General features: G+C 46.9%; 4 protein-coding genes and 2 long non-coding RNA genes across 14 annotated transcripts; 3 read left to right on the top strand and 3 right to left on the bottom strand.

Moving 5' to 3' along the window:
• Positions 1 to 14,210: 14,210 nt before the first annotated feature.
• Positions 14,211 to 16,871, bottom strand: LOC118476681 (uncharacterized). The gene is made up of 2 exons (XR_004857175.1): positions 15,597 to 16,871; positions 14,211 to 15,493 (listed from the first exon to the last, which is right to left on the bottom strand). It is a non-coding gene; the product is annotated as an uncharacterized lncRNA (long non-coding RNA).
• A 10,992-nt stretch (positions 16,872 to 27,863) lies between these two features.
• LOC103652110 (uncharacterized) lies at positions 27,864 to 29,345 on the top strand. Its single transcript, XM_008677759.2, has 3 exons — positions 27,864 to 28,327; positions 28,433 to 29,161; positions 29,342 to 29,345. The coding sequence occupies exons 1-3, from the start codon at positions 27,960 to 27,962 to the stop codon at positions 29,343 to 29,345; spliced, it is 1,101 nt and encodes a 366-aa protein (XP_008675981.1). The 5' UTR covers positions 27,864 to 27,959.
• A 105-nt stretch (positions 29,346 to 29,450) lies between these two features.
• On the top strand, positions 29,451 to 31,363 carry LOC103650414 (uncharacterized). Its single transcript, XM_008675990.3, has 3 exons — positions 29,451 to 29,945; positions 30,021 to 30,993; positions 31,072 to 31,363. Exons 1-3 carry the CDS (start codon positions 29,471 to 29,473, stop codon positions 31,211 to 31,213), a joined length of 1,590 nt encoding a protein of 529 aa, XP_008674212.1. The 5' UTR covers positions 29,451 to 29,470; the 3' UTR covers positions 31,214 to 31,363.
• A 10,017-nt stretch (positions 31,364 to 41,380) lies between these two features.
• Positions 41,381 to 119,387, top strand: LOC100279087 (quinolinate synthase, chloroplastic). Of its 9 annotated transcripts, none has more exons than XM_008675986.3 (11): positions 41,527 to 42,322; positions 62,456 to 62,740; positions 64,571 to 64,789; positions 64,889 to 65,068; positions 92,717 to 93,226; positions 93,715 to 93,876; positions 116,932 to 117,972; positions 118,326 to 118,378; positions 118,493 to 118,558; positions 118,821 to 118,931; positions 119,028 to 119,374. In XM_008675986.3, the coding sequence occupies exons 1-7, from the start codon at positions 41,603 to 41,605 to the stop codon at positions 117,001 to 117,003; spliced, it is 2,148 nt and encodes a 715-aa protein (XP_008674208.1). In that variant the 5' UTR covers positions 41,527 to 41,602; the 3' UTR covers positions 117,004 to 117,972; positions 118,326 to 118,378; positions 118,493 to 118,558; positions 118,821 to 118,931; positions 119,028 to 119,374. The 9 variants fall into 9 exon arrangements, with proteins under 9 accessions (XP_008674201.1, XP_008674208.1, XP_008674209.1 ...); XM_008675987.3 differs by having other exon boundaries at positions 118,488 to 118,558; positions 119,028 to 119,354; XM_035966242.1 differs by lacking the exon at positions 118,326 to 118,378 and having other exon boundaries at positions 116,932 to 117,887; positions 118,488 to 118,558; positions 119,028 to 119,387.
• On the bottom strand, positions 51,285 to 60,905 carry LOC103650412 (uncharacterized). The gene is made up of 3 exons (XR_564137.4): positions 60,892 to 60,905; positions 58,201 to 58,202; positions 51,285 to 51,424 (listed from the first exon to the last, which is right to left on the bottom strand). It is a non-coding gene; the product is annotated as an uncharacterized lncRNA (long non-coding RNA).
• Positions 114,953 to 116,011, bottom strand: LOC103650413 (uncharacterized). The gene has a single exon (XM_008675989.3). The coding sequence runs from the start codon at positions 115,745 to 115,747 to the stop codon at positions 114,953 to 114,955; it is 795 nt and encodes a 264-aa protein (XP_008674211.1). The 5' UTR covers positions 115,748 to 116,011.
• Positions 119,388 to 144,179: the final 24,792 nt, after the last annotated feature.

The raw sequence follows: 144,179 nt of genomic DNA, 5'->3' as shown, positions 1-144,179 counted from the left end.
CCAACGCCGAAGAGAAAAAAGATAAAGGTTCTTACGCACCGGCCATGCTATATTGAGCCGGCCATAGTGCCCGAGTTTGTCGGCGAGGCTTCTTCGGCTACAGAAGCCAAAAAACCTATACCTGTGCAAAAAGCTGAAGAGATGTCTGCAATGCCGAAAGCTGAAAGAACTGAAGAGTCAAAAGCTGAAGGGACAAAAATATCAGAAATTTTAAACCCTTTGGCAGAAGTTGGAGTGCCACAAGCTCAGAAGGGTCCGGCTGTGACCCCCAAAAGGAAGAGGATGGTTAATGTTTTGGATGTACTGGAGACAATAAAGTCTTCAAGCTCTACGCCAAAAAAAGTTGTCGAAGCTCAAAAAGCACAAACTGAAACAACAGTCTCTGGAGGCAAAACTACAAAGCACTAGGCTGAAATCAAAACTGGACCTTCAGAGTCTGCCAAAGAAAAATCCTTGGAAACCGAAAGAGAAAGTAAAAAAGGAAACTTTAAAGCAAATTCTGTCTGAAAAAACTCTTTCTTCAACTCCCGAAGCACCTTCCAAATTGCCTGATTATATTGTGCGACATGCTTCGGGCAAAATACTATCTGAAGATGAAAAACGAGAAGCTCATCATTACGCCCAGAAATTAAAATATCCGAAAGGGGCGTTGATATTCAATGGCAGTGGAGAAGAGGACTTCTTGTACTGTCTCCCAGACAACAAGGAGATCTCTATCTGCCGGGAGATAGCAAGAAGCTTCGGATTCCCAACTCTAGAAGATGGGCTTTCAGTTTTGTCAAAAGATGAATTGGCCGAAAGCTTAGCATATAACAGCTTAAAGGTGAGAAAATACACTTTTTGCGTGGTTAGAAATTCGTGTGTTTATTTATTTATTAATATCACATTCCTTTTGCAGGGCCTTATTCTCAGCAATGCCCTCAGAGCGCAAAAAAGTGCCGAAGATGAAGGGTGCACCATGGCTTTAAACAACCTTCGTTCCGAAGTAATTGAGCTAAGGAACGAAGGTCTTGAGAAAGATAAAATATTAAATTCATTGGTGAATAAAATAAAAGAAGACGAGGCTGCTTCCAAAACCCAAGCTGAGGCCCAGAAGCACGAAATTGAGGATCTTCGGAAACAGCTAGCTGAGGCTAAAGAAAAATGCGCAGTTGCAGAAGCTAAACGAGAAATTAGTGAACAATGGACAAATCATTTAGAGAAAAACGTTGAAGAACTTCGTGCATCTAAGGAAAGGTGTTATGAAAAATCTATAGAGTGTGTTAAGAAAATAAAAACTAGCTTCGCCAATGTTGGCGCACTCTCTAACGAAGACAACTTTGTAAGAGGTGATCCTGAAGGCCCAATTGATTGGATCAGCAACGAAGCTGAAGCTTTTGAGGAAGTTTTGAGTGGTCGCGGGGATATCTGCGCTTTCTCAGGTGCCCGAGGAATCGTGGCTATTTTGGAGAAATCAGGCTGCGACCATGTGAAAACTTTGGCTCAAGCCGAAGCTACTTTAAATATTAAAGATACAAAAGACCCTTCGGCCGAAGCCAGCTTAGTGGGCGGAAAATTCTTTACTGACATCTGGGAGAATGGCGGCCGAAAGATGGCACACGAGATAATAAAAAAGAGTGAAAAAGATTCTCATGATGCAAAAGAAGTGATGAAGGCATCTGAAAAAAACTGCGGAACTAGAAAGGAGGATAGGTATTGTTTAATGACTTCTAACTTTATGTTTTATTTTTGCGACTTCGAACTTATTTACGTTTTCTATCGCAGCTGAGCTATCTTCTTCCCCAGAGCCCTTCGAGCCAACGGCCGACCCAGAAGCAAAGAGGGAGGAAGAAATTACTAAAATGGCTGAAGCTATTTTAGATGAAGCTGTTTCTCGGCTGTTGAACGAAGCTGCAGAAGCAGTTTTGAAAGAAGAATAGTTGTTATTGTAAAAACATTTGGAATGTAATATTTGTTGAACAAAGTGTGTACTATTTTTATAACTTTGAGTGTAATATATAAGTTGCTTGTAACTTAATTCTTTACGATGCATGAAACTTTACATACATACCGTTTTTTAGCCTTCGGCGAAAAAACACCTTCCCTTCTTTTCATGCGTCGTGAAGAATATCCATATTTTGTAGAAACATCCAATCTTCGGAAAATCAATAAACAATAGATCTTTTCATTTTAGAGTTTGACGAAGGTATGCTTCTTCAATAATTATTTTGTGCCTTGGCACTGCTTCTTCGAATCAATCTCCGAAGATCAACGTTGAACCCCCTTCTTGCGTTATTGATGCAATATGATGTATGATGTTATGCTATGCCAATGATGTGATGATGTGATGTTATGCAAAATGATATTTGTGTCGAAGATCAGCGCTGACTTTTCGCTGCAAGCCTTCCTTAGGAGCTTCTTCGCCTTCTATTTCGGCGGTATTAGCGTTTATTTTTCGCTATAAGCCTACCTTAGGAGCTTCTTCGCCTTTTACTTCGACGGTATCAGCGTTTATTTTTCGCTGTAAGCCTCCCTTAGGAGCTTCTTCGCCTTTTACTTTGGCGGTATCAGCGTTTATTTTTCGCTGTAAGCCTCCCTTAGGAGCTTCTTCGCCTTTTACTTCGGCGGTATCAGCGTTTATTTTTCGCTGTAAGCTCTGCATTCCCTTTGGAATGACTTTTGAGCAGAAAACTTACGTTGCGCTCCCTTAGGAACGACTTTTTGTTATTTCGGAAGTTCTCCTTGTAACCATAAGTTCTTATGCTTCGGCAACTCCGTTATTCTGTGGAGAAGGTATATTTTTACTATGGCAAAAACGAAACTATTACAAGAAATTGAAAACGACAAAAAAAACACATAGGCTTTCAATAATTGTTCCTTATTAAAAAGAAAATGATACTGAATGCAAAAACTATTGCCGAGGTAGGATATCTGTTAGTAGATATGCTTTGATACTGGCACAGTACTATTGACTGTGTGAGCTTCGGACTCCTCTCTGAAGTCTCGTTGATGGTGAGTGTGCTGACTCCCTTCTGGCTGCTGGCCTCGTTGCATTGGTGGTGGAGGTGGAGGCTGTTGCCAGGATGACTGAGGTTGGCTTGCCGAAGCAACAGAAGCTGCAGGGTGGTTACCCACATACTCTGGAATATACGGTGAGTGGTACGAAGCAGTATGCATAACTTGTTTCGGTTGGCTCTGTTGGGCTGCAGCTTCTGCTATCTCTTTCTGTTTCTGGATGGTGACATGGCACATCCTGGTAATGTGGCCCTTGTCCTCACCACAGAATAGGCAATAAATTTTTCTGGGCTGATCCCCAAACCTTCCTCCGAAGCCCCTGACGCCTCTGCCCCTTGGAGCTGGAGGCCGAGGATAGCTCTGTTGCTGCCCCGAAGCCTGAGAGGAATATTGCGGCCTCTGCTGCTGACTTCCCCTGTCGTCATTCTGAGTGGCATTAATTGATCTGATGTGCCTAGGATGGATTCTTCCTCCGAAGCCCCTGGCCATTTCGGAGAACCTGTAAGCTTCCTCCCTTCTCTGTCGAAAGTCATTGTCGGTGCGGATGTATTCATCCATCTTCTGAAGCAATTTCTCCAGGGTCTGAGGGGCTTCCTGGCGAAGTATTGGGCTGAAGGTCCTGGCCGAAGCCCCTTAATCATGGCCTCAATGACAATTTCATTGGGCACTGTTGGCGCTTGTGCCCTCAGGCGCAAGAACCTTCGGACATACGCTTGGAGGTATTCTTCTTGATCTTGCGTGCACTGGAACAAAGCTTGAACGGTAACTGGCTTCATCTGAAACCCTTGAAAACTGGTGACCAGCATGTCCTTCAGCTTTTGCCATGATGTGATTGTTCCTGGCCGAAGAGAGGAGTACCAGGTTTGTGCAACATTTTTGACTGCCATGACGAAAGATTTCGCCATGACCGCTGTGTTGCCACCATAGGAAGATATTGTTGCTTCGTAACTCATCAGAAACTGCTTCGGATCTGAGTGTCCATCATACATGGGGAGCTGGGGTGGCTTGTAAGACGGAGGCCAAGGTGTAGCCTACAGTTCTGCTGACAGAGGAGAAGCGTCATCAAAAGCAAAATTTCCATGATGGAAATCCTCATACCAGTCATCCTCGTTGAAGAAGCCCTCTTGATGAAGCTCTCTGTGCTGAGGCCTTCGGTTTTGCTCATTTTGAGTAAGATGACGAACTTCTTCAGAGGCTTCGTCTATCTGCCTTTGTAGATCGGCTAGTCGAGCCATCTTTTCCTTCTTCCTTTGTACTTGCTGATGGAGCATCTCCATATTCCTGATTTCTTGGTCCAAGTCGTCCTCCTGGGGCGTTGGACTGGTGGCCTTCCTCTTCTGGCTTCGGGCCTCTTGAAGAGAAAGGGGCTCCTAGTTTGGGTCCAGCGGCTGCAAAGCCGCAGCCCCTGTTGCTGAAGCTTTCTTTGGCGGCATGACGAAGGTCGATGCTTGCCGGAGGTGTTCGAATCTCAAAAAGCGCCAATGTTGGGGGGACTTGTTCTCAAATGCTAAGAGATAAGAACAAGGCAACACAGAAAATGTTAAACGTTAAAGTCCTTCGTCCTTCGAAGCATTATTTCACTTGGGATATAATGATTTTCGGACGAAGGTTATGAAGGACATACCTTCATAAACATTACATATCATAATGAAGAAGGAATTACATGGAATATAAAAGATAACATAAACAGTTATGTGTTATTATCAACTCATTTCTATTTTATTGCTATGGAAAAATAAGAATCACATCGGGTTACAAATGTACCTCTGACTTGAGAGAAGGTAAAAGTACAAGCGTGACGCGAAAGCAAATGCCAAGTCAGGGTGAACAGTACACGGTTACTATTCATCTATTTATAGGCACGAGACGTAATCCATGTAAAATTACACCTATGCCCTTTACATCTGCTAATAACTCTATAATAATTCATCAAGGTCTAAATAGCCTTTTCATCTTTAAGTCGGTTTCCCTTTCCGTTATCATGTCGAAGCTCTTCTACACACAGCTTCGGCTCCGCGCCATCCTTCGCACCCCTTCTGTGCTTCTTCACGTTGTGGTTTTAACTCATGTCAAAAGATACCTGTTCACACATTGTACTACAGAAACATTGTTAAATCATGTTTTTGAGGACCTTCGGAAGCCGAAGGCCCCCAACAACAGACAAACATGGTATAGGCAAAATTAACATCACATCAAACATAAGTACAAACTGATTAATAATGATCTACGAGAAGCTACGAGATCGTGGGAACAAGAATCACTAAATTCGGAGTTATGGTTAAGGAGTTATGATTTATGGAAGGTAAATGTGAATTAAATATTAAACTATATTATAAATTGGTTAATATACATCATATGAGAAAATATAGTCCTAATAGTTAAGTAAACTTTAATCCAGATTATAACTTGATTAGAAAATATGTTTTAGTCAAATTACAACTAGGAAGTGAAAATATTACTGATATTAAATTAAAGAAGTTAATCCAATGAACATAGGGTAAACAAATTAATTATTTACAAACATGTTTCATGATAAAATAAGGTTACCAAAGCGTAGATAATTTTATTACGAAGCTAACGCAACTTGAACGGACTTATTCGGAGTTAAAACGAATTAGTTATGGATTTTCTTGGTCTTAAGAATTATTTTTCCACAAAAATCATTTTCCCTATTTCTTTTATCGTTTTCGTGAAATCCCTGGTCTGCGGCTCAATTTCTATAGAAAATAGGGGCTAAACTACAAAGTTTAGGACCTAACCTTAATAATCTTTTAACAGTCGTGGACCGTTGGTTATTTCTGTTGGGGGCCTTCGGCTTTCGAAGGTCCTCAAAAACATGATTTGACAATGTTTTCCAAGTGAGATATGTGAACAGGTATCTTCGGAATCAGGTTACGGGTATACAAGAGTATGGTCAAGACGAAGCTTGAATGGGACGAAAGGCGCTCATGACGAAGGATAAGATGATCACGAAGCTATGCGCAGAAAAGCTTCGACATGGCAGCAGAAAAGGGGAACCGATTTAAAGATGAAAAGCCAAATTAGACCTCGAAGAATTACTATAGAGTTATTGATAAATGTAAAGGGCATTAATGTAATTCTACATAGGTTATGTCCCGCGCCTATAAATAGATGAACAGTACTCCCGTACTGTTCACGCTGACTTGGCATTCGCTTTTCGCATCACACCTGTACCTTTACTTTCCCTTAATCCAAAGGTACATTTATAATTTGTTATTATGGATATGATAATGTAAATAAAAATAAGTTAATGGTAATATCTGTATTATTATTTGTGTTTCATATAATTCGCATTCTTCTTTATCATCTACCGAGTTTACGAAGGTCTCTTCCCTCATAACCTTCGTCCCGAATTCATTATATCCGAAGGGATATAATGTCTTGAAGGACAAAGGGCTTTAATATTTAACACTTTTTATGTTGCCTTGTTCTTAACTCTTAGCATTTGAGAACAAGTCCCCAACATTGGCGCCCACCTCCGGTGAACTCACTTCCACTTTTTGAGTTTCGAACACCTTCGACAAGCATCACCTTCGTCATGCCACCGAAGAAAGCTTCAGCAACAGGGGCTGCCACTCTGCAGCCGCTGGACCCCAATCAGGATGTCCTTTCTCTTAGAGAGGCCCGAAGCCAGAAGAGGAAAGCCACCAGTCCAACGCCTCCGAAGGACAACTTGGATCAAGAAATCCAAAACTTGGAGATGCTCCATCAACAGGTCCAACGGAAGAAGGAAAAGATGGCTCGTCTAGCTGACCTACAAAGGCAGATAGACGAAGCCTCTAAAGAAGTTCGTCATCTTGCTCAAGATGACCAGAACCGAAGGCCTCCGCGTAGAGAGCTTCATCAGGAGGGCTTCTACAACGAGGACGACTGGTATGAAGATTTCCATCATGGAAATTTTGCTTTTGATGATACTTCTCCTTTGTCAACAGAACTGCGGGTTACACCTTGGCCCCAGTCTTACAAGCCACCCCAGCTCCCCATGTACGACGGTCATTCAGACCCGAAGCAATTCTTGATGAGCTATGAAGCAACCATATCTTCGTATGGTGGTAATACTGCGGTCATGGCAAAGTCTTTCGTCATGGCTGTCAAGAGTGTTGCACAAACCTGGTACTCCTCTCTTCGGCCAGGGACAATCACCTCGTAGCAAAAGCTGAAGGACATGTTGATAACTGTGACAGCCCTCCCAAGTTATCAGGCCCACATGCACCAATCCTTGCCTTACTGGCCTCAGATGGTTGTGCACGTGCACCGGGTAACTTAACAAGGCTATCGAGTTCGCTAACTGGAACTCATCATCCCAAGGATCTCCCACATAACAGGTATATTACAGTAATCACATTTGATACACACACATTGGAGATAGAGCGGAAGACTTTTACAAAGTACACTTTACATTCCAAAACTCAAGTTTTACATTGTAGAAAGAGATGTATTTATTACAAGTCTTGATAGTACTCGAAGTGCATAACTTATTACAATAATTGGAAGGGTGAAGCCTTTCCATAAGAGATATATAAAAACATTCTAAGCTTCAAGTCCTCCACATGAAGTAACTACCCAAAGGATAAGGGAATAAAACTTCTCCTACAAAAACAACAAGGGATAAAACCCTGAGTATGCAATTACTCAGCAAGACTTACCCGACTAAGGAAAAGACTCTCAAGGGTATGCTGGCTTTTGGGAATCAAGGTAAAGCTCATCAAAGTTCAAGGACTCATTTTGCAGAAAAGCTTACTAGAAGTGGGACCTTAAGCCAAGTTTTATTTCAAAAGTTAGTTTATTACCTGAATCTTCTAGCCTGAATCTAGCATTTGCCTAATCTAGATCATTCACTTGACCTACACTAGGTTGCTTTTAAAATCCAAATTTTGTTTCGCTTGTTATCTACGATGAAGGTCGAAGATCCAGTCTTCATATCCGAGAAGTTCGGCGATCCGAATCGATTAATACCCAGCTGGGGATCTCCAACCACACGACATATGCTTGCCTTAACTCTTTTGCACATGTCTACCATTCCCACGGATCCTCCACCACATGAACAGGTCCGCGCCACCCGAGAGCACACCACCCCTTTTAGGCGGTCCTTTGCCAGGAGGGTACGTGCCACTCTCGCCATCTCTCCACTCCCAGTGCGCGATTGTCTTTTCATGTATGGATTAGCCGGGTTCAGGCTTACCCATGACGAGGTATGTGGCCAGATAAAGGGTCCTAGATCAGCAGGCCAACAATCGGTACGATCCTTAATCGACACAGACGGGCAACTTTTCCTGCTCAGCGTCTGGTCCCATTTTAAACTATTTCAAAATTTTGGCGCCTGGCAGAGGGGCCATGCCTGGATAATGAATTTATCAACGTCTTGATGCCTTCATTATCCCAAGCCCATTTTCTTTTTTGTAAAAACATGAGTCATAGATCAAAAACATTTTTCTTAGTCTATCAGCATGACTAAGCATCTCTAGCTTTTATAAAATAGGTGACAAGGTATGGTAATCAATTTTTCAAGGATGGTAATGCATCAAGTGTTTAATCAATCAACTCCTATCATCTAATGCAGCATATAAGTGATAAAATTTTGTAAACACAAGGGAGGTGGCAAATGCACCGGGGCTTGCCTTGTTGCAGAGAAGATCCAAAACCTTTCTATCATGATAATTAGTTAGATGGGATTCCACCACTGGATCAATAGGCTCTGAAGTGAACTCCTTCTTCAGAAACCGCTTCTTCTCTAGGTGTTCTACAAGTCAATTGCAAATACATGGATGCTTATGTAAGGACATGAAATGCAAAGTCTCTAGACTCTCTCAGAACTACGCATACATTCAAACAAGCAACCATACCAGCCACCGCTACCACAGACGTTCGCGCAGAACTGGGAGAACGACGACGTTGCAGTGAGGTTGCGAGGATGAGCGTGGGGTCGATGGCCGATACAAGCCTACCATGACATGGAATGGGCAGGGAGAAACCGAAGGCGACATGCACTGATGTCCGGGCGCGATGGTTAACAGCAGCCGAGACCGGACCAAGGCGCGGGACATGGAGAGGACGACGGGCAGCTAGATCGGCGAACAGGTGAAGCTCGACCAAAGAGAGGGAGTGGAAGTGGAGGTCCAACGTTAAGGCACGACCGCACAACTGATGCGCTTCGTTGGAACTGCTGCTGTATGAGTTGCGCACGCCTGGCTGATGGCAGGAGACGGTTGCTGGAGAGTAAAAGAGCTAAAGGCGAGCGGTGAGACCGATGGCCGGAAGAAGAAGGATGAGCAGTGAAAGAGACGTCCGCGACAAGAAAATCAGAGGGTGGCTGGGAGAGACGAAGTGAGGCAAGCGTTACAGGGAAGATGCTAGGGCCAGGAATACTCGTCGTGTATGGTTCGGAAGAAGCAGGAAGTTGCACGTGGCTATTCTTATCACAGTGGAAGGAGCGCTATAGAGCCAGCACCGGTCGAGTTTGGATACGTGGCCGCGATGGAATGGCGCAAGCAAATCTGGCTTCAGTTAAGCGGCAAAAGTTTGGATTTAGCGGTGTCCACACAGGAGGCAAGGCAGACACCAGCCGACGCGTAGCTTGAGCACGCACAGCGCCTCCCCAAAACTGAAACAAGTTTCAGCCACACACTCCCAGTTACTGGATTTGCTTGGATTCCTTTTTAATTACCAGCCCTTCACATCTTAAATCATAGCTTCAATTTATTAAAACAAGGTGAGGATGGCTGCAGCGTTGATAGCTTTCTACTCCCATAACTCAAACCAGATTTTAGTCACTTGAAACTGAATTCGACACCAGACTGAACTATGGTTTCAGCCACTGGACCGAACTCGATGCCCAACTGAACCCCCAACTTAATCCCGTTAAACCTCGTTATTCCAAGTGGTGACAGAGATATCAGCTATAATACAACTTGCTGACCAGACCACACTCTTACTCTTTGCTTCAGGGATCAACCTCAAAGGGGCACAAATCAAGAAATAAAGATGGATCAAGGAGGAGAAAAACACACTACTTAACGCATGAACCTGAAACCTTCATTACAACATTCTCTCAAATTCATGTGATGACCCCAAATGCTTCCTTACTAAGAGTTATTCCACTACATTCACTCTCCATCTTTGCTTTAATGGTTACTAACTAAAGCTCAAAAAAACTCTGGGTTAGTGAGCTCCAAATTCGGCCAACAAAGATAAGAACTGGGTTTCAGCTAGCTGATCGAAGTTCAGTACACATCTATCTGACAAAGAACTTTGAGTTCAATTACTCACAAACTTCAGTGGTAACAGGGAGATCTCAGTTAATCAAACTTATTGACAAAACATGGCTCTACAAACTTACTGCAGTAACCCTAGGTCAAAAATATATGGATCAAAAGTTATAGTGCTCTAAAGTTAGGTGAAAATACTGCAGCTCGGCTTCAGCTGACTGAATCTGAAACTGCACATCACACGCCTGACAGTGAAAGTTCAAGCACATTTTACTCCACTTTTCATGCAGCATTAGGCCAGACACACTTCAACAAACTTGCTCATCATTATATGTTCTTTAACTTTTCTATAGAGACTACAACCCATAACTCCATGGATTAGTGATAAGAAAGCTCCAAAGTTGAGCAAAACTCACTAAAATTCAGTTCTGTTAACTGAGCAAAAGTTCAGTCCATGTAAACTGACAGCCCAGTTTTCAGTAACTTTTACTCCATGTTCTGGGTCAGATCAAGCCTAGCGCACACAACGAAAGTTATTCACTGACATATGCTCTTCAACTCTTCCATAGCAAGCATGGTCCAAAACTGCATAGAACAGGCAGCACACAGCCCCAAAACTGCACTAAAAATACAGATTTCAGATTCAGATACTATTCACAAATCTGAAAAATTCAGAATTCTGATAGTCCCTCTTTAGTCACCTTTTTCTCCTGGTTCCAAATGCTTCTAAGGCCAAGTGGATTAATCAAATTGGTGCTCCACATGGTGCTCTACAAGTTTGGTACAACGACCCCTAGCTAGAACCCCACGGACTCCAAACCATCGAAGGCCAAAGTTAGCATTAAACACACAAATTCAGACTTTGGTTTTTCACTTAGTCTGAAAATCCAGAATTAAACACTACACTTTTGGACTACTGTTTCTACCAGTTCCAAATAGTTTCCGGGGTATTTACCTTAACCAAACATATACCCCAACATGTGATCTTTCACTTTGGTACATAAACCTTAACCCATAGTTGTATGGATCAGCCACCAACAGGCTTTCAAAGTTGCTTCAGAATGTAAAATCTTCAGTTTCAGATATTGCAGTCTGAAATTCAGATTCTGATATTCCCACTTTGGACCAGTTTTACACCTAGTTCTATACGGTTTTAGGGCTACCACATCTCATAAACATTGTTCTCCTATAGTTACTCTACAGGTTTGTTGTAGCAACTGTTTTCAAAATACTCATGGATTGAAAGTTATAGGAATCCAAAAACAGAAAAACAAAACTGTTTTGGGCTGATTCCAAACCGACCCAAATCTGAACTTTTGCAATTTACTTCGAATTCTTCCACACCACTTGGAGAGCTCCAATTATGAAAATTGTTCCCTTTTCCAAGCTCCATAACTTTGGTATATGGACTTTTAGCAAAACATAGCTAGATCTTAAAATCCACTTTTGGGCTAGTTTAAGGTTTCAATTGGGATTGCTTTTCTCCAACAATCTCACCACTTTGGGTTCATCACTTAAGAGTAGAGTTACTCCTTAACCTAAGATCCCACTTTGGTGTATATATCTCATGTCCAAAATGACACTGGTTTAGAAGTGGTGCACTTAAACTTGATTGCAGACAGGGTTTTTAATCTTCCCTGGCTCACAACAACACAACACACCACATTTGAGTTGAATTTTTGACCTAGTAAAATGCATTCTAGGGATATCAAACAAGATAATGCGAGTGCATATGATGACATGCCGAATTTTTAGTTCTCGTAACACCAGGGGTGTTACATCCTTCCCCCCTAAAAAGGAATCTCGTCCCGAGATTAAAATTCTAGGCCAAGTAATCGAAAAGGAAATGCGTCGCCGGTTTATTTCTCGGTTACTCCTACAAGGCAGGGGGTGTGCCCCCATCGAAAGAAAACTTATACAAACCTAGGGTTTACAAGACACTAGGAACTCAGGAATATACTTTTCCAAATACTTCTCTGATTGCTACATCACTTTATCTTCTGGGTGTTAGTTCCACTGTATCTCGTAAAACTCAATAACTTTTCTTCGAGTGACCCGATCCTTTTGATCTAACACATTTATGGGATATTCCGAGGAGGTTAAACCTGGTTTATGGTTAACATCTAAAATCTCAATACCATATATGGGTACTCGAAGACATTTCTTCCATTGGGACACGTGGAACACATCGTGCACTGTTGAAGGTCCTTTTTGGTAATTGTACCTTATAAGCTATAGGTCCACCAAAATCTCTGTTTCAAGCCTTGGTACCTATTGCTACCTTCAGGGTGAATGGAGTCCCGGACTGCAACCCAATCGCAATTCCACATTCCTTTATGGAGGCAACTAGTCAAATCTTTGAGGAACACATCCGAGAACTCCCTCACATCAGGTATATCCTTTACTTCATTCACTTAAACTCCTGATGTAGACGAATCTTATTATTTCCTAGAATAGCCTGACTGACCATCTCCTTATATCCTTTAACCAAACTAATTGCCATCAGGAGCCTAAGTTTCACATAAAATCACGTAGGATGTATTAATTTTTTTTTCTCACTGGCGTCCACATAATCCTAAACATACTGGGATAGGCGAGTAAACCTCTCAAATAGTCCATTACACTCGCTTCTTCACCTTGCTTTAGATCCAAAAACGCTTTGAACTTTATTTGCATTGGGGCTTCTGGAACATGACGTGCCCGAAATACCTCACAGAACTCAACCCGAGAACTTAACATCCTTCTGGCTGCAGCGCAAGGTATTCTGCCCACCAACTAAACTTGGCTTCCAGTCTTCAAAAACAAGGAAAGGTAGCATAGAAAGGCAAAGACAGACAACATGAACAGGGTAGACGAAACACGTACTAAGGCTACTACATAGGGGGTTTAACTTAAAGTTATATGTCATGATGCATGCTCGTCCTATTCGTCCTCACAATCTTGCCAGCATATAGTGGCTTGCACGCTCTATGGCGGTGGCATACCTACTCACTCCGGAGTTAACTAGTCGTAATTTCCTAAAGTTTAGTCAGTGTACCTGCAGAAAATTCCATTACAGCCCAAACCCCATGATGCAATTCACACATTTGGTCACAGTTTATACTCCATATATTTCTATATGGAGGCCAGCTCCTCATTAAGCGCCGAGCCACACATAGGCGCCGCTGCCACACTTTTAACCACAGGGCAGCCCATTGTGGTAACTTACCATCTTACCTGCGCGTAGGTGCGTCATTACAAGTACATTACACTTCTCAGTATTCCCATGTTTGTATACCCTTACACATCTATGGGTACTGAATTCCCAGAAAAAATATTACTCCACAATGCAACCTTCATATATACATATGTGTAATATGTATATAGTCCAGTGCCACAATTAAGTACTCCCCTAGACCGACGTTTGTTCGGTCATGCTCTCACAACTCACCTTACCTGAGCGTCGATCCATTCAAAACAGAATGGCCCCAAAATAACATTACACATGTATGCAGTTCCCTACCCTGTTGTGGGTTAGTGGTTAACATCTTAAACTAGGCCACCTTATAGTCCTTAGTTTTAACCATATACTATTTGCACTTCTACTATCAGGCTTTGCTTATCCATTATTAAGTTTTTTCCAAAGTGATTTAGACTCAAAATCATTTTGAAGTTTATCAAAGGATTACTTTAATATCCATGCTAATGGGGGATCGCTCCGATACCACGCTGTGACAGCCCTCCCAAGTTATCAGGCCCACATGCACCAATCCTTGCCTTACTGGCCTCAGATGGTTGTGCACGTGCACCGGGTAACTTAACAAGGCTATCGAGTTCGCTAACTGGAACTCATCATCCCAAGGATCTCCCACATAACAGGTATATTACAGTAATCACATTTGATACACACACATTGGAGATAGAGCGGAAGACTTTTACAAAGTACACTTTACATTCCAAAACTCAAGTTTTACATTGTAGAAAGAGATGTATTTATTACAAGTCTTGATAGTACTCGAAGTGCATAACTTATTACAATAATTGGAAGGGTGAAGCCTTTCCATAAGAGATATATAAAAACATTCTAAGCTTCAAGTCCTCCACATGAAGTAACTACCCAAAGGATAAGGGAATAAAACTTCTCCTACAAAAACAACAAGGGATAAAACCCTGAGTATGCAATTACTCAGCAAGACTTACCCGACTAAGGAAAAGACTCTCAAGGGTATGCTGGCTTTTGGGAATCAAGGTAAAGCTCATCAAAGTTCAAGGACTCATTTTGCAGAAAAGCTTACTAGAAGTGGGTCCTTAAGCCAAGTTTTATTTCAAAAGTTAGTTTATTACCTGAATCTTCTAGCCTGAATCTAGCATTTGCCTAATCTAGATCATTCACTTGACCTACACTAGGTTGCTTTTAAAATCCAAATTTTGTTTCGCTTGTTATCTACGATGAAGGTCGAAGATTCAGTCTTCATATCCGAGAAGTTCGGCGATCCGAATCGATTAATACCCAGCTGGGGATCTCCAACCACACGACATATGCTTGCCTTAACTCTTTTGCACATGTCTACCATTCCCACGGATCCTCCACCACATGAACAGGTCCGCGCCACCCGAGAGCACACCACCCCTTTTAGGCGGTCCTTTGCCAGGAGGGTACGTGCCACTCTCGCCATCTCTCCACTCCCAGTGCGCGATTGTCTTTTCATGTATGGATTAGCCGGGTTCAGGCTTACCCATGACGAGGTATGTGGCCAGATAAAGGGTCCTAGATCAGCAGGCCAACAATCGGTACGATCCTTAATCGACACAGACGGGCGACTTTTCCTGCTCAGCGTCTGGTCCCATTTTAAACTATTTCAAAATTTTGGCGCCTGGCAGAGGGGCCATGCCTGGATAATGAATTTATCAACGTCTTGATGCCTTCATTATCCCAAGCCCATTTTCTTTTTTGTAAAAACATGAGTCATAGATCAAAAACATTTTTCTTAGTCTATCAGCATGACTAAGCATCTCTAGCTTTTATAAAATAGGTGACAAGGTATGGTAATCAATTTTTCAAGGATGGTAATGCATCAAGTGTTTAATCAATCAACTCCTATCATCTAATGCAGCATATAAGTGATAAAATTTTGTAAACACAAGGGAGGTGGCAAATGCACCGGGGCTTGCCTTGTTGCAGAGAAGATCCAAAACCTTTCTATCATGATAATTAGTTAGATGGGATTCCACCACTGGATCAATAGGCTCTGAAGTGAACTCCTTCTTCAGAAACCGCTTCTTCTCTAGGTGTTCTACAAGTCAATTGCAAATACATGGATGCTTATGTAAGGACATGAAATGCAAAGTCTCTAGACTCTCTCAGAACTACGCATACATTCAAACAAGCAACCATACCAGCCACCGCTACCACAGACGTTCGCGCAGAACTGGGAGAACGACGACGTTGCAGTGAGGTTGCGAGGATGAGCGTGGGGTCGATGGCCGATACAAGCCTACCATGACATGGAATGGGCAGGGAGAAACCGAAGGTGACATGCACTGATGTCCGGACGCGATGGTTAACAGCAGCCGAGACCGGACCAAGGCGCGGGACATGGAGAGGACGACGGGCAGCCAGATCGGCGAACAGGTGAAGCTCGACCAAAGAGAGGGAGTGGAAGTGGAGGTCCAACGTTAAGGCACGACCGCACAACTGATGTGCTTCGTTGGAACTGCTGCTGTATGAGTTGCGCACGCCTGGCTGATGGCAGGAGACGGTTGCTGGAGAGTAAAAGAGCTAAAGGCGAGCGGTGAGACTGATGGCCGGAAGAAGAAGGATGAGCAGTGAAAGAGACGTCCGCGACAAGAAAATTAGAGGGTGGCTGGGAGAGACGAAGTGAGGCAAGCGTTACAGGGAAGATGCTAGGGCCAGGAATACTCGTCGTGTATGGTTCGGAAGAAGCAGGAAGTTGCACGTGGCTATCCTTATCACAGTGGAAGGAGCGCTATAGAGCCAGCACCGGTCGAGTTTGGATACGTGGCCGCGATGGAATGGCGCAAGCAAATCTGGCTTCAGTTAAGCGGCAAAAGTTTGGATTTAGCGGTGTCCACACAGGAGGCAAGGCAGACACCAGCCGACGCGTAGCTTGAGCACGCACAGCGCCTCCCCAAAACTGAAACAAGTTTCAGCCACACACTCCCAGTTACTGGATTTGCTTGGATTCCTTTTTAATTACCAGCCCTTCACATCTTAAATCATAGCTTCAATTTATTAAAACAAGGTGAGGATGGCTGCAGCGTTGATAGCTTTCTACTCCCATAACTCAAACCAGATTTTAGTCACTTGAAACTGAATTCGACACCAGACTGAACTATGGTTTCAGCCACTGGACCGAACTCGATGCCCAACTGAACCCCCAACTTAATCCCGTTAAACCTCGTTATTCCAAGTGGTGACAGAGATATCAGCTATAATACAACTTGCTGACCAGACCACACTCTTACTCTTTGCTTCAGGGATCAACCTCAAAGGGGCACAAATCAAGAAATAAAGATGGATCAAGGAGGAGAAAAACACACTACTTAACGCATGAACCTGAAACCTTCATTACAACATTCTCTCAAATTCATGTGATGACCCCAAATGCTTCCTTACTAAGAGTTATTCCACTACATTCACTCTCCATCTTTGCTTTAATGGTTACTAACTAAAGCTCAAAAAAAACTCTGGGTTAGTGAGCTCCAAATTCGGCCAACAAAGATAAGAACTGGGTTTCAGCTAGCTGATCGAAGTTCAGTACACATCTATCTGACAAAGAACTTTGAGTTCAATTACTCACAAACTTCAGTGGTAACAGGGAGATCTCAGTTAATCAAACTTATTGACAAAACATGGCTCTACAAACTTAGTGCAGTAACCCTAGGTCAAAAATATATGGATCAAAAGTTATAGTGCTCTAAAGTTAGGTGAAAATACTGCAGCTCGGCTTCAGCTGACTGAATCTGAAACTGCACATCACACGCCTGACAGTGAAAGTTCAAGCACATTTTACTCCACTTTTCATGCAGCATTAGGCCAGACACACTTCAACAAACTTGCTCATCATTATATGTTCTTTAACTTTTCTATAGAGACTACAACCCATAACTCCATGGATTAGTGATAAGAAAACTCCAAAGTTGAGCAAAACTCACTAAAATTCAGTTCTGTTAACTGAGAAAAAGTTCAGTCCATGTAAACTGACAGCCCAGTTTTCAGTAACTTTTACTCCATGTTCTGGGTCAGATCAAGCCTAGCGCACACAACGAAAGTTATTCACTGACATATGCTCTTCAACTCTTCCATAGCAAGTATGGTCCAAAACTGCATAGAACAGGCAGCACACAGCCCCAAAACTGCACTAAAAATATAGATTTTAGATTCAGATACTATTCACAAATCTGAAAAATTCAGAATTCTGATAGTCCCTCTTTAGTCACCTTTTTCTCCTGGTTCCAAATGCTTCTAAGGCCAAGTGGATTAATCAAATTGGTGCTCCACATGGTGCTCTACAAGTTTGGTACAACGACCCCTAGCTAGAACCCCACGGACTCCAAACCATCGAAGGCCAAAGTTAGCATTAAACACACAAATTCAGACTTTGGTTTTTCACTTAGTCTGAAAATCCAGAATTAAACACTACACTTTTGGACTACTGTTTCTACCAGTTCCAAATAGTTTCCGGGGTATTTACCTTAACCAAACATATACCCCAACATGTGATCTTTCACTTTGGTACATAAACCTTAACCCATAGCTGTATGGATCAGCCACCAACAGGCTTTCAAAGTTGCTTCAGAATGTAAAATCTTCAGTTTCAGATATTGCAGTTTGAAATTCAGATTCTGATATTCCCACTTTGGACCAGTTTTACACCTAGTTCTATACGGTTTTAGGGCTACCACATCTCATAAACATTGTTCTCCTATAGTTACTCTACAGGTTTGTTGTAGCAACTGTTTTCAAAATACTCATGGATTGAAAGTTATAGGAATCCAAAAACAGAAAAACAAAACTGTTTTGGGCTGATTCCAAACCGACCCAAATCTGAACTTTTGCAATTTACTTCGAATTCTTCCAGACCACTTGGAGAGCTCCAATTATGAAAATTGTTCCCTTTTCCAAGCTCCATAACTTTGGTATATGGACTTTTAGCAAAACATAGCTAGATCTTAAAATCCACTTTTGGGCTAGTTTAAGGTTTCAATTGGGATTGCTTTTCTCCAACAATCTCACCACTTTGGGTTCATCACTTAAGAGTAGAGTTACTCCTTAACCTAAGATCCCACTTTGGTGTATATATCTCATGTCCAAAATGACACTGGTTTAGAAGTGGTGCACTTAAACTTGATTGCAGACAGGGTTTTTAATCTTCCCTGGCTCACAACAACACAACACACCACATTTGAGTTGAATTTTTGACCTAGTAAAATGCATTCTAGGGATATCAAACAAGATAATGCGAGTGCATATGATGACATGCCGAATTTTTAGTTCTTGTAACACCAGGGGTGTTACAATAACCAGCTTCCAAGGGTTTCAAACGAAGCCAGTCACTGCTCAATCTTTATTTCAGTGCACCGAGGACCACGAAGAATACCTTCAAGTGTATGTCCGAAGGTTCCTGCGTCTGAGGGCACAGGCACCAACAGTGCCCAATGAAATTGTCATTGAGGCCATGATTAAGGGGCTTCGGCCGCGACCTTCAGCTCAGTACTTTGCCAGGAAGCCTCCTCAAACTTTGGAGAAGCTGCTCCAGAAGATGGACGAGTATATTCGAGCTGACAATGACTTTCGCCAAAGAAGGGAGGAAGCATTCAGGTTCTCTGAAATGGCCAGGGGCTTCGGAGGAAGATTCCATCCGAGGCACGTCAGGTCAATTCACAATTCTACTCAAAGTGATGATAGAGGGAGTCAACAGCAAAGGCCACAGTACTCCTCGCAAGCTTCGGGGCAGCAGCAAAGTTCTTTCCGGCCGCCAGCGCCAAGGGGCAGAGGCGCCAGGGGCTTCGGGGGAAGATTTGGGGATCAGCCAAGAAAAATTTACTGCATATTCTGTGGTGAAGACAAGGGCCATACCACCAGGATGTGCCATGTTACCATCCAGAAGCAAAATGAGATAGCAGAAGCTGCAGCACAACAGAGTCAGCCGAAGCAGGTCATGCATACTGCTTCGTACCATTCGCCTTACATTCCAGAATATGTAGGCAATCACCCTGCAGCTTCTGTTGCTTCGGCAAGCCAACCCCAAGCATCTTGGCAACAGCCTCCATCGCCACCACCAACACAACGAGGTCAGCATCCAGAAGGGAGTCAGCACACTCACCTCTAGCGGGACTTCAGAGAGGAGTCCGAAGCTCGCACAGTCAATAGCACTGTGCCAGAGTCGAAGCACATTTACTGACAAATATCCTATCTCGACAGCAGCCTTTCGCATTTTCGCATTCAGTATTACTTTCTTTTTAATAAGGAACAATTATGGGAAGTTTAAGTACTTTTTATCGTTTTTCAATCTCTTGTAACAGTTTCGCTTTTTACCATAATGAAAATATATCTTCTCCATAGGCTTAAGTTGCCGAAGCATAAGAATTTATGGTGGCAAGAAGGACCTTCTAATTATCAAAAATTTTGTTCTAAGGAACGCAGCATAATTTCTCTGAAACAGCAAAAAGTCGTTCCTAAGGGAGCGCAGTGTAAGTTTTCTGCTCAAAAGTCGTTCCGAAGGGAATGCAGAGCTTACAACGAAAAATAAACGCTGATTCCGCTGAAAGTAAAAGGCGAAGAAGCTCCTAAGGGAGGCTTACAGCGAAAAATAAACGTTGATTCCGCTGAAAGTAAAAGGCGAAGAAGCTCCTAAGGGAGGCTTACAGCGAAAAATAAACGCTGATTCCGCTGAAAGTAAAAGGCGAAGAAGCTCCTAAGGGAGGCTTACAGCGAAAAATAAACGCTGATTCCGCTGAAGTAAAAGGCGAAGAAGCTCCTAAGGGAGGCTTGCAGTGAAAAAATATCGACCTTCGGCAAATATCATTTTGCATAACATCACATCATTACATCATTTGCATAGCATAACATCATACATCATATTGCATCAACAACGCAAGAAGGGAGTCTCGGTATTGATATTCGAAGATTGTTTTGAAGACATAGTGACAAGGCACAAAAAATAGCTATTAAAGAGTTATACCTTCCTCAAACTCTGAAATGGAAAGATTTATTGATTATTGGTTTTCCAAGGATTGGTTACTGATTTCATGAGAACACGGATATTATTTACGAAGCATGAAAAGAAGGGAAGGTGTTTTTTTGCCGAAGGTTAAAAACGGTATGTATATGATGTTTCATGCATCGTAAAGAATAGAACTATAAACAGCTAATATATTACATTCAAAGTTACAAAATATTACACACAACAAATGTTACATTCTCAATGTTTTTTACAATAACAGCTAATCTTCCCTTAGAACTATCTCTGCAGCTTCGTTCAGTAGTTGATCAACAACTTTATCCATGATAGCTTCGGCCATTTTCCTAATTTCGTCGTCCCCTTCGTGTGGGGGTATGCAGATGGCTTGGCAGGTTCTGAGGGAGGAGAAGATACGGCTATATTACTATTACAAACTGTGAATATTACAAACCGTGAATAAGTTTGAAATCAAACAATTGCAACAAAGAATCAAAAACCACTAGTCAATACCTATTTGCCCTTCGGGCTCTGCACTTTTTTCAGCAGCCTCGGCTATTTTTCTAGCATCCTGAATGCCTTTTTCGCTTTTTCGAATAATTTCTTGGGCCATTTCCCGGCCACCATTATCCCAGATGTCGGTGAAAAATTTCCCACTGGCTAGGCTTGCTTCGGCCGAGGGGTCTTTTATATCTTCGGAGGATAAGGCGGTTTCGGATTGTGCCAAAAATTTCACATGCTCACAGCCTTTCCTCTCCAAGATAGTAGCAATCCCCCTGTCACCCGAAAAGGCACATATATCTCCGCGGCTATTCAAGATTTCCTCAAAAGCCTCAGCTTCGTGACTGATCCATTCAATTGGGCCTTCGGGGTCACCCCTTGTGAAGTTTTCCTCGCTCGAGAATGCGCCAACGCTGGCGAAGCTGGTCTTTATTTTCTTAGCGCATTCTATAGATTTGTTATAGCACATTTTCTTGGATGCACGAAGCTCTTCAACGTTTCTTTCTAAATGATTTGCCCATTGATCACTAAGTTCCCGTTTGGTTTCTTCAAGTATGCGTTCTTCTTTAGCTCTGGCTAACTATTTCCGAAGATCCTCAATTTCGCGCTTTTGAGCCTCAGCTTGAGCTTTAGAAGTAGCTTCGTCTTCCTTTATTTTATCCACCAGTGTAAGCAGAATTTTATCTTTTTCCAAAGCTTCGTTCCTTAGCTTAATAACCTCTGTTCGTAGGTTATTGAAAGCAATATTATAGCTCTCGTCTTCGGCATTCTTTTGCGCTCTCAAAGCGTTGCTAAGTATTAAACCCTATATGAAAAGAATTAGTATAAGAATAAAAGCATAATTCAAAATTTATAAGCTTCCAAATATACAATTTTCATACCTTCAGACTATTATATGCGAGGCTATCTGCAAGATCGTCCTTCGTCATAGCGCAGAGGCCAGCTTCAAGCTTCGAAAACCCCATACTTCTAGCCATCTCCCGGCAGACAGATAATTCTTTGTTGTCTCGGAGGTAGTACAAGAAGTCATCTTCGTTTGTGCCATTGAACACTAAGGCCCCTTTTGGATACTTCAGTTCTCGGGCATAGTGATTAGCTTCAAAAATTTCTTCTTCAGATAATCTTTTTCCCGAAGCATGTCGTACAATATAATCAAGTACTTCGGGAGATGCTTCGGGGGCACCAGTGCCAGTTTCTTCAGCCAAAATTTGTTCTGTTGTTTCTGTTTCTTCGGCTTCCAAGGATTTCACCTTGGCGGGCTCTGAAGGCCCGGCTTCAGTTTCAACCTGGTGCTTAGAAGCTTCGGCACCAAGGGTTTCAATTTGCACTTCGGAAGTTTCAACAATTCTCTTCGGAGTAGTGCTTGAAGATTTTATTGTTTCCAAAACATCCAGAACATTAACCATCCTTTTTCTTTTGGGGGTCACTGTTGGACCCTTTTGGTTTTTTGCTGCCTCAATTTTTGCTGAAGGACTTAAGATTTCATGTGTCCTTGTTTCCATAGCCTCCGGTTCTTCTATTTTCTTCATTTCCGGTATTATAATTGGCTCTTCAACATTCAATAGAAGAGTAGGCTCCTTGGCTTCGGTGGCCGAAGAGGTTTCACCGACATATTCAGGCACTGTGGCCGGTTCAATATAGCGCGACCGGTGTGTGAGAACCTTGACCCTTTTCCTCTTCGGCGCCGGCTCGCTAGGAGCAGCCGAAGCAACTTCCTTCGCAGAAGGTGTATTCTTTCTTTTTTGACCCCGAGTTGGGTAACGATAGTCGGGGTAGACAAACCCAATTGCATCAAATACTCGGTTGAGTCTCTTCTTCTTTCGGCCTCCGAAGGCTGCTGATAGTGCAGTGTCTTCGGCTTTCGAGTATAATCCAAGCAATTCATCGCTTATGGCCTCAATACTTTTCAACCAGTCATCATCTGGCTCAACGAACTTATCTCTGTATTTGAATGTGTATTTTAGCCTGACTAGTCCACCTTCGTCAGGCTCCTTGACGGTTTCCTTTGGCATTTCCCAGTTATCTGCAAGTGGCCATACTCTGAAGGCAATGTGTTCTTGCATTAAATCCCTTGTCCCAATAAAAGAGCACACCGCGCCGAAGGCTCTTTGGCATTCTTCGGCTGCTTCATCCATCTCCACCTTCGGCCTCCGGAGGCCGAAGCGTTGCCAAATAGGGCGCATAATGATACCTTTAATATCTTCTCGAGTTTTTAAATCATTCTTCACATAAAACCATTCCGTCATCCAGTTGTCGGGCCATCTTTTCCGAAAGGTTGGCACGGGACAGCTTGACCCAGATCGGGCACCGAAGCTGTAGCAGCCAAAATTGTTGTAATATTGCTCTTTACCCCAAGGTTTCGTCTCGTACAATAGCTCATGTATATTGCAGAAGCTTTTTGCATTTGGTTCTAAACCTTGGCTCCTCACGGCCCACACAAAGATGCCCATCCTCCTGATTGCTTCGGGAGTAAGTTGATGAAGGTAGATTTCAAATATCTTCAGTATTTCCACGACAAAACTGCTCAACGGAAATCGCAGTCCAGCCTTTAAGAAGCTTCGGAATATCACGACTTCATTTTCCTCGGGAGTCGGACAAGTCTTCTCTCCTTCGTCAGCCCTCACAATAGACAAGTCCTGAAAATATCTGCCCCTCATATTGACAAGATGGCTTTCTTTAATACTTGTTTTACCAAAAACCGCATGGCTTGGTCGCCAAGGTCGATCTTCGGAGTCTTCACCACCACTATCTACATCATAACTGTCACTGTCACCAGTATCTTTAGATAAACCCTCCAAAATCTCCCTAGTAATCTTCTCTGTATTGGTCTTTGACATTGATTGAAGAAAGCCCAGATGCATCTCCTCAGAATGGCTCAGCTTCGAATCACCAACAGCTTTCTTATCCTCAGACATCTTCGCAAACGCTGAGAAAGTGCTCTCAAAACCGAAGCTTAAAAATTTAAAAAGCCAAGCAAGTGTTGTTGCGCACAGGCTAAAAATTGAGTGAGCAAGAGCAGATGGCAAGAAAGCGTGCCAAATAAAATTCGTGGTGAGCTCTTATTTATACACCTAGTGCGTTGAAAACTGGAGGGTCCTGCTTGTCAAAGACTGTTGCTATTCTAGCAAAGGGAAGGTGTTTTTTCGGACCTTCGGCTTAAAGCCTTCGTCTATGTCGCAATATGAATTTATTATTCCAGCAAATTAATATTGCGAGGGGCTACTGTTGGGGGCCTTCGGCTTCCGAAGGTCCTCAAAAACATGATTTGACAATGTTTTCCAAGTGAGATATGTGAACAAGTATCTTCGGAATCAGGTTACGGGTATACAAGAGTATGGTCAAGACGAAGCTTAAATGGGACGAAAGGCGTTCATGACGAAGGATAAGATGATCACGAAGCTATGCGCAGAAAAGCTTCGGCATGACAGCAGAAAAGGGGAACCGACTTAAAGATGAAAAGCCAAATTAGACCTCGAAGAATTACTATAGAGTTATTGATAAATGTAAAGGGCATTAATTTAATTCTACACAGGCTGCGTCCCGCACCTATAAATAGATGAACAGTACTCTCGTACTGTTCACGCTGACTTGGCATTCGCTTTTCGCATCACACCTGTACCTTTACTTTCCCTTAATCCAAAGGTACATTTATAATTTGTTATTATGGATATGATAATGTAAATAAAAATAAGTTAATGGTAATATCTGTATTATTATCTGTGTTTCATATAATTCACATTCTTCTTTATCATCTACCGAGTTTACGAAGGTCTCTTCCCTCATAACCTTCGTCCGGAATTCATTATATCCGAAGGGATATAATGTCTTGAAGGACGAAGGGCTTTAATATTTAACACTTTTTATGTTGCCTTGTTCCTAACTCTTAGCATTTGAGAACAAGTCCCCAACAATTTCTTATAAAGCGTAGGGGTTCTTATGTAAAATTCCAGGTCGAAGGGGTATCTTGAAGTCTCGGCCGCTAGATTTGATCTGAGCGGTCCAGATTAGATCGAGGTTTTAAGGGAACCGGTACGTAATCATGGTCGACTGATCCAATATCAACGATCAGTAGCGCCCAGCGCCATGATCCAATCTGCGACCATAGATCATGCTATGGACGACTCAGAATGAATCATGCCGAAGCGGTACGCTCCTCAAATCACTACCGTCGATCGCCCGACCGACGACCCCCGAGCATCGTCTCCCCAACGACAGACCCATCGGTGGGCGCGCCAGTGCTCGTGTTGGTTGCTCGCTGGAGCCACCCGCTTCAGCACTACCGAGCACTGCTTGCCAATCTAACAGGTGCTACATAATGCTGGTATGGTGGTGATCACGTGGAGTAACAATTACCTTCTATGGAGCAGTGGCGTCACCGGCCCACGGACCGAGGCGGCACCGCGGCAACCACCGGCTCCTGTGAGTAATTAAGGCAACAGCAGGTGATCCCAAAGCTCGAAGGTGCCACCGAGCATTTCCCGGTGGCCCACCCCTTCCCCAGAACGGGTCTTTGAGGTCGATACATGTAGAGCCCAAAATTTGTACCAGAGAAAATAATAATAATAATAATAATGATATAAATGAATAAATATTATTGTGTAGGGTCTTAGGATTATGGAACCGTTGGAGAGTACTTGATTTTCTTTTATTTGTGCATATTCAATTAATGGAGTTATATCAGTTAAACAACAAATAAATAAATATAGAAAAATGCATATCATGCTGGAATTCTTGTATGTTTACAATTGTACTCAAATTTTTTTAGACAAGTTTAAGTTTGAAAAAAATAGAACTTGAAAATATAAAGAGAAATAAGGAAAATGAATGGAAAAGAATATACAAAGAAATATATATATATATATATATATATGAATATTTATAATTTTGTATACTAGAACCTTATGTGGGAATTCAACATGTGTATGAACTCACAAACAAGTTTGAATTCAAATACAAGAGTTTGAAATTTAGTGGAGAAAATGCAAACAGAAATAAATAAAAAGGAGAAGACCCCATTTGGCGCCTTGGGCCATTTTCCCCTCATGCTGGCCCATCTTCCGCAGAACTGGCCTGCCAGTCGGCCCAATTCCCCATTTCTCCCGCGCTGGCCCATCTTTCCCTTAAAACGGTACACTGGGCTAATTTGGGTCACCTTAGCGCTGACATGTGGGCCCCTTTGGCCAGCCGCTGATTACCTCGCGCCAGCCACTTGCACGCGGGCCATCTTCGTCAGCTCTATCTCCCTGCTCGAATCGAACGCACCCCATGTCCGCAGAACAAACTGGGGCGGGATCTCCTCCCAGCTCCCAAACATGGCGGACTCCAACCAAATCAATCGATCTCCACGCGCGCGATCTCTACTCCGCGCATGTCGCGTCGTGTTCCGCTCGGACACCGATTTCCTCGCGCCATACCCGCCGCACGAGAACCGCGGACTTTGGTGACCACGACTCCACGCACGGACTTCTCTGGCCCCATAAAGCGTGGGCGATAAAAGCTGTGTACCAGATCTCCCCCTCCATCGCCTCTATTCCCCTCGCCTAGAGTTGGCCACAAACACCGCCATAATAAGAATCGTGAGGGAGAGAGAAAGTTGCTGGACCCGCGGAGCTCTGGCGCAGGCCACTGCACTTCACCCGTCGAATCCTAGGGCACTGCGGTTGCCGTTCCTCCGCTCCATCGGCACAACGCTTTCATTGGGAGCTGCGCGGGCGGCGAAACATCGGCGGTTAACGCCGGACACCATCGCTGGTGAGCCTCCTTTTCCTCTGCGTTATGTTAGGTGCGCATCGGGAGTTCGGGTGCGGGTGTGGCGGTCATGGTAAGGAGGCGGTCCTAGGGGCCGGCGAGTCGCCGGGGTGCCCCTGTCGGGTCTTGGCTAGCGCCGATGGATCAACGGGGGAGAGAGAGAGCATTGGGGAGGACGTGGTGTCTGTGCCTGGGAAGCTGGAGGTAGGAGAAGTTACCTGGGCCGTTGGATCCCTGCTGGACGTTTGGGATTAGAAGCTGGGGCGTCGTGTGGTTGCAGTGAATCAGAACCGTTGATCTGGGGACCGACGGATGGATCAGTCCCTGCCATCCAACCCGCAGATAGGCTATGGACCGTTTGATACAGATCCAAGGGCTCCTGAAGAAATCCGGATCGTTTTAAGTAAGATCTGATCTGAGCGCTTGAACTAGGATCCAACGGCTGAAATCTATTTATACCTCTTCGCCGTTGCCTTTTTGCTAAAGAGCCCTTCTGAAAATTAGAAAACAACCCGCGACCCACTGCTGTGTAAAAGTAATTCCACAAAGGCCCTGGACTTTGTAGTTTCAACCCTGGGGAACTCTGGAATTGTGGCAGCAACCCATATAGTAAATAAAATAAGATAAAATAATATAGAAAATGATTTTGTATGAATATAATTTCATAAACTTGTATAATTCATAGTTAATTCATTTTAGCTCCAAATTGAGTCATTCCAGTTGCAATAATTTTGTATTAATATTGTCTATCAACTAGTAACACTGTTTATCCATGAAACTTGAATTAAAATTGTTCATTTGGATTAATCTATTAGAAGCACTAAATAATTTCGAAAATTCATAACTTAATAATCGTAGCTCCGAATTTAGTGATTCTTGTTCCCACGATCTCGTAGCAACGCGTAGATTATTATTATATAGTTTGTTCTTATGTTTGGTGTACTGTTAATTTTTCCTACACCATGTTTGTTTGTAGGGACAATTGTGCCAGTGCCCTTACTTTGGTATCTAACTGCAGATTTGACCTCCTTTTTTAGAGTTTGTGCAATGGCCCTTCATTTCTTTTTACAAAGCTGTCGTCTGCCCTCTTTTTTTGACGGCGCCAGTTTTATCCATTTCTTATTAATTAATCAGTAATCATGCTAATAAAACAGATGTGTAAAAGACCCAAATGCCCTTGAGGATATGTATCGGCACTTGCAGACTCCAGGCTGGGCCGATTCCCATCTCTCCACCACTGTTCCCCATCTCTCCACCGCTCGACGTGAGTGACAGGCCACGAACCCTAGTTTGTGGCGGCGTGTACTCCATGGCCGGCGATCCCTCCATGGCTGGCGGTCCCTCCAAGGTCGGCGGCGATCCCTCCATGGCCGGCGGCGAGGAATCCCTGGACAACGGCGAGGAATCCATGGACGGCAGCTCCTCCCTTCCTGGCGACGCGGCGAGGCCTCCACGCGCCGGCGGCGAGGAATCCCTGGGCTGCGGCTCCGAGTGTATCTTCTCCACAAGCGATGCTCGAAGCCTGGGACCTAGCGGTGCGGCGGTACATGGTGTAACAGGCCACGCTCAGTGCCCTCCCAATGATGACTCTCTGGTCCGTGGCGGCTTAATGAGCAGCGAACACTCCATGATGGTTCTCAGTAATGGAGGTGAGCAGAGGAACAAAGGGATCCCTCGGTAAGTATTCTAGTTTGTTCACAGTGAATAGCATTTGTACTTAGGCTACAGCTAACATTCCCTATATGTATTGTCAGTTTGTCACTGCCTTATCTTGTGTTGTAGGACATTTTGCATTAAATTGAAACTTGTTGTCACAATTCGCTCATATTTTGCCACGCCGGATGGGGAGCCAAAGAGATATTACCCACGTAGAACATTAAGACCACTTGCTGTTGACACCAAATTTAGACTATTACAATTGGTAGACTTTATAGGTGAGACATTCATATGGGGTTCTAAGCAATATTTAAAGTTGTGGCGTTGTTTGGATGATGATTTCGTAGAGATAAAAACTGACGAGGACTTGTTACAATGGTTTGAAGTCACTATGCAAAAGGGAGTAGTGCGTATTGAAGGGGAGGTTCATGATTTTGAGGGACCTTTGTTGTTTTCACCTACAAAACGTAGGTTCCACCCAAAAGTGAGGAGTAGAGTGGTAAATGGGGAGCCTACATTAAACATCAGTGACCCGTTAAGATCAAAGAGGAGAGTTGCACATGATGACTCTGACACGGAATCACTGAAGGCACTAAGTGATAGCAGCTATGATAGTGATTTAGCCGCATCCTCCGACTCTGATCTTGATTTTTCTGACTCTGAATATGATCCTGATGCTGAAATATTGGATGAAGATGAAGATGATGATATCCCTACCTTTGCATATGATGTGGATAATCCTTGTATTGATAAGGATGTGATGTTCCCAGATGTGGATGCATGCAAGTCTGCAGTAACTCATCATGTTATTTTACATGATTATGCTTATGAGACAGTTAAGAAGTGCAAGAAAAGGTTTAGAGCCAAGTGCAAGAGAGCAGATAAGGGTTGTAAATGGCAGTTTTTTGCATCAACTAGCAAAAAATACATTGGGTGCATGGTAATTTAACTCTTCTTATGCATCTTATATATTTTTGAGTTCATTAGCATAACATACTTTTGTCTAATGATGATCCTTGTATTGTTGTGTTGTAGGTGAAGCTAAATGGACCAAAACACACTTGTGGTTCAGTTAATAAATGTGGTGATACAATGGCATCACATACATGGGTAGCCGAAAGAATAGTTGATTGGTTAAGGGAGACACCTACACTTGGGCCTAAAATGTTGCAGCAGGAACTTCTAAAGAAGTACAAGATGGATATCCCATACGATAGAGTTTTTAGAGGTAAAGAGAAGGCTCTTGACATGATATATGGAGCATGGGATGATAGCTATGACTTACTTCCTACATATAGAGATGAGCTTTGTAGAGCAATGCCTGGCAGTGTTGTTGAGTTAGATACAGAAGATCATAAGGGAGACATGTGTTTTAAAAGATTCTTTGTTGCTTTGAAACCATGTATTGATGGATTTTTACAAGGATGTAGACCGTACATTGCTATGGATTCCACTCACTTGACAGGAAGATCAAGAGGGCAACTAGCAGCTGCTGTTGCAGTGGACGGCCATAACTGGCTTTTTCCAGTGGCTTTTGGAGTGATTGAGACGGAATCGATTGAAAGTTGGACATGGTTTGTCCAAAACTTGAAGCAATCAATTGGTACTCCTATGGGATTGGTTATTAGTACAGATGCAGGTAAATTTGAGTTCATTCATTTGTAACTTCAGTTTACTACAATGTTTTATGAAGCTAACACTTAATATGTTTCAGGCAAGGGGATAGGGGCTGCTATAGATGTTGTGTACCCAGGAGTGGAACACAGAGAGTGTATGAGACATCTATGGAAGAATATGAAGAAGAAGTATTTTGGCCCTTTGTTTTCTCAGAATATGTGGGCAGCTGCTAAGGCTTGTACAAGTGACAAGTTCGACTACCACATGAGAAAGATAGAGGAGAAGAGTCCTAATGCGATAGCCTGGCTAGATGAAAATCATCCATATGTGTGGTCCAGAAGCAAATTTGGAGATGGTTGCAAGGTAGATTACATCAATAACAACCTTTCTGAATCTTTCAATAGTTGGGTATCCAAAACCAAATCATTTCAGATTGTTGACATGCTTGATAAAATAAGACAGATGATTATTAGCAAATTTGATTTGAGACGCAAAATTGGTAGGGAAATGAAGGGTAGGATAATCCCATCTATTATTAGTACTCTCAATGATCATAGCAAGGCAATCAAGGATCATGAGGTGTTAAGATGTGGAGATGGCACAGCTGAAGTGACTGTTTCCACCATTAGACACCCAGTTAGTTTAGAACAAATGGCATGTAGTTGTAGATCTTGGCAAGTGACTGGAAAACCATGCAGTCATGCTCTAGCTTTCATTGCAACACACAGTAGGGATTTGGAGATGGATGATTATGTCCATGAGTTTTACTCAGTGGAGATGTTTAGAAAAGCATATGAAGGTGTTTTCCCTCCGATGACATCGAAGCATCTTTGGTCACGGGTGGATTTAGGCTATAAAATTAAGAAGCCTAAGTTAAGAAGAAAACCAGGAAGGCCAAGAGTAGCCAGGATAAAGGCATCCGGGGAGCCAGGCAAGAAGAAGAAAAGAGAGTGTCCTGAATGTCATGAATTAGGCCATACTGCTAAGTATTGTCAAGGTGGTCCTACGGCTAGTCAAAAGAAGATGAGGCTGTCATCAAATGATCCCAATGCTTTTGCATCTACATCCAAGTAAGTCATACATTGATGTTTATTTCTTGGTTGGTCACCTTCGTATTTATTAACACAGTTCTCTATTTTGATATGAAGTGCAACTGCTGCTGTAACTGATACTGCTAATGGTGGAGGAGAACCAACTACTACAAGAGGTAGAGGTAGGGGAAGAGGACGAGGAAGAGGAGGGGGAGGAAGAAGAGGAAGAGGGAGGATTGCTCAATGGTTTGGTCTTTGAAAGTGATCTATTTGCTATGTAAAAACGCCATGAAAACTTGTGAAGTGTTGTGTTTTGCCATGTAAACATTAGTGCTGCTGACATTAGTGCTGAATTTTGGTATGACATTAGTGCTGCTGAAATCGTGTTTTGGAATGACATTAATGCTGCTGAAATCATGTGCTGCTGAATTTTTTTGTGCTGCTGGAATGTTGTGCTGCTGATAATTACAGGATTTTTGTGCTGCTGAAAATTGCAGATTCGAATTTTTGTTTGCTGTTGAATTTTTTTGCTGTTGAAAACAATTTTTGTGCGGCAAAAAAATCCAGATTTATTTTTTTGTACAGATTTGAATACGTGTGCTGATTAAAACTGAAATAATACGTACGTGTGCTAATGAAAGTTGCTTAACTGGTGTTAACAGTGTAAGGGTATAAATGTCTTTTTTTCTTTACCACTTAACGGTGTTAAGTGGTGTTAACGGATTTGGGGCAAATGGCAGTTTTATTTTGAAAAATGAAGGGCAATTGCACAAACTCTAAAAAAGAAGGTCAAATCTGCAGTTAGATACCAAAGTAGGGGCACTGGCACAATTGCCCCTTGTTTGTATTGCTACGACTAGCGGTGAGGACACGTGTCATCTGAAGAGCAAGTTGGTACTTGGAATCTCAAGTCCCAGGCAAGTTGTGCCCTTGTTCACTTCTTTTTACCCAATCATGTTCTAATTAATCATAATGATCTGCATAGGTTAATTTTGATGGGACCCAATAGGATACCCTAGTTTGTCTATCTTTATACCTTGTTTACCACTGAACTTTTTGGGTAGTACTTGCTAGTGCTTTATGTGGTTTTGGGTATGAAGATACATTGTTCATGATCACACTTTTATTATCTGTTTATTATTACTGTTCATGATAAGATCATTATGTTAATTGGAACATGGAGCGACCACCCGGGAAAACAGTGCTACCACAAGGGTTTAATGGGACGCCCTTGGCTGATTAATTAGGAAAGCTAGTGGAAGACTACCTTACCCGAAAGGGGCAAGGGCAGTAGGGGAGTGGTCAGTGTGCGGAGGTCCTTGGGATGATTTTGCTACGATGGCGATCATGCGGGGGATCCCTGCATTGGAGCTTCCTATAAACTGTAGCGGGTTTTCTAAAGCTAGTGGAACTTTGTAAAGGCCTCGTAGTGTTACCCTGCCTCGCCTCCTCGGTAGAGGTGTATGGGAAGTCGCGATCCCTTGGCAGATGGGTAACATGACTTTTGGGTAAAGATGCGCAACCTCTACAGAGTGTAAAACTGGTATACTAGCCGTGCTCACGGTCATGAGCAGCTCGGACCCTCACATGATTAATTTATGGAACTAAATTCAATTTGTCATATGCATTGCATCGCAGGTGATGTTATTACTTTTCTTAATTGGGTTGGTATTTACTTATACTTAGTAACTGCTAATAAAATTTTGACCAACTTTAAAAGCAATGCTCAGCTCTAACCATCCTCTTTGGTAAGCCTTACACTTCACGTGAGCTCCCACCTTTTGCGAGTTCATGCACATTATTCCCCACAACTTGTTGAGCGATGAACGTATGTGAGCTCACTCTTGCTGTCTCACACCCCCCCACAGGTCAAGATCAGGTACCACAGGATGAGGTGCATGGAGGATGCTGCGATGTGTTCGTGAGAGGTCTAGGTCGTCGTCTCCCAGACAACTTTGGGTTGCTGGATCGTTTCTTCATATGATGTAATTATTTAATTATTTTTGTACAGAACTCCTGTTATATATAGTAAAGATGTGACATTCGATCCTGTGCCACTATGCATCATATGTGTGAGACTTGGTCCCAGCACACCTGGTGTTTATGTTCGCGCCCGGGTCTTGGTGCTCCGAAACCCGGGTGTGACAGAAGTGGTATCAGAGGGAATGTTGACTGTAGGACGAAACCTAGATAGAATTGGACAACCAATACTTACTTACCTTTGCTACTCTGATTCTTTCTAAACTTTTCTTAATCTTTTCTCATCTATTTCCACTTTACTCTGATTATTCTTACCTTTTTCATTCTAAAGACAAATGTGGATTTCACACTTTGAAATCCCGTACCTAAAGTGACCTTTAGGAATAGGAGACCTACTATTAGGAACAAAAACAACATTATTTTTCTTTTATATAGATATCTATGAACTTGAATGCTTGTTCTTATGATACTTGTCTGATTTGGATCTTTGGTTGAGTGTGATGGGTTGTGGAGTAATATCCATAATTGCATCTACATATACATATAAAATGCTTCAAAAGTAACTAGACAAACTAGATTATCCCTCATTAGAGTATCTAGCCTAACAATATCCATCTCATCTTAAAAGATTCTATCCTACACTCATAGATCCATCTCATCTCAAAAGATCCTAACTTATCCTAATTAAAATATACCTAGCTTAATAAATCTATCTTATCCTACAAGATTCTCGCTTATCTTAATAGATTCAACTTATCTTAAAAGATTTGTCTTATCCTAACCACTTTACTTATCTCATCCTAGAGTAATAAACATGGTCTAATTCAAATTAATTAGATCTTATTTAGTCAAATCTAGTTACGCTAAACTAATATAGTTTCCATCTAATCTAAACTAACCTAATGTAACTCACTCAAATAGGTGAGTTAATACTTGTGAAATAGATTAGACCCTATCCGCATGTTTTAACCTAGTTCACCCTACACTAAATAAAGAATGACAGACCAACCCAACCAATAGAGTTATGATGGATTGCATAATCTGCCTATCCCCACCTATCATCAAACAAACCTTTGACCTACATCATGTAGTCTATCTCATCCATATCTATCTTAACCATATTCCTCAACCGATGATATACACTAAACATGAATCAATGAGACCAAGACTAGAGAAGAAAAGATCAACCTCGTCAAGGAAGGAGAGAAGTCAAACTCAATCTTCAGATGCATTACCACCCAACACGGAGTTCTTCCTCACCATAAACTTTCTTACCCCTAGCTATTCTTACACAAACCTATCCATCTCTTATATCCTACACAATAAGTGGCTGGATACCTATGCTCTGCAAATCACCCACTATTGACTATAAAAATTATGTGACCCTGAATTATTGAACCAAATATAGACTAAAAACGAATTACAAACCAATCCTTTTGTATCCCTTTTTCTTACAAATCTCGAGGACGAGATTTTTGTTAAGGGGGGTAGGATTTGTAGAGCCCAAAATTTGTACCAGAGAAAATAATAATAATAATAATGATATAAATGAATAAATATTATTGTGTAGGGTCTTAGGATTATGGAACCGTTGGAGAGTACTTGATTTTCTTTTATTTGTGCATATTCAATTAATGGAGTTATATCGGTTAAACAACAAATAAATAAATATAGAAAAATGCATATCATGCTGGAATTCTTGTATGTTTACAATGGTACTCAAATTTTTTTAGACAAGTTTAAGTTTGAAAAAAATAGAACTTGAAAATATAAAGAGAAATAAGGAAAAGGAATGGAAAAGAATATACAAAGAAATATATATATATATATATATGAATATTTATAATTTTGTATAATAGAACCTTATGTGGGAATTCAACCTGTGTATGAACTCACAAACAAGTTTGAATTCAAACACTAGAGTTTGAAACTTAGTGGAGAAAATGCAAACAGAAATAAATAAAAAGGAGAAGACCCCATTTGGCGCCTTGGGCCATTTTCCCCTCGTGCTGGCCCATCTTCCGCGGAATTGGCCTGCCAGTCGGCCCACTTCCCCATTTCTCCCGCGCTGGCCCATCTTTCCCTTAAAACGGTACACTAGGCTAATTTGGGTCACCTTAGCGCTGACATGCGGGCCCCTTTGGCCAGCCGCTGATTACCTCGTGCCAGCCACTTGCACGCGGGCCATCTTCGTCAGCTCTATCTCCCTGCTCGAATCGAACGCACCCCATGTCCGCGGAACAGACTGGGGCGGGATCTCCTCCCAGCTCCCAAACATGGCGGACTACAACCAAATCAATCGATCTCCACGCGCGCGATCTCTACTCCGCGCATGTCGCGTCGTGTTCCGCTCGGACACCGATTTCCTCGCGCCATACCCGCCGCACGAGAACCGTGGACTTTGGTGACCACGACTCCACGCACGGACTTCTCTAGCCCCATAAAGCGTGGGCGATAAAAGCTGTGTACCGGATCTCCCCCTCCATCGCCTCTATTCCCCTCGCCTAGAGTTGGCCACCAGCACCGCCATAATACGAATCATGAGGGAGAGAGAAAGTTGCTGGACCCGCGGAGCTCTGGCGCATGCCACTGCACTTCACCCGTCGAATCCTAGGGCACTGCGGTTGCCGTTCCTCCGCTCCATCGGCACAGCGCTTTCATTGGGAGCTGTGCGGGCGGCGGAACATCGGCGGTTAACGCCGGACACCATCGCTGGTGAGCCTCCTTTTCCTCTGCGTTATGTTAGGTGCGCATCGGGAGTTCGGGTGCAGGTGTGGTGGTCATGGTAAGGAGGCGGTCCTAGGGGCCGGCGAGTCGCCGGGGTGCCCCTGTCGGGTCTTGGCCAGCGCCGGTGGATCAACGGGGGAGAGAGAGAGCACTGGGGAGGACGCGGTGTCTGTGCCTGGGAAGCTGGAGGTAGGAGAAGGTACCTGGGCCGTTGGATCCCTGCTGGACGTTTGGGATTAGAAGCTGGGGCGTCGTGTGGTTGCAGTGAATTAGAACCGTTGATCTGGGGACCGACGGATGGATCAGTCCCTGCCATCCAACCCGCAGATAGGCTATGGACCGTTGGATACAGATCCAAGGGCTCCAAAAGAAATTCGGTTCGTTTTAAGTAAGATCTGATCTGAGCGCTTGAACTAGGATCCAACGGCTGAAATCTATTTATACCTCTTCGTCGTTGCCTTTTTGCTAAAGAGCCCTTCTGAAAATTAGAAAACAACCCGCGACCCACTGCTGTGTAAAAGTAATTCCACAAAGGCCCTGGACTTTGTAGTTTCGACCCTGGGGAACTCTGGAATTGTGGCATTAACCCATATAGTAAATAAAATAAGATAAAATAATATAGAAAATGATTTTGTATGAAAATAATTCCATAAACTTGTATAATTCATAGTTAATTCATTTTAGCTCCAAATTGAGTCATTCCAGTTGCAATAATTTTGTATTAATATTGTCTATCAACTAGTAACACTGTTTATCCATGAAACTTGAATTAAAATTGTTCATTTGGATTAATCTATTAGAAGCACTAAATAATTTCGAAAATTCATAACTTAATAATCGTAGCTCCGAATTTAGTGATTCTTGTTCCCACGATCTCGTAGCAATGCTTAGATTATTATTATATAGTTTGTTCTTATGTTTGGTGTACTGTTAATTTTTCCTACACCATGTTTGTTTGTATTGCTACGACTAGCGGTGAGGACACGTGTCATCTGAAGAGCAAGTTGGTACTTGGAATCTCAAGTCCCAGGCAAGTTGTGCCCTTGATCACTTCTTTTTACCCAATCATGTTCTAATTAATCATAATGATCTGCATAGGTTAATTTTGATGGGACCCAATAGGATACCCTAGTTTGTCTATCTTTATACCTTGTTTACCACTGAACTTTTTGGGTAGTACTTGCTAGTGCTTTATGTGGTTTTGGGTATGAAGATACATTATTCATGATCACACTTTTATTATCTGTTTATTATTACTGTTCATGATAAGATCATTATGTTAATTGGAACATGGAGCGACCACCCGGGAAAACAGTGCTACCACAAGGGTTTAATGGGACGCCCTTGGCTGATTAATTAAGAAAGCTAGTGGAAGACTACCTTACCCGAAAGGGGCAAGGGCAGTAGGGGAGTGGTCAGTGTGGGGAGGTCCTTGGGATGATTTTGCTGCGATGGTGATCATGCGGGGGATCCCTGCATTGGAGCTTCCTATAAACTGTAGCGGGTTTTCTGAAGCTAGTGGAACTTTGTAAAGGCCTCGTAGTGTTACCCTGCCTCGCCTCCTCGGTAGAGGTGTATGGGAAGTCGCGATCCCTTGGCAGATGGGTAACATGACTTGTGGGTAAAGATGCGCAACCTCTACAGAGTGTAAAACTGGTATACTAGTCGTGCTCACGGTCATGAGCAGCTCGGACCCTCACATGATTAATTTATGGAACTAAATTCAATTTGTCATATGCATTGCATCGCAGGTGATGTTATTACTTTTCTTAATTGGGTTGGTATTTACTTATACTTAGTAACTGCTAATAAAATTTTGACCAACTTTAAAAGCAATGCTCAGCTCTAACCATCCTCTTTGGTAAGCCTTACACTTCACGTGAGCTCCCACCTTTTGCGAGTTCATGCACATTATTCCCCACAACTTGTTGAGCGATGAACGTATGTGAGCTCACTCTTGCTGTCTCACACCCCACCACAGGTCAAGATCAGGTACCACAGGATGAGGTGCATGGAGGATGCTGCGATGTGTTCGTGAGAGGTCTAGGTCGTCGTCTCCCAGACAACTTTGGGTTGCTGGATCGTTTCTTCATATGATGTAATTATTTAATTATTTTTGTACAGAACTCCTGTTATATATAGTAAAGATGTGACATTCGATCCTGTGCCACTATGCATCATATGTGTGAGACTTGGTCCCAGCACACTTGGTGTTTATGTTCACGCCCGGGTCTTGGTGTTCCGAAACCCGGGTGTGACAATACAGCGGCCACAGTGAGATCCCGTGGCGACGACGCTGAGTTGGTGGGGGAGCAGCTCTTGTCTTCCGCACGGCGATGGTGGTGGTATGGAGTGGCGGCTCACGGGTGGATGGAGGGGGTTCCTAGGTGCTCGGCTAGTTTTATAGGAAGAGGGAAAGCGTGACAGAGGCAGGGATTTGGCCATCGCGCGGATTCCGCGACATTCGGTGCGAAACAGCCCTAGCACCGGTGGAGAAGAGGAATAGTGGAAGGGCCCACATGGCATGGAAATGAGAGGATGCGCGTGAGAATGACGAGTTGGGCCCACCCGGTAGTGTCACCGGGCGGAATAGGCACAAGATGGGCTGACAGCGAGCCAGGGCGCACGGCCTGCGCAGCGGAAGCCGAGCTGGGCCGAGGCAGGGGAGGAACCGACCCAAGACGCCGAGTGAAGCCCTTTTCTTTTTATTTATTTCATTTTCCTCCTAAATTTCAAACTCTAGTATTTGGATTCAAACTTGTTTGTGAGTTCGAACCTAGGTTAAATTCCCAAATAAAGTTCGATTGGAACCCTGCCACAGCAGGTGATGACCAGGAGGAGTGACGGTCGGCTTCGCCTCACTCTTTAATTATCGTTAGTTAATTTCCGCTGCAACAAGAACAATGTTTACTGTTTTCAAACTCCGATGATGTAATAACTCGAAGTACTTATTTAAATTTGTGGTATTATACTTTATTGTATTTCTCTATGTCTCACCTTCGTGTGAGCAAATGGTACTCGATCCCTGGGTAAGTGGCTTCAATCGGAGTAGATCTAAGGAATTGACAGTTTATTCTGTCTTAAGTGTGGGTCATTGCCCTTGAGGTGAGACCAAGACATTTAAGCTAGAATAATATGAGCGGTTCCGCCACACATAAAGATATCAATCAGCTCGTACTTCTGAATAAGATCATCGAAGACATCAGAATATCTACTAGTTTGACCATTGACATGTTTTCGTAGGATAATCTGATGATATTAAAATCCCCACCAATGATAAAGGGATCTTGGTTTCCCTATAGAAAGAAAAAAATTCTTGGAGAAAGATCATTTTGGATTTGTCATGAGTAGGACCATAAACTAGTAATAAGTTCCATTTTTTTCATCTCAGTTTTATCCCACGGGTCCATCTGAAGCATAAAGTCACCTTGCTTAAAAGCACCCATATCTAGAAAATCTTGATTAATACCAATCAGGATTCCTCCCGATTTTTCCTTCAAGGGATTCCACTTCCACAAAAAGTTATTAAGTGGGTCAAATTTCATAATAAGATAATCACTTATCTCTTCTGTCATGGTTTCCACAGGACCCAAGAAACCGAGTCTATGATGATTAATGATGCTTTTAATAAAAGAGGATATGTCCTTTTTCTTCAACCCTCTACAATTCCATATGAAGCCTTTCATTAGGTCACTTTGGTTTTCTGTTTTTTTGGCCCGGGATTTTCCCATTGCCATTGCTTTTTTTGTATTTAAGGTTAGGATTTTCCTTCCTTAATTATAGGCAAAAATTTGAAATTCTTCTTCTCCCTCTTTTTCCCTAGACTAGACTGTGACCGTATTTTTTGCTTTTTGATACTTTTTGCGAAAGATTTTCACAACTACGCCCTTTTGGTTTGAATTCAGAAATAGACCCTTACCTTAGCGCCATCATTATTGGCGCCGAGCTTACGCGTCTCGGCGCCAATATAAATGACGCCAAGATCTGACTCTAGTATGTCAAGTTAGCGTCTACGTGGCAGAAGGTCGGCGCCATGGTCATTGCCGCCGACCTCCTTTCCTTATAAACGGACGCTCCGCATCAGCATGTCACTGTCTGTTGATGGAGTACACAGTCCTAGTGAGTCGGCTGCTGCTGGTACATGCCGCGGACCGGGCAAAAGCGTGCTCTGGGCACCTGGCGACCACCAGATCGAGCTGTGCACCGAAGTCTACAGCTCCATGGCAAATGCAAGTGCAAAGCGATATATATGTATGCTGTACAATACCTAAATATATACTATATGAACGGAGAACCACAACCATTTGATTTTCATTTTCATTTGATGCTCGCGTGTATTATATTAGTTATATAGTGGTCCTAAATGTATATACTATTCAACTGAAAACAGGTAGGCGACTGTATATAAAGACAAGGCTGAAACGCTAGACATCCTGATGCTTGTAAGGGTCAGTCCTAAGGAAATTTAAAATAATTCCAGTATTCGACAGTGTGGTTAATAACGTGGGTTGGTTAGTTTTCCAAAACCCAATAAATTACTTATATTAGTTCTAGACAACTCTATACATGCTTGCTTGCTTATATACGTACGTCTCGATCAAACCCGTTGTTTACAGAAGAAACAACGTGTACAATCCTACAATGGCTGAACATGGGACGTTCACGTCCACGTCGTCTTATATTGTTCTTGTTCACATAAACAAAGTTGTACGGATCACGACAAAATCTGGTAAAAGGAAGAATGAGGTACAAGGTGTAGCATGTATGACGTGCATGTGTACATACCTGCCTGGATTGGAGCGCAATAGTATAGTTGTGCCTGCCTCGCTAGCCGCCAAAACTAGCTCAGCCGCTGCTGTTAAACTTGGCGTACTTGCGGTTCGTTTCGCCAGCAGCGCGCGCGGTACGACAAGTAGCTCCTGCTTCTTCTGTTGATTGTTTTGTTTTACCCTTTTTGATTGCTTTTCAAGCGGCCGTTTCTAATGAACGGAGGTCGGCGCCAATGACTACGGCGCCGACCTCCTGCCACGTAGACGTCAGTTTAACATACCAAAGTCAGATCTCGACGCCATTTATATTGGTGCCGAGACGTGTAAACTCGACGCCAATAGTAATAACGCCGAGATAAGTGTCTATTTTTTAAATTCAAATCAGAAAGGGCGTAGTTGTGAAAATCTTTCGCAAAAAGGATCAAAAAGCAAAATATTAAAAGACTGTGATGAGTCATTTGCTTCAGATTCTTCGTCCATCAAAAGTCTATCATTATCATTCATTGCATTGAGTTCTTTTTTCTGGGTTAGACAAGATCTAGCAATTTCCATTTCTTTGATGAGATCAAAATATCCATTATCGTTATTATCCAATTTAATACCAACATTTTTAGTCACATTCAAAAAGTCATCATTAGATAAACTGACAATATTATTGATAGGTATGTAATAGTTATCTTCAAGATTTCTCTTGACATCCATCCTTCTATTTTTGGCCATAGCTTGCTTTTTTCCATCTTCCCGGGCCTCAGCTTTCTCTGTTTTATTCCCCATCAGCAAAATATCCTCATCTTGGGAAGCAATCAACACTCCACTGTTCTGAGTACTAATGATATTTTTAGATTTATCTCCACTTTCATTTTCTTGGTATGTGTTCATTTCTTCAATGACAACATTGCTATTTTTTAACACAGGCCCTTAGATAATGGTCTCTCTTTTTTATGTAGCATCAGTCATTTGGACATTCCAAGCGTGGCCTACAGTTGCTGTTTTAATTCTATCTCTAATAGACTTTAAATCTCAATCCTTATTTTAATCTCTTTTTCAAATCCCTCTCTATAAAGTGTAAAACAGTGTTATACATATGCCCGTACGGAGCTGGCCTCTGTCCTCGGCAAAACGCGCCTCGTCCGTCCGCGCATTTTACAACACGGCCACACCAACGCAGCGACATGGACACCGCCGCCGCCTCACTCTTGCCCCGCGCCGCCGCCGTGAAGACCCGACGCGTTTTCTCTCCTCTCCATGTTTCCCGGAGCGGTCTCCTTCCCCGTCAAAGCTCCTTCCTCGCTGCTCGCTGTGCCCACTCCCGTGCCCCTCCTCCACCTCCGCCTCTCCCTCGCGCCGATTGCGATGATGCTGCCGCCAAGGCGCACCCGCGCCTCCGTCTCCGCCTGCTTGCGGAGGAGTTCCGCGCACTCCCATCTGACGCAGACCGCGCGCGCCGGCTCCTCTCCCTCGCGGCCGCGCTGCCGCGGCTCCCGGAGCCCGACCGCGCCCAGGGCAACCGCGTCATGGGCTGCGTCGCGCGGGTGTGGCTCGTCGCCCGCTGCAACGCGGCAACGGGCTGGCGGATGTGGTTCGCGGCGGACTCCGACTCTGACCTCTCGCGTGGGTACTGCGCCTGCCTCGTCGCCGCGCTGGACGGGGCCGAACCTGAGGACGTCCTCGCCGTCGACCCCGCCGATCCCGACCTCGCGCCGCTCGGGGCGGGGACAACGGCGGCCCGGTCGCGGGCCAGCACGTGGCATAACGTGCTTGTCGGCATGCAGAAGCGGGCGCGCACGGCCATCGCGGCGCGCGAGGGTAGACACCCCGGGAAGCCGTTTCCGTCGCTCGTCATCGCCCGCGACGGCGCCATCCGCGCGCAGGGCAGCTATGCGGAGGCCCAGGTGAGCTCCTTCAGTTCCTGATCCTCATGCTTGCTCCGTTGATTTAGTTGGCTACATGAATGTTCGTGGTATTGTTGGTCTCGAATGGCTTGCTACAATGTTCCTGGCACTATTCTCGCCTCAACAAGTGGCCAATTACTACTATCTTTCTAGTTTGTACAAAGAAGTTTGCTTTGCTTAGGTAGATTCGACGTGAAGAATCTGCCAAGGATGGGGCTCCATTTCCCTTTTTCCAAAGTCAGCAACACCGAAATAAAAGACATCTTTTCTATTGGCTCATGCATTTTTCCTTTTTTTGGTCGGCAGACTCTGGTCAGCCTGTGTATAGGGAATGGACCAGCTAGTGTCAACATCAGCCTTATTTTCCCACTTTGATTGGCCATATTAGCATCTTGCTTACTTGGGAATAATACTAAAAAGATCGCACTCAGCCTTTTCCACAGAGGTTTTCCTATTTTATTTTTATTTTTTGCCGGGGAACTTTGGGGAACTTGTGTCGTGTCTCTACAACTGTAAATGTGGAAAATGAAGATTAGTTGCTTCTTAGGAGTCTATGAATTTACCACGATGGAATGATTACTCTAGCATTGTAAAAGAATAATAATCATATAGTTGCGAAAAAAATCAGATGAAAGCTGTAACAATCATTATATCATTGAATCCCCATCAACTTTCCAAAACACCACTAACCTATCTAGTTCAATTGACCTGTTACTGTAGCTGTTTTTAACCCCACAGTACCCTCATCTATTGTAGCTCTCCTCGTTCTTGTGACCTTGTCCCAACTCTCAACTCAACAAAAAAAAGACGTGTGATATGATTCATCTCCCCTCTAAGCTATGCTCTTCTTTTTGAGCTTGAATTGCAGTAGGGGAGACCCCTACTGTAAGAGTTCTATTAAAAACAAAAAGGGTAACTTCAACACTGTACAAAGAGGGAGAGAGGGTTAAAAAAACTCGACCTGCGGGTGTAAGGCAGTCTCCAGGCATTATATTAAGAAGAAGACCTTCTCACGCAGGTTGAGAAAACCTCCGAACCCCTACTCCACCCAAACACAACGGCACCGTAGCTCATGTGAGAAACGACCACGACCGGGACCGGGCCTTAGACCTTTGCTTTGGTGTGGGGTAGACCAGGGGATTTTTTTTAACACAACCTTAAATTCGCTCCCACGGGGAGTCGAACCCAGGACCTGAAAAAGTGCTACTCAGACCACCTAACCAACTCAGCTAGAGGCCCTTTCGCGGGAGAGAGGGTTAAGAACCAGGAAGCGACAACTATGTGAACTGCACAAGCTGTACAAGAAGAAACAAGATCAGCAGAGAAGGGGGTGTTCGGTTCCCTAGCTAAAGTTTAGTTCGTGTCACATAAAATATTTGAATATCAATTATAAGTATTAAATATAGGCTTATTTAGGTTTAATAGATTTGTCTCGTCTTTTAGTCTTTGTCTGTGTAATTAGTTTTATAATTAGACTATATTTAATAACCTTAATTATCATTCAAATATTCTGTGACAGAGACTAAACTTTAGTTGGGTGGAACCAAACACTCCTTAAACTAGGCTTATAAGTCTTTTCGAGTGGCACAAGCGAAAAGACTACAACTAGGCTTCCTCCAAGAAACATTGCTTCCAATTGTTAAAGGAAGGATGACTGTGATCAAATATTCCTTTGCTTCACATGATGACATCAAGAGGCACACACACCAGGAGAGAATCAGCTGTAGTTATTGTTGGCATTGCCCATTATTGTAGCTGCCCTGTAGGATGAATACAGGAATGACAGACAAATAAGCAGCTGGGCGATAGTTGGTCATCATAATCCACACAAGAAGTCGACATTCTAGTGTGTCCAGGGGATCAGTTGCAGCAGTGTGATTTAAGAGCTCTAAAGCTTATTAGATGGTTTTGAAAGAAACAAGGCACTAGGAATCTAGGATATTAAATTGCTTGTCTTGACCTCTATGGTCGATGGGGCTGTATATTTATATAAGCAGGAACTTGGTTACAACATCCCAACCGACTCCGACAACAATCCTGTTTTAATTTAGGGTTTTTAAGGTTGACCCCCAGTTTTGCTGGTGTGCTCATTTTTAGCCTTAGTCGTGTTTTTTGCTCAGTTTTGCCCTTCCAGTGCTATAGAACAGAAGGGCAAAACTAAGCAAAAAACACGACTAAGGGTAAAAATGAGTACACCAGCAAAACCGAGGGCACCACCTTAAAAAACCCATTTTATCTCTAACCTCTAATTCGAGTTGGTTTCTAATCTAGCCCAAGAGGATCTGGACTACTAATGCCATAACCTATGTATAGCATATTCTAACACCCCCCTCAATCATAACTTGCACAAGTTAAGATTGTCTCTGAATGAAGCTAACTTCTGCATAGTCAGTGTCTTAGTAAAGTCATCTACAACTTGGTCCTTTGTAGATATAATTCTGACCTCCAAAAATAATTTAGCTACTCTTTCTCTCACAAAATAGAAATCAGTCTCAATGAAAACCAGTCTCAACATGTTTCATAAGGTCATGAAACCTTAGATTTGCTTTAAGGAAGGTAACTCTAATGTTATTAGACTAGATCCTTGTAGCAGGAGGACAAAGAACCTTTAAAAAACTCGACCTGCGGGGGGTAAGACAGCCCCCGGGCATTGCATTAAGAAGAAGACCTTCTCACACAGGTCGAGAAAACCCCCGAACCCCTGCCCCACCCATACACAGCGACATCAAAGCCCATGTGAGAACGACCATGACTGGGGCTGAGCCTTAGACCTGTGCTTTGGCGTGGGACAGACGAGGGGATTTTTTTAACCACAGCCTGAAATTCGCTCCCACGGGGAGTCGAACCCAGGACCTGAGGAGTGCTACTCAGACCATCTAACCAACTCAGCTAGAGGCCCTTTTGCGACAAAGAACCTTTAAATCCTGTAGAAGTGACTAGACCAACATCAACTCTGATGTGACATTAGCAATGGCTTTATATTCAACTTGAATGCTTGACCTAGAGACTGTGGCCTGCTTGCGAGCACTCCAAGATACCAGGTTTCAACTAAGATTACTGGTCTTGAATGTTTACCATCTATGTCATCTGTCCAATTTGCACTAGAGAAGTCACACAAGCTGTTCGCTTGGCTTTAATCTGAAACGGCTTCCACTGTTTCTACAGTATTTGTCTCTATGGATTGCAACTGTAGCAGTCCGAACAACTGATTTTAATCTGAAGCGAACAGACAGACAAGCGTAGAGGGATACTTCACAATTTTAAGATCATGTCCAAAAGTGAACTTGACATACCTGATAATCCTCTTCATTGTCGTTCGATGATTAGTAGTGGGTGCATGCAAGAATTGACACACCTTATTGATTTAGAAACTCAAAGTCGGGTCGTGTCAAAGTCAAATACTATAAAGCACCAACAAATGCTTATGTACCTTGTTGCATCCTCTGACTCTAGTAGTTTACCTTCAACAATTCTTAATTTTTCTAAGTATTGAGCAGAGTCACAATGGGCTTCCAATTCATCATTCCAACTTTACCAAGCAAATTTGAAGCATACTAGTCTGATACAAGTGGATACTTTCACAAGTTTTCTGTACCTCAATTCTACGGAAGTAATGGAGCTACCCTAGGCCCTTCAATGCAAACTCTGAACTCAAATCTCGAAGCATAACAACAATAGCATCCTGTTAGAGCTAGCAACTATAATGTCATCAACACAGTCCAAGAGAAATATTGAAATACTTTCCTTACTATGAAAGAACAAGTGATCACATTTGAAGTCTGAAAACCTAGATGCAACAATTTATCACTGAGTCGAGAATATTAGGGCCTTGGATCTTGCTTCATACCACAAATAGCTTTGGCTACCTTACACACATGATTGGTTATCCTAGTGGTTGTTTCATGTAGTCTTCCTCTTCAGAATGCCTTAAAGAAACATATTCTGAACATGAAGTTGTCTCAATGTCCATCCTCTAGAAATTGTCAAGGATAGAACAATCGTAATAGTAGTTGCTTTGATCATACGACTGAATGTCTCATATTCTATGCCATTTCGTTGCTTAAAACCCCTTGCCACAAGCCTAGCTTTATATCTATCTAGATTTCCATCTACCTTCCATTTGATTCCATATACCAACTTGCAGTCAATAACATTCTTGGCCTTATTAGTAGAAACTAGATGCCGAGTATTGTTTTTCATCAGCGCATCAGATTCGTCATTGATGGCATTCTTCCAATTGTCATCATCTAGAGCCTTAGATAGGTATTGAGGTTTACCAGTGGCGGTAAAACAACCATATTTAATACGAGTATTTTTTTCATCTTGTAATCTTGTTCGAGGGCGTTCATTTGTGCGCTGTTTTCAAGTCATCTGACTAATCACGATTAGTTGTCCAGGTCGGTTATTATGGGGCAATTAGGAGTATCGACCCGATTAGGTGTGCTAATCGTCTAGTTGTTCGATTAATCTGCGACTAATCTCGATTAGTTGTCTAGTTTGGACTAGAAACCGACCAAGTGTGTTAGGTTTTTTTGGGCCTCCTATTTTCGGTTTAGCTATAGTTCCATATGAATAGCCGCTGCTAACACCTATCCAGTTTTGCATGAATGCATGACCCTTCAGTTGCTTCCTAGCGCTCTAGTTCCCTCTCATTGGCGGTTGTTCGCTCTTGCCCCTCCTCTCTAGTTCCCTCTCACCGGCGACTATTTTCTCTCATTCCTCCTCTTCAGATCCCTCTCACCAGCGACGATGGTAAATCCATCTCGAAGATGAGCTCCTCTTTTGATCACCATCCTTTATCCATTCATTTGATATGCTACTGTCTTGCACTCTTGTTCTATCTGAAATTCTTTATACTATCTATCTACATGCTGCTCATTTTGTTCTCTGTTATACTGTGCATAAGTGTGTAGGATTATGGGGAGGCTACGCTAGCGATAAACAAAATTTTCAACCCCATAAAACCAAGAACTACTGCGATTAGAGGTCATGGAATTACCACTAGACGCGCAGGGCAGCGGAAGGCGTCTCGATGTAGACGAACGCGTCGAGCAGTGCCGTGCAGTCGTCGGCGTCCTCGCGTGGTTCGTCCTAGTGCTCCAGATGCAGCACCTCCGAGGTATCCATACATACAGGGAGGAAGCGCCGCGTACCGAACTGCTAGGTTCGCGACGGCGGCTTCGCGAGGGCGAGAGGCGAGCGACTGCTCGTTTGCTGGTGGCGAATTAGGGGTAAACCTAACCGCGCCCCTGGCCCTCATTATATAGGCGTTATGGTGGGCTTCTGACTCCGAGGCCCATCAGTAACCCTAAAGCCCAGTCTAATTTCGGATCTAATCCGAGTTAGGCTTCCTTCCCCTTAAGTGTGTGACCCTATAGGTTTACGTACAAATAGACATGGCCCGAGTACTCTTACTTGGCCCAATAATTGACAACGGCTTCTAGCAAAACATGTCAACTCCTATGCGCACGTAAAGATCATATCAGACGAACCATTGCAACATCACGTATATGTTGTTCCCTTTGTCTCACGATATTTGGTCTGGCTCTAAGCTGACCTCTCTTTCTTGATATTGTGAATTGGAATCATTTCAGTGGTTAACTCTTAACCCTAGCACGACCATGCATTTCTTGATCCAATCACTCGAGGGGCCCAGAGATATCTCTCTCAAGAAGAGAGGGACAAATTCCATCTTGACTGACCATGCCTCACAGCATGCTTCCTGACAAACCCAAAACTACCTTTATAACTACCCAGTTACAGAGTAGTGTTTGATAGTCCCTAAGTAGGTCAATCCACATCTTGAGAGCGACAATCTCAGGTCTAAGGACACAATATACATGTTGCAAAAAGAGAACTATATTACAATATCTCACATTAGATCGGTCCAGCCTCATGTCATACATGCGCCCACATTATTAGTTCGACATCTCCATGTCCATGACTTGTGAAATGTAGTCATCAACTAATATATGTGCTAGTCATCGACTCTGACCAGGGACATCATTTAGAATAACCATACAAGTAAAGAATCTCACAAACAATTCACATAATTGCTAATCAATACAAGGTGCCTTTCATGGATATTCAATTAAGCAATATATATATCATGGATACAAAGAAATATGCTCATCTCTATGATTATCTCTAGGACATATTTCTAACAAAGTGTGTGTGTAGACAGAAGGCAAGTTGCATAGTAGTATATATAATAAATATTAGAATAGGAACCATACCCTAACCAGGGTTGGGAGTGATATTAATAGAGTGAGTAACTGGGCCAGGCCCATTACACAGGGGGTATAACGGTCATTACAATGGGAATAACACAAACCCTAGACGGGTAGTCTAACACCCCCCCGCAGTCACAACTCTATCCTGTACAGATGTTGAGACTGGATCGAAAGTCTAAAAAGACACTCGACGGTAACCCCTTGGTGAAGATGTCGGCGAACTGAAGCGTGGTGGGGACGCTGAGAACGCGGACGTCACCGGCAGCGACACGCTCGCGGACGAAGTGCAGGTCGATCTCCACATGCTTCGTGCGCTGATGCTGCACGGGGTTGGTGGAGAGGTAGACCGCGCTGACGTTGTCGCAGTAGACGAGGGTGGCACACAGGAGGGGACTGTGAAGCTCGTGGAGGAGCTGGCGCAGCCAGGAGGCCTCGGCCACGCCGTTGGCCACAGCACGGTACTCGGCCTCAGCGCTGGAGCGAGAGACGACGGGCTGCCTCTTGGCGGCCCAAGAGACGAGGTTGGCGCCCAGGAAGACGGCGTAGCCGGAGGTGGACCGGCGCGTGTCGGGACAGCCAGCCCAGTCAGCGTCGGTGTAGACCACGAGCTCCGACGTCGGGGATGGGCGGAGTAGGAGGCCGTAGTCGAGGGAGCCGCGGAGGTAGCGTAGAATCCGCTTGAGCGCAGTGAGATGGGGCTCCCGCGGAGTGTGCATATGCAGGCACACCTGCTGGACGGCGTAGGCGATGTCGGGCCTGGAGAACGTGAGGTACTGGAGCGCGCCGGTGAGGCTCCGGTATGCCGTCGCGTCGGCGACCGGAGGCCCGTCGTCCTCAGAGAGCTTCGCCTGAGTGTCGACAGGCGTGGAGCAGGGCTTGCAGTCAGACATGCCAGCCCGCTCCAGGATGTCGATGGCGTACTGGCGCTGGTGGAGGAAGAGACCCTGAGGCCGACGTTCGGCGGTGATGCCGAGGAAGTGGTGGAGGGGCCCCAGGTCCTTCATCGCGAACTCCCGCTGAAGGGCGACGATCGTGCGGTGTAGGAGGTCGGCGGTGGATGCCGTGAGCACAATGTCGTCGACGTAGAGCAGGAGGTAGACGGTGTCGTCGCAGCGCCGGTAGATGAACAGGGACGTGTCCGACTTGGCCTCGACGAAGCCGACGGAGGCCAGGTAGGAGGCGAAGCGACTGTACCAAGCCCGTGGCGCCTGCTTGAGGCCGTACAGGGACCGGTTCAGCCGGCAAACCAGGTCCGGACGGTCAGCGTCGACGAAGCCGGTGGGCTGGCTGCAGTAGACAGTCTCCGTCAGAGTGCCATGGAGGAAGGCATTCTTGACATCGAGCTGATGGATCGCCCAGTCGCGGGAGAGGGCGAGGGAGAGGACGGCGCGAACAGTGGCGAACTTGACGACAGGGCTGAAGGTCTCGTCGTAGTCCACTCCGGGGCGCTGGGTGAAGCCCCGAAGGACCCAACGGGCCTTGTAGCGGTCGAGGGAGCCGTCCGAGGTCAGCTTGTGGCGAAATAGCCACTTGCCGGTGACCACGTTGGTGCCTGGTGGACGCGGCACCGGGTCCCAGGTGTGGTTGGCCAAGAGGGCCGCGTACTCCTCCTCCATAGCGCGACGCCAATGTGGGTCGGCGAGGGCAGTGCGAACGGAGGAGGGTACCGGGGAAGCGTCGGGTGGAGTGCTAGTCGTAGCGGCTGCCAAGATGAGCCGGTCGACGGGGCGGAGAACGCCAGCAGCGCGCCGAGTCACCATCGGGTGGACGTGCCCGGGGTCGCGGTGGATGGCGACCGGGTGGTATACGGACGACTCGGAGTGAGCCGCCGGAACGTCGGGAGCGGCTGGTGGGGCCGGCTCACGGCGGTGATAGACGACGGCGGGGTCGGCGAATCGGGCCGCGCTCGTCGACGGGCCCGAGTCGGGGGGCGCCGAGGTAGTGGCGTGGCCGCGGCGATGGTAGACGAGGGCGGGGTTGGCGAATCGAACCGGAGTCGACGGGGCCGCGCGTGGCGCAGGCGGGGTCGACGGGGCCGCGCGTGGCGCGGAAGAGGTCGTGGGGGCCGCACGAGGAGTAGGTAACGGCGCAAGACGGGGAGCCGAAGGTGGGGGGGAATCAGATCGGACTCGAGGAGGGAGTCAAGATCGGTGGGTGGGGTGGAGCCAGCAAGGGGAAACACATCTTCGTCAAAGATGACATGACGAGAGATGATGATGCGGTGGGAGGTGAGGTCCAGACACCGGTACCCCTTGTGGTCAGGGGAATAGCCTGATGGAATAAGTCATGTGTGGAGGACAGTCCGCAGTCCGCACAGCATCTCTGCTGCAGGACAGCAGCAACGCAGCAGCTTTTGACTGCAAGGACTGCGGCAGACAGCAAGGACTGCGGCAGGCAGCACAGCAGCAGTCTTTTGACTGCGAGGACAGCCTGCAGGCATCTCCTTTTTCAGTTTCAGCTTTTGGAGGACAGCAGCTTGCTGTAGTTTTTCCTTTTTGACTAGAGTACAACAGCACCTAGTGGTTAGTGCAGTTTGTAGGACAGCATATTCGCAACTCTAGGAAGCATATGCTGCAGCCCCTTGGGCTATAAATATGTATCCCGACCCTTAGACGGGTATGGCATTGTGTAGTGTTTGAGGAAATAAACAGAAAATTGCCCCAACTCATAGTGTCATCCTCTGATGAGAGTTAGAGTCCCTCTACTTACATAGCCAAGGAATAGACAGCGGGTGGAGCGAGGAGAAAGCTTATGTGGAGCGGTAGCGGAAGTGTTAGGGTAGCAGGCACAGCCGAACACGCGAAGGTGGTCATAGGAAGGGGTTGTGCCGTATAGGGCGAAGTGGGGGGTAGGGTGGCGTACCGCCTTCCTATGACCACCTTCGCGTGTTCGGCTGTGCCTGCTACCCTGGCGGCGGCGGGGCTGGGGGCAGGGGGCCGGCGGCGGCAGGGCAGGGAGAAGCCCCTGGCGGCTGGGCAGGGAGAGGACCTAAACCTAAACCAAAGCTGATACCATATTAGAATAGGAACCATACCCTAACCAGGGTTGGGAGTGATATTAATAGAGTAAGTAACTGGGCCAGGCCCATTACACAGGGGGTATAACGGTCATTACAAGGGGAATAACACAAACCCTAGACGGGTAGTCTAACAATAAATGTGCACAAGTATACTACATATATATAAATATATGTCCTAGAAGAGAAGGATTATTACTAGATGATCAGGGGTGACCAGGACAGACTAATGGTCCAAGTTGTCGTCCTAATCGCGATTAGTCCGCTGATCGCCCTTGCTAATCGACCAGCTAATCGGACTACTTGAAAACCATGCATTTGTGTAAATAGTGGGAAAAGAAGGTCATCGAGGTGATAGAGTTGCTGGTCATGCTGATGATGTCGAGTCATCTGAAGGTTCTACCGCACTACTTTCTATGCTGCTTGAGGGACCAACAGGTTGATGTTGCTACATGGTGATTAGGCGCATTACACACATGACTTTCAAGGCATTGAGGTTTTGTGCGGTTTGTATAGCGTCCAACTTCATTTGCCCTCCTTTTGGTTCACTGCTGGTAAACCAGGTGAGGTGAGATAGCACGTTTTTGTGCAGGCGAGTGTTGCTGGTCTAGCTGCTGTACATCCACATCACTCTCGTAAATCTGGATATAGTTCTGTACTGCATCTTCTAGCCTGTCACCAATAGCAATTTTATAATTTTCATTAGTAGCATTGTCGGATGAATCATTAACCAACAAAGGATCAACTTTATTATAAGTCCCCTTGTCATCAAAGTTAGATGAAGGTAAAAGTGTTGAACACAATAGATTGATTTCGGTCCTTAGTCTAGCACCAACATTAGGGTGAAACTAACCAAATGGAAAAACTTTATCAAAATCGACATCTTGAGAAATATAAATACGACCAATTGCTATTTTGAGACACATACTCGTTATGCATGATGTTGTATCATAGGAAAATACAATGAACTGACCGAAATGAAAGGTTACAGGTGTTGTAAGGGCGCAAGTTAGGCCAGTAGACATACCTAAGAACTTCGAGGGAAGAATAGTCAGAGGTTATCAAGCAACTTGGTGGTGTGAGATTTACAAGATATGCGGTAGCGGCAGATGCTTTATCCTAGAATTTTAGTGGCATTAAAGCATGTGCAAGCAAAGATAGACCAACCTCTATGCTTTCTTTAAGCAGGGCCGTTTTGCTGATGATCATGGGGACAAGACACTAGGTGTGAGAAACCTATCTTGGTGAAAAACGAGTTCAACCGTTGATACTAGTCTTCCCAATCAGTTTGGACAACAATTATCTTGTTGTTTAAGCTACACTCAACCATGTTCTGAAATTCAACAAACTTTTCAAACACTTTATATTTAAATTTGAGCATTTATACCTAGGTGAACTTGCTGAAATCATTAATAAAACTAACATAATACTTTCAACCAGCAGACTTGGGAGCAGGACCCTATACATCGAAAGACACAAGTTTAAGGGGGTTCAATGAAACTTGTTGATGTAGGATAAGGAAGCTGATGACTCTTTGCCTGCTGATAGGCATTACAGACAGATTCTTCTGACTCACTAGAACATAAAATCTTATTTTGGTTGACTGACTTCTCAATAATCTGAAAGGATGGATTACAAAGGCAACTATGTCTATGTTGAGGGGACATCTTGATGGCGCCAAAAGCCTCTCGTCGGAGACTTGGTAAGGGGTAAAGGCCATTTTCACATCTACCATGAAGTAGAACCTTCCTTATGTCTAGATCCTTAATCAGAAAGTGATAAGAAAAATATTCAAGTGAGATATGATTGTCCTTGGAAAAACAATGAACTGAGACTAGATTCTGTGTGGCACGAGAAATTTGTAAGGCATTGTTGAGATATAAGGTTTTACAAGAGGTATCAATAACATCATGACCAATATTGTCGATGTTCATACTTGTCGCATTGGCTGAGGATTTGATCTGTCCCCTTGTACTTGTTCTGGACTGTTAGGTTGTCTAGGTCAGATGCAATTTGATTTGTTGCCACTGTGTCGGTGTAGCAGCTAGTGTCGCCACCATGGGTGGCCACAACTGCACTCTTGATATCGAAGTTGTAGCTCTCATCATAGTGGTATGAGCAATCGAGGGAAATATGCCTACCTTGTGGTAGACTTGACAGATCTTGTCAGTGCGCCGAGCTCGGACATATATCAGACAATGGCGATGGACCTTGGTAGCCACCACGACCATCATGAGGACCACCACACCCTCTGCCTTAACTATGGCCATGGCCGGTGGCCGCGGTTGTTGTTTCCACGCTTTCGACTAGCAGCATTAGTAGAGACTTGATGACCTCCATGAAGCAGGGACAGAGCCAGAAAGTTTTTTAGGAGAGACTAAACTAAACAACTGTAGATAGGAGCCCCTTCTACATTGTATGTGCACACTAAAAATCTTAGGGAAGGCTCTAGTGGGGCTCCATGGGCTCGACAGCAGTAGGGGGGCTCAAGCCCCACCCGCCGCACCGCTGCCTCCGTCCCTGCCATGAAGTAGATCCATCCTAGCGACGAAGCTGAGAAGATGGGAGCAGAGACCACCGGGCTGTACTCTTCATCAAGTCTCGCTACAATGTACGAGACAAGTTCTTCATCGTTAATAGTCTAGGTCATGCCATCTCATCCGCAAGAGATTTCATCTTTTTTTTTTCTCGAAAGCGCAGGAGAACTGCACGATATTATATTAAAGAAGAAGGACAATTACAGAAGAAAACAAAAGAGGCGCCTATGGCGGCCAGTAACAGGCATATAGAAACCCATCCATGTCTAAAGAAGAAACTAACACAAATAACCACAATGCTAGCTAACTAGCAGGGATGCCCGAAATGGGGGCGGTGAGCAAAGACAACTTTTTTGCACCAGCCATCTCCCATAGGTGAACCTCCAACTCAACTCTTCTAATAGCATCAGCAATACTGGGGTTCTTATTGTCAAAAACACATCCATTGCGTTGCTTCCATAAGGTCCAAACTCCCAGAATGACTAGAGAATTGAGGCCGTCCCTTGCAATTCCAGAGACTTTGGTACATAACATTCTCCACCATTCAAGAAAAGCACTATCCTCAGATTGGGGGGCAAGAAACTGCAGGTTCACTTGAAGAAGCAATTTAAACCAGAATTCTCGAGCAAAAACACATCCTATCAACATATGGTCCAAGGTTTCTTGATCCTGGTCACATAGTGGACATCTCTCTGGATGGTCCATACCTCTTTTCTGCAGCCTGTCTGCTGTCCAAACCTTCCTGTGAGCGACCAACCACATAAAAAACTTGGTTTTTGGAGGAGCCCAAGATTTCCATATTCTATGAAAAGGCTCAAACTCAGAAGATCCCAAAAAGAAACCCCTATATGCTTCCTTTGAGGAGAACTTTCCGTTTGCAGCTAGACGGAAGAAATGTTTGTCTTCAACTTGAGGTCTTAAAACAATCGAGTCAATTAAATCCCACAAAATGAGAAATTCATTGATAATTCCAACCGAAAGAGCTCCTTGAATGTCAGAAATCCAGCTCTGATTAGAGATAGCATCCACCACTGTTCTCTTGCTAACCCGTCTCTTAGGGATGATCCCAAATAATCGAGGGACTAACTCTGCAATTCTGTGACCCGATAACCACCTATCAGTCCAGAAATAGGTTGTAGCCCCATTACCAAGCTCAGTTTGCATAGCCATGGAGAAGAAATATTTTACCTTTTTAGGAACCTGGATAGCAAGAGAGGCCCACGGGCGAGATGGCTCAGTTTTAGCCAGCCAAAGCCATCTCATTCTAAGAGACCAAGCAAGTTCTTTCATGCTGGAAATGCCTAGACCACCCAATTCGCGAGGCCTACAAACAATTCCCCAAGCCACGTGACAGTGGCCACCTTTTACATTTCTTCGACCTCGCCACAGAAAACCTCGACGAATCTTATCAATGGCTTTAAGGGCCCAAGCTGGAAGGTCAACAGCCATGGCCAAGTAGATCACCATCCCTGTGAGGACATGCTGGACGTGCACCTTACGACCAGCTTTAGTCAATAACTCAGCCTTCCATCCAGAGAGTTGATTTGCAATCTTATCAATGATGGGTTGTACTTGGATTTTTGAAAGCTTTTTAATGGCAAGCGGTAAACCCAGATAGCGGCAAGGGAATTCAGCTAACTCACAAGGCAACATATTCTGCAGCAAAGCAAGGTCCTGATCTCCACATCTAATAGGGTACACGCTGCTTTTCTGAACATTCGTACGTAAACCCGAAGCATCTCCAAACAGCTGAAGACAATCTAGAATAACATTGATATCCATGGCTGCCGGCCGAAGAAAGATCACCACATCATCCGCATAGAGAGAAACCCGGTGTTGCAATGCCCGAGGAGCAAGGGGCTGCAGCAGTCCATCCTGTGCGGCCTTATTAATCAAGAAGCCCAAAGTATCCATGACCAAGATGAACAGAAAAGGAGACAGAGGATCCCCCTGCCGGAGACCACGACGATGAAAAATAGGTTGTCCAGGTAACCCATTAAGTAACACATGAGATGAGGAAGTCCATAGCAAGCCACTAATAATATCTCTCCAGACTTGGCCAAATCCCAAATGTTGCAAGACTTCCAGGAGGAAGGGCCATGAAACTGAATCAAAGGCCTTTGAGATATCAAGCTTTAGAAGCATCCTAGGTTGCTTCTGTTGATGGAGATAGCGGGCGGTTTGCTGCACCAACATATAATTATCCTGAATGAAGCGGCCTTTAATAAAAGCACTTTGGTTAGGAGAAACCATATCATGAAGTCTTCCAGCCAAACAATTAGCGAGAAGTTTAGTGAGCAATTTTGCAACACTATGAACTAAACTGATAGGTCTGAAATTTTTAACTTGATCGGCCCCCTCAAACTTTGGAATAAGGGTGATATAAGCAGTATTAAGGATCTGAAAATTAGCGAACCTTCTGCTCCCAACCGCCGAGAAAACAGCCATAACATCAGCCTTAATAATCTCTCAGCAGACTCTATAGAATTTTCCTGTGAACCCATCTGGCCCTGGAGCCTTGTCCGAAGGAAGGTGTAAAATTGTGTCCCATACCTCCTTCTCAGTGAATGGTGCATCTAAGGCTGACAGATCATGACAAGGAATTCCCAAACTTTCCAGAGAGATAGTTTGCTCTCTATCGCTGCATTGTCCCAAAAGATTGCCATAGAATTCGTTGACCAGATCAGCTTTGGCATCATGGCTGGTTAGGACAACACCATTAGAGACCAATTTAGGAACAAAATTCTTCTTCTTGCGGAATCTTGAATGCATGTGGAATAATTTAGTATTAGCATCACCCTCACGCAGCCACCCAATTCTGGAACGAAGCCTGGCAATTGTCCTTTGAAGTGAAGATAGAGCAAGGGAGTGTTTCTTAAGGCATAAGAGAAACCATAGCTCAGCTGGGGAAAGACCACGACTGTCTTGAACAATTTCCAACTGGTGCAGGAGCACACGGGCAAGGGCTAAAGAGGCTGAAATATGCCCAACCTTTTTAGCACTCCAAGCCTGCAGCCCACGAGCAGTAGCTTTCAGTTTAGAGTTCAAAGTTGCAAAAGGACACTGCACAGCTGGAACAGAATGCCAAGCCAACGAAACAGCCTCCAGAAATCCCTCAAACTTAGGCCAAAAGGACTCAAAATGAAACCTGCGCCTTCCTGCCATACTATTGTCATTCAGGCCCAAAAGGAGGGGGCAGTGGTCTGAGTCATTAGAGGCAGAACTCTGAAGCAAGGAATTTGGAAACAAATCCACCCAGTCCAATGTGCATAATACTCTATCAAGTTTCACTAGGGTTGGGGGATTCTGCTGACTAGACCAAGTGAATTTCCGACCAATTAAAGGAAGCTCACTTAGAGCAAGATCATTGATGAAGCTACGAAATCTTCCCATCATAACTCGGTTTATGTTAGTATTATTCTTATCTTCAGCTTTATAAATCATGTTGAAATCACCAGCAATCATCCAAGGGCCATGACACAGCAATCTCAGGTCCCTAAGCTCCTGCAAAAAAAGGACTTTTTCACTGTTTCCCTGTGGTCCATACACGCAAGTGAGCCACCATGTTCTCCCATTGCAATTGCAGAACTGCACCGAGACACTATTATTCCTCACATACAACTCTCCAGTGGTATCCACACAGTGTTTCCATGCTACCAGAATTCCCCCACTGGAACCAACAGCAGGGAGCTCAATATGGTGATCAAAATTAGAACCCAAGGCTGAAAGGAGGGTTCCACGACTAATAACATCCATTTTGGTTTCTTGTAAACAGACGATATCTATTCTAGCAGAATCAACTAAGGAACGAACAGAAGCTTGCCTAGCTGAGGAGTTTAATCCTCGAACATTCCAGATAAGAACACGTTCTGGATCCATTTATCTTAAGGGTGCAGGAAGCGACCGAAGCAGCCAAAGGGAGCAACTACATGTCTTCAGGAGGCTGCCAGCCAAACAGCGCTGCCAGAGCCTTTATATGAGAACTTGACAAGGGTGTCTTGAACAGATTTGCATATTCATCAAGCGCCCTCTGATCCATACCATTATTATTGGTAATTATGCCTACTGCTCTCATGATTTTCCTAGTAGCACGACTGTCAAGGTCAGCAGAGTAAATTCAACACCCACTCCAGCAACTCTGCGACTGCGTCTTGGAATTGGTTTGGTGGGCAGCTTGTAACCTGATTTTAAGAGCTGTACGGGAGGAGCAGGCAGAACTCTGGAAGGCCGCCGGGAAACAGACGCAAGGAAGGCTTGTCTTTGGTGTGAATGAAGCACCTCGTGCTCAACAACGAGAGTCCCCCCCACATATGGACGCAGGAGCCACCGCAACTGGAGTCACCTGAGTGTCTACCACAGTCGCAGTGAGCTCAACCACATCCGAAGAAGGAACATGGGAGGGAGAAGCATCCACCAAGCAAGGAGATGTAACAGCCATTGGTGCACCATCAAGCTCCATCGTAGGCAGCTGCTCTGAAATTAGAGAACCTTCCTGCTTCCCACACAGCCGTCTTCTGTAGTAAACCTTAGTTACCGTGTTGGATGCTTGTAAACCAGCCCTAATACCATAAGTCCCAGCGGGCAACGTTGAAGTAGACTTTAGCAGATTTTCAGCCAGGGTTTTCCTGCCTTCAACTTTGGTATCTAGCCGGACTGTCTGAGCACTCACAGGCGACGGAACAGTGACCGAACCAGGGGGTGGCTCAAGGTTCACGTTCTGCTCAACGCAGAGGAGATCATCATCAACTTCGAGACTACCCTGAGTGGAGGTTGTGGTGTGAGTAGATACAAGCGTCGGAACTGTGACCGAACCAGGAGGTGGCTCCAAGATCACATTCTGCACAACGCATAATCCACCACCAACATCATCGGTAAAACCATGAGCGAAGGGTGTGGGGTGGCCAGACTCAAGCGTCTGCAAACCGGCTTCAGGAGGTCCAAGAATGGAGGACGTCGGAGCTATAACCGAGCCATGGGGTGGCTCAAGAGTCATTTTCTGCACAACCTGAGGATCCCTGCAGCTAGCTTCACGAAAACCATGGCAGGAGGACGAACCCTGAACGTAATGATCTGTGCCTTGAGCATGACCAAAGGAAGTTCCACTACGCTGACCTCTGTATGCCGGCGGAGAACGGGAGCGCAAATGTCGACGAGGTTCTGCAGGAGTGATCACTGAGGATGGAGGGGGGCGGGGAGCTGAATTTTCAGTGCCAGCAGCAGCCTTCCACCGAATGTTAACCGGATAGACCAGTGATCTGACACCAGAACCATCCCCAATACCCAGTTGCAGAGGTTCAACAACCCAAAGATCTCTAGCAGGAGGTATGCTGACAGGGTCCAGACACCAAACAGAACAACGGAAGCTGCTGAGATTTCTTAGTTGCAATGTATCTTCATGCACACTCTCTATCCATGCAAAAGGGCTGAGCAAACTCTCCACGGTGGGTACTTCCCAAGCATGTACAGGGATGCCATCCAGTTCAACTTCTAACAACTGAGCAAGGGTGCTTCCAGAGGAATTCATCAGGCGTGACCATCTTTTGCAAGAAAGTGAGAAGGAATTAGCACGCACAACTGACCATCTTCCACACAATTGTTGCACCAATCCATCTGAAGGCAGCATCAGCAGGAAAGAAGAAGTAGAGAGCTGCCTAATAACCAGGGATCCTTCATCAACCTCCAGACGTGATGCCAGGGGTGCCGCAATATCATTGGCAGACACAACTTCCATATTACCAAAAACAGTGATGACAACCGCCGTAGCGAGATCTTCCTCCGCCCGCGACATACTCTGGTTCCAACCAATGATACAAGGGAAAGAAGGTGGGGAAGAGTCCTCCAGCACAGGTGAAGCAGAATCGTGGGTCGGGGAAGATACCGGCGCCAACTGGGCATCCTCATGAATAATGGGTGCCAATGATCGTTTCCGTTGTCGGCGACGACGCCTCTTAGCCGGACGAGCCTCTCCACCAATAGTCGGGCCACCTTCAGAAGACCCAGTCAGCACAGCAGGTTCCGCACGCTGCGAAGCATCACTGACAGGGGTGATTCTCCTCCAGACTGGGATTCTCACAGGCGCCGCACCCGCAGAAGACGAAGACAGAAGGTCTAACCGATCGCGATGCGCCATCGTCGAGCCCAGCCGATCCCAGACCGACTTCTTGGACACCGGTGCAACCGTAGGCCCAAGTCTCCGCCAAACTGGTCTTCTTGGCTCTGCACGCCTGGGAGCAGAGCACTTATAGGAGAGATGTCCCAGGCCACCACAGCAGAAGCACCTTGATCTCTCCCAACAATCCTTGGCAAAGTGATGAGGCGAGAGGCAGTTGAAGCAGCGGCCTACAAGGTCAACCGGCACACGGCGGGACCGAGGCTCCTGCTTCAAAAATAAGCGCCTCCTCCTGGACCTTCTCGATTCCACCAGTTGCCACCCGCCGGCATCAACAGAGGAAGGGCGAGTGAGGCTATCTTCACGTCGAGTGGTGATCGTCGCTTGGAATTTCTCCCGAGAGAGTGAATGCGATGAAGACTTAGCCTTCCGGGAGCCGGAGCGGGTAGGAGCAGGCGCAGCAATCACCACATCCCGGAAGGACGGCGACGATGAGGTAGAGAACGTGGAGTCCGACAGGCTAACTTCATGCCAGCGTTGAGGCTTGGAACGACCGCCAGCCGCCGCTGCCGTGGGAAGGGTGCTGGCCGACGCCAATGGGACGGGTGATATCAAGGGGCTTGAGACGGTGGCTGCCGGTTCCGGGATGGTCGCCGGCAGGAAGCTGGAGAGACGGGAAGACGGGGGGTTGGAAGTCGGCGAGACAGTGGCTGCCAGCTCCGGGGTGGTCGCCGGCAGGAAGCTGGAGAGACGGAAAGGCAAGGGGTTGTAGGTCGGCGAGGCAGTGGCTGCCGGCTCCGGGGTGGTCGTCGGCAGAAAGCTGGAGAGGCGGGAAGGTGAAAGGGTGGAGGACGGCGTCGCCTCGGGGGAGAGGGAGGCGGGAGCCATCCGAAGCCCAAGAGATTTCATCTTGGCAATTTATATAACCATTATCACATTACCTTTTCTTGTAGTTGCCAGGGCAATTTGTGTGTTCACGGTCCGGGCTCTTGACTGCGATGCCTAGGTCTTCTGTAATTCTGACGTCACCTTATATGGTGTTTTGTAGATGGCAACCTGAACCATGACTTCTTGAGTCATGGATGTCATGAGGAAGCCAATGACCTATTGTTGTAGCGTCACCCATCAGATGTTCTGTGGGTTGACGTTGTCAATCATCTTGCCATCCTGCTTGATGGAGATCTTGTCGGGCTCTACAACCATGCCATCTTGGTAGCCTTGTATTAAAGGATGTGAGCTCAGCCAAATCGCGAGCTACCACTCTTAACAAAATCAGGGAGGGGGTCACTCCACACAGAAGATTGACCCATGTCCCAACTCATAGCAACCTTACTGATCTTGTTTGCAGACGAATTACAAAAACGTGTGATATTTAGGATCTTTGTACATCTAAAGTAATCATAGAAGAGCTCACAAATACAATTGTAGAGAACACCCCCCTCCCCCGTGCTAGGTCTCTTCTCTCTTGTGTTGGAGGTGATCGCCTCTCGCAACTGCCTTGAGTCCATCTCCAGCTCAATTCTGGAAATGACATACATCTCTTCTGTTTCCAGGGCAAACATACGTGCCTCCATCTCTGCCGACAGAGCGTCCAGGGACTAATCTTTGTCGCCCCTGCTAGTACTGGTTCTCCCAGGTGGTTGCATATAATGAAACCACATGCTCTCACATTCTCCTCCCTTCTAAAAGATCCGTCAATGTTGATCTTCAACTGATCCATGTCAGGCATGTCAGGTGGCTTCCAGACCTGCCACGGTGTAGTCGTGCGAGTTTGCTGATCGCCATCATCCTGGATAACTCTGATCATTGAGTTCACAGCACATGCAACCTCCAGATAGGTCGAGGTTATCTCTCCCACATTGAGCTTGTTCCTTGCATTCCACCACTTCCACAACAGCACAAAGTCTTTTGATGATTGTATATCCAGCAAAAGACATCTGACATCCTCGAGCTGTAATTCTTTCCAGCACTGACGAACCTGTTTGTCCTAGTGGTAGCGTTGATGCTCAGTGGAACTGCAATGATATGATTTCTTGCTCGACAACTTCATATGGCTTGAGACATCCCACCCACATTTACTAATCACTAATGTACCAATGGTTTCCACGTTACTTATAAAAAAGAAAATTTGGTGGTGAAATTGACAACTTAAATTAGCTTGAATGTATCATTTTATTGTAAGTCTTCATATTGATATTTGCATGAAGCAACTCACTACAATTTAATGTTTAATTGCAGGCGCTGTTTTTATCCCCTGATGAGTCCAAGGTTTCAGGCCTTGTGAATACCCTTAAAGAGAAAAAAATTGGGGTTGTTGCACACTTTTATATGGATCCTGAGGTGCAAGGCATACTCACTGCTGCAAAGAAGCAGTGGCCCCACATCCAAATATCTGATTCCTTGATTATGGCAGATAGTGCTGTTAAAATGGCTGAAGCAGGATGCGACTATATTACAGTTCTAGGTGTTGACTTCATGTCAGAAAATGTTCGGGCAGTACTTGATCAAGCAGGATTTAATAAGGTATTTTTTAATTAGTGTTTCCAGAAGTCTAATTGTCATGTCATTTGTCACTAAGAGCATACTGTGAGAATAAAGCTGAGTAGGTTTGTATACACTTATACCATGTTACTATGTTAGTGAAATAGTGAAGTAACATCATTTGGGAACCTTGCTATGACTTATGAGCTTATTCTCCTTCTAGTTCAGGCTCCACTTTTATACATTATTCTGGAGTGGCAGTTGGGATGAATACTGGAACGATCCTAGTCTGATCCAATTTATCTGTTGTGCTACCATGTATATCTTTTGCGAACTAGCACTTTCTGAAGTCTGAACTTTGACTTTACTGTAGATGTGATTGTGCAAAATACAGAGAAAGTTGTAGCAAAAGAAGATTTTTAACCATAACCAGACTATCCGAGCAGAACAAATGACCGACTGTTCCATACTTGCATTGGTTAATGTAATAAGTGATATCTTGGCTATATGATGTTTAAATAAGTCTGATCAAAATAGTAGTCAACTTCAGCATATCATGCTTGTCATTTTTTGTTATTTTCACATGGATATATTTCACCCACAACCTAAGGGCATGTTTAGATAGCATGGGTTAATTACTAGCTAGCTAATTTTACGTTAAATTAGCTATAGTGCATTCAAACAAGAGAGCTGATAGGCGGGCTAATTTTTAGCCAAGTCTCCAACTAGTTGTTAGCCAACTAGCTAGTCAACTTTAACTAAAAACTTGACCTGCGGGTGGTAAGACAGTCCCCGAGCATTATATTAAGAAGAAAACCATCTCGCGTAGGTCGAGAAAACCCCTGAACCCCACGACTGGGGTCAGGCCTTAGACCTGTGCTTTGGTATGTGGCTGACGAGGAAATTTTTAACCTCAGCTTGAAATTCACTCCCATAGAGAGCTGAGCTCAGAACCTGAGGAGTGCTACTCAGACCACTTAACCAACTCAACTAGAGGTCCTTTCGCTAGTCAACTATACCTAATTTGGGCTATTTTTTAGCCCAACTAGTAACTAGCCATGTATATCCAAAATTGCCCATGTTTGTTTGAGGGCAAAGTTTGATGCGGTTTGCCGTCCTTGGATTTTAGGATGGGCTTATCCATACTACTCCCTCCGTCCCAGGATATAAGACATAACCACCTCTAGTTCAAAGACAAGGAATGTATTTAATTCTCTGTATCAACACTAGTTCTACTGCATCGATGTACGTATCTCTAGAGAAGGCACACCTTATATCATGGGACATGACTAAAAATTGGTTTGACCTTATATTATGGGACGGAGGGAGTACCCGTTTGTGATTGGATGGATGGGACAAACTATTTTTCTGTTTGGTTAGATGGATGAGAGTGGATGGAATGACTATAGTTGACTAATGTATCTATTATTTAACAATAATAACAACTAATTATACAATAATAAATATGCACCAACTCTAATTTTGTCACGATAACCACTAATTAAAGATAAAAATATGTTTATTAGCACTTCTACTACCTTAATTGGCACACAAAACATGCACTAATCAACATATTAGCACTTACCAAAATTAATCTTGTCATCATAATTATTAATTAATAATACAATATACTAATAATACTTAACTTATTTACTGATGATAAAGAATAGAAAATATGGATGAGCTCATCCCCCAGTTTTTTGGTGGCCATTGTATCCAGCATCTAGTAGGGATTCCCTGTAGTGGATATCCTTGTCCAACCAATCTATCAAACCAAACACTATCCATGGATGACCATCCAACCAAATACATCCCTAATGGCTTCGTAACTCTGCAACATGCAGGCGCTAATGTTTTTTTTGATTTATGCAGGTTGTCGTTTATAGAATGTCCAGTGAACAGATTGGCTGTTCATTAGCAGATGCTGCTTCAAGTTGTGAATATACTCATTTTTTGAGGGAAGCTTCGAGATGTTATCCGTCTTTGCATGTTATTTACATTAATACTTCGCTGGAAACAAAAGCTCATGCTCATGAACTTGTTCCTACAATAACTTGCACCTCTTCTAATGTTGTTCCAACTATATTACAGGTACCTGTTTTGCTTCTGAGAATTATCTGAGTTTCATTTGTATTTTATTTTCATTTTACTTATCCTGTAATCAAGCTTCCTTAACTTTCTATGTTTTAGGCATTTGCCCAAATACCAAATCTTAATGTCTGGTATGGTCCTGATTCATATATGGGTGCAAACATAGCAGATTTATTCCAGAGAATGGCTACAATGTCAGATGAAGAAATTGCAAAAATTCATCCAGACCACAACAGAAAATCTTTGAGTTCATTACTGCCACGCCTACACTATTACCAGGTTGTGATTCTGTTCCTCACCTGTGCTTTAGGAAGTTTACTCCCAGTCATTTTTTCAAGTATGGATATCATGATCTCAAAATTCGAATTAATTCTGCATAGCTAAGCTTTCCACCTCATTTTCTTTATTTTTTATAGAAACATATTTTGTTTTTCAATTTATCTTTCATTTTATTTCTATCATTGTTCAAATTTGCAAAGATCAGATTTCTTCACAAAACACCGGTTTCTAGATTGATTTGTACATTTCTGAAAGAAGTGTTTTGGGTAATCTCTTGTTTATCTTCATCTTTAATTTATAACCAAACATTGATTGTTATGTTTGGAGTAAAATGCACCCTAGTTCCTTAAACTTTTCAGGAGTTCCTGGTTGGGTCCTCAAAAGTGACTACACAGGTCCTTAATCTAGTGCTAATTCTCACTCGAGTCCTTGAACTAAAAATGCGACCACCTGGGTCCTCAATCTATTGTTGCACTCAACTATAGGTCCAAAACAATGCCATGCCACTGTCGGCTGTTGGCCATGTCGACTAAAGTTGCAAAAAAAAAACTATCTCTCTCCCCTTGCAACCCCCTCTCTCTTGCACACCTCTCTTGGTTTGTTCCATGGCCATTGAGCATGTGCCTTCGGAGCGCATGCGCAGCTGCAACTGGCCAGCGGGCGGTGCAGACAAAACATGCAGGTGCAGCCATGAGGCAGAAGTATGATCATTGACAGACAGAGGGAGTGGACATGGTGGAGATATAGGAGGGAGGTGTTTTTTTCGGCAAGTTTCACCTGGTCTCATCCACGTTTGCACAACCACATTGGCATATATAGGTAACGTGGTGGGATTTGGACCTATACTTGTGCGCGACATTAGTTGAATGATCACTTTTTTAGTTGGAGGGTCTAGGTGAGAATTTATAGTAGATCGAGGACCCAAACGATCATTTTTTGTTCTAGGATCTATTTGAGAATTCATAAAAAGTTTAGGGACCCAAGGTGCACTTTACTCCTATATCCCTACATGATATATCAATTGCATTCTTTGCTATATCCACCCAATAATGTGTCCCAAATCAAATCTTATGTAAACTTTCCTACATTTTGTCAAGGGCGTCAGGGTTTAAGGAGGAAGGACCTCTACTACGAAGCTCGTAGTCTCTGACCGGTTCCCTCGACTCCCTGTGTTGAAGACGGGGGATTAGGATTTGAGATAATTTTTATGCTTAGCCCTAATGGAGTCTCATGCAAGATGTAAACAGGCCCTTAACATTAGCAAACCAGAGATGGAAATGTCCTAAACTCAAGACGCAACTGATAGCCTGCCTAACCGAATGCTATGGTCCCATTCGCTCGGCATGGTGGTCTCACGCCTATGTCGCATGCTCCTGCCCGCGCTGCTGTGCATGTACTGCTTGCCCGACCTGTCATATTTGCTATGGCAAGTGCCAACCCAATTTTTGGTGTTAAGTATATGACACCCATCTAATATAGGCCCATATGGCCTTGATGCTCTCAAATAGTCATCTCCACTACTGGAGTTGTTACCTTCTCAAAGCTCCAAGGTTAGTGACATAGTATCAAATCTGTTGGAAAGTGTGTGTGTCGCCAAATGTTGGATGTATTGATAGGCCCTAGAAGGCCAAACATATAGGAAGACAAGAGGAGGAAACCCTATGGCTACTGTTTACAGGGAAGGAAAGTTCCCAGAAGGAAACCTTCAAGAAGGAAAGGCTCCATAAGGAAGCCACCTAGAAGGAAGGGCAATAGCACAGGGAAAACCTCCTATACAAGGATGGCGCAACATCTATGACTTCATATAATAGGATGGCACAACGTCCATGGGCAGGATCTGTACATGAACATATGACAGTCCTGCCCCCACACACAAAGGATCTAATACAAGTATTCTAACACCCCCCGCAGTCCCAACTCTAGCTGTGGCAGACGTTGAGACTGGATCGAAAATTGGAGAAAACTGAAGTAGGAATGACTTTGGTGAAAATATCAGCAAATTGTGATGTCGTTGGAACATGAAGGACCCTGACATCACCAATGGCAACCTTGTCTCGAACGAAGTGCAGATCAATCTCAATGTGCTTTGTGCGCTGATGCTGAACTGGATTGGAGGACATGGAGACGACACTAACGTTGTCACAATAAACAAGGCAATTGTGGGTTAATAACGAGTGTAGTTCGAGGAGCAACTGTCGTAACCAAGAAGCCTCAACAACACCATTTGCAACAGCACGATACTCCGCTTCAACAATGGAGCGGGAGACTGTGCTGGCGCTTGGACGACCAAGATATGAGGTTGTCACCAAGAAAGACGACATAACCATAGGTGGACCTTTGGGTGTCTGGACAACCTGCCCAATCAGCATCAATATACACCACAAGTTCAACAGTAGTGGAATGTCGAAGAAGACCGATGTCCGGGGTACCCTGGAGGTAACGAAGAATGCGCTTGAGAACATTCATGTGGGGCTCCCTGGGGTCATGCATATGAAGGCACACTTGCTAGACTGCATAAGTGATGTCAGGGCGAGTGAAAATGAGGTACTGCAATGCTCCAGCCAAACTCCTGTAATGAGTAGGGTTACTGAGTGGTGTATCGAAGGTACCGAAAATCTTGGCAGATGTGTCTATCAGAGTGTTGCAGGATTTACAATCCACCAAGCCTGCCCGACTAATGATCTCCTGTGTATACTGACATTGATGCAAGGAAAGCCAGTGGAGTTCCTTTGAACAATGATGCCCAAGAAATGATGAAGCTGACCTAGATCCTTCATAGCAAATTCCCGTTGTAAAGCAGAGATGGTACGCTGTATCAACGGAGAACTGGAAGTAGTAAGAACAATGTCATCAACATAAAGGAGTAGATAGGTTGTCTCGGCACCACATCGGTATATGAAGAGGGAAGTATCTGACTTGGCCTCCACAAAACCAAATGAGAGCAAATAAGTAGCAAACTTGCTGTACCAGGGACGGGGTGCCTGCTTGAGGCCATAGAGAGACTTGTTGAGGCGACATACCAAGTTTGGCTGAGTAGAATCAAAGAACCCAGTAGGCTGTGAGCAGTAGTCAGTCTGTCAATGTACCATGAAGAAATGCATTCTTGGCATCCAACTGATGAAGAGACCAATTCTGGACAAGGGTCAAAGGGAGTACTGTGCGTACTGTAGCGGGTTTAACCACTGGACTGGAAGTCTCATCGTAATTGATGCCTGGCCGCTGGTGAAGCCACGTAGAATCCAACGAGCCTTATACCGACTGAGAGAGCCATCTCCATGAAATTTGTGCGTGAAAATCCATTTCCCCGTGACAATATTAGCACCAGGGGGATGAGGAACCAAGTCCCACGTATCGTTGTCCTTCAAAGCAGAGTATTCTTCCTCCATGCCACCCTCCAATGTGGGTCAGCAAGGGCGACATGGACTGATGTTGGAATCAGTGAAGTTGTGGTAGCGAAGTACTGAGTCGGCTGGCAAAAATCGTCGGTGCCCCGATGTTTCCCCGAGTGGACATCGGGTGAGGATGGACCACAGAGCAATAGGAACCGCACCAGCAGGGAGAACCCGAGGCACTAGGTAGGCACCGGGTGGGAGCTCTCGTGGTGCAGGAGAGAGCTCGGAAGTGCCTGGTGCAGCAGGCATCTAGGACGGAGAGGTAGCTGATGTAATGGTCAGAGTGTGCCGCTGATACACCCGGATTGGTGCCAGGGCATCTATTGGTGCTGGGGCATCCAAGGAAGTGTCCCTAGGGCGACGCCGATACACCTGAATCGGTTGAGCAAACCTAGTACAGGGTTGCACCCTCGAAGGTGCCAGAGGCACCGTAGGGGTGACAACTGGTGCCACAGAGGAAGGTGGCAGCAACGTGGAGGGTGTTGGGGCAGATGCCGAGACAGCTGGGAGGGGCACCTTGGAGGCAACAACAATGGTCACATGGGGCGGTGTGGCCACTGGTGTAGCTGGTACCAAGGGAGTACCTGCAGGAAGACATATACCGATGGGTGAAGGCACCGGTTCCATCTCAAATAAAAAATCAATATCATTAGTTAGAGGGGGCGAGGCTGCGATGGGGAAACAGTCTTCATAAAAAACGACGTGTCGAGAGATTACGATGCGATTTGTGGAAAGATCAAGACAGCGATATCCCTTGTGTTCAGGGGAGTATCCTATAAACACATCGAGCAGAACGGGGAGCAAGTTTATGTGGGGCAGTGGCGGAGAGGTTTGGATAGCAAGCGCACCCAAAGACACGAAGTTGGTCATAACTGGGTGGTTTGTTGTGAAGGGTGCCAAAGGGGCATGATGCACGAACGATTTTAGTGGGAAGGCGTGTAATGTACGGACAGACGTACACGCGGCGTCACAGGGCACGAGATGTGCGCTGCACTGCTGAGAGTGCAGCACGCCTGAATCAGCAGGTGATCTCCTCTAGTGGCTAAGATTAGAAGGAAGAGAGTAATTGACTGTTTCCCTTTTTGCCACTCTCCCATTAGAAGGAAGAGAGTGATTGGTTATTTCCCTTTTTGTTACTTTCCTTTGGTAGTCCTTAAGTCTAGGGTGATTGGTTATTTCCCTTTTGTTACTTTCCTTTGGCAGTCCTTAAGTCTAGGGAGATTGATTGGACCTGAGGCTATTTATAGCTATAACCGCATATGGAGATGGCATCAACAATATTTCAGTCCAGTCTTCTACCTTCTCTCTAAGCCACACGCCTGGGGGTAAAACCCGGCGAAGTGTTGAGCGGCGTGGGGGCATAACCCCGTCGTGATTTACCACAGAGCGAGAGTACGAGCTCCGTAGTCGAGGCACGGCGTCCCTACAACATACAACCCTTGACAACCTGGTATCCAAAGTCTCTCGATCCTCTTCCACCCAACCAGCCGCCTCCTCTGCCTCCACCACGCAGCCCAGCCACCACCACACTCCATCACCACCGCCCACCACTTCGCCGCCAGCCATGGGGGATCAACCAACCCTGGCGGATCTCATGGCCAAGCTGAACACCCTCACCACCAACATGGCAGCCATGAAGATGGACATGGAGGGCATCAAGGGGCGGTCCTCTACCGCGGAAACCAGCGGCGGTGGCCGTACTGAGGGACCACGGGACCTCTAGCGTCCACCCAAGTTCCAAAAGCTAGACTTCCCCCGCTACGATGGCAAGTCTGATCCCATGTTCTTCATCAACAAGTGCGAGTCGTACTTCTGTCAGCAGCGCACCATGGCGGAGGAACGCGTCTGGATGTCGTCGTACCAACTAGAGGGTGTCGCCCACATGTGGTTCGTCCAAGTACAAGACGATGAAGGCACGCCGCCATGGGGCCGGTTCAAGGAGCTCCTCAACTTGAGGTTCAGGCCGCATCTCCGTTCGGCGCCCCTTTTCGAGCTATCCGAGTGCCGCCGCACGGGTTCCGTCGAAGAGTACGCCAACCGTTTTCAAGAACTCCTGTCGCGCGCTGGTCGGCTCGATGAAAGCCAGCGGGTGCAACTCTTCACTGGGGACTCCTGCTGCCGCTCAGCCACGCCGTCCGCGTCCACAACCCGGAGACCCTCAACATGGCCATGAGCTTGGCGCGTCAAGTGGAGCTTGTGGAGCTGGATCGCCTACTCCAAGCCCCTCCCAGGCACGCAACGCGCGCGGTCCCGACGGCCCCTACCGCTCGGCCAGCTGCAACCCCACCGGTCCTGCCACTGCCCGCCACGGCGCTGCCAGCACAGGGCCAGGTGCTTCCGGCTCCACCACCCCGTGGCGCGGGGCAGCAGACAAAGCGCCTCACCCCTGAGGAGCAGGCTGAACGTCGGTGACTCGGTCTTTGCTATAACTGCAATGAGCCCTACTCCAGGGGCCATAACCGGGTCTGCCGTCGGATTTTCTACGTCAACGGCGTGGAACTTGACGACGACGCAGTGGCTAACGCAGCAGCCGACCAGGAGGCACCGCTGTTCTCTCTCCGGGCCGTCGCTGGTATGCCAATCTGTGATTCGATGCAGGTGCGTGTGAAGGTGGGTGTTGCGACGTTCACAGCCCTCCTGGATACGGGCTCCACGCATAACTTTATCGCGGAGGAGGCAGCAGCTCGCACAGGCCTCTCCGTCCGCTCCAGGCCACGCCTCTCAGCTACCGTGGCGAATGGCGAACGGATCGCATGCCCCGGGGTCCTCCGTCAGGTGCCAATCACCATCGCCGGCGAGGATTTCTGCGTCGACCTCTACGTTATGCCGCTCGCCGACTACGACGTCGTCCTCGACACCCAATGGATGGTGACGTTGGGAAAGATGGTGTGGGACTTCACCTCCCGCACGGTGGCCTTCGCTCACCAGGGCCGCCCCATCTGCTGGACGGATGTGTCCGCGCGACAGGAGCCGCGCCTCACCGCCGTCACGTCGCCCGAGGCTTTATTGGAGGAGCTACTGTCCACCTTTAGCAGTATCTTCACCGAGCCAACCGGGCTGTCGCCGCAGCGCGCCCGTGACCACAACATCGTCCTCAAGACGGGCGCGCTGCCGGTCGCTGTCCGGCCATACAGGTACCCGGCGGCCCACAAGGACGAATTAGAGCGGCAGTGCGCCGTGATGATCGAGCAGGGCATCGTGTGGCGCAGCGACTCAACATTCTCATCCCCGGTTCTCCTTGTCAAGAAGCCGGACGGGTCGTGGCGCTTCTGCGTCGACTACCAGGCGCTCAACACGCTCACCGTCAAGGACACATTCCCCATCCCCGTCGTCGACGAGCTGCTAGACGAGCTCCATGGGGCCTGCTTCTTCACCAAGCTCGATCTGCGTTCGAGGTATCACCAAGTCCGCATGCGCCCAGCCGACATCCACAAGACGGCGTTCAGGACTCATGACGGACTATACGAGTTCTTGGTCATGGCATTCGGGCTATGCAACGCCCCCGCCACGTTCCAAGCTCTGATGAACGACGTCCTTCGGCCCTTCCTACGCCGCTTCGTGCTTGTGTTTTTTGACGACATTCTGATTTACAGTCGCACGTGGGTGGATCACCTATGCCACTTGCGCGTCGTCTTTGGGGCGCTCCATCAACACCAGCTCTTCGTGAAGAAGTCCAAGTGCGCGTTCGCGGCGTCGTCCGTCACATACCTCAGCCACGTGGTGTCAGCCGCGGGCGTCGCCATGGATTCGGCCAAGGTGCAGGCTGTGCGGGACTGGCAGCAGCCACGATCCGCGCAGGCCGTGCGCGACTTCCTGGGACTTGCCGGGTACTACCGGAAGTTCGTGCACAACTACGACACCATCGCCGCGCCGCTCACCGCCCTGCTCAAGAAGGACGGATTCGCCTGGTCGCCCGACGCGGCTGCTTTGTTCTCCGCGCTAAAAGCGGCGGTCACCTCGGCTTCGGTACTCTCCATGCCGGACTTCTCCAAGACGTTCGTAGTCGAGTGCGACGCGTCCTCGCACGGCTTCGGGGCGGTGCTGGTCCAGGACAGCCACCTGGTGGCCTTCTTCAACCGGCCTGTGGCTCCCTGGCATCAAGCTCTCGCGGCATACGAGCGTGAACTGATCGGCCTTGTCCAGGCAGTTCGCCACTTGAGGCCCTACCTTTGGGGGCGGCGCTTCGAGGTCAAGACAGATCATTACAGCCTCAAGTACTTGTTGGATCAGAGGCTGTCCACGATCCCGCAACACCACTGGGTCGGGAAACTCCTCGGCTTCGACTTCACGGTGGAGTACAAGCCGGGGCATACAAATGCTGTGGCTGACGCCCTGTCGCGCCGCGATACTCCGGAGGCGGGCTCGGTGTTGCTGTTGTCCGACCCGCGCTTCGACTTCCTCGACCGCCTTCGTCAAGCTCATGCCTCCGACCCGGCGCTGGTTGCACTACATGACGCCATCAGCAGCGGTTCCAAGTCGCTGTCCTGGGCCATCACCGACGGGCTGGTCCACTACGGCGGACGGCTGTACCTGCCGCTTGACTCACCGCTGCTGCAGGAGGTGCTGCAGGCGGTCCATGGGGAGGGCCATGAGGGCATCCAGCGCACGCTGCACCGACTCCGCTGCGACTTCCACTTCCCTAACATGAAAAGTGTGGTGCAGGACCTTGTTCGTGCGTGTACATTGTGCCAGCGCAACAAGCCGGAACACCTCCACCCGACCGGACTGTTGCTGCCACTCCCAGTGCCACAAGGTGTTTGGTCGGACATCGCCATGGACTTCGTCGAGGCGCTGCCGCGCGTCCGGGGCAAGTCCGTCATCTTGACGGTGGTGGACCGTTTCAGCAAGTACGCGCACTTCATCCCCCTGGCGCACCCGAACTCGGCGGAGACTGTAGCCCAGTCCTCCACCGAAGTCGTGCGGCTGCACGGCATCCCGCAGTCCATCGTCTCCGACCGCGACTCAGTGTTCACCTCCAACTTCTGGGGCGAGCTGATGCGTTTCAGTGGCACCAAGCTACAGATGACGACGGCTTTCCACCCACAGTCGGATGGGCAGTCCGAGGCCGCTAACAAAGTCATCATCATGTACCTTCGATGCTTGATAGGAGATCACCCACACGACTGGCTACGCTGGCTGCCATGGGCAGAGTACGTCTTCAACACTGCCTTCCAGTCGTCGTTACGCGACATGCCGTTACGTGTCGTCTACGGGCGCGATCCTCCATCCCTGCGCTCCTATGCGCATGGTGACTCCCGAGTGCCGGCGGTGGCCCGCACAATGGAGGAGCACACGAAGTTCCTGGAGGACATTCGACACCGGCTCGAGCAGGCCCAAGCCCTGCAAAAGCACCACTATGAACGTCTTCATCGCGAGGTTACCTACCAGGCTGGCGACTGGGTCCTGCTTCGTCTTCGTCAGCGGCCTACTGCATCCATGCCCCAGGCCACGGCAGGCAAGCTCAAGCCTCGCTTCTACGAGCCATACCTCGTGGTCGAGCTCATCAACGACGTCGTAGTCCGTCAGGCCCTGCCTCCTCAAGTTCGACTCCACGACGTCTTCCACGTTGGGCTACTCAAGAAATTCCATGGCACCCCACCGCAAGGACCCCCAGCCCTCCCTCCTGTTCTTCATGGCGCGACCGTTCCAGAACCAGAGCGGGCTGTCAAGTCACGATTGGTGCGCGGCATGCGCCAGGTTCTCATTCAGTGGAAAGGGGCGTCACCAGCTTCATCATCATGGGAGGATATCGACTTGTTCCGTGCCAGGTATCCTCAATTTCAGCTCGGGGACGAGCTGCCTCTCGAGGAGGGGAGAGATGTAATGTACGGACAGACGTACACGCGGCGTCACAGGGCACGAGATGTGCGCTGCGCTGCTGAGCGTGCAGCACGCCTGAATCAGCAGGTGATCTCCTCTAGTGGCTAAGATTAGAAGGAAGAGAATAATTGATTGTTTCCCTTTTTGCCACTCTCCGATTAGAAGGAAGAGAGTGATTGGTTATTTCCCTTTTTGTTACTTTCCTTTGGTAGTCCTTAAGTCTAGGGTGATTGGTTATTTCCCTTTTGTTACTTTCCTTTGGCAGTCCTTAAGTCTAGGGAGATTGATTGGACCTGAGGCTATTTATAGCTGTAACCGCATATGGAGATGGCATCAATAATATTTCAGTCCAGTCTTCTACCTTCTCTCTAAGCCATACGCCTGGGGGCAAAACCCGACGAAGTGTTGAGCGGCGTGGGGGCATAACCCCGTCGTGATTTACCACGGAGCGAGAGTACAAGCTCCGTAGTCGAGGCCCGACGTCCCTACAGCATACGGCCCTTGACAAGGCGGTTGATTAAGTAAGTAGCAGTATGAAGGGCCTCGACCCAATACCGAGGAGCCATGGAGGCTTGAATCAACAAAGTGCGAATAATGTTGTTTGTTGTACACAACATACATTTGACTTTATCGTTCTGCGGTGAGGTGTAAGGACAAGACATGCGAAGCTGGACACCATGGTTGAGAAAGAATGTCTGAGTGGAGGAGTTATCAAATTCCCGACCATTATCACATTGAACATTCTTAACCGTGCGCCCAAATTGTGTAAGAACATAAGAGAAAAATGTAATAGTGGAGAAGGTGTCAGACTTTAGGTGCAACAGAAAGGTCCAAGAGTGAGAAGATAATATTTAAATCCTAAAATGCTAGCCAGAGTAGTCCACAAATCACAATGAACTAAATCAAAACACTGTGTAGCACGAGAGGATGACTGGGTGAAGGGAAGCCTAGTGTTTTTGCCTACTTGGCATGCATGACATACATGAATATTGGTAGGCTTATTACAGTCAACATTAGAAATGGTAGATAGCTTGGATAAACATAAGGGTTAGGATGACCAAGATGCCTGTGCCAAAGAGAAACAGGAGAAGCAACAACAACAAGAGCGTAGTGTGTAGTGGCCGGAGGAGCACGAACAACAGGGAGACTGATGGTGTAGAGCAACCCAAAGCTATTGCACCTGATGATCTCGTTCCTGGAAGTATGATCCTTAACAGAGGCCAAACGGGTCAAACTCCATGGAACAATTATTGTCAGTGGTAAAGTGACGAACAAATAAAAGATTCTTAATGATATCAGGAGTAACAAGCACATTATTAAGAAAAAACGGGTCGGGAAGAACCGTGTCGTCTACTGAGGTGACCGGCATACTGGACCCATTTCCAACAATGATGGTTGAAGGAATAGCAGAATTTGGAAGTAAAAAATGAGAGATGTTACCGAGATCTGGCGTCGTCTGATTCGAGGCGCCGGAGTCGGCGACCCATTCGGTGATCGACGAAGGCTGCTGAAGGGTCATCATGTTGAAGGATTGGGCCAGGGACGGCTGATCTTAGGCTCCCTGCCACGGAGTCCATGGAAACGAGGCAGACGCCTGTTGTTGCTGGGCACCATAGGGCTGCGCTGGAGTAGTGATGGGGGCCAGCGGGGGTGTGAGCTGAGGCACCCCCACGAGCGGTCCAGGGGCAGTGACGAAGGCCTGCTGCTGTTAGGGGCGATGCTGCTATTGTGGCCCTCCTGGAGTCGGACCACATAATACATAGATATTGTCTCAATCCAGGGATTATAGAATGAGGGCTAGGGGGACGGAGTGCTGACAGCAGGGGTGCTCCCATGTCTCTAAGGGTCTGTTTGGTTGGGCTGTGGCTGTGAAAAAAGCTGCTGTGTGATGTGAGCTGTGAAAAAAGCTGCTGTGGGCTGTGAGCTGTTAAAAAACTAAAAACCGTTTTATTGAAATCACTAAAAGTCGTTAAAAGTTGTTCGGTATATGTTTTCACAGTTCCATCCGAAAGCCACTAAAAGCAGGTCTATGGGTGCTTTCAATTTTGCACTGCGAGAAAGTCGGCTTTTAGAAAAAGCTACTTCCTGGATCTAGTCCTTTGGTTGGCTTTTGACTTTTAGGGGGCAAAAGCCAAAGTCAAAAGCCAAACCAAACACACCGTAAGCCTTCGCTGGTCCAGGAGCGGTGTGGCCGTGTCCCTGATTGTGACCACCAAACCCCCGACCGCTTTTCCCATGGCCACGTCCGCTGCCACGCCCCTGTCCCTGAGCAGGGGGGGCGTGACGAGGTAGAGAGGTGCGAGGGCTAGGAGTTGTTGGAGTAGAAACCTTGAGGTGGAGCCGAAGGCGTGTTGGGTCCAGCTGCAATTCCTCCAGAACAAGATCATCCCAGACCTTGTGGAAAGTCGCGAAGGGACGACTCCGCGTGATGATGGCCCGAAGATGTTCGTACCGCTTGTTCAGACCCCGAAGAACGTTGAGGACGAGGGTGTGGTCGGAGACCTTACAGCCGTGATTGCGGAGGGGGTCCGCCATGGCCTTCATCTTGCGACAGTAGTAGTTCATTGAGAGGTCGCCTTGGACGAAGTTGCGGAACGTGGCGTCGAGGTGGAGTGCGCACGTCACGCTGTTTCCGATGAACTGATGTTAAAGGGTCAGCCAGGCCTGCCGAGCAGTAAGACCTCGCTCCTCCCGAGCGAGGTCCTGTAGTTCGGTGTGATGGTGCCGAAGATCTAGGAGATGACGATGCTGTCCATCCGCTCCCAGGCCAGATCCGTGGAGGGAGCGTTATCGCAGAGGACGTGATCTTCGAGGGCGTAGCGCTTGAGGGTGAGCAACACTTGATCCCGCCAGCGAGCATAACCTGTTGACGAGGGGTCTAAAGTCGTAGTTACCAGCGAACGGATGTTTTGAACCCCACAGGCCTGCACGTGCAGGTTGATGATGATGGTCGCCTCGTCGCCTGATGGAGGCGGATTGGGGGGCGACGGGCTAGAGGACGACGATGCGAGCTGCCAGGCCGCGGCGGCTGCCTTGGCGTCCAGGGCTGTAGAGGCGGCCTGCTCTTCTTCCAGGAGAAGGGCGATGGCCCGGACACGAGCACGTGCAGCAGCCACGTCCTTCTCGGCGGTCTGAAGTGCGGCCATCTTCTCCGTGATCAGCTGCTGGATCACAGCAGCGTCGTCGACCATGGGAGAGAAGGGGCGGTAGAACCAGCGACCCTTAGGGAAGGAGGAGGGGGGCTGCTGCCCTGAGAGAGGAAGGAGGGTGGCGACAACCCTAGATAGGAGCGGAAGCGAGAAAAAAAATCAATGGCTCTGATTACCATGTTGGAAAGTTTGTGTCGCTAAATGTTGGATCTATTGACAAGCCCTAGAAGGCCAAATATATAGGCAGACAAGAGGAGGAAACCCTATGGCTGCTGTGTACAGGGAAGGAAAGTTCCTAGAAGGAAACCTTCAAGAAGGAAAGGCTCCATAAGGAAGCCACCTAGAAGGAAGGGCAGCAACACAGGGAAAACCTCCTATACAAGTATGGCGCAGCATCCATGACTTCCTATAATAGGATGGCGCAACATCCATGGGCAGGATCTATACATGAACATATGACAGTCCTGCCCTATCATGTGTGGACGCACATATGCCAGGCGCGGACACGCACGCGACGTGCGCCGCGCGGCTGAGCGCGTTGGGCAGGCGCCATAGGGATTAGATTAGGATGTTGTTTTGGAAATCCCTAGAATCAATCAAAGTTGTTTGGAAATCCCTAGAATCAAGGAGAGCCTTCTCCATGTCGGTTGGGCCATTGGCTATATATGCTTGTAATCACTTAACAATCAATTAAGCAAGAGTTATATCCTTAATCTCTCTCTCTGTTAAGTCTGAGGTTGAGGGGGATAACCTCATCGGCTACGAGCTGCGTAGCCGCGGTCCGGCTAGTCGGGGGCTCGACGCCCTTGACAACCTGGTATCACGGTCACGTCGGTCCTCTCCCACCCGCTCCACCCATTCTTCCACAGCCGCCGCCCACCACCCTAGCCCTCCACCATCGTCGTGGTCCTCCATCGCTTCCGCGCCGCAGCCAGCAGCCAGTAGCCATGAGCGATCCCACCATCGCCAATGGGACGGAGATGCTGAAATCCATCACCACGGAGATGAAAACCATGAAGTCCGACATGGAGGCTATGAAGGAGAAGTCGGCCTCGTCGACGGATAGCGGCGCCAGCGGAGGGGCCGCGCGATCTTGATCATCCCCAATTCCAAAAATTGGTTTTTCCCTGCTACGATGGCAAGACCGATCCGATGCTCTTCATCAACTAGTGCGAATCCTAATTTCGCCAACAGCGCACCTTGGCGGAGGAGCGCGTGTGGATGGCCTCGTACAATTTAGAGGCCGTCGTGCAACTTTGGTACATTCAACTCCAGGAGGACGAGGGTACGCCATCGTGGGGGCGGTTTGGGCCTCCCCTCCGCTCGGCCCCGCTGTTCGAGCTCGCCGAGTGCCGGCGTACAAGGACCGTGGAGTACTCCAATCGCTTCCAGGCCCTCCTGCCTCGCGTGGGTCGTCTTGATGAGGCCCAGCGCGTCCAGCTCTTCACCGGCGGACTCCTGCTGCCGCTCAGCCACGCCGTTCGCATCCACAACCCGGAGACGCTCGCGGCCGCCATGAGCCTGGCGCACCAAGTGGAGTTGATGGAGATCGACCGCCCGGTGCAGCCTCCCCCTCGGGCGCCCCCGCGCGGCCTCCTTCCCGTTCCCGCGCACCGGCCAGCGCTCCCGGCGCCCCAGCAGCCGCTGACGCTCCTTGCCCCTCCGATGGCCGGCTAGCAGGGTCGCGGCGAGGGCAACCAGAGGCGCCTCACCCCGGACGAGATGGCGGAACGGCGCCGTCTGGGCCTTTGTTTTAATTGCAATGAAAAATATACCCGTGGCCATAACAGGTTCCGCCGACACATCTTCTTCCTTGAAGGCGTGGAGATCGAGGACGCCACGGACGCCGCTGGCAACGCGGAGCACTACGCCGAGGCGCCCTGTTTTTCCCTGCAGGCCGTGGCCGGTGTTGGCTCAGCTGGTTTAGGCGTGAGCAGAAGGATTGTCCCCTCATATAAGGACCGGCTTGTCATTTTTACTACCTGTACTCCTTTATCGTACAACCACTCGAGACTGTGTGGGCAGTCACTCAATCCGAACTCGTGGGATCCAACCCCAGGGTTAAGAAGGCTGGGGAGCACCGGGAGGATAAGGAGGGGGAAAGTTTTGTCCGGTTTGGACATGGTGGTGGCCTGACTCCTTCCGGATAACCATTAAGGTTAGGACGTACGAGTAAGGAAAGAGATCCGGCATTCGGGTCTCGCGACGGTGAGATCGCAGAAACCGGGCTAGTGGGTAAAGTGTACCCCTCTGCGCAGAGTTGAAACCTATTCGAATAGTCTGTGTCCACTGGTATGGACGAGTCCGGTATGGTATGGCAATTAGAACTTTCTCTATGAGTTTCAAGAAAAGGGGAATGTGTGAATAAGTAGGTGTTAAGAAAGGAACTAAGGCCACGGGAGTGGGAAGCTCAGTGGCGGTTGAGTTTTTGGTTATTATAAGACTATGGGAAAAACCTTCAAGTATCTGCCTTTCTCTAAGAAAATGATGAGTGACCACAACTCCACCAAATTGAGCATGTATATCATAGGTCTCTTTCTCTCTACGGGAGCGGGGTGGGCTTGCGGAATACCTAGTGTATTCACCCAGATTTATTTATGTTTTTTCAGCAGCCGAGGACTTCTTTTCTGCTATGCTTGATTAAGAGGGCTGTGTCTGCACCCAGTTCTGCCTGTGGCTTGGGCTAGTATATTTTCCTACTGCGTTTCTTAATTTGGCTCTCTCGAGCTTGTACCCCGGTATTGTAATAATTTTTATCTAAACTCTGTACTATTTGAAGTAAGGAATGTGTTTACTAGCCTCCTGGGACTAGTAATTGTTTCACATTTGAGTCCCAAAGGATCGGGACGCTTCAGGTGGTATCAGAGCCCATAGGACTGGCTGTAGGACGCAGCCCTGACCTTAAAAACTTGCCCTAAAAAGAAAATACCTCTTACCCCAAGAAAAGTTTTCTCTTCTCCTCCCCGATTTTAACAAGGCCCTTCTTTTCCTATTCCAGATGGAAGACTCTCTGGCCATTAGGACATCCTACTGCTCAGAGGTGGAAGGGTTCCCGCATCTCCTGCGAAGCTGTGCGCTTCGCATGGGAATCCGCAAAAAGCCGGAATACGTCTGGACGGAACATATTGAAGGCGGAATAGTGAAATGCTCTATGGCAGTCTACCTGGGAGAAAGCCGAAATTACCCAAACCATCCTTCCTTCCAAGTCACTGTTACCTGATACCGTTTCCCCGATACTTGCCAAAATGTTGCCCGAAAAGCCCTCCGACAACTGTGTCAGAACTACAACAAAGTGATCTTTGAAACCCCCCTTCGCTACTTTCCACCCAGCAACAAGAATACCCCCACCTGGAGGAAAAGACTTCAGGCCCTATCAGGAGGAGATCCTATTGAGAATGATCCCACCATTGTCTACATGGCCAGATACCTTCACACCCTTGACAACCAATATGATGACCTCGCCCTCCACTGCACCTCCCTAACCTCCCGGGTGGAAAGCCTGGAGCAAAAAGTCAGGGAACTTTCAGAAGAAAAGGCGTCCCTTCAAGAGAGCCTCTCAATGGCTGAAGGAGAAGAGACCAATACCCGTGAAGCTTACCGCACCCTAAAAATGGACTATGATAAGAAACTGAAGAAGCTCGCCCCCGCAAGAAAAATCCGCAAGAAGACCAAAAGCCAAGGATGTCAGACTGAGCAGAAGGAAGAAAACCCTCCAAGGAACCCATCCGACACCGAAGAGATGTCCCTGGCCAGCCTTGATGACCTTCTCAAGGAATTTGGGGACACTTTAGAGAAGGAGTTCGGGAGTACCCTAGATAGCACTCGTGTGTGATGAGCTTGTGGTAGCAGGGTGTTGTGTTATGTAATGGCTTGATGTAATGAATAAAATAACTAGTTAAAAAAATGGCATGTGCATAATAGTGACTCTCTTCCCATGGCAGATGGCTTCGGATAGAACCACGCCTACCGCCTCCGGGATTGGAGCAAGACTTCCTCTAGGAGCTGAAGGAGAGGCTGGCGGAGAAGGGGGTGAGACCCACCTCCCCGCACCTCCGGAACTACCATTAGACCTAGCCCAAGTTCTGGCCAACCAAACCCGACTCATTGAAGTCCTCACTCGAAGTCTGGAAAACCAGCGCCCAGGCGGTGGAAGGCCACAGGACAGGATGGGAGAATTTTTAAGACTCAAGCCTCCCACGTTCGCGGGGTCCAGCAATCCCCTTGATGCAGATGACTGGCTTCGCACGATCAAGAGGAAGTTGGAAGCCATCGCTTGTCCCGAGAATCAGCGTGTTCAACTGGCAGCTCATCAGCTTTCATGAATGGCTTTAGCATGGTGGGACACTTTCAGTGAAGCCGTCAGAGATGCTACCTGGGCAGAATTCGAAGCAGCTTTCCGCGAACACCACGTACCCCAGGGGATAGTTCAACTCAAGGAGGATGAATTCCGGGAGTTAACTCAAGGCGGAAGGTCAGTCAGTGAGTATGTGCACAAGTTCACAGAGCTGGGCCGCTACGCGCCCGAGGATGTCAGCACCGAGGCTAGAAAAATGGCCCGTTTTCTGAAAGGGTTAAGACCCGAGCTTAAGACCATCCTCGCCAGCCAAGACTTCCACAGCTTCTCTCACCTCTCCAACAAAGCTATTCAAGTGGAAAGGGCAAAAGAGGAAGAAAAAGGGCACATCAAGAGGAAATTCCAAGTCATCCGAGCGCAACAGCAAGAACGTCACCAGAGAGCTCGACCCTTTGGGCTTCCACCCAGGGGTCCAAGCTTCAATAAACAGTCTGGACCCTCTCCATCACGCTACAGTCAGCAGAGTCAGAGCTCCCTTCAGGCACCCTCCGTTGCAAGCAACCAGCCGCCAGCAAACGCCTGTTGGCACTGCGGAGACCCCAGTCACTTCAAGAACAACTGCCCTCAGCTGAAGGCACCCGGACCAACCTACTCCAACTCGGTGAATGGCCCCAAGATTCCATCGGCACCCACCTCCAAGGCACTTCCTTCAAACAGCCAGCAGAGCAGGACTCAGTATCAGGGCAGAGCCCGGGTCAACCACGTCGACGCTCAAGAAGCTCAACAAGCCCCGGGAGTAGTGCTCGGTGAGTTCCTTGTTGAATTTACTCCCGCTACTGTGCTTTTTGATTCGGGAGCATCCCATTCTTTTATAGCCGCTAAGTTTGTGGAAAAGCATGGCATCCCCTCTACACCCCTAGCTATCCCTTTGGTCACCCGAACCCCGGGATCAGACCTCCTGTGCAAACTCAGATGCTCCCAAGTCAGAATCCTCTTAAGTAGGGTAGTGTTCCTGTCAGACTTAACCATCTTGCCATCCCAAGGAATTGATGTAATCTTAGGGATGGACTGGCTAGCTAAGCACAAGGGTATCATCAGCTGCGCAAGCAAGACTGTTCTCCTTACAGATCACCAAGGAAAGGCAGTTTCCTGTCAAGCCCAACCGCCCGCAAACGATCCGATGATGTTTAATCTAACAGCAGAGAGCATGTCTGTAATCAAGGAGTTTGAGGATGTATTTCCGGAAGAATTGCCCGGGATGCCACCAGAAAGAGGAGTAGAGTTCTATATAGATCTCATTCCGGCACTGCGCCCATCGCAAAGAGACCATACCGCATGGCCCCCACTGAATTGGCAGAATTGAAACTTCAGATTTCAGAACTACAACAAAAAGGATACATCCGTCCCAGTTCGTCTCCCTGGGGAGCACCCGTTCTTTTCGTTACCAAAAAGGATTGAAGTATGAGGATGTGTATTGATTATCGATCCTTGAACGAAGTTACAATCAAGAATAAGTACCCACTCCCTCGAATCGATGACCTCTTCGACCAATTACAGGGAGCCAAATACTTCTCCAAGATAGACCTCAGGTCAGGGTATCACCAACTAAGGATCAAGGAAGCAGACATTCAGAAGACTGCATTCGTCACCAGATATGGGCAATATGAATTCACAGTGATGCCATTTGGGCTAACAAACGCACCCGCCTTTTTCATGAATCTCATGAATAAGGTATTTATGGAAGAGTTGGATAAGTTTGTCGTGGTCTTTATCGACGACATCCTCATATATTCCAAGAGTCGCAAGGACCATGAGCATCACCTTCGAATCGTCCTCGGAAGACTCAGAGCACATCAACTTTATGCTAAACTCAGCAAGTGTGAGTTCTGGTTAGAGAAGATAGCTTTCCTGGGGGTATATCTTGACTGCAGAAGGGATAGAAGTGGACCCATCCAAGGTAGAAGCTGTCTCAAATTGGAAGCAACCATCCAACGTCAGTGAAGTTCGAAGCTTTCTGGGAATGGCAGGGTATTATCGTCGCTTTATCAAGGGTTTCTCCAACATAGCAAAGCCCATGACTGAACTTCTCAAAAAGGACAATAAGTTTGTGTGGACTCCCAAATGTGAAGAAAGTTTCCAAATCATCAAGGAGAAGCTTACAACCGCACCAGTTCTGACTCTGCTGGACATACACCAGGATTTTGTCATCTTCTGTGATGCTTCCAAGCAAGGCTTAGGGTGTGTCTTAATGCAAAATGAGAAAGTCATTGCTTATGCATCCCGATTACTCAAGCCGCACGAACAGAACTACCCTACCCACGATCTGGAATTGGCAGCCATAGTGCACGCCCTAAAAATATGGAGGCATTATCTGATTGGGAACAAATGCCACATCTTCACTGATCACAAGAGTCTAAAGTACATCTTCACGCAACCGGACCTCAACCTCCGTCAAAGAAGGTGGCTTGAATTGATCAAGGATTATGACCTCGAAATCCACTACCACCCCGGAAAGGCCAACGTAGTAGCAGACGCCCTCAGCCGAAAACCTTTCGGGGTTAAAGGAACAAACTTTCTGGGAGATTGGAAGAAAGAATCAACCCAGCTAAATGCATGTCTGGGAGACAACGGTGGCCTGGAAGTCAAGTCAAATCTAGAAGATCTCATATGCAAGGCCCAACGCCTGGACGCAGGGACAACCAGGCTTGTGGAAAGAACACGCAAGGAGCAACTTCCGGACCTTAGGACAGATAAGCAAGGAGTCCTCTGGTTCAAAAACCACCTGTGCGTGCCAGTGGGGGAGGCACGAGAAACCCTGCTCGATGAAGCCCACAACTCAGCTTACTCTATCCACCCAGGGATCACCAAGATGTACCTAGATCTCAAGGCCAGATACTGGTGGAAAGGGATGAAGAAGGAAATAGCACAGTATGTGGCCCGATGTGACACCTGTCAGCGAACAAAGGCCGAACATCAGAAGCCTTCAGGCCTACTTCAACCCCTCCCAATACCCGAATGGAAGTGGGAAGAAATAGGCATGGATTTCGTAATCGGACTGCCCCGATCACAGAGAGGAAATGATTCCATATGGGTAATAATCGATCGTCTCACCAAGGTGGCCCACTTCGTTCCAGTAAAGACCACTTTTGGAGGAGCAGCGCTTGCCCGAATATACCTTAAAGAGATAGTCAGGCTACATGGCATTCCACGGAAGATAGTATCAGATAGAGGAACGCAGTTCACTTCAAAATTTTGGAAGGGCCTTCAGCAAGCAATGGGCACCAAGCTAGATTTCAGCACTGCTTATCATCCCCAGTCAGATGGTCAAACCGAAAGAGTCAACAAGGTCCTTGAAGATTTACTCAGAGCCTGCGTGTTAACCTTCGACAGAGATTGAGAGTCCAGTTTGCCGTACGCCGAATTCTCGTACAACAACAGCCATCAGGCCAGCATCAAAATGTCACCATTCGAAGCACTGTATGGAAGAAAATGCCAGACTCCCCTAATGTGGTCCAATGTGGGGGAAAGGACACTAGAAGGACCCGACTTTGTTAAAGAAGCCGAAGAAAAAGTCGCTTTAATCCGCAGGAGGTTACTTGAAGCTCAGAGTCGACAGAAAAGTTACGCAGACAATAGGCGAAGGGAACTCAGATTTGAGGAAGGAGATTTTGTTTATCTCAAGGTTTCCCCGATGCGTGGTGTCAAAAGGTTCCAGATGAAAGGAAAACTGGCACCCCGTTTCGTCGGTCCCTACCCTGTCATTTCCCGAATAGGACCCGCGGCATACCGTCTTGAGCTACCAGAATCCATGTCAGATATTCACAATGTGTTCTATGTGTCTCAACTCCGCAAATGCCTAAAAGTACCAGAAACCCGCATCGAGGCAGAGGCAATTCAGATTCAAAAGGAAGCCAGTGAAGATTCTCGACTCAGCAGTCAGAAGGACCCGCAATTCAGAAGTGAAACTCTGTAAGGTTCAGTGGAGCAGAGATGGAGAAGAGGAAGCCACCTGGGAAAGTGAGGACTCTCTGAGGAAGGAATACCCTTACCTTTTCTCGAGCCCCGTCTGAATCTCGAGGGCGAGATTCCTTTAAGTGGGGTAGGTTTGTAGCATCCCAAAAATCCTAACCCAGGTTTGAAACCCTGATCTACCTTTTCCCCTCCCTCCATCCTCTAATTCCAAGACCTCCACTAAATTTTCTTTCATCATATGCATACATTTTGTTTGATCACAAAGCACCTCACTTAGATTCTATTTTCTAAACACTTAGAGTATCCACAAAATAATTTGTTCAAAAGAAAAAGGGGCAAAATGGGAAATAGGAATTAGAAAGTAAAAAGAAAAAGAGAAAAGCCTTCTCCTCTCCCTGCTGGACCGAATCCCGGCCCAAACCCGCGACCTCCCCTTCCCACGCGCCCGCACTCCTCTCTCGGCCCATCTTCGGTCTGCCTCCGCGCGCGCGCGCCAGCCCGCTCCACACCCCGCATCCCTCTCGCTGGCAAGGCGTCCCCACCCGTCAGCCGCCCTCTCTCTCGCGCGCTCGCTCCCTCTGGCAGAATGGCCCCGCTGGTCAGTTGCTTCGTCGTCCTTCCGTCGTCCCCTCACCGAAGTCACCTCCGGCCGTCGCCTCCGTCCTCCCCTCCGTCATCTCGCCACACAGGGAAGTTTGGCACCGCTCCGTCCTCCCCCCTTGACCAGCGTCCTCGCCGGTACCGCCCCGCCGTAGTGTCCCCTCGGCGGCGCTGTGCGGCATTAATGGCAGCACTGTGAAGCTCGCCGGAGCCAAGAAGCTCCACCGCCCCCCCTCCCCTCGGGCGCCTATAAAAGGGTCGCCCCGAGCTCCTTCTTCCTCAAACCAACCTCGGCCATCCCTCTCCTCCCCTCCCCCGAGCACAATTCGCGAAGCGCCGTCGTCGTCCTCCTCTCCGGTGAGTCCTCTCCTCCTCCTCCCTCTCCTTCTCCGATGGTCCCGCAAGAAATTAAGTGGGCCAAGCAGCTCCCTCACGTAGCCACGAACCCGAAGCACCACCTTCCAGCCCCCGTCCCCCACCCAGAGCCCACCGGCGGCGATCCCCGCCGTGGAACTCCGCCCCCTCCCCGTGGGCAGCCCCCTCCCAACCCTCTCCGGCCAAATTGAGCCTACCGTCGGAATTGCCAGCCTCCGCCCGTGCTAAACCACCCTCCCTTGGTCGAAGAACCGGGCCACCGGCAGCAAGCCGCCGTCAAGCTTCCCCGGCGGCCGGCTCTTCTCCCTCGCTCGGCCGGTTCGCCCCGCCGTCTGGCCGCGACACCGTTTCCCCCCCCCCCCGCTCTCGCTGGCATGTGGGCCCACAGCAACGCCGTCACCCTCGCAGCCGCGCCGTCTCCCCCTCGCTCTTGGGCCGCCGCTGGGCCGAAAGCGCTTCAGCGCGCGCGCTCGCGCCCGGGGTGGGCCAAAAGCCGTGTCCCCAGCCCAGGAAAGAGGAATTCTCTTTTCTTTTTCTTTTTCCACCCTTTTTCCCATTTAAATAGTTTTCTCAATATTTTATGCACCAAAAATTAGCAAAAAGGATTTCCAAGGTTACATACAATAATGTTGTTAGAAAATGGCACACTATGATTGATAAACCACTATTGATGTATTGTTTTACTGCCTGTTTCCTAGAAGAAGCGGGGACCGCAGATCCGGATCCCGTAGCTCCGGAAGAAGGGTCGGAGCCCGAACTTCCGGAAGTAGATCTTCTGTGCCAAGAGAGCTTCAACGAAGGCAAGTCCACCCTTCCCTTGATGCATAAATTACCCATTCTCTCTACCACTGCCTAGGCCGGAACTATGGGGGAATATTGCATTGTGAGTGAGAGATGGCCCACATTAACATATTCATTCTGGATACGAAATGTGGATTGGGAAGAAAGGAAATGTGTTTTCTTCAAATAAAGTCTCCTCTTGAAAAGTTTTGCGATGAAGGGTACTCACCCTCATCACCCTGGGAGTGGGATGATCAGGGACTCCCTGGTTTAGGGGAGGGCCTAAGGTGTTGGCTCAGCTGGTTTAGGCGTGAGCAGAAGGATTGTCCCCTCATATAAGGACCGGCTTGTCATTTTTACTACCTGTACTCCTTTATCGTACAACCACTCGAGACTGTGTGGGCAGTCACTCAATCCGAACTCGTGCGATCCAACCCCAGGGTTAAGAAGGCTGGGGAGCACCGGGAGGATAAGGAGGGGGAAAGTTTTGTCCGGTTTGGACATGGTGGTGGCCTGACTCCTTCCGGATAACCATTAAGGTTAGGACGTACGAGTAAGGAAAGAGATCCGGCATTCGGGTCTCGCGACAGTGAGATCGCAGAAACCGGGCTAGTGGGTAAAGTGTACCCCTCTGCGCAGAGTTGAAACCTATTCGAATAGTCCGTGTCCACTGGTATGGACGAGTCCGGTATGGTATGGCAATTAGAACTTTCTCTATGAGTTTCAAGAAAAGGGGAATGTGTGAATAAGTAGGTGTTAAGAAAGGAACTAAGGCCACGGGAGTGGGAAGCTCAGTGGCGGTTGAGTTTTTGGTTATTATAAGACTATGGGAAAAACCTTCAAGTATCTGCCTTTCTCTAAGAAAATGATGAGTGACCACAACTCCACCAAATTGAGCATGTATATCTGTCATGGGCATCATAGGGAGCGAGACGCAACAGCCAGGCTGGGATAAGGCTAGAGAATAAGATTGAGATGAGCTGGGATAAGGCTAGAGAATAAGATTGGGATGAGAGAATTGTGGAGAGTTGGTTAGCATCAGATAAGTCCAAGAAAGTAGGAGTTAGTTGAGAGTTTGTAGGAGAAGTTGGTTAGCCATAGGGCTATTTATAAGCCGCATGGCAGCAGGGAATAAATCAAGCAAGATCATTACCAAACCAATCTCTCTCCCTTGCAATGACCCTCTCAAGCGCCTAGGGCTGCTACCCTAGAACCAAGCCTGCGGCAGAGGGGTATAACCTCGCCGGAGAAGACAACTATCCCCATGGACCGAAGGTCCATGACACCTGGTATCAACTACAGGTTATCCTTACCACCACCAGTCGCCGCGCCATCAACCACCGCAACGCCCTCCCACCCGCCCTCTCCAACTCCAGATGCATTCACTCGGCTCGAAGAGAGTTTTGGCCGTCTCGAAGAGAAGTGGGATCAGTTCGTTGTGATGTTCCACCGCTACAAGGAGAAGACAGAGAAGGAACTCCAAGCAGCGGTGCGGCTTCAGGCGGCAGCGCGAGGGTTCCTGGCACGCCGCCAGGTACAGCCCCTTCGTGGGGAGAAGCACCTTGTTGTGGCCTCCAGGGCCACCCCATGGCCGTCATCACATGAGCAGGCCGTGGTGCGCCTGCAAGCCGCAGTGCGCGGCTTCCTTGTTAGGCGGGCAGTGCGGAAGCTGCACTTGCTAATCAGCTCATCGCTGCACCAACTCGCAGCCTGCGCGCCCAACCAACATGTCTCGTCTATACTTTTTGAACCCCCTGCAGAAGTCGAGATCTGGGTATGCAGCCCCCCTGCACGGCCAAAGAGGGTCGTCTCCTTCATTCGGGCAACTGCCTTGGTGCTGGACATACCCAACATAAGAACGGACCGGTTCCTCTTTCACCTTTCATCCAACGTGAAGTCCGCAGTTCAGCTCTTTCCTTGGGATCCAGGAGGACAGGAGGACATAGCTGCAGTTCAAATTTATATTTTAGTTTCACAATTATTTTGTATTTTCGTCTTAAATAATAAAGGTAAGCCGAGATGTAAAAGGCTTAACCTTAAGTCGTGTCAGGTAAGTCTATGGCAGCTCGAGGACGAGCTGGTCCTCAAGGGAGGGGGAGATGTCATGGGCATCATAGGGAGCGAGACGCAACAGCCAGGCTGGGATAAGGCTAGAGAATAAGATTGAGATGAGCTGGGATAAGGCTAGAGAATAAGATTGGGATGAGAGAATTGTGGAGAGTTGGTTAGCATCAGATAAGTCCAAGAAAGTAGGAGTTAGTTGAGAGTTTGTAGGAGAAGTTGGTTAGCCATAGGGCTATTTATAAGCCGCATGGCAGCAGGGAATAAATCAAGCAAGATCATTACCAAACCAATCTCTCTCCCTTGCAATGACCCTCTCAAGCGCCTAGGGCTGCTACCCTAGAACCAAGCCTGCGGCAGAGGGGTATAACCTCGCCGGAGAAGACAATCCCATGGACCGAAGGTCCATGACAATATCATAGGTCTCTTTCTATCTACGGGAGCGGGGTGGGCTTGCGGAATACCTAGTGTATTCACCCAGATTTATTTATGTTTTTTCAGCAGCCGAGGACTTCTTTTCTGCTATGCTTGATTAAGAGGGCTGTGTCTGCACCCAGTTCTGCCTGTGGCTTGGGCTAGTATATTTTCCTACTGCGTTTCTTAATTTGGCTCTCTCGAGCTTGTACCCCGGTATTGTAATAATTTTTATCTAAACTCTATACTATTTGAAGTAAGGAATGTGTTTACTAGCCTCCTGAGACTAGTAATTGTTTCACATTTGAGTCCCAAAGGATCGGGACGCTTCAGTTCCCTTCCTTTCAGCTCGAGGACGAGCTGGACTTCGAGGCGGGGAGAGATGTCATGTGCGAACGCACATATGCCAGGCGCGGACGCGCATGCGACGTGCACCGCGCGGTTGAGCGCGCTGGGCAGGCGCCGCAGGGATTAGATTAGGAAGTTGTTTTGGAAATCCCTAGAATCAAGGAGATCCTTCTCCATGTCGGTTGGGCCATTGGCTATATATGCTTGTAATCACTTGACAACCAATTAAGCAAGAATTATATCCTTAATCTCTCTCTCTCTCTCTCTCTCTTTGTTAAGCCTGTGGTTGAGGAGGATAATCTCACCAGAGAGGACGGTCGACGGCTACGAGCTGCGTAGCTGCGATCCAGCTAGTCGGGGGCTCGACGCCCTTGACATGCCCCCGACACACAAAGCATCTAATACAAGTATTCTAACAAAATCCATGGATTAGGGATATATGGTTAGGATTATACTAATCTAATTCATCCAATGTAGAAAAATGTAAACATGTGTCGGCTTTACTATGAACGCAAATACAAATATGAAAATTTTCTTAGTTTCTCAATGTACAAAAATGTTTTGACTTCAATAACTCTTGGGTAATGGAATTGTTAGAGTGGATCCACTAACCCGTACTCAAAAGCTTAAGCTGTTAGAAGGTATGCAATCCACGCATACACTTCAACACCCCCACTCACATGCAACCAGAGAGAAAGGCTCAAACGTGGAAATAAAGGGGTGGAGGCACAAATAAAGCCTCTGCTAGGATTCGAACTCAAGAGTCAAGACCTATGTCTCTGATACCATGTTAAAGTGGACGCACTAACCAGGTCAACCTAAAAGCTTAAGCTTTTAGGCGAAGGTATGCAATTCATCTATACACTTCACACAGGAATATATGAATGGATCACTTGATGGGTTCTATTATTCTTGTCAATGGGCTGGAATTTGTCCATCTCATTGTTATGGGCCTTAAGCCCATTATCTAGGTCAGTATAGTTAGGTTAGACGCGACCACTGTTCACGTGCGGTACTGTAGCGCGTGAATAGTGCCGGCCAGATAGGGTTTGTTATGTTGCTTAGCTATTAAGTTAGGGTTACCTCTCTATATAAGGAGGGGCAGGGTGTTAGTTGAGATAAGCAAGAAGAATAGATCTGGTTTACTCATAGGGCCTCCTACGAGAGGGCTGAGTACCGGGACTATCTTGCGAGTGCATCACAGTTCACAACAAATTGGTACCGGAGCCACTACACGCGCATCGCCACCATGGCCAGCGCGCACGACGATCTTGTGACCTACTCCGCCAAGATGGACCTCATCCTCGCGCAACTCGCCACCATCAATGCCCGTTTGGATTCCCACGACGCTCGTCTAACCAAGCTCGAGCAGGCGTGGGTCAGCCCCTCTGCTTCTACCGCGGGCTGCTTGGGCGCGAGCGAGGGCGGCCAGGGCGCGGGCGGAGGCGGCCAGGTCGAGGACGATGGGCTGCAACCCGACACACCCAGGGAGGAGGTGGAGGCGGTGTTCTACGTTGTGGTGGCCGTGCCACTGCTGCAGCCCGCCTTCGTGCTCGTGGAGGTCCAGGCGTGGCCCGACCGTGCGCGGATCTGCTCGCCCAATCTGCAACAATCGGCCACCATGGTGGCCCAACCTGTAGAGGTGCTGTTGCGGGATAACCCTCCACGCCACAGCTACCAATCCTCCGCGTCGTGGCCATCAATCTTCTGCACCACAGACAACCATCTGCTGTGTCGTCGCAGCTGTGGTCGACGTCAGCCACCTTGGCCACCGCCGCGGCGTGGTCAACTGAGCTACAACACCGGAGGGTGCCACCGACCTTCGCCAGGCGCAGGGAGCCCTCTGCGCCACTACAGCCGCGTCCGTCATCGGTCGATCTGGCCGCCGACGCGTCCTCCTTCGGTAGATCCAACCAATTTTTTTTCTAGGAGAATAAAAGACTAAGTCGAGATGTAAAAGACTTAGTATTGAGTCATTAAGTGCTAGTTTAGTATGGGTCAATTCTTCTTGACTACAACTCGCGGACGAGCTGTTTTTAAGGAGGGATGGAATGTTATGGGCCTTAAGCCCATTAGCTAGGGCATTATGGTTAGGTTAGACGCGACCACCGGTCACGCGCGGTTACTGTAGCGCGTGAATAGTGTCGGCCAGATAGGGTTTGTTATGTTGCTTAGCTTTTAAGTTAGGGTTACCTCTCTATATAAGGAGGGGCGCAGGGTGTTAGTTGGGGGAAGCAAGAAGAATAGATCTGGTTTACTCATAGGGCCTCCTACAGGAGGGCTGAGTACCGGGACTATCTTGCGAGTGCATCACAGGCCACAACACTCATCAATCTTTAATATCATGTTTTTTTCTTCTTTTTATGATTTGCGCTACATTTGGTCTTAGTTGATTTACAATCTATGCTTATCCCTTCTGTAACAATTGTTTGCTGATATGCAGGGTGGTAACTGTATGGTACATGACATGTTTGGCCATGAGGTTGTGGGGAAAATAAAGGAACAATATTGTGATGCATTTCTAACAGCACACTTTGAGGTCCCTGGAGAAATGTTCTCTTTGGCAATGGAAGCAAAACGGAGAGCAATGGGAGTTGTTGGATCCACTCAGAATATCTTGGATTTCATTAAGGATCATGTGATGGGAGCTCTGGACAGAAATGTAGATGAACACCTTCAGTTTGTGCTAGGAACAGAATCAGGGATGATCACTTCAATTGTTGCTGCTGTTCAGGAATTACTTCATTTGTATTCTTCTCAAGAGAGAGCAAACATCGAAGTAGAAATTGTGTTTCCAGTATCTTCGGATGCAATTTCTAAGACATCGAATGGTTCTCATCATGTTGGTTCTTCAATGGCTACTGATTTGAATAGTCTTACTATTGTTCCTGGTGTGAGTTCTGGCGAAGGCTGCTCCATTCATGGTGGTTGTGCCTCGTGTCCCTACATGAAGGTTGGTGCCACCTTTCTGTTTGTCATAAATATTTTGCTACAATACAATACCAGTACCTCACCTGTTGCCTTGATAACAGGTCTCTATGAGAGTGTCATCTACTGTATCTTATTTTGAATGCTGTTTTTTTATTGCTAAGATGAAAAATAATCTGTAGGATGTGATGAAACGGAGAAGTACAATATATGTATCTGTCCATAGAAAATAGTCTCTCTGACACAGAAAGCCAATAAAAATCCATATTCACAAAGTTTTTGTCAGTATTCAATACTCAATACTTTTGGGCACGTATTGAATAATTCATGCCCCCTGTTTTCCAAGTTTTGTTGGTTCATTTGGAATCCCCAAATATTCATGCTACAAGTGCTGATACCATTTTCCTTTAAAACATCCATAATTATTGTTATGGTCCTACAATGCTCTATTATCGACAATACATGCAGTAAATTATGATGTGGTTACTGATTAATGCTACTGAATTTATGCAGATGAATACCCTGGGGTCGCTACTTAAAGTTTGCCATCAGCTTCCTGATAAAAACAACAAATTATCTGTATACCAAGCTAACAGAATTAATGTTAGGACTCCTCTCGGAAAATCAGTTGCAGAGGTTGGGTGTGAGCCTATTCTGCATATGCGGCATTTCCAGGTCTCTCCCATCGTATTGCTCTATATTTTTACCCTTGATGTTCAATTGTCATAATTTCGCTCTTCACTGCACTAAAGTACTGATTTCTTTTTTTCCTAGAATAAATGGTATTGCTGCAGGCCTCTATTTAGTGGACATTTAACTTACAAGAGCTCCAAATCTTTCATATGCTAATGAATCTACCAAACTTTAATGTTTCATAATAACTCAATCAAATAGCTGTAATGAATTGCAAGAGAAGCATGGATTCTCATGTGCGAAAAATGTTAGTGGTTGTGGTGCTAATCATACTGTATTAATTCTATAACATGAAAATTAGGTTGTCCAAAAAATTCGCACAGGTGAAATAAACTATTCAAACTTGAGCCTCTGCCAGAGCTTCCCTATGCTAAGCTTTAGTAGATTAATGAGGCGAACTCCCTATGCTAAACTATTCTGTAACAATTGTTTGCTAAGCTCCGCCCGACCCAGGGCTCGGACTCGGGCTAAGACCCGGAAGACAGCGAACTCCGCTCCGCCCGACCCAGGGCTCGGACTCGGGCTAGGACCCGGAAGACGGCGAACTCCGCTCCGTCCGACCCAGGGCTCGGACTCGGGCTAAGACCCGGAAGACGGCGAACTCCGCTCCGTCCGACCCAGGGCTCGGACTCAGGCTCAGCCCCAGAAGACGGCGAACTCCGCTTCGCCCGACCCAGGGCTCGGACTCCGCCCTGGCCTCTACCGAACGACCTCCGCCTCGCCCGACCCAGGGGCTCGGGCTCGGGCTCGGCAACGGAAGACAGACTCGACCCCAGCTTCGGAGGAGCCCCCACGTCGCCCGACCTCGGGCGTGGGCCCGCCACGTCAACAGGGAGCGCCATCATCACCCTACCCCAAGCCGACTCGGGCCGCAGAGAACAAGACCGGTGTCCCATCTGGCTAGCTCCACCAGATAGGCAATGATGGCGCCCCGCGTGCCCTGTGACGACGGCGGCTCTCAGCTCCCTTACGGAAGCAGGGGGACGTCAGCAAGGACTCGACCGCTCCGACAGCTGTCCCTCCGCCAAGCTCCGTTGCTCCTCCGACAGCCACGACATCACACCAGCAGGGTGCCAAGATCTCTCCGGCTGCCACATTGGCATGTACTTAGGGCGCTAGCTCCCCCTCCGCTAGACACGTAGCACTCTGCTACACCCCCATCGTACACCTGGATCCTCTCCTTACGACTATAAAAGGAAGGACCAGGGCCTTCTTAGAGAGGGTTGGCCGCGCGGGAACGAGGACGGGACAGGCGCTCTCCTGGGGCCGCTCGCTTCCCTCACCCGCGTGGACGCTTGTAACCCCCTACTGCAAGCGCACCCGACCTGGGCGCGGGACGAACACGAAGGCCGCGGGATTTCCACCTCTCTCACGCCCGTTTCCGGCCACCTCGCCTTCCCCCCCTTCGCGCTCGCCCACGCGCTCGACCCATCTGGGCTGGGGCACGCGGCACACTCACTCGTCGGCTTAGGGACCCCCCGGTCTCGAAACGCCGACAGTTGGCGCGCCAGGTAGGGGCCTGCTGCGTGCTGACGAACAGCTTCCCGTCAAGCTCCAGATGGGCAGTCTCCAGCAACCTCTCCGGCCCGGGACGATGCTCCGTTTCGGGAGTCTTGAGTTCATGTCCTTCGACGGCAGCTACGACATGATACTCCTTCCACCGCCACGCGACAACGACAATGGCGGCCGACAACCCGCCCGCCGGCGGCGGAATCGACGACATCTTCCCCGCATGGTGGAAGAACAACATTCGAGCTCGCCCCGTCCTCTCCCCCGCCAACGGAGGAGGAGGCGGGGCAACCAAGGCCAAGCGGGAGGCCGCGCTTCGTCGGCTGTCGAGCGAATCGACGTCCCCAGCGCCCCAACGGAGGGCACGCCTTTGTGAAGAGAAACGGCTCTGATACCAATTGAGAGCACCTAGAGGGGGGTGAATAGGTGATCCTGTAAAAACTTAACTTATAGCCACAAAAACTTGTTAGGGGTTAGCACAATAATTGCCAAGTGGCTAAAGAGGAGATCTTGCACAATACGACAATCACAGAGAATTCAACACAAAGTAGACACGGTGATTTATCCCGTGGTTCGGCCAAGTACAAAACTTGCCTACTCCACGTTGTGGCGTCCCAACGGACGAGGGTTGCAATCAACCCCTCTCAAGCGGTCCAAAGACCCACTTGAATACCACGGTATTTTGCCTTGCTTATCTTTATCCCACTTGCGAGGAATCTCCACAGATTGGAGTCTCTCGCCCTTACACTTAAGATTCACAAAGAAGCACGGAGTAAGGGAGGGAAGCAACACACACAAATCCACAGCGAAATGCGCACACACACGGCCAAGATTCGAGCTCAAAGACTATCTCACAGTTTCTCACAAGAACGGAGCTCGAATCACTTAGAATCACAAACGAATGCGCAAAGACTTAGTGTGGATGATCAAGAATGCTCAAGAGTTGCTTGGTGTGCTTGGTGTATCCCTCCATGCGCCTAGGGGTCCCTTTTATAGCCCCAAGGCAGCTAGGAGCCGTTGAGAACAAATCTGGAAGGCCATCTTTGCCTTCTGTCGTCGGGCGCACCGGACAGTCCGGTGCACACCGGACAGTGTCCGGTGCCCGATTCCTTTCCTTAATTGGCGAAGCCGACCGTTGCAGATGCGGGAGCCGTTGGCGCACCGGACATGTCCGGTGCACACCGGACAGTCCGGTGCCCCCTTCCGACCGTTGGCTCGGCCACGTGTCCCGCGCTGATCGCGCGGCCGACCGTTGGCCCTGGCCGACCGTTGGCTCACCGGACAGTCCGGTGCACACCGGACAGTCCGGTGAATTTTAGCCGTACGCCGTCAGCAAATTCCTGAGAGCGGCCTCTTCGGCCGAGGCAGCCTGGCGCACCGGACACTGTCCGGTGCACCACCGGACAGTCCGGTGCCCCAGACCGAAACAGCCTCTTGGCTGTACACAGCCAACTTTCTTCTTCTCTTCTTCTTCCTGTTTCTAATACTTAGACAAGTATATTAGTACATAAAACCAATGTACTAAGACTTAGAAACATACCTTTGCTCTAGATTTGCACTTTGTTCATCCATGGGCATTGATTCACATTTAAGCACTTGTGTTGACACTCAATCACCAAAATACTTAGAAATGGCCCAAGGGCACATTTCCCTTTCAATCTCCCCCTTTTTGGTGATTTATGCCAACACAACATAAAGCAACTAGAACAAGTGCAAAATCACTTCAAATAAAGCTCAAATTTATTTTGATTCAATTTTGACATATATGGATCAATCTATGCCACCACTTGGTTTGTTTTTGCAAATCAAAATCAAATCTCTATCTCTAAGTCAAACACACATGTTGAAGCATAAAGAGAGTCATTCCAAAAAAGATTGATCAAAGATTTCAAAAACTCCCCCTATTTCCCATAATCAATACTTCTCCCCAGAAGAAGCAATAAGAGACAATAAAAGAGTTTGACAAAACAAAAACTCTATTCTACTATTTTCAAAATCTCTCAAGTGGTAGCTGATCCATTTATCGCTTTGGCCTTTATTTTCTCCCCCTTTGGCATCAAGCACCAAAACGGGATCAATCTTGGCCCCTTAACCCCATTGCCTCACCAAAGTCTTCAATTAAGAGCAAATGGCAATAAGATTTCATGAGATGAACTTGGAATAAGTTACCCTCTCATCGGAGTGCAGTGGAAGTCTTTCATGGTCCAAGTCCACCTTTTCCCTTTCAATCCTCCTTCGAGACTCCTTTGTTGAGGTCGGTGTGTCCGTCGGTCCCCATCGGAGTCTTTGCGGGCTTGGCGTCCTTCATCCCAAACCGCTTTAGCAGATCTTGCGTGTACTTTGTTTGGGAGATGAAGGTGCCGTCCTTGAGTTGCTTCACTTGGAACCCAAGGAAGTAGTTCAACTCGCCCATCATCGACATCTCGAATTTCTGCGTCATCACCCTGCTAAACTCTTCACAAGACTTTTGGTTAGTAGAACCAAATATTATGTCATCGACATAAATTTGGCACACAAACAAATCACCATCACATGTCTTAGTGAACAGAGTTGGATCGGCTTTCCCAACCTTGAAAGCATTAGCAAGTAAAAAGTCTCTAAGGCATTCATACCATGCTCTTGGGGCTTGCTTAAGTCCATAGAGCGCCTTAGAGAGCTTACACACGTGGTCGGGGTACCGTTCATCCTCGAAGCCAGGGGGTTGCTCCACGTACACCTCCTCCTTGATTGGCCCATTGAGGAAAGCGCTCTTCACATCCATTTGGTACAACCTGAAAGAATGGTGAGCGGCATATGCTAGCAAGATTCGAATTGACTCTAGCCTAGCCACAGGAGCAAAAGTCTCCTCGAAATCCAAACCTGCGACTTGGGCATAACCTTTTGCCACAAGTCGAGCCTTGTTTCTCGTCACCACCCCGTGCTCGTCCTGTTTGTTGCGGAACACCCACTTGGTTCCCACAACATTTTGCTTTGGACGAGGCACCAGTGTCCAAACTTCATTGCGCTTGAAGTTGTTGAGCTCCTCCTGCATGGCCAATACCCAATCCGGATCTAGCAAGGCCTCCTCTACCCTGAAAGGCTCAATAGAAGAGACAAAGGAGTAATGCTCACAAAAATTAGCTAATCGATATCGAGTAGTTACTCCCTTGCTAATGTCACCCAGAATTTGATCGACGGGATGATCCCTTTGAATCATCGCTCGAACTTGGGTTGGAGGTGCCGGTTGCGCTTCTTCCTCCATCACTTGATCATCTTGTGCTCCCCCTTGATCAAAAGCCTCCACTTGAGGTACCTGTTCGTCATCTTCGGTTGGGGGATGCACCATAGTTGAGGAAGAAGGTTGATCTCGTTCATCTTGTTCCTGTGGCCGCACTTCTCCAATCGCCATGGTTCTTATAGCGGCTGTCGGAACATCTTCTTCATCTACATCATCACAATTAACAACTTGCTCTCTTGGAGAGCCATTAGTCTCATCAAATACAACGTCGCTAGAGACTTCAACCAAACCCGATGATTTGTTGAAGACTCTATACGCCTTTGTATTTGAGTCATAACCTAACAAAAACCCTTCTACTGCTTTGGGAGCAAATTTAGAATTTCTACCCTTCTTTACTAGAATGTAGCACTTGCTCCCAAATACACGAAAGTACGATACATTGGGTTTGTTACCGGTTAGAAGCTCATATGACGTCTTCTTGAGTAGGCGGTGAAGGTAGACCCTGTTGATGGCGTGGCAAGCCGTGTTCACGGCTTCCGACCAAAAACGCTCGGGGGTCTTGAATTCTCCAAGCATAGTCCTCGCCATGTCGATTAGCGTCCTGTTCTTCCTCTCTACCACACCATTTTGCTGTGGTGTGTAGGGAGCGGAGAACTCGTGCTTGATCCCTTCCTCCTCAAGGAACTCCTCCACTTGAAGGTTCTTGAACTCCGACCCGTTGTCGCTCCTTATCTTCTTCACCTTGAGCTCAAACTCATTTTGAGCTCTCCTGAGGAAGCGCTTGAGGGTCCCTTGGGTTTCAGACTTATCCTGCAAAAAGAACACTCAAGTGAAGCGGGAAAAGTCATCAACAATAACTAGACCATACTTACTCCCTCCTATGCTCAGATAGGCGACGGGTCCGAAGAGGTCCATGTGTAGCAGCTCCAGGGGTCTTGATGTGGTCATCACATTCTTGCTGTGATGTGCTCCTCCCACTTGTTTACCTGCTTGACAAGCTGCACAAGGTCTATCTTTTTCGAAATGTACGTTAGTCAAACCTATCACGTGTTCTCCCTTTAGAAGCTTGTGAAGGTTCTTCATCCCCACATGTGCTAAGCGGCGATGCCACAGCCAGCCCATGCTAGTCTTAGCTATTAAGCATGCATCTAGACCGGCCTCCTCTTTTGCAAAATCAACTAAATAAAGTTTGCCGTCTAATACACCCTTAAATGCTAGTGAACCATGACTTCTTCTAAAGACAGACACATCTACATTTGTAAATAGACAGTTATACCCCATGTTGCATAATTGACTAACAGATAGCAAATTATATCCAAGAGACTCTACTAAAAACACATTAGAGATAGAGTGCTCATTAGAAATTGCAATTTTACCTAACCCTTTTAGCTTGCCTTGATTCCCATCACCGAATATAATTGAATCTTGGGAATCTTTATTCTTGACGTAGGAGGTGAACATCTTCTTCTCTCCCGTCATATGGTTTGTGCATCCGCTATCAATAATCCAGCTTGAACCCCCGGATGCATAAACCTGCAAGGTAAATTTAGGCTTGGGACTTAGGTACCCAACTCTTGTTGGGTCCTACAAGGTTAGTCACAATTGTCTTAGGGACCCAAATGCAAGTTTTGTCACCCTTGCATTTTGCCCCTAATTTCCTAGCAATCACCTTTCTATCCTTTCTACAAATTGCAAAGGAAGCATTCAAAGCATGATATATTGTAGAAGGTTCATTAACTTTCCTAGGAATATTAACAACATCTCTTCTAGGCATATTATGAACAACATTCCTTCTACCAACATTTCTATCATGCACATATGAAGAACTAGAAGCAAACATAGCATGAGAAAAATCATCGCAAGCATTATAACTCCTATAAGCATTTCTAGTTTGTCTTCTATCATTATACAAAAAGGCATGGTTCTTTTTAGCACTAGTAGCCATAGGGGCCTTCCCTTTCTCCTTAGCGGGAATGGGAGCCTTATGGCTTGTTAAGTTCTTGACTTCCCTCTTGAAGCCAAGTCCATCCTTAATTGAGGGTGTTAAGGCCCATAAGGCCCATATTGCCTATATGCCTATATATATGCTACAGTACCCGTGGGGGTGATCATCTCGCCTAATCCAAGGTTAGTCACATGGTATCAGAGGAGGTCACGATTAGGGTTTCTTAGATTTTTTTTTCCAGCCACCATCTCTCCTTCCGGCCGCCGTCGCGGTCTTCTCCGCCGCCGTCGCGGCCCTACCGCCTGCGGCCTCATCTGCGCGGATCCCGCCCGCTGCCGTCCAGATCCGGCCGCCGCCGCCACCCAGATCCGTCCGCCGCCGCCGTCCAGATCAGCGCCGCCGCTGCCCAGATCCGGCCGCCGCTGCCCAGATCCGTCCGCCGCTGCCGTCCAGATCCGGCCGCCGCTGCCGTCCAGATCCGGCCGCCGCCGCCACCCAGATCCGGCCGCCGCCGCCGTCCAGATCCGCGCCGCCGCTGCCCAGATCCGGCCGCCGCCCGTTCGCTGGACTGCGAGCTCGTCTGCGCCGCCCTCGTCCAGATCTGCGCCGCTGCCCATCCGCCGTCGCGGATCTCGTCCAGTTCCGCGGTCATCCTCGCGGATCCTGGCTGCTGCCCATTCGCGGATCTACCCTTCCTGGCCGCCGCTGTCCACTGCTGTCCGCCCCTGGTCGCCGTGCCTGCTGCGCCAGGGCGCAGTTCCCAGCAGTGCTGTCCACTGCTGTCCGCTGCTGTCCGCCGTGCCTGCTGCGCCAAGGCGCAGTTCCCAGCAGTGCTGCGCCAGGCTGCTGTTCCCAGCAGTGCTGCGCCAGGCTGCTCAACAATCTGCGGATCCGTCGCCGTCAACTGCACCCTGCCTCGTCGCCATCTGCGCCGTGCGTCGGTGGCTGCCATTGCGGGCAGACTGATCAACTCGGCTTCTGCGACCAAGACCTTCGTCAACTCGTCCAACTCGGACTGCTGTCAGCTGCGGTTACTCTGGTTTACTTGGTTTCCAGTCTCCTGTTCTTCCTGTTTTTCATTGAATTCAACATGACGACAAATGCTATCGTGGTCAATATCACTCTTGATGGACACAATTATCCGGAATGGGCTTTCTGTGTTGAGACTGCACTCAGAGGACATGGATTACTCTTTCATTTGACTGATGCGGCACCCATACTTGCGGATGATCGTCGCAATGCTGCTGATATCAAAACATGGCAGCTTAATGATGGTAAAGTGATGGCTGCTATGGTGAACAGCGTCAAACCGTCTATGATTATGAGTTTGTCTAAATTTAAAACTGCCAAAGCCATCTGGTCTCATTTGAAGGAGCGTTTTGTTCAGGACAGTGGTGCTCTATTACACACTCTCATGCAACAGACACATGTTATTGAGCAAAATGATATGAGCATTGATGAGTACTACTCAGCCTTTGATCGTCTGATGAGTGCTTTGACATCTATGGTGCCAGCCTGTACTGCTGATCCGTGTCCTGCTCATCAGTTTATTGAGAAGTTCTTCACTTACAGATTTGTTATGGGCGTTCGGGCCGAGTTTGATTCTCTTCGTGCTCGTTTACTTCAGGGTTCTGACACTCTCACAATGGCTAAGGCGTTGTCTGATTTACTTGCTGAAGAGACTCGTCTTCATTCTCTGTCCTCTACTGGTGGTAATCCTCACTGTGTGTTGGCTGCTGCCCAGAAACCTAAGAATATTTTTAAGCCTTGTGATCATTGTGGCAAGACCAATCATCGATCTGAGCTTTGCTTTGTCAAGTTCCCTGATAAGTTGACTGATTTCCGTGCACGACGTGCTGCTCGCGGTCGTGGTCAAGGACCATCTAATAGAGGCTCAGTTGCTGTTGCTGCCACTTCGTCCGCCTGTACTTCAGAGTCGGCCTGGGTACTTGATTCAGGAGCTTCCTTTCATGTCACATCTGATCAGTCAAAGTTGGCTTCTACTACACCAGTCACAGATGGTGCTTCAGTGCAGACAGCTGATGGTACTGTATGCCACATTACTCATAAGGGTTCTCTTTCAGATCCGCGCTTTACAGTACCTAATATTTTCTTCGTCCCTGAGCTATCTATGGATCTTCTTTCCGTAGGCCAAATTACGGATCATAATTGCTTTGTCGGATTTGATGACTCATCTTGTTTTGTACAGGACCTTCGCACAGGGGAAGTGATTGGGACTGGCCGTCGCCGTAGAGCTGCTCCTCGCCTCTACATCTTGGACTCTTTGCGGCTTCCTTCCTTGGCTACATCTCCAGCGCATGTGCTTTCAGCTACCCTTGCTTCTGTTGCGTCTTTTGCCCAGTGGCATCATCGTCTAGGTCATTTGTGTGGATCTAGATTGTCTACTCTAATAAAGTCAGGTTGCTTAGGTCATACTTCGGTTGAGTCTGATTTTCATTGTAAGGGTTGTCATCTTGGAAAACAAATACAACTTCCATATTTTACTAGTCATTCTCATTCTGTTCAACCCTTTGATTTGGTTCACTCTGATATTTGGGGTCCTGCACCTTTTGTGTCAAAAGGTGGATATAAATACTATGTTATTTTTATTGATGATCATTCTCGCTACACTTGGATTTATTTTATGAAACGCCGCTCTGAGCTGATTTCTATTTATAAAACCTTTGCTCGTATGATTCACACTCAATTTTCCACTCACATTAAAACCTTTCGTTCTGATTCTGGTGGTGAATATTTATCTGATAATTTCCGCCAGTTTTTGACTTCAGAGGGTACTCTTGCTCAGCTTTCTTGCCCTGGTGCTCATGCACAGAACGGTGTGGCTGAACGCAAACATCGTCACATTATAGAAACTGCTCGCACTTTGTTGATATCTTCTTTTGTCCCGTCACATTTTTGGGGTGAAGCAGTTTCTACTGCGGTTTACCTCATCAATAGACAACCGTCATCCAAACTCTCTGGCAAAACACCTGGTGAAGTTCTTTTCGGAACTCCTCCACGATATGACCACCTTCGAGTTTTTGGATGTACGTGTTATGTACTATTATCACCTCGTGAACGTACTAAATTGACTGCTCAATCTGTTGAGTGTGTTTTTCTTGGATATAGCCCTGAACATAAAGGCTATCGATGTTATGATTCATCTTCTCGTCGCATGCGTATTTCTCGAGATGTGAGCTTCAATGAAAATCGTCCCTTCTTTTACAACTCTTCCACTCATTCTTCTTTTTATTCCACAGAGTCTACCTCCTTCATGAGCCTTCCTCCCATTTCTGAAACTTCATCAGTATCACCACCTACTGTTTCTACTCCAGATGTCCTTATTCCCATCACACCACCTTCCACTTCCACAACATCTCCGTCTTACTCTTCCAAACCACCTGTCACTCAGACTTACATTCGTCGTCCTCGCTCTACTCCCACGGCCAGTCCTGATGACGATCCTGTTGCTGATACTTGTACTAACAATGATGACTCTCATGTTGTTTTTAATCAGGGATATCATCTTCGTGACCGTGGCACTATTGCAGCTCCAGAACGTTATGGGTTTTCCCGTGCTGGTGCAGTCATTGCTGAACCATCATCTTATAAAGAGGCGTCTGGTATACCTGAGTGGCAGCTTGCTATGACTGATGAATTAAATGCCCTTCATCGCACATGTACATGGGATGTTGTTCCGTTACCTGCTGGTGTTGTACCTATCACGTGCAAATGGGTATTCAAGGTTAAAACCAAATCTGATGGGTCTATTGAGCGATATAAAGCTCGTCTTGTGGCCAGAGGTTTTCAACAGACACAGGGTATTGACTATGATGAGACTTTTGCACCTGTGGCCCATCTGACTACTGTCCGAGCTTTACTTGCTGTTGCAGCCTCATCTTCTTGGACTATCTCTCAGATGGATGTCAAAAATGCTTTTCTTCATGGTGATTTACATGAGGAAGTCTATATGCATCCACCTCCTGGGATAGAGGTTCCATCAGGGCATGTATGTCGTCTCCGTCGAGCCTTGTATGGTCTCAAACAAGCTCCTCGTGCTTGGTTTGAGAGATTTGTTTCTGTCATCAAGGCTTGTGGTTTCTATTCTAGTGATCATGATCCTGCATTGTTCATTCATGTTTCTTCACGAGGACGCACGTTGTTATTACTTTATGTTGATGACATGTTGATTACAGGCGATGATCCAGACCATATTGCTCATGTGAAGGCGTCTCTGAGTAAGGAATTTCAAATGTCTGACTTGGGGACACTCAGTTATTTCTTGGGCATTGAAGTTTTGCAGACTCAAAATGGTATTTATCTTTCTCAGGCCAAGTACATACAAGATCTTCTTGATCGTTCTGGTCTTAGTGATACTCGCACTGTTGCCACGCCTATGGATCTACACTTATCTCTTCGTCCGACTGATGGGACACCTTTGGAGGATCCATCTCGATACAGACATCTTGTTGGCAGCTTAGTTTATCTTACTGTCACCAGGCCAGATATTGCTCATGCGGTTCAGATCTTGAGTCAGTTTGTCTCTGCTCCTACATCAGTTCATTATGGGCACTTACTTCGTGTGCTTAGATATTTACGGGGGACAAAAACACAATGTTTATTTTATGACTCAAATTCCCCACTTCAGCTTCACGCTTACTCTGATGCTACCTGGGCCAGTGATCCTACAGATCGTCGCTCCATCACTGGTTACTGTATTCTTCTTGGATCATCCCCTATTGCTTGGAAATCCAAGAAGCAAGCTGCTGTATCTAGATCTAGTACTGAAGCAGAACTTCGAGCCCTGGCTACTACTACTGCTGAGATTATCTGGATTCGTTGGCTCTTGGCTGATCTAGGCGTTTCTTGTGACTCGCCTACACTTCTTCGCTGTGACAACACTGGAGCTATACAAATTTGTCATGATCCAGTGAAGCGTGAACTCACAAAACACATTGGTGTTGATGTCTCATTCACTAGATCTCATTGTCATCAGAAGACCATTGATCTTCAATATGTGCCCTCAGAATTACAGCTTGCGGATTTCTTCACAAAAGCACAAACTAGGGCACAACGTCAGTTTCATCTAATCAAACTCAATGCTTCAAATCCTCCACTTCCGCCTTGAGTTTGACAGGGGGTGTTAAGGCCCATAAGGCCCATATTGCCTATATGCCTATATATATGCTACAGTACCCGTGGGGGTGATCATCTCGCCTAATCCAAGGTTAGTCACAGAGGGGTGTCTACCAATCGTGTAGGCATCCATTGCAAATTTTAGCTTATCGAACTCATTCTTGCTAGTCTTAAGTTGAGCATTAATACTAGCCAATTCATCATTAAGCTTGGAAATTGAAACTAGGTGTTTACTACAAGCATCAATGTCAATATCTTTACACCTAGTACAAATTACAACATGTTTTACACAAGAATTAGATTTATTTGCTACTTCTAATTTAGCATTTAAATCATTGTTGACACTTTCTAAAGTAGAGATGGTTTTATGACAAGTAGATAATTCACCAGAGAGTATTTCATTCCTTTTAATTTCTAGAGCAAGAGAATTTTGTGCACTAACAAATTTATCATGCTTTTCATATAAAAGATCTTCTTGTTTTTCTAGTAATCTATTCTTGTCATTCAAAGCATCAATCAACTCATTAATCTTATCTATTTTAGATCTATCTAAGCCCTTGAATAAGCATGAATAGTCTATGTCATCATCATCACTAGACTCATTATCACTAGAAGAAGCATAAGTGGAGTCTTGAGTACTCACCTTCTTCTCCCTTGCCATAAGGCATGTGTGACGCTCGTTTGGGAAAAGAGCCGATTTGTTGAAGGCAGTGGCGGCGAGTCCTTCGTCGTTGGAGTCGGACGAAGAGCAATCCGAATCCCATTCCTTTCCAAGGTGTGCTTCGCCTTTGGCCTTCTTGTAAACCTTCTTGTTCTCTCTCTTCCCATTTTTCCCTTGCTCCTGGTCACTATCATTTTCGGGACAGTTAGCAATAAAATGACCAAGCTTACCGCATTTGAAGCATGATCGCTTTCCCTTGGTCTTGGCCTTGCTTGGCTGTCCCTTTCGACCTTTTAGCGCCGTCTTGAATCTCTTGATGATGAGAGCCATCTCTTCATCATTGAGCCCGGCCGCCTCAACTTGCGCCACCTTGCTAGGTAGCGACTCCTTGCTCCTCGTTGCCTTTAGAGCAATGGGTTGAGGCTCGTGGAGTGGACCGTTCAACGCGTCGTCGACGTATCTTGCCTCCTTGATCATCATCCGCCCGCTCACGAATTTTCCAAGTACTTCCTCGGGCGTCATCATCGTGTACCTGGGATTCTCATGAATATTGTTCACGAGATGAGGATCAAGAACGGTAAAGGACCTGAGCATTAGGCGGACGACGTCGTGATCCGTCCAACGCGTGCTTCCGTAGCTCCTTATTTTGTTGATAAGGGTCTTGAGCCGGTTGTAAGTTTGAGTTGGCTCCTCTCCCCTTATCATGGCGAATCGTCCAAGCTCGCCCTCCACCAATTCCATCTTGGTGAGCATGGTGATGTCGTTCCCCTCGTGAGAGATCTTGAGGGTGTCACATATCTGCTTGACATTGTCCAAGCCGCTCACCTTATTGTACTCTTCCCTGCACAAAGACGCTAAGAGAACAGTAGTAGCTTGTGCATTTCTATGAATTTGTTCATTTATAAGCATAGGGCTATCCGAGCTATCAAATTTCATTCCATTCTCCACAATCTCCCATATGCTTGGATGGAGAGAGAATAAGTGACTACGCATTTTGTGACTCCAAAATCCGTAGTCCTCCCCATCGAAGTGTGGAGGTTTGCCAAGAGGAATGGAAAGCAAATGCGAATTCGAACTATGTTGAATACGAGAATAATCAAATGAAAAGTTCGAATTGACCGTCTTTTTGTAGTCGTTGTCATCATCCTTTTGGGAAGAGGTAGACTCATCACTATCGTCGTAGTAGATGATCTCCTTGATGCGCCTTGTCTTCTTCTTCTTCCCTTCCTTCCGTCTATGCCCCGAGCCGGAGTCGTTGGATTTGTCATCTTTTGGGTCGTTGACGAAGAACTCCTTTTCCTTGTCGTTGATCACTATTCCCTTCCCCTTAGGATCCATCTCTTCGGGCGGTAAGTCCCTTTGTGAAGAGAAACGGCTCTGATACCAATTGAGAGCACCTAGAGGGGGGGGTGAATAGGTGATCCTGTAAAAACTTAACTTATAGCCACAAAAACTTGTTAGGGGTTAGCACAATAATTGCCAAGTGGCTAAAGAGGAGATCTTGCACAATACGACAATCACAGAGAATTCAACACAAAGTAGACACGGTGATTTATCCCGTGGTTCGGCCAAGTACAAAACTTGCCTACTCCACGTTGTGGCGTCCCAACGGACGAGGGTTGCAATCAACCCCTCTCAAGCGGTCCAAAGACCCACTTGAATACCACGGTATTTTGCCTTGCTTATCTTTATCCCACTTGCGAGGAATCTCCACAGATTGGAGTCTCTCGCCCTTACACTTAAGATTCACAAAGAAGCACGGAGTAAGGGAGGGAAGCAACACACACAAATCCACAGCGAAATGCGCACACACACGGCCAAGATTCGAGCTCAAAGACTATCTCACAGTTTCTCACAAGAACGGAGCTCGAATCACTTAGAATCACAAACGAATGCGCAAAGACTTAGTGTGGATGATCAAGAATGCTCAAGAGTTGCTTGGTGTGCTTGGTGTATCCCTCCATGCGCCTAGGGGTCCCTTTTATAGCCCCAAGGCAGCTAGGAGCCGTTGAGAACAAATCTGGAAGGCCATCTTTGCCTTCTGTCGTCGGGCGCACCGGACAGTCCGGTGCACACCGGACAGTGTCCGGTGCCCGATTCCTTTCCTTAATTGGCGAAGCCGACCGTTGCAGATGCGGGAGCCGTTGGCGCACCGGACAGTCCGGTGCCCCCTTCCGACCGTTGGCTCGGCCACGTGTCCTGCGCTGATCGCGCGGCCGACCGTTGGCCCTGGCCGACCGTTGGCTCACCGGACAGTCCGGTGCACACCGGACAGTCCGGTGAATTTTAGCCGTACGCCGTCAGCAAATTCCTGAGAGCGGTCTCTTCGGCCGAGGCAGCCTGGTGCACCGGACACTGTCCGGTGCACCACCGGACAGTCCGGTGCCCCAGACCGAAACAGCCTCTTGGCTGTACACAGCCAACTTTCTTCTTCTCTTCTTCTTCCTGTTTCTAATACTTAGACAAGTATATTAGTACATAAAACCAATGTACTAAGACTTAGAAACATACCTTTGCTCTAGATTTGCACTTTGTTCATCCATGGGCATTGATTCACATTTAAGCACTTGTGTTGACACTCAATCACCAAAATACTTAGAAATGGCCCAAGGGCACATTTCCCTTTCAGCCATTCGTCATCGCCAAAGTTCTGAAGCCCGGAACATACAAGCTGGCCAACAATCAAGACGAGGTCTACGGCAACGCTTGGAACATCAAACAGCTACGTCGCTTCTACCCTTAAGATGTTTTCAAGTTGTTCATATACCTCGCACCCACGCAAAGTTTAGTCATCAAGGAAGGGTCGGCCTCGCCTCGGCAAAGCCCGACCCTCCCTCGGGGGCTAAAAGGGGGGGACCCCCTCTGCGTCGAAATTTTCTCGAAAAAAGATCCCTTTTAGCAGAATATCTTTCGTGCTTTTTGACTACTTCGAAAAGCGGATCCTGGAAACGACGGAGTACAAGTAAGCAGCCAAGGCTGATCGAGCCGAGGGACTCCTACGCCTCCGGGATACGGATACCTCACTCATCACCTTCTGCGATAAGTAACTCGCGTTCGGATAAAGTGACTCCGCGGACCGAACAAGTCTTTACGTTCGGAAGCTCTTCTGCCGAAGCGGTCCTTCAAGCCTTCTCGACTGAATCGGTGACAGGGCTTCATGGACGGGTGAAAGTACGCGTAAGCGGCAAGGCCGATCGAGCCGAGGGACTCCCACGCCTCCGGGATACGGATACCTCGCTCATCACCTTCCGCGAGAAGCAACTCTCGCTCGCACAAACATCCCTGTTACCGACAAAAAGTCCAGATGCTCGAAATAAGAGGAAAGGAGACACAGCTTTACAACGCAGCGAGGGTGTGTTCTCTGGCCTCAGCGGCCGCAGAAGGCACACACTACAAGACAATCTGATCCTGCAGGCTCGGGTCTTCACGCTGGAAGGGGGCTAGCACCCTCGACATCGACGACACCTTCAGTGAGGTCCGACCCAGCCTCGGACGGCGACGCGGTCCGGGGACTCCTCCGGGAATCCGGCCCGAGCAGGCGGCTCGGCCGGTCACCCCTGAGGCCTCGGCCAACCATCCTCCAAGGGCGCCAGCCCGACCCGAGGCCTCGGCTGGTCAACTTCGGCGTCGGTCCCGCTGACGGACAACCCGGCTAGGCTCCGGCCAACCAGGTTCTCACTTTCGAGCCAACTCCGCCTCTGTTCGTACTGATATCGCTACCCCTGGCCTCGGCTCATCGAAGAGCGGCCAAAGGGTCTCTTTAACTAAGCTAGAGGAGCCTCAGACAACAAGGCCGATCGAACCGAGGGACTCCTACGCCTCCGGGATACGGATACCTCACTCGTCACCTTGACACGGGGCGACTCATGCTTGGTGAAGCGGTTCAGATAATCAACAGGCGAGACTTAGTGCTCGAAAATGAGGAAAAAACACGGCTCCGTGCCGAAATTACATACATGTTCAGGCCTCGACAGCCACAATGAACAAAAACACTGCATTCAAAGTGCCCTTACAAACGGAACTCCGGTTCCCCCTCCGCAGGTACGAACAACCCCACTCCATGGGGGCGGGCCTGCGGAGCAACAGAAGACCGACGAACGGCGCGCCGTCACCTGCTCCAGCAGCGGCGACGACGACGACTTCTGCTCCGGGGGGCCGAACAGCGGCAACGCTGACCTCAGGGTGGATGCTGCTGCCAGGAGGCCCCCGCCCATGCCAAAACTCGTGAGGCAGGACAGGCAGAAGGCCGTAGAGTTGGAGGTCAGTCCGTGGCCGGCCCTGGCTATCACGCCGGCGGAAGAACCTCTTCCAGCTGCCGTGGCAGACGCCGGCGCCGCGAGCGGCTCCGAAGCCACTTGCGCCCGAAAGCCGGGCACGCTGCAGCTGCCAGCGCCACGGACGACACCCGCTCCTCCCCCCATCACTGAGTGAAGGAGCGGACCACCGCCCACGCAGGGGCCGACCCCAACTCGACGCACTCCCCTCCCCAGCCTTGGTGATAAAAATCCTTGAGGCTGAGGGAGGGGGAGGGGCCGCAGCCCGGCTCGCTTTCCCCCACCATCAAGCCGAAGGTCACCATGTTGGGTGACCGCCGGTGGAGGGGTGCAGCCGGGCTGCGTGATGAAAATCCTTGAAGCCGAACGATGGCTGAAAGGTACCAACTCCCACGGAGTTGCGTTCCTCCAACGATGAGGCGGAAAGACGGCGGGTACCCCCCATCCGGGGGCTTGGAAGATGGAAAGACACGACGCATAAGGGAGGAAGAAGACATGGTCGCCTTCCGAAAGGGGTCACCCTCCTTTTAAAGGCAACCCTCCCTACGTGCGCCCTCAAACGTCACGGGCTGAGTCTTCTCCAACACGCTCCAAGGCCCTCCCCTGCGGCGCGGGGGCTGGGTCCCGCATGTCATGCAAACCGGCTCAGAGCAGAAGAAGCCAAAGCGCCGCGCGTGGTGCACACAACCGCCCAGCGGTTACAAGCGACCCCCCACTTTGGCCCAGACCAACGGGCGGAAGGGGCAGGCGGCCATGCAGGCGGCATGCAACCGCGCCAGGTGGACGCGCTTCTCCGACTCCCAACGCGCCAGCATGGAGGCCCAGGCCCACGCGTCACGCAACCGGCGCGCCGGATGCTGCATGCAGGTAACTGCACCGCCACTTGCGCCACCACCGCGCCTCTTCGGTTGTGGAACCAATACCGCGACTCGAGGCGGCCCAGCGCACGACCCAGCAGCGCCAGCCTGGCGCGACGGTCAATGCGGCCGAAAGTGGGCCAGCAGTAATGACGGTGGCGGGCGGGCGGGAGCAGCGGTCACGTCGTCAGCCAGGCTCACGTCCCATCCAGGGGCAGCAAGAGAGCCCCCTCTCACGGCGTGAAGACGGCGTGCCCGTGATCCGTCCCTCGAACGGCTCGCGCACGCGCAACGGCCGCCCCGCCAACCAATCGCCCCGTCGCATTAACTCCGCGGCGGGACAGGCGGCGCTTCTGGCAGGAGAAGCGGGCGACGCTTCGCCTTCGCCGCAATAACCGCGCCAAAAAAGGTACGCCACGTCGTTCGATTTCGTATCCTTTTCCTTTTTTCCTCTTTCTCTATCTCTTGCAACAGGGACCGAGAAAGGGGGATACCCCGAAAAGGATCCTTCCCTGTGAAGGAACCGGGCTCCGAGCCCCCCTACTGATCAGAGGTTCGAAGGCTGGCCCTCCGAGGGGTTCAACAGTCGCCTCAGATCGCGTGGGCCCTACACCCACTACTGGTCAGAGGTTCGAAGGCCGGCCCCCCGAAGGGCTCCACGGCCGCCTCAGGCTACTCGGGCTCCGCGCCCATTACTGATCAGGGGTTCGAAGGCTGGCCCCCGAAGGGTTCACAGTCGCCCCAGATGCCGAGCGAGGGATGACCAGGGGTACGTTCGATACATAACCAAGGCTCGGGCTGCGCTCCCGAGGTACCCTAGGACATTTCCGAGAACAGCGGGAGCGATCTTGTAACGGAATCCCATCGGAGGGAGGCATCGAGCCCTCGGACCCCGTCGCCAGGGGACCGGGTCCGGCAGATCACCCGCAGGTATTTTTGGGCGTGCCTCTGGGCCCCTATCCGACCCCCAACGAACGGGGCACGGACGTCCACTCGGATTACCCGCTTGCAGCTCACCGGAGACACCATGTTCGGTGCCCATCGAGGGTAACATGGCGCACTCCCCCCTCCTCCTTGCGGAAAGGCGACGTAGGGGCGTATGTAAAAAAGCCGAGTCTGTCCCTGATCGCCCTCTCGCCCTGTGCGGAGGCTCGGGGGCTGCTCTCGCAAACCCGGCTCCGGCCGAACCGTTGACAACGTCAACATACCAGCCCGAGAGCTTGGGCCCCGACCGTGCACCCGGGCTACGGCCAGTTCGCATGAGGGAACAACCAGACCCGCCGAAGCATTACGCAAGGCATTAAGACCTCGAAGGAGTGAAACCACTCCTCCGAGGCCTCGGGGGCTACACCCGGCGGGTGCGCTCGCGCGCACCCACCGGAACAAAATGCAACCGAGAAAGGCTGGTCCCCTTGCAAAAAAGTGCGACGAAAGCCTCCAAGCGAGTGTTAACACTCCCTTCGAGGCTCGGGGGCTACTGTCGGGGACCATAATTAGGGGTACCCCCAAGACGCCTAATTCTCAGCTGGTAACCCCCATCAGCATAAAGCTGCAGAGGCCTGATGGGTGCGATTAAGTCAGGGATCAGTCCGTACGAGCGACTCGATCACGCCTCGCCCGAGCCTAGCCTCGGGCAAGGGCAGCCGACCCCTAGGGATCTCCGTCTCGCCCGAGGCCCCCCTTTAACGGCGGACACATCCCCGGCTCGCCCGAGGCCTTGCCTTCGCTAAGAAGCAATCCTGACTAAATCGCCGCACCGACCGACCAAGTCGCAGGAGCATTTAACGCAAAGGTGGCCTGACACCTTTATCCTGACGCGCGCCCCCCGGCAGAGCCGAAGTGACCGCCGTCACTTCACCGCTCCACTGACCGGTCTGACAGAAGGACAGCGCCGCCTGCGCCACTCCGACTGCAGTGCCACTTGACAGAGTGAGACTGACAGGCAGTCAGGCCCTGCCAAAGGCGCCATAGGAAACTCCGCTCCGCCCGACCCAGGGCTCGGACTCAGGCTAAGCCCCGGAAGACGGCGATCTCCGCTTCGCCCGACCCAGGGCTCGGACTCGGGCTAAGCCCCGGAAGACGGCGATCTCCGCTCCGCCCGACCCAGGGCTCGGACTCGGGCTAAGCCCCGGAACACGGCGATCTCCGCTCCGCCCGACCCAGGGCTCGGACTCGGGCTAAGACCCGGAAGACGGCGAACTCCGCTCCGCCCGACCCAGGGCTCGGACTCGGGCTAAGACCCGGAAGACGGCGAACTCCGCTCCGCCCGACCCAGGGCTCGGACTCGGGCTAAGACCCGGAAGACGGCGAACTCCGCTCCGTCCGACCCAGGGCTCGGACTCGGGCTAAGACCCGGAAGACGGCGAACTCCGCTCCGTCCGACCCAGGGCTCGGACTCGGGCTAAGACCCGGAAGACGGCGAACTCCGCTCCGTCCGACCCAGGGCTCGGACTCCGCCCTGGCCTCTACCGAACGACCTCCGCCTCGCCCGACCCAGGGGCTCGGGCTCGGCCTCGGCAACGGAAGACAGACTCGACCCCAGCTTCGGAGGAGCCCCCACGTCGCCCGGCCTCGGGCGCGGGCCCGCCACGTCAACAGGGAGCGCCATCATCACCCTACCCCAAGCCGACTCGGGCCGCAGAGAACAAGACCGGTGTCCCATCTGGCTAGCTCCACCAGATAGGCAATGATGGTGCCCCGCGTGCCCTGTGACGATGGCGGCTCTCAGCTCCCTTACGGAAGCAGGGGGACGTCAGCAAGGACTCGACCGCTCCGACAGCTGTCCCTCCGCCAAGCTCCGTTGCTCCTCCGACAGTCACGACATCACACCAGCAGGGTGCCAAGATCTCTCCGGCTGCCACATTGGCATGTACTTAGGGCGCTAGCTCTCCCTCCGCTAGACACGTAGCACTCTGCTACACCCCCATCGTACACCTGGATCCTCTCCTTACGACTATAAAAGGAAGGACCAGGGCCTTCTTAGAGAGGGTTGGCCGCGCGGGAACGAGGACGGGACAGGCGCTCTCCTGGGGCCGCTCGCTTCCCTCACCCGCGTGGACGCTTGTAACCCCCTACTGCAAGCGCACCCGACCTGGGCGCGGGACGAACACGAAGGCCGCGGGATTTCCACCTCTCTCACGCCCGTCTCCGGCCACCTCGCCTTCCCCCCTTCGCGCTCGCCCACGCGCTCGACCCATCTGGGCTGGGGCACGCGGCACACTCACTCGTCGGATTAGGGACCCCCCGGTCTCGAAACGCCGACAGTTAGGGTGAACCAACGAAGGCGGCGATGAAGGGGGAGGGCGACGGGGCGGGTCCAGCCGAGCAGGGGCCTGCGCCGGACCTGGCAAGGGGTGTTGACGGCACCGTGACGGGAGAAGTTCGAAGGGTGGTGCTACAAGGTGCTGCTGGTCGAGGTGATCGACACTAGGGAGAGAACGTCGGCGCGCGCCCGCAGGCTCACGAATCAAGCGACGCAGACACAGGGGGGCACGGATCCAGTGGCGCTGCTTGGGAGGCCGGGGAAGGGGGGCGCCCACGGCCAGTGAGGCGGCATGCGTGCAGCCAGGGAAGAGGAGGGGCTGGCCGGCATGAGGGGAGGGGCGGCCATGACGCCGGGCTGCAGGAAAGGGGCGACCGCGGGGAGGGGAGGTCCAGCGGCTGGGAGAAAGGAGGGGGAGCTGGATGGAGGAGGAAGGAGGTCCCTGCGCCCATGGAGTTGGGAGGTCGCCGGACCTGGGCGCTCCCTGGCCAAGGGCTGGGAAGAGCAGGGGGAAGGCCGACGTTGAGGGGACGCGGCTCCTTGGACAGGTCAAACGCGGCGCCCTTCAAGCGCAGCTCCTGCACGGCCCGCGCGAGTGCGCGCGCATCACCGCGGTCCCGGCACAGCCGCGCCGCGGCGCGCCAGTAGGCGCCCACCAGGAGCTGCACGGCCGCGGCGAGCGCGAGGGACGCTGCCAGGGACAGGGACGACGACGCCCACCACCTCCTGCACGCGGCAGAAGGGGAGGTGGTGGCCGCGGCGACCACGGACGCGGCGAAGAGGAGCGCGAGGGAAAGGCCGTGAAAGGCGAGGAAGGCCGCGCAGAGGTAGAAGGCGTCCCGACGCGCCGCGTCCATGTGCGCCTCCAGCGCGCACGCGCGGCGGCCCAGGCGGTCCTCCTCCCGCTGCCACAGCTTCAGCAGCAGCAGGTGCCCCTCGCTCGCCGCGATCTCCCCGAGGCGGTGACCCTCGCCCGCCGCCGTGCTCGCCATGGGCTCCCTCCCCCTCTTCGCCGGTCCTGCTCTGCGCTGCTGCCGCTATCCTGGCCGCGGGTGTAGAAGTGTAAAGTGGATTGTATTGCATAGAGGTGGACTACAATATATAGAGACACAGGAAACCCTAACCCTAATGGGCCGACAACCCAACAGTGGTGCCAGCCCACACACACAGAGTCTAACAATAATCTAAATGTATAACTGTGCATTAAAGGTTTATTCAATTCGAATAGTTGGTATTGAAACTTGATACAAATAAATGTAGGGAAAATAATTTTATTGTTGCCATTTGAAAATTAGATTCTTTTTTTTACTATTGTGTGTGACTGTGTGGTGTTTGTGTTGTAATGGGGTTCTTTCCCCTTTTCTTCTCTTAAATTAATACAAAGATGCGCAACTCTTGTGCGCATTCCAGAATTTTTTTTAAGGCTCATGTCAAACTTTCACTCATTTTTGAGATATGAAATCTTAAATGTGTACATTCTACATATAAAAGTGCACATTCATACCTCAATGAGAAAGTCATCTCTGATGTCCCCTCTATCCACAAATGTATGCGTTTATAGCATAATCCACCCCTCATCCCCCTCGTTAAATTAATCTAATTAGGGTCTGCTAATGTAATATTGCTATTTAAAAATTTAATAGGGCGTGGCCTTTATGGCACTACAAAAGGTAGGCGTTAATTTCATACTGTCTAGTCTTAGTGATTGATTGCAGGTCACAATCATTTCCTTTCTACGTCTACTTAATATGTCCTAAGCATCAAAGAAATACTTACACCTGTGGATGTTTGGAATAGTTTCTTAAAATGATTGTAATCTTGTTCCTAGGTAATCAATAAACCACTCTCTTTCTCATAAAGAAAAAAGGGCTTAGCCAATGGTTTGCCTTGAGTTTGTAGCTATCCCAACACCACACGTGTTTTAAACCATAAAACCAAGAAAACGTTGTATCAGAAGATCCGATGTTTTTCGCTAGGAGCGAGAAATAAATATAATTGGGTCGACAAAAAAAGTGAAGCAATGCCCTGTCACTTTGATCTCGACATCATTTTTAATAGCAGTACTAGAAATTAAATAATTCTAGAGCTTTTATGTTCTTTTATATTTTCCAGTTCCAATTATACTGTGAACTTTCCATTTGCTTCTTTGTGTTGTGACTTTGTGCCCATCTTTCAGAAAACAAGGAGGTTACCCGACAAGCTTGTTCACCAGGTTGTAAATGGTAATGGTGACAAACCCTTGCAATAGCTGTTCATCAATACTTGTATTTATTTTATAAAGGTGGTATGGAGGATGAATATATCTCAAGTGAATGCCATGTTGAGCTGGCATACCGAAGATAAGATTATTTGCCCTGTACGGTAGACATGTGGACTTGCCCTGTACGTCAGACATGTTGACATCTGCAGGCAAATTAATGTTGAACAAATGTGATTGGTCTAATTGAAAAATAATTATTCTGAATAAATATTAATTGTTTTGAGCGAAACTGAATAAATCTTAAATGACTATTTATGTATATGATAACCGATGGAATTTTAAGGCCTATTTGGTGGGCCTCTGGACTCAGTTTCAGATATGAATTCTTTGGAGGAACGTTTCTCTACACCGTTTGGTTGGCCACTCGAATTCAAATTTTGAAAAGAGGAGAATCTCTATCCCTAATTCACCACTTAATAAGTCCAAACAACAAATTACCCACAGCCATTTTCCACCATTAAAACTAATCCTCTAGATTACCTCTCCTCTCCCCTCAATCACATCCAACGATTAGTGTTCTTTGGATCATCTATGATCACTCACCATCCCTCACCCCTCACATCTACCCTCCTCAGCACCAGCCCTTGCCAACACCCCACGCCGCCTAAACAATCACCCTCAATCGAGTCGCCTGGACAATCGTCCCTAACCGCAATCACGCCACGATAACACTGCAACACGTCTACGGTGACAATGTCGCGACCTCGGCCTCCATGTGGACAACGTCGCCGCTGCCCTAAGCCCGCCTCGCAGTCTGCTTGGACGATTGAGGCCTTGGCGCGCACTACATCGTGCTTCCAGGCTATGGCCCCACCTGCCTCGGCTCTCTGCCGCCCCGCCCTGCTCGCCATCGCTGGCTCCACATCTATTTGGTAATGACATGGGCACTCTTTGCATGTTGGGCACAGAAGTCGCAGAGCCCATCATCCGCCGGATGCCCCCTCCCTGCTCTTCTGGGTTAGCAAAAATCGATCTCCTCCCTCTTCTCCTCTGGTTCGAGCAAACAACACCCGAACTCACCCTCTTCTACAATCGTGATGGGGAGGACATTGACAAGATTCGTTTACCAATTGCCATACCTTTTGACTGTACTCTAGCTTACAAATAGATGCAAACAAAGTGTTCGATGAAATGGCCAAAAGGAAGAACCGTCAAATTTTCTACGCTCTAGGTCTGACCATGGCAGCCATGACAGCAAGCTGCTCAAGACCTTCAGCCACGTGGAGCCCACAAGTTTATGAACTAACAAGCATGCCATGGTTGGTTGATGAAGTTCATGTTTCTTCTATTGTTCTATTTGTTCCAATCAGGTTTGGAGAGCAACATTGAGGGGCATCTGACTGGTGATTTGGGCGGAAATGGGGTGTGTATGAGTTGTCAGTGAAATGCCTTCTGCTGATTGACTCAAATTACACTTGTCTTCTTTGGTATCTATATGAAGAATATTCACTTTTTATTTTTGTTATATTAAGAGCAGGAGTTTATGTGGCCTTCGAGTTTAGGGATGGAGGATCTCATTTATCTTGGCAAGGATGTTCTTAAGGTCTGTTCTTTCATACTTGATATATATGCTAGACACCATAGTCATGTTTTGTTCATGTTGTTATAGAGAGTTGCTACTTGTGTATACCTCTAACTACTCATGCAGCTGACTCTAGACTTTGATCTGCATCTAGAGGGCTTCACTTATGTGCATTGACCTGACAGATTTCCAAACTATGTCACCTTCTGAAAGTTGGAGAAGAATGCTTGCAACTAACAAATTTAACTCGCCTCACTCCTCACTTGTTTATCTACGGCTCTAGGTTTAGGTGCGGCAATGGCGGTGGTGATCCACTCCCTTTGCAATCATCGAGAGACCGGGACCGACAAGTTCATGGCTGTTGGGGGCCTTCCTCTTCCGAAGGTCCTCAAAGGTACGACTAACCTTTTGTTTTTAGTATATTATTAAATATTACAGGAGCTTCGTCATAAGAAAAACTTCGTCATGAATATCTTTTTCCCCGCCGAAGGTCCTCGATACGAAGACATTGTTTGAAAACGATAACAACGAATGCCGAAGCTACAACTGAAGGATAACAGCTTCAACTTAGGATAGCAACGAAGGTCAAGCATAATGCCGAGCCGAAGAAGAAAAGACTAGTTGATCCCTGGTGATTTATGTTACGATTATGTGTATATGTTAAGGTCATAAATGTATTGTTATCCGGGCTGCGTCCCGTGCCTATAAATTGGTGAATAGTACCACGTACCGTTTACGTTGGATTGTAATCATTCTCGCATCAGCACCTTCAAACAAGTCGAAGGTATCAATGTAATATAAATCCTATTAATATTCATATGTTTATCATGAAATAAATATAGGCTTCTGACTTCGTCAGCAGACCGTTTACGTTGCTCTTGTATTGAATGTGAAGTGTAAGAGGCTTGAATGGTGGTGGTTGGGGGTATTTATAGCCCCAACCACTATTCTAGCCGTTGCTGTCGATGGGCACACCGGACAGTTCGGTGTTGCATCGGACATGGTACTATTCAATGTCCGGTGCCTGCCACGTCAGCAGACCGTTGGAGTTTGGAGCGGTTGATAGTTGAAGTCCTTTGTCCTCTTGCGGCACCAGACATGTCCGGTGTGTTCTGACTTCGCAGCTTTGACTTCTGACTTGCGCACTGTGCGCTTTTACTGTTCATCGCAGTCGACCGTTGCGCGGAGTTGACCTTTGCTCCATTGGCTCACCGGACATTCCGGTGAATTATAGCAAAGCGTCTCCCAGAGAATCCCGTGAGTGGCCAGTTCGTGGAGTGCTCGGCCTGGGCACCAGACAGTGTCTGGTGCGCCACTGGCAGCATCATTGCTAGTCTTTGCTCTAATCTTTGTTGAGTCCCCAACTTACTTTCTTTGTTGGTTTATGTTGACCTTTATGCACCTGAGATAAATGATAACTAGGCAAACTAGATAGTCTATGTGGTTTGTGATGGACGTCAAACACCAAAATCGATTATAGGAAATGTTTTAAATTCATTTCCCTTTCAATCTCCTCCTTTTTGGTGATTGATGCCAACACAAATCAAAGCAAATATAAAGTGTAGAAATGTAACTAGTTTACAATTATGACAGATGTGCATAGGTTACTTAGATTTAAACTAATTGAAAGGATTCCTACATATGTCTAAGTAAATGTGATTGCTTTCTTCTATTATAACATTTTGGACCATATTTGCACCACTCAGGTTGTTTTTGCAAATCTTTTGAAAAAGTCTTTTCAAATCCTTCTGCAAATAGCCAATGGTATAAGAATATGATTTCAAAAAGCACTTCTCAAGATTTTGAAAATTCTCCCCCTGTTTCAAATGTTTTTCCTTTGGCTAACTAAAAGCTCCCCCTGAAGAAGTTCTCCCTTAGCTGTCAAGAGGGTTTTTGCAATTGAAATAATTTCTTCCCCTTTGTGAAATAGTTTTAAAATGAGTGGTGGTGTGGTCCTTTTGCTTTGGGCCTAATAATTTGTCCCCCTTTGGCATTAAGCGCCAAAAACGAAGAACTTTAGAGGCCTATTAATTCCCCCTTTTGGTAAAAAGATATGAGTGAAAGTTCATACCAATTGGAAGTTTATGAGTAAGGCAACGGATAAATGATACCGATAGAGTTGGAGTGGAAGTCTTGCCTTTGCCGAATACTCCATTTCCCTTTCAATATAAGACTAATCATAGAGATGCTCATGGAATTATATTAGTCTTAGCCTTGGCACAAGAAGAATAAGAAATATGTATTTGTACCAAATGAAAGAGACATGATCAAAATTATATATATAAATGAGCAATGTGTGTAATGTTTCAATCAAAGTTCCAAGAATCTAAGATGTTTAGCTCATTCCTAAGCTTGTTAAAAGTTTTTTCATCCAATGGCTTGGTAAAGATATCGGCTAATTGGTTGTGGGTGCTAACATAAGCAATTTTGATATCCCCTTTTGTTGGTGATCTCTTAAAAAGTGGTACCGGATGTCTATGTGCTTAGTGCGGCTGTGTTCAACGGGATTATCCGCCATGCGGATTGCACTATTATTATCACATAGGAGAGAGACTTTGCTCAACTTGTAGCCATAGTCCCTGAGAGTTTGCCTCATCCAAAGTAATTGTGCACAACAATGTCCTGTAGCAATATACTCGGCTTCGGTGGTGGAAAGAGCTACTGAGTTTTGTTTCTTTGAAGCCCAAAATACCAAGGATCTTCCCAGAAACTGACAAATCCCTGATGTGCTCTTCCTGTCAATTTTACATCCGGCATAATCGGCATCGAAATACCCAATTAAATCAAAGATAGATCCGTTGGGGTACCAAAGCCCAAACTTAGGAGTGTACTTCCTTAGGATTTGCCTGGAACCTTGCACACATGCATACTGTAAGCATTATATCCGGTCGTGAACCTATCATCGAACGGTATACATTTTGATCTACAGATTACCTCCCGTGTCGAGGTTGAGATGCCCATTTGTTCCCATGGCTGTCTTGATGGGTTTGGCATTCTTCATTCCAAACTTTTTGAGAATATTTTGAATGTACTTAGTTTGGCTAATGAAGGTGCCCTCTTCGAGTTACTTGATTTGAAATCCAAGGAAATACTTCAACTCCCCCATCATAGACATCTCGAATTTTTGTATCATTATCCTACTAAACTGTTCACAAGAAGACTTTTTAGTAGACCAAAATATAATATCATTAACATAAATTTGGCATATAAACAATTCTTCAGCAATTGTTTTAGTGAAGAGAGTAGGGTCAACTTTACCAACTTTGAAGTCATTAGTGATAAGAAAGTCTCTCAGGCATCCATACTCTTGGAGCTTGCTTGAGCCCATAAAGCGCCTTTGAGAGCTTATAAACATGGTTAGGATACTCACTATCTTCAAAGCCGGGAGGTTGCTCAACGTATACCTCTTCCTTGATAGGGCCATTCAGGAAGGCACTCTTCACGTCCATTTGATATAACTTAAAGCCATGGTAAAAAGCATATGCAAGTAATATACGAATTGAATCAAGCCTAGCTACGGGTGCATAGGTTTCATCGAAATCCAAACCTTCGCCTTGTGAATAACCTTTTGGAACAAGTCATGCTTTGTTCCTTGTCACCACACCATGCTCATCTTGTTTGTTACGGAATACCCACTTGGTACCAACAACATTTTGGTCAGGACATGGAACTAAATGGCATATCTCCATTCCTCGTGAAGTTGTTGAGCTCCTCTTGCATTGCCATCACCCAATCCGGATCTCTTAGTGCATCCTCTATCCTGTATGGCTCAATAGAGGACACAAAAGAGTAATGTTCACAAAAATGAGCAATTCGAGATCTAGTGGTTACCCCCTTGTGAATGTCACCAAGTATAGAGTTGACGGGGTGATCTCTTTGAAATGCTTGGTGGACTCTTGGGTGTGGCGGTCTTTGGTCTTGAATTTCTTGATCATCTTCCTTGTCTTGATCATCTTCATCTCCGCCTTGATCAATCTCCTCCTCTTGAGGTGGCTCATCGTCTTGATCTTCACCCTCTTCTTCTTGAGCCTTATCCTCATCTTGAGTTGGTGGAGATGCTTGTATGGAAGATGAAGGTTGATCTTGTGCTTGTGTAGGCTCCTTGGATTCTTTTGGACACATATCCCAATGGACATGTTCCTTAGCGCGACGCATGGAGCCTCTTCATCATCTAGTTCATCAAGATCAACATGCTCCATTTGGGAGCCATTAGTCTCATCAAACACAATGTCACGAGAAACTTCAACTAATCTAGTGGACTTATTGAAGACTCTATATGCCCTTGTGTTTGAGTCATAACCAAGTAAAAAACCTTCTACTGCTTTAGTAGCAAATTTAGAATTTCTACCTCTCTTAATAAGAATAAAACATTTGCTCCCAAAAACTCTAAAATAAGAAATATTAGGCTTTTTACTGGTGAGGAGTTCATACGATGTTTTCTTAAGGATTCAGTGAAGATAGAGTCGGTTGATGGAGTAGCAAGCGGTGTTAATCGCCTCCTCCCAAAACCGATCCGGTGTCTTGTACTCATCAAGTATGACTCTTGCCATATCCAAAAGAGTTCTATTCTTCCTCTCCACTAACCCATTTTGTTGAGGTGTGTAGGGAGAAGAGAACTCATGCTTGATGCCCTCCTCCTCAAGAAATCCTTCAATTTGAGAGTTCTTGAACTCCGTTCCATTGTCACTTCTAATCTTTTTGATTCTCAATCCAAACTCATTTTAAGCTCGTATCAAAAATCTCTTTAAGGTCTCTTGGGTTTGAGATTTTTCCTGCAAAAAGAATACCCAAGTGAAGCGAGAATAATCATCCACAATAACAAGACAATACTTACTCCCGCCGATGCTTATGTAAGCGATCAGGCTAAATAGATCCATGTGGAGTAGCTCAAGCGGTCTGTCGGTCGTCATGATGTTCTTGTGTGGATGATGAGCTCCAACTTGCTTCCCTACTTGACATGCGTTACAAATCCTGTCTTTCTCAAAATGAACATTTGTTAGTCCTAAAATGTGTTCTCCCTTTAGAAGCTTGTGAAGATTCTTCATCCCAACATGGGCATGTCGGCGCTGCTAGAGACAACCCATATTAGTCTTAGCAATTAAGCAAGTGTCTAGTTCAGCATTGTTATCATTGAAATCAACTAAGTATAGCGGACCATCTAACACTCCCTTAAATGTTATTGAATCATCACTTCTTGTAAAGACAGTAACACCAACATCAGTAAATAGACAGTTGTAGCCCATTTTGCATACTTGAGAAACTGAAAGCAAGTTGTAATCTAAAGAATCTACAAGAAAAACATTAGAAATGAAATGGTCAGGAGATATAGAAATTTTACCCAAACCTTTGACCAAACCTTGATTTCCATCCCCAAATGTAATCACTCTTTGGGGATCTTTATTTTTCTCATATGAGGAGAACATTCTTTTCTCCCCTGTCATGTGGTTTATGCATCCGCTATCGATTATCCAACTTGTTCCACCGGATGCATAAACCTACAAAACAAATTTAGGTCTTGTTCTTAGGTACCCAAACGGTCTAGTGTCCTTTCACATTAGAAATAAGCACCTTGGGTACACAAACACAAGTCTTGGGACTCTTGTGTTTGCTCCCAACATATTTGGCAACTACTTTGCCTGATTTGTTAGTTAACACATAATATGCATCAAAAGTCTTAAATGAAATGTTATGCTCATTTGATGCATTTGCAGTTTTCTTTTTAGGCATTTTCATATGAGTTGAATGTCTAGAGCTAGAAGCCTCATTACTATATACAAAAGCATGATGAGAAACAATATGAGATCTTCTAGCTTGATTTTTCCTAATTTTGTGCTTAGGATAGTTTTCAGGATATAAAATGTAACCTTCTCTATCCAGAACCATGGGAGCCTTACGCTTAACAAAATTATATAGTTTGTTCTTGGGGGCATTAAGCTTGATGTTGCTTTGGCTCCCTTGTTGGAAGCCAATGCCATCCTTAACACCAGGGCGTCTCCCATTATAAAGCATGCTTCGAGCTGTTGGGGCCATGCTTCGTCGCCGAAGGTCCTGCAGGAACAAACACCTTCGGCAAATCCGTTTAAACGCAGTGCCGAAGCTACCACTCATGAAGCATCGGTACTATAACGTATAAAAGACGAAGGTTCGAACCGACTTAAAGATGAAATGACTTCTTAGTCCATAAGGGTCTGAGTCATAATTGTAATACTTTGTAAGGGGCATGATTGTAATTTCTCACAGGCTGCGTCCTGTGCCTATAAATAGATGAACAGTACTCCTTTACTGTTCACGCAATCCTGTAATCATCAACGCATTACACTGGGATTATTGCTCTTTGCCAAGGCAAAGGTATACATGTATCTAAATATTGTGTTTTAATATTTAGGTTTGAATAATAAAATATATGTATAATAATATTTGTCTTTGGTATAAATTTCTTTAATGTTTCATGTTTTATTATTGCTTATATTGTTTTATAGAGTTGATCACGAAGGTAAAACCTTCGTGGTATTTTTGCTTATGGTCTTCGTCCGAAGTACATTATGTCCTAAGGGAGATAATGCTTCAACGGACGAAGGGCATTAACATTTAACATTTTATGTTGCCTTGTTCTTGATTCATAGCATTTGAGAACAAGTCCCCAACATTGGCGCCCACCTCCAGTGAACTCACTTCCACTCTCTGAGCTGATGGCCTCGTTCAACAACAAAGCTAGCGCTGCTTCGGCTCCGAAGCTGGTGCTTCCAATAACAGGCGGTTCATGTTCAGAGCCAGCTAACAAGAAGCAGAAGAAGGAGGCACAGAGAAGGGTACAACATGTCGGGGTACAGGGACCCTTCATCAAGTCAAGATGGTCTCATATCCCAATTACCTTTTCCCAAGAGAACCTTCAGCTCAAGGATTACCCTCACAATGATGCTATGGTCATTTCTTGTGTTATCAAAGGATTTCTGGTTCACAATGTTCTGGTTGACACAGATAGTGCAACGGATATTATATTTGCTAAGGCCTTCAGACAAATGCAAGAGCCCGAAGATAAGATCCATGATGCTACACATCCCCTTTGTGGCTTCGAGGAAGGCAGATTGTAGCACTCAGCAAAATTACCATGCCAGTGACCTTCGGATTTGTCAACAATACAAGGACTGAGCAAGTTGTGTTTGACATTGTCGACATGGAGTACCCTTACAATTCAATCATTGGTCGCGGAACACTTAATGCTTTTGAAGCAATTCTTCATCCAGCATATCTTTGCATGAAGATACCTTCGGATCAAGGACCTATTACTGTTCATGGGAGTCAGGAAGCTGCCAGAAAGGCTGAGGGGAATTGGACATATTCAAAGGCAATCCACAACATAGATGAAGCCGAAGCTTGTGAACAGTACAAGTACAGAAGGGAGAAGGCTGCTTCGGCTGATCAGCCGAAACCTATGCTTTTATGCGAAGATATTACAGAACAGAAGGTGTTGCTGGGATCTCAATTGTCTGAGGAACAAGAGGAAAACTTGATAAGGTTTCTGTTCAACAACAAAGATGTCTTTGCATGGTCAGCTAACGATCTCTGTGGTGTTAACAGGGATGTTATTGAACACACGTTCAATGTCGATCAATCCTTCAGACCCAGGAAGCAAAGGCTTCGGAAAATGTCTGATGACAAGGCCAAAGGTGCTCAAAATGAAGTAAAAAGACTTCTCAGTGCCGGAGTTATCAGAGAAGTGAAGTATCCAGAATGGCTGGCTAACACTGTTATGGTAAAAAAAGGCCAATGGCAAATGGAGGATGTGTATCGATTTTACTGACCTCAACAAGGCTTGCCCGAAGGATGAGTTTCCACTGCCAAGGATAGATTCCCTAGTTGACGCAGCAGCTTCGTCAGAGCTTATGAGTATGTTAGATTGTTATTCAAGCTACCATCAAATTTGGATGAAGAAAGAGGATGAGCCAAAAACCAGCTTCATAACCCCTAGTGGAACATATTGTTATCTTCGGATGCCTGAGGGGCTCAAGAACGCTGGAGGGAGCTTCAGCAGAATGACAGCGAAGGTTCTCCATTCTCAGATAGGCAGAAATGTGCTAACCTATGTTGATGATATTATAGTAAAAAGCACCAAGAAAGAAAATCACATTGCTGATCTGCAGGAGACATTCGCTAATTTCAGACAGGCTGGTCTGAAGCTGAATCCAGAGAAGTGTGTCTTCGGAGTAAAGAAGGGGAAATTCCTTGGTTGTCTGGTCTCAACAAAGGGAATCGAAGCTAATCCAAATAAGATCGAAGCTATTCTTCGAATGGAGCCGCCAAGCACAAAGAAGGGGGCTCAACGACTAACAGGAAGACTGGCATCTCTCAATCGATTCATATCTAGATCAGCAGAGAGAAATTTGCCATTCTTCAAAGTGCTGAAGTCATCCGAAGTCTTTCAATGGGGATCAGCTCAGCAGAGAGCCTTCGAAGAGCTGAATCAATATTTGATAGACCTAACAACGTTAACTCCACCAACGCCAGGGGCTCCTTTGTTGCTGTACGTGGCAGCTTCGCATTCAGAAGTGAGTGCGGCACTTGTTCAAGAAAAACTCGAGGGACAAACCAAAAAGCAAGCCCCAATATACTTTGTCTCTGAAGTCCTTAGTCTATCAAAGAAGAATTATACAGAATTGGAGAAGGTCTTATATGCCGTCTTAATGGCATCTAGGAAGCTTCGGCATTATTTTCAAGCATATCATATAATTGTTCCTTCGTCACAACCTTTGAAGGATGTCATGAGGAACAGAGAAGCTACTGGAAGAATTGGAAAGTGGGCTGCGGAGCTCAATGAGTTCAGCATTGATTATGTGCACAGATCCTCAATACAATCCCAGGCGTTAGCAGACTTCACTGCCGATTGGACGCCAGGGGCTCAAGGAGAAGAAACAACTAAAGATACTGAAGTATGGACAGTATTTTGTGACGGTTCTTGGGGAACCTTCGGAGCAGGAGCAACTGCTGTGTTGGTTGCACCCTCCAAAGTTAAAACTTGCTACGCAGCAAGACTTGATTTTAGCTGCACAAATAATATTGCTGAGTACGAAGCTTTGCTTTTGGGTCTTTGGAAGTTAAAGGCAATGGGGATTAGAAGGGCGGTTCTTAAAACCGATTCCCAGGTTATTACTGGTCATATTGACAAGAGTTGTAAAGCAAGAGACCCGAAGCTTGAGAAATATTTAGACACGGTCCGAAGGATTGAAGCTTCCTTTGAAGGGTTTTCTGTCAAAAATATCCCTCGAGGAGAAAATGAACATGCTGATTTGCTAGCCAAGTCAGCAGCACAGGGGTTGCCCTTACCTTCGGAAGTATTTTTTGAAACAATAAAAGCACCTTCGGTTGAACTTCTTGAAAGAGCAGTCCTCAATATTTCTCCTGTTCATAGTGAAGATTGGAGAACTGAGATCATCTCTTTCCTTCAGGGTAATTTCCTTTCAGATGACAAAGCTTATAACAAGAGAATAGAGGCAAGAGCTCGACCATATGTTATAATAGAAGGGGAGCTGTACAAGCATGGAGTCTGTTCTCCGCTACTCAAATGTTTATCTAGAGCCGAAGGTATAGAATTGATGAAGGAAATACACGTAGGCCTGTGTGGATCTCACATTGGATCTAGGCCTTTGCTGGGAAAAGTTTTTCGTCAAGGATTTTATTGGCCAAAGGCAGCTTCGGATGCAGCGGAACTAGTCCAAAAGTGCGAAGGCTGTCAGAAATGCGCAAGAGATCAAAAACAGCCTTCGTCTCTGACTCAATTAATACAACCCACTTGGCCATTGCAAAGGTGGGGCCTTGATTTGTTAGGTCCGCTACCACCAGCACAAGGAAATTTAAAATATGTTGTAGTAGCAGTAGAATATTTTTCCAAGTGGATTGAGGCGAAGCCTTTAGCCACAATAACTGGTTCCGCCGAAAAATAAACACTGATTCCGCCGAAATAGAAGGCGAAAAAGCTCCTAAGGGAGGCTTACAGCGAAAAATAAACGCTGATTTCGCCGAAATAGAAGGAGAATAAGCTCCTAAGGGAGGCTTACAGCAAAAAGTCAGCGCTGATACACCGAAAAATAAACGGTGAAGCCGAAAAATAAGCGGCAAAAAGATTTGAGTCATTCCTAAGGGAATGAAAGCTATGATTATGGCTTGGAATATATATTTGGACATTCATTTGCACGATACATTACATCATGACATTTGCATTCATAAACATTCATTTAGACATACATAGGATCATTATCATCATATCATACAGAAAAGGCAGATGCTTCGACTTTGATGATAAAGCTTCGGAGAAAAACAGAAAGAAGAAATTTTCATGCTTCGTTGTGTACGAAAAGAAGGGAAGGTGTTTTTCGCCTTCGGCTCAAAAAGAAAATTTCGTCCACAGCAAAGCAGAGCGTACACGGACAAAGGGGAAAAGATATATTACAAGGTATGCACGAATTTACATAAGTTTCTTTACAATCAAATTACAAAATTTTCTCTATAATCTTCTGCAGCAAAGTCTTTCGGAACATCTGTTAAGGCTTCAGCTCGTCATTCTTTAGCTTCATCATCATGTACATATTAAAATGGAATGAGCAAAGCGCAGAGTTCAAGGAGAAGGTAAAAGTAACAAGTATAAGTTTCTCACTGGTTTAAGGTGGCTTCAAGCTTCGTCACCAGCCATTTTTCGCCCGCCGTTTATCCAAATTTGAGTCATAAACCTGTTTCCTATACTTCGAGCTAGGCTGGGAATGTCAATCAAATCTGCTGGTGACAATCTGAAGTTTGGCCTATTAACAATTTTCCCGTGCGTGCAGCTAGTCTTCAGGAAAGCAGTAGCTGTGCCTCGAGAAGCTAACAGGGCACAGAAATCGGCATGCCCAGCGATAACTTCGTCAAGTGCATCAACTTCGCCCTCAATATATTCAAAGGTGTTTGGCAGGTTTTCAACTGAAGGTGTAAACTTATCAGAGCTGGCTCCAATTGAGTGAAAGACATCCTTCAACCGCTGCACGCATCGGTTGCCGAAGTCTAAACATTTATCCTGAAGCTCTTTCAATGATTTCTGCAAACTTGAATTCTTCTCAATTTCGGTTTTAAGATTCGTTTCAAGATTCTTCTTTTCTTGCTCAGATTTTTCTGATCTTGTGAGTAATTCGCTGTTTAACCTGTCAATTTCGGCTTGAGCTTCTGCTAGCGAACCCTCCATAGAGTGGATGACGAAGTCCTTTTTCTCCAAAGCAGCTTCGTGTTCTTTGACTTTATTTTCTGGATCTTTAATTGTAGCTTCGTTTTTCTCGTCTTCTAGATCTTGTTGCATCCTCAGCACTTTACTTAATAATATAGTTTAACCGATCCTAAGGGCATGTAGATAGTTTGCAAGAATTTAATTCAACAATCTTAGCATGTAATATAGCATTCTCATCTCTAAGATTGGAAATGGAAACATTGCAAACAATTAATTCCTTAGCCTTAGCAATTAATTTTTCATTCTCATTTCTAAGGCTAGCAAGAGAGGCATTTAATTTTTCAATCTTAGAAATTGAACTAGCATTATCATTTTTAAGATTGTCAATTGAATCATCACAAACATTTGATCTCTCAACCTTAGCAATTAATTTGGCATTTTCATTTCTAAGGTTGGAAATAATATCATGGCAAGTGCTTAGCTCACTAGATAGTTTTTCACATTTTTCTACTTCTAGAGCATAAGCATTTTTAACCTTAACATGCTTCTTGTTTTCTTTAATTAGGAAGTCCTCTTGGCTATCCAAGAGTTCATCCTTCTCATGAATGACACTAATCAATTCATTTAATTTCTCCTTTTGTTGCATGTTTAGGTTGGTAAAAAGCGTTGATAGATCATCCTCATCATCACTAGCCTCATCACTAGATGTTGCATACTTAGTGGAGGACTTAGATTTTACCTTCTTCTTCTTGCCGTCCTTTGCCATGAGGCACTTGTGGCCGACGTTGGGGAAGAGGAGGCCTTTGGTGACGGCGATGTTGATGGCGTCCTCGTCGGAGGAGGAGTCGGTGGAGCTCTTGTCGGAGTCCCACTCCCGGCAAACATGGGCATCGCCGCCCTTCTTCTTGTAGTACCTCTTCTTTTCTCTTCTCTTTCCCTTCTTGTCGTCGCCCCTGTCACTATCACTTGATAATGGACATTTTGCAATAAAATGACCGGGCTTACCACACTTGTAGCACACCTTCTTGGAACGGGGCTTGTAATCTCTCCCCTTCCTTTGCTTGAGGATTTGGCGAAAGCTTTTGATGATTAAAGCCATCTCCTCGTTGTCGAGCTTGGAGGCGTCGATGGGGAGCCTACTTGATGTAGACTCTTCCTTCTTCTCCTCTGTCGCTTTGAAGGCGACGGGTTGCACCTCGGGTGTGGAGGTGGCGCCTCGCTCAATGATTTGTTTGGAGCCTTTGATCATTAGTTCAAAGCTCACAAACTTTCCTATCACTTCCTCAGGAGACATTAGTGTGTATCTAGGATCACCACGAATTAATTGAACTTGCATAGGGTTAAGGAAAACGAGTGATCTAAGAATAACCTTGACCATTTCATGGTCATCCCATTTGGTGCTCCCGAGGTTGCGCACTTGGTTTACCAAGGTCTTGAGCCGGTTGTACATCGCTTGTGGCTCCTCCTCTTGGTGAAGCATGAAGCGACCGAGCTCCCCCTCGATCGTCTCCCGCTTGGTGATCTTGGTCACCTCGTCTCCTTCGTGCGCGGTCTTGAGCATGTCCCAAATTTCCTTTGCGCTCTTCAACCCTTGCACCTTATTATACTCCTCTCGACTTAGAGAGGCAAGGAGTATAATAGTGGCTTGGGAGTTGAAGTGTTGGATTTGTTCGACCTCCTTCGAGTCGTAATCCTTGTCTCCCTTCTTTGGTACCTGCGCTCCATACTCAACAATATCCCATATGCTTTTGTGGAGTGAGGTTAGGTGATGTCTCATTTTATCACTCCACATAGAATAATCTTCACCTTCAAGCATAGGTGGTTTGCCTAATAGAACGGAAAGTAATGGAATGCGTTTTGAAATACGAGGATAGTGAAGGGGCATCTTACTATACTTCTTGCGCTCATGGCGCTTAGAAGTTGCGGATGCCGATTCCGAGCCAGAGGTAGAGGGTGATGAAGAGTCGGTCTCGTAGTAGACCACCTTCTTCATCTTCTTCTTGTCACCCTTTCGTTGGGACTTGATGGAGGAAGAGGATTCCTCCTTGTGCTTGTGGGCGGACTCCCTTGAGTGCGTTCTCCCCGAGCTTGCGGACTTGTCACTGGTCCCGATCTCCCTCTTGGCGGATGCTCCCGACATCACTTCGAGCGGTTAGGCTCTAATGAAGTACCGGGCTCTGATACCAATTGAAAGTCGCCTAGAGGGGGGTGAATAGGGCGAATCTGAAATTTACAAACTTTAAGCACAACTACAAGCAGGGGTTAGCGTTAGAATTAAATTCGAGTCCGAAAGATAGGGTGAAAACAAATCACACAAGCAAATAAGGCGGATGACACGGTGATTTGTTTTACTGAGGTTCGGTTCTTGCAAACCTACTCCCCGTTGAGGTGGTCACAAAGTCCGGGTCTCTTTCAACCCTTTCCCTCTCTCAAACTGTCACTTAGACCGAGTGAGCTTCTCTTCTCAATCAAACAGGACACTAAGTCCCCACAAGGACCACCACACAATTGGTGTATCTTGCCTTGGTTACAATTGAGTTGGAATCAAGAAAGAATGAAGAAGAAAAGCAATCCAAGCGCAAGAGCTCAAATGAACACAAATGTCTCTCTCTCTAGTCACTAATTTGTTTGGAGTGATTTCGGACTTGGGAGAGGATTTGATCTCTTTGGTTGTGTCTTGTATTGAATGCTATAGCTCTTGTATGAGGTGTGAAGGCTGAAAACTGGATGCAATGAATGGTGGGTGGTTGAGGGTAATTATAGCCCCAACCACCAAATGAGCCGTTGGTGGAGGCTGCTGTCGCATGGCGCACAGGACAGTCCGGTGCGCCACCGGACACTGTCCGGTGCGCCAGCCACGTCACCCGGCCGTTGGATTCTGACTGTTGGAGCTTCTGACTTTTGGGCCACCGGACAGTCCGGTGGTGCACCAGACAGTCACTGTTCACTGTCCGGTGCGCCTTCTGGTTCTGCTCTGACTTCTGCGCGCACTGTAGCGCATTAACTGCTGTTGCAAACGACCGTTGGCGCTGTAGTAGTCGTTGCTCCACTGGCGCACCGGACAGTCCGGTGAATTATAGCGGAGCGGCTCCCAGAATTCCCGAAGGTGAGCAGTTTGGAGTTGGGTTCCCTGGTGCACCGGACACTGTCCGGTGGCACACCGGACAGTCCAGTGCGCCAGACCAGGGCACACTTCGGTTGTCTTTTGCTCTCTTTGTTTGAACCATTTCTTTGGTCTTTTTATTGGTTTGTTGTGAACCTTTGGCACCTGTAAAACTTAAAATCTAGAGCAAACTAGTTAGTCCAATTATTTGTGTTGAGCAATTCAACCACCAAAATCAATTAGGAAAAGGTGTAAGCCTATTTCCCTTTCACCAAGGACCCTTCCTCAAATCCAAATGGTCTCATGTACCAATTACATTTTCTCAGGAAGACCTTCAACTCAAAGATTACCCCCATAATGATGCCATGGTCATATCATGTGTTATCAAAGGATTTCTGGTTCATAATGTCCTTGTAGACACATGCAGTGCAGCAAATATCATCTTCGCAAAAGCCTTCAGGCAGATGCAAGAGCAGGATGACAAAATATATGACGCAACACATCCCTTGTGTGGCTTCGAAGGAAGGCAGATAGTGGCACTTGGGAAGATAACAATGCCAATCACCTTTGGTTATGTTCACAACACAAGAACAGAACAAGTTGTATTTGATATTGTCGACATGGACTATCCTTATAATGCAATCATTGGTCGAGGGACATTGAATGCCTTCGAAGCAGTACTTTATTCAGCATATCTATGCATGAAGATACCATCTGACCAAGGTCCTATTGCTGTGCATGGAAGTTAAGAGGCCGCTAGAAGGGCCCAAGGGAACTGGACAGATTCAAAGGCCATCCACAACATAGATGAAGCTGAAGCTCATCAGCAGCATAAGCATATAAGAGACAAAGCTGCTTTAGTGGATAAACCAAAGTCTATGCTTCTATGCAAAGACATAGCTCAACAGAAGGTGTTGTCTGGGTCTCAATTGTCTGATGAACAAGAGAAAACTCTGCTAAAATTTTTGTTCAACAACAAGGATGTTTTTTCTTGGTCAACCAATGATATTTGTGGTGTCAAAGAGATGTTATTGAACATTCACTCAATGTAGACCCAGCCATCAGACCAAAGAAGCAGAAGCTTTGAAAAATGTCAGCTGATAAAGCCGAAGGGGCAAGAAACGAAGTTAAAAGGCTTCTCAGTGCTGGAGTAATCAGGGATGTAACATAACCAGAATGGTTAGCCAACATTGTTATGATAAATAAGGCCAACAGAAAGTGGAGAATATGTATTGATTCTACAGATCTCAACAAGGCATGCCTGAAGGATGAGTTCCCCTTGCCAAGAAAAGACTCCCTCGTAGATGCAGCAGCTACTTCGGAGCTGTCACACCCGGTTCCAGGGGGTAGAACCAAGCGCATAGCATATGTGTGCCAGGATCCATTTCCACACATATGTTGACGTCACAAGTGTAATATATCAAAAGACAATGCAATAAAGGCGTAAAGAGAGTAGAATACTTTATTACATCATCTGAATCATTGTATCTTTAACAAGTATCACATCAAAGTAAAGCGGAATTTAAATAATAGGGGCAATCTCCCACAGGAAGATGACCGGCGCATCGTTAGACTTAGAATTCGTCGTCGTCAAAATCTCCATCAAAGTCTCCAGCATCACCCTCTGATCAAAATATTAGCAAGGGTGAGCTCACTTATGGTCGGGGCTCAGCAAGTGGGGGAAAAATTAATGCAGGTATAACAAGGTGAGGCTAAGGTTGAGCAGTAAGCATTTTAATTGGTCAACATTTTATTAACAACACATGTCTTACTAACAAGTGTGAATCCCAAATATCCCATTGAAACAAAGGAATATAAATATAACAAAAACACTTAAGTGAAACCACTTAAGCAAATCATTGGCAGATCATCATATCTCAGTTTAATTCCATCTTCAAGTTCAATTATCATGTGAGGAGTCCAGTTCGCTCTTAACCGGGAGCACGGCTGATATATCAGTTTTACACTCTACAGAGGTGGTACAACTTTACCCACAAGCCATGTATCCCATCTAGCCCAGGTTGATCGGACCCTTAAACACTGCCGAGGTGAATGGCTAGGGATCCATTATGAGGCTTTCACAAAATACACTTAATACGAAGCAACCCGCTAAGGTTTCTAAAGACGATGGTGGTGGCCCCCTGGGTGAGGTACCTTAGCCAAGAATATGTCCCCGTGTTAACGTGGGCTGCCAGCACCTACCGCTCCCCCTCTTGCCCATATTTCAGGTAAGGTTGCCAGGCACTAAGCATATAAACCTAATTACCAAAGCCAGAGCCATGATAGCACTCGTGGTTGCACTGTTATCCTGGGTGGTCACTCCATGTTCCAATTAATATGAAATAATGTTATCTTAACCATTGGGTTAGTGTCATAATTGCCAATTAAAGTTTTGGAACATTAATACCAATTAATGAGTGACATTAAAATCATTAAGTTGAGCGGTAGCACAAATTTTGCAAAGCTTAATAATTTCCCAGGGTAAACAAGGAATATAGTTGGTTAATCTAGGAAATCCTTAAAAAGGGAAAAACCCATCAAATTATGCAGTATATCAAAAAGTAAACATTATTATATGCAATTGTTGGGGGCCTTCGGCTTCCGAAGGTCCTCAAAAACATGATTTGACAATGTTTTCCAAGTATGCGAGCAGGTATCTTCGGAATCAGGTTGCGGGTATACAAGAGCATGGTCAAGACGAAGCTTGACTGAAATGGAAGACAATCATGACGAAGGATGAAACGATCACGAAGCTATGTGCAGAAGAGCTTCGGCATGACAGCAGAAAAGGGGAACCGACTTAAAGATGAAAAGCCAAATTAGACCTCGAAGAATTACTATAGAGTTATTGATAAAAGTAAAGGGCATTAATGTAATTTTACACGGGCTGTGTCCCGTGCCTATAAATAGATGAACAGTACTCCCGTACTGTTCACGCGGACTTGGCATTAGCATCACGCTTGTACCCTCACTTTCCTTCAAGCCGAAGGTACATTTGTAATTTGTTGTTGTATATATAAGTAAAATAAATAGAAATAAATTAATAATAATGTTCAAAGTAATCATGCTATTTTCCGTGTTTTGTGTATAAATCTCTCTTATCTTTTATTATGATTATGAAGGTGTGACCTTCATAACCTTCGTCCGAAATCCATTATATCCAAAGGGAAATAATGCTTCAAAGGACGAAGGGCTTTGATATTTAACATTTTATGTTGCCTTGTTCTTAATTCATAGCATTTGAGAACAAGTCCCCAACATTGGCGCCCACCTCCGGTGAACTCACTTCCATTTCTTGAGCTTTGAACATCTTCGGCAAGCATCACCTTCGTCATGCCGCCGAAAAAAGCTTCAGCGACAGGGGCTGCCACTCTGCAGCCGCTGGACCCCAATCAGGACGTCCTTTCTCTTAGGGAGGCCCGAAGCCAGAAGAGGAAGGCCACCAGTCCAACGCCTCCGGAGGATGACTTGGACCAGGAAATCCAAAACCTGGAGATGCTCCATCAATAGGTGCAACGAAAGAAGGAGAAGATGGCTCGTCTAGCTGACCTTCAGAGGCAGATAGATGAAGCTTCGGAAGAGGTTCGTCATCTTGCTCAGGATGACCAGAACTGAAGGCCTCCGCGCAGAGAGCTTCATCAGGAGGGCTTCTACAATGAGGACGACTGGTATGAAGATTTCCATCATGGAAATTTTGCTTTTGATGATGCTTCTCCTCTATCAACAGAATTGCAGGCTACACCATGGCCCCAGTCTTACAAGCCACCCAGCTCCCCATGTACGACGGTCATTCAGACTCGAAGCAATTTTTGATGAGCTATGAAGCAACCATATCTTTGTATGGTGGCAATACTGCAGTCATGGCAAAGTCTTTTGTCATGGCCATCAAGAGTGTCGCTCAAACCTGGTACTCCTCTCTTCGGCCAGGGACAATTACCTCATGGCAGAAGCTGAATGATATGTTGATAACCAGCTTCCAAGGGTTTCAGACGAAGCCAATTACTGCTCAAGCTTTATTCCAGTGTACCCAGGACCACGAAGAATACCTTCAGGCGTATGTCCGAAGGTTTCTGCGTCTGAGGGCACAGGCGCCAACAGTGCCCAATGAAATTGTCATTGAGGCCATGATTAAGGGACTTCGGCCGGGACCTTCAGCGCAATACTTTGCCAGGAAGCCACCACAAACTTTGGAGAAGCTGCTCCAGAAGATGGACGAGTATATCCGAGCTGACAATGACTTCCGCCAAAGAAGGGAGGAGGCATTCAGGTTCTCTAAAATGACCAGGGGCTTCGGAGGAAGATTTCATCCGAGGCACGTCAGGTCAATTCATAACTCCACTCAGAATGATGATAGAGGGAGCCAACAGCAAAGGCCACAATACTCCTCGCAAGCTTCGGGGCAGCAGCAAAGCTCTTTTCGGCCGCCAGCGCCAAGGGGTAGAGGCGCTAGGGGCTTCGGGGGAAGATTTGGGGATCAGCCAAGAAAAATCTACTGCCTATTCTATGGTGAAGACAAGGGCCATACCACCAGGATGTGCCATGTTACCATCCAGAAGCAAAAGGAGATAGCAGAAGCTACAGCACAATAGAGTCAGCCGAAGCAGGTCATGCATACTGCTTCGTACCGTTCGCCTTACATTCCAGAATATGTAGGCAATCACTCTGCAGCTTCTGTTGCTTCGGCAAGCCAACCCCAAGCATCTTGGCAACAGCCTCCACCGCCACCACCAACACAACGAGGTCCGCAGCCAGAAGGGAGTCAGCACACTCACCTTCAGCGGGACTTCAGAGAGGAGTCCGAAGCTCGCACAGTCAATAGCACTGTGCCAGACTCGAAGCACATTTATTGAAAATATCCTACCTCGACAGCAGCTTTTCACATTTTCACATTCAGTATTATTTTCTTTTTAATAAGGAACAATTATGGAGAGTCTAAATGTCTTTTATCGTCTTTCAATTTCTTGTAATAGTTTCGCTTTTTACCATAATGAAAATATATCTTCTCCATAGGCCTAAGTTGCCGAAGCATGAGAATTTATGATGGCAAGGAGGACCTTCGAATTATCAAAAATTTGTTCTAAGGAACGCAACGCAATTTTTCTCGAAGCAGCAAAAAAGTCGTTCCTAAGGGAGCGCAATGTAAGTTTTCTGAGCCTACAGCGAAAAATAAGCGCTGATTCCGCTGAAAGTAAAAGGTGAAGAAGCTCCTAAGGGAGGCTTACAACGAAAAATAAATGCTGATTCCGCTGAAAGTAAAAGGCGAAGAAGCTCCTAAGGGAGGCTTACAGCGAAAAATAAACGCTGATTCCGCTGAAATAAAAGGCGAAGAAGCTCCTAAGGGAGGCTTACAGAGAAAAAATAATGTCAACCTTCGACAAATATCATTTTGCACAGCATTACATCATTACATCATTTGCATAACATAACATCATACATCATAGTGCATCAACAACGCAAGAAGGGGGGTCTCGATATTGGTATTCGAAGATTGTTTTGAAGAAATAGTGACAAGGCACAAAAAATAGCCGTTGAAAAGTTATACCATCGCCAAACTCTGAAATGGAAGGACCTATTGATTATTGATTTTACAAGGATTGATCATTGATTTTTACGAAGCATGAAAAGAAGGGAAGGTGTTTTTACGCCGAAGGCTCAAAAATGGTACGTCTGTGATGTTTCATGCATCGTCAAAAATAGAATTTTAAACAGCTAAAATGCTATATCCAAAGTTACACATTATTACACATGATACTCAGCAAGCATTACAATCTAAATGTTTTTACAACAGCATTTAATCTTCCTTTAAGACTACTTCTGCAGCTTCATTTAGAAGCTGATCAACAACTCTATCCATAATGGCTTCGGCCATTTGTTTAATTTCGTCATCCCCCTTCGTGTGGGGGCCTGGTGATAACTCAGCAGGTTCTGAGGGAAGAGAAGATACAGATATATTACTATTACAAACAATGAACAAGTTCGAAATCAAAAAGTTACAACGAAGAGTCAGTTATCACTAATTAATACCTATTTGCCCTTCGGGCTCTGCACTTTTCTCAGCAGCCTCTGCTACCTTCCTAGCATCATGGATGCCTTTTTCGCTTTTTTGAATGATTTCTTGGGCCATTTCTCGGCCGCCATTGTCCCAGATGTCTGTGAAAAATTTTCCACCAACCAGGCTTGCTTCGGCCGAGGGGTCTTTTATATCTTCGGAAGACAAGGCAATTTCGGATTGCGCTAAAGATTTCACATGATCGCAGCCTTTTCTTTCCAAAACAGTAGCAATACCCTGGCGCCTGAAAAAGCACATATGTCTCCGCGGCTATTCAAGATTTCCTCGAAGGCCTCGGCTTCGTGGCTGATCCATTCAATCGGGCCTTCTGGATTCCCCCTTGTGAAATTTTCTTCGCTAGAGAATGCGCCAACGCTGGCGAAGCTGGATTTTATCTTCTTAACACACTCTATGGATTTGTCATAGCACCTTTTCTTGGATGCACGAAGCTCTTCAACATTTATTTTCAAATGATTTGCCCATTGATCACTAAGTTCTCGTTTTGTTTCTTCAAGTATACGTTCTTCTTTAGCTCTGGCCAGCTGTTTCCGAAGATCCTGAATTTCACATTTTTGGGCTTCATCTTGAGCCTTAGAGGTAGCTTCGTCTTCCTTTATTTTATCCACCAATGTAAGCAGAATTTTATCTTTTTCCAAAGCTTCGTTCCTCAGCTTAATAACCTCTGTTCGTAGGTTGTTGAAAGCAATATTATAGCTCTCGTCTTCGGCATTCTTTTGCGCTCTCAAAGCGTTGCTCAGTATTAAACCCTATATGAAAAACGAATTAGTATAAGAATAAAAGAATGATTCAAAAATTATAAATTTCCAAATATACAATTCTCATACCTTCAGACTATTATATGCAAGGCTATCCGCAAGATCATCCTTCGTCATAGCGCAGAGCCCAGCTTCAAGCTTCGGGAACCCCATACTTCTAGCCATCTCCCGGCAGACAGATAATTCTTTGTTGTCTGGGAGGCAGTATAAGAAGTTGTTGGGGGCCTTCGGCTTACGAAGGTCCTCAAAAACAGGATTTAACAGTATTTCTGGAGTTTAATGTGTGAACAGGTATCTTCGGACTCAAATCGGTATCACAGCAGACCAGAATAATACGAAGGTTGATACAGCGCCGAAGGTGTGAGCAGGAAAGCTTCGGCATGATAGCAACAAAATGAAACCGACTTAAAGATGAAAAGGCTATTCAGACCTCGATAGATTACAATAGAATTATTATCAAATGTAAAGGGCATGAATGTAATTTTGCATAGGCTGTGACCTGTGCCTATAAATAGGTGAACAGTACCCCCGTACTGGCGGGGGCTGATTTGGGCATTCACTTTTGCGTCACGCTTGTACTTTCATCTCCTTCAAGTTGAAGGTACATTTGTAATCCAATGATTATTCCTGTTTATACATGATAATAGGACATAATTGTTTATGTTGTTCATTATATTTCTTATAATTCATCCTTCGTTACTATATAATATATTTATGAAGGTATGCCCTTCATAACCTTCGTCCGAAAACCATTATATCCTGAGAGGAATAATGCTTCGAAGGACGAAGGACTTTACCGATTAACATTTTCTATGTTGCCTTGTTCTTGACTCATAGCATTTGAGAACAAGTCTCCAACATTGGCGCCCACCTCCGGTGAACTCACTTCCACTCTTTGATTTTTTTGAACACCTTCGGCGATCATAAACCTTCGTTATGGCGCCGAAGAAAGCTTCAGCAACTGCGGCCACAGCTCTGCAACCGCTGGACCACAATCAGGAGACAGTCTCCCTTCGGGAGGCCCGAAGCCAGAAAAGGAAGGCTGTTAGCCCGACACCACCAGAGGACGAGATAGATCAAGAAATCAGAAATATGGAGATACTTCATCAACAAGTACAGAGGAAGAAAGAAAAGATGGCCAGGCTAGCTGAACTGCAGAGGCAGATAGACGAAGCCTCTGAAGAAGTTCGTCATCTTGCTCAGGATGAGCAACACCGAAGGCCTCAGCACCAAGACCTTCATCAGGAGGGTTTTCCCAACGAAGATGACTGGTATGACAATTTCCATCATGGGAATTTTGTTTTTGACGATGCTTCTCCTCTGTCCGCTGAGCTGCAGGCTACACCTTGGCCTCCGTCTTACAAGCCGCCTCAGCTTCCCGTATTCGATGGCCACTCAGACCCGAAGCAGTTTTTGATGAGCTACGAGGCAACAGTATCTTCGTATGGTGGCAATGCTGCAGTCATGGCCAAATCTTTTGTTATGGCTGTCAGGAGTGTCGCTCAAACCTGGTATTCCTCCCTTCGACCAGGAACGATCACTTCATGGCAGAAGCTGAAGGACTTGTTGTTAACTAGCTTCCAAGGGTTTCAGACGAAGCCGGTTACTGCTCAAGCTCTGTTCCAGTGCACCCAGGATCACGAAGAATACCTTCAGGCGTATGTCCGAAGGTTCTTGCGTTTAAGGGCACAGGCACCAACAGTGCCCAATGAAATTGTCATTGAGGCCATGATCAAGGGGCTTCGGCCAGGACCGTCAGCTCAGTACTTCGCTAGGAAGCCTCCTCAAACTTTGGAGAAGCTGCTCCAGAAGATGGACGAGTACATTCGGGCCGATAATGATTTTCGCCAAAGAAGGGAGGAGGCTTTCAGGTTTTCTGAAATGACCAGGGGCTTCGGAGGGAGGTTCTACCCGAGGCATGTTAGATCAATTCATAACTCTACACAAAATGATGATAGAGGGAGCCAACAGCAAAGGCCACAATGTTCCTCACAGGCTTCGGGGCAACAACAAGGCTCCTTCCGACCACCAGCTCCAAGAGGCAGAGGCGCCAGGGGCTTCGGAGGAAGATTTGGCGATCAACCGAGAAGAATCTTTTGCTTATTCTGTGGTGAGAACAAAGGTCATACCACCAGAATGTGCCATGTTACAATCCAGAAGCAAAAAGAAATAGCCGAAGCGGCAGCACAACAGGCTCAGCCGAAGCAGGTCATGCACACTGCTTCGTATCATTCGCCCTACATCCCAGAGTATGTAGGCAATCACCCTGCAGTTTCTGTTGCTTCGGCGAGTCAACCTCAGGCTTCCTGGCAACAACCTCCGCCTCCACCACCGCTGCAACAAGGTCAACAGCCAGAAGGGAGCCAATATGCTCCACATCAAAGGGATTTCAGAGAACAGTCCGAAGCTCGCACAGTCAACAGCACTGTGCCAGAGTCAAAGCACATCTATTGACAAATATCCTACTTTAATAGCAATCTTTTTCATTCAGTTTTATTTTCTGTAATAAAGAACATTGTTCAGGTTTCATGTAAATAGTTTCGTTGATTCCCACAAGGAAAATATATTTTCTTCACAGGATTAAATTGTTGAAAGACTTGTGATAACAAAGAGGACCTTCGAACTATCGAAAATTCTTCGAAGCAACAAAAAGTCGTTCTAAAGAACGCAGAGTAAGTATGCCGAAGTCAAAAAAAGTCGTTCCAAAGGGAGCGCAGTGTAAGTTTTCTGCTCCAAAGTCGTTCCAAAGGGAATGCAGAGCATACAACGAAAAGTCAACGCTGATACCGCCTAAGTAAAAGGCGAAGCGCGAAAAGTCAACGCGAATACCGCTGAAAGTAAAAGGCGAAGAAGCTCCTAAGGGAGGCTTACAGCGAAAAATAAACGCTGATTCCGCCGAAGTAAAAGGCGAAGAAGCTCCTAAGGGAGGCTTATAGTAAAAAGACAATGCTGGTTCAAAAGATTGTGTTTTTCGCAGGAATGTGTGTATCTTCGGAATAAACACCATCTTACACAGCATAACATCATCGCATTATTTCGCATACCATAAGCATCATACATCATGTTGCATATGGCACAAGAGGTGGTCATCATGTTAATCTACAGAAGAACGTTTTGGAAAAAAGGGAAAAATCATAATGTCACAAGGAGATACATTATTGATCTTCGGACGTATAGCTTCGGAAAGTATCTTCACGAAGCCTAGATATTATTTATTAGAACATTGGATATTGTTGTGACAAAGAAAAATTCCTCTTCACGAAGCATGAAAAGAAGGGAAGGTGTTTTTTCGTCAAAGACTCAAAAGCGGTATGTCTAAAGTTTCATGCATCGTAAAGAGTTGAGCAATAAAAACGGGTATATTACATTCAGGATTACAAAATGTTACAATATATTACATTTCAGAGGTTTAATTTACAATAGTATTTAATCTTCTCTCAGAACAACTTCTGCAGCCTCATTCAGGAGCCGATTGACGACTTCGTCCATAATGGCTTCAGCCATCTTTTTAATTTCGTCGTCTCCTTTCGGCTGGGGGCCCGGAGACGCTTCAGCAGGATCTGAAGAAGGACAGGATACGGCTACATTGCTATTACAAATGGCAAACGAAGCTTAAAACCAAAAATTACAACATAATAAAAACTATTAGTTACTACCTAATTGACCTTCGCGCTCTGCGTTCTTTTCAGCAGCCTCAGCCACTTCTCTAGCATCGTGAATGCCCTTTTCACTTTTTTGAATAATTTCTCCGGCCATTTCTCGGCCACCATTATCCCAGATATCGGTGAAAAATTTTCCACCGATCATACTAGCTTCGACCGAAGGATCTCTTGCATCTTCAAAGGACAAAGCAGCTTCGGATTGTGCTAAAATTTTTACATGTCCGCAGCCCTTCTTCTCTAAAATGGTGGCAATTCCTCTGGCACCAGAGAAAGCACATATATCTCCACGGCTATTTAAAATTTCTTCGAAGGCCTCAGCTTCGTGGTCGATCCATTCGATGGGACCTTCGGGATTGCCTCTCGTAAAGTTTTCTTCGCTTGAGAAGGCGCCGACCCTGGCGAAGCTAGCTTTTAACTTCTTAACACACTCTATAGATTTGTTGTAGCATCTTTTCTTGGACGAACGAAGCTCTTCAACGGTTACTTCTAAGTGATCTGCCCATTGGTCGCTGAGTTCTCGCCTTGTTTCTTCAAGTATGCGTTCTTCCTTGGCTTTGGCCAGTTGTTTCCGAAGATCTTCAATTTCGCGCTTCTGAGCTTCAGCTTGACCCTTAAAAGAAGCTTCGTCTTCCTTTATTTTATTTATCAATGAGTGTAATATTTTATCTTTTTCGAGGCCTTCGTTCCTCAGTTCAATTACTTCAGAACGAAGGTTGCTCAGGGCTATAGCACACCCTTCGTCTTCAGCATCTTTCTGTGCCCTGAGGGCATTGCTAAGTATCAGACCCTGCAAAGCGAAATATGTGTGTGTCAATAAATGTAAACAAACGAAAAATTTTGGTCTTAACAAAAAATACAAGGATT

The sequence above is a fragment of the Zea mays genome, chromosome 3, assembly GCF_902167145.1.
Source record: "Zea mays cultivar B73 chromosome 3, Zm-B73-REFERENCE-NAM-5.0, whole genome shotgun sequence".
Classification (NCBI taxonomy): domain Eukaryota; kingdom Viridiplantae; phylum Streptophyta; class Magnoliopsida; order Poales; family Poaceae; genus Zea; species Zea mays.
This window is presented reverse-complemented; position numbering and strand designations above follow the sequence as displayed.

Coding starts and splice junctions, on each gene's coding strand:
- LOC103652110 (XM_008677759.2), top strand. CDS start 27,960: ATGGCCGGCGATCCCTCCATGGCTGGCGGTCCCTCCAAGGTCGGCGGC. Junction 28,328..28,432: donor AGGAACAAAGGGATCCCTCG/GTAAGTATTCTA, acceptor CTTGTGTTGTAG/GACATTTTGCATTAAATTGA.
- LOC103650414 (XM_008675990.3), top strand. CDS start 29,471: ATGTTGCAGCAGGAACTTCTAAAGAAGTACAAGATGGATATCCCATAC. Junction 29,946..30,020: donor GGTTATTAGTACAGATGCAG/GTAAATTTGAGT, acceptor AATATGTTTCAG/GCAAGGGGATAGGGGCTGCT. Junction 30,994..31,071: donor GCTTTTGCATCTACATCCAA/GTAAGTCATACA, acceptor TTTGATATGAAG/TGCAACTGCTGCTGTAACTG.
- LOC100279087 (XM_008675979.4), top strand. CDS start 41,603: ATGGACACCGCCGCCGCCTCACTCTTGCCCCGCGCCGCCGCCGTGAAG. Junction 42,323..62,455: donor GCAGCTATGCGGAGGCCCAG/GTGAGCTCCTTC, acceptor GTTTAATTGCAG/GCGCTGTTTTTATCCCCTGA. Junction 93,227..93,714: donor CCTCGTGTCCCTACATGAAG/GTTGGTGCCACC, acceptor GAATTTATGCAG/ATGAATACCCTGGGGTCGCT.
- LOC103650413 (XM_008675989.3), bottom strand. CDS start 115,747: ATGGCGAGCACGGCGGCGGGCGAGGGTCACCGCCTCGGGGAGATCGCG.